At 44.8% G+C, this 144,179-nt stretch overlaps 3 protein-coding genes across 4 annotated transcripts in view; 1 reads left to right on the top strand and 2 right to left on the bottom strand.

Annotated features, from left to right (window-relative positions):
* Positions 1–29,731: 29,731 nt before the first annotated feature.
* Positions 29,732–101,264, bottom strand: LOC115083171 (protein ZNF783-like). Its single transcript, XM_029586978.1, has 4 exons — positions 101,046–101,264; positions 100,559–100,685; positions 36,909–37,005; positions 29,732–29,735 (listed from the first exon to the last, which is right to left on the bottom strand). Exons 1-4 carry the CDS (start codon positions 101,067–101,069, stop codon positions 29,732–29,734), a joined length of 252 nt encoding a protein of 83 aa, XP_029442838.1. The 5' UTR covers positions 101,070–101,264.
* Positions 101,265–110,020: 8,756 nt separating this feature from the next.
* Positions 110,021–112,899, top strand: LHPP (phospholysine phosphohistidine inorganic pyrophosphate phosphatase). Its single transcript, XM_029587787.1, has one exon. It carries the CDS (start codon positions 110,156–110,158, stop codon positions 110,993–110,995), a length of 840 nt encoding a protein of 279 aa, XP_029443647.1. The 5' UTR covers positions 110,021–110,155; the 3' UTR covers positions 110,996–112,899.
* Positions 112,900–119,219: 6,320 nt separating this feature from the next.
* LOC115083762 (zinc finger protein OZF-like) overlaps positions 119,220–144,179 on the bottom strand; it is a 30,817-nt gene continuing 5,857 nt past the window's right edge. Inside the window, exons 3-4 of one of the 2 annotated variants that reach the window (XM_029587770.1) lie at positions 133,969–134,070; positions 119,220–122,293 (exon numbers count right to left, since the gene is read on the bottom strand). In XM_029587770.1, coding sequence (XP_029443630.1) covers positions 121,020–122,293; positions 133,969–134,070 — 1,376 coding nt within the window. In that variant the 3' untranslated portion in view covers positions 119,220–121,019. Of the gene's footprint in view, positions 122,297–133,968; positions 134,071–144,179 lie in introns of both variants that reach the window. The other variant, XM_029587769.1, reaches the window with a different exon arrangement.

Below are 144,179 nucleotides of genomic sequence, written 5' to 3' on the forward strand. Positions count from 1 at the left end.
CTTATTGCGGCGGTTACTACCCCTACTACCCCTAACTAATCAAGCTAGATATTTCACTTGGATGCAGCTCCATCACTGCTCTCTACATTAATGGTGGGGGTGGAAGGGAAATAGAACCAAGAGCTAAGAGAAACAGATAAGTATGAGAGAAAAAATGTGTGAAGCTTGCTGGGCAGACTGGATGGGCCGTTTGGTCTTCTTCTGCCGTCATTTCTATGTTTCTATGGATCTCCGAGGGGCCTGTAATCTGATTAGCATCAAGGAAGGAGACGAATGGAAAACAGCCTTCAACACCCGAGATGGCCACTATGAGTACTTAGTGATGCCGTTCGGGCTCTGCAATGCTCGAGCAGTGTTCCAGAACACCATGAACGAAATACTCCGCGATCTCTTGTATCAGTGTGTGGTCGTGTACCTCGACGACATTTTGATTTTCTCTGATTCCCTTGCCACTCACTGTCAGCACGTCGTCCAGGTACTTCAACGTTTAAGAGAAAACAGGCTTTATGCCAAACTAGAAAAGTGCCTCTTTGAGCAGGAGTCTCTTCCCTTCTTGGGGTATATTGTCTCCAGTGAGGGATTCCGCATGGACCCCCAGAAACTAAAAGCCATTCGGGAATGGCCGCAACTATCTGGACTGAAGGCGCTTCAATGGTTTTTGGGGTTTGCCAACTACTATCGCTCCTTTATTCCCCATTACGCGTGCATTGTTGCTCAGATGATGGCTTTGACTCGAAAAGGCGCGGACCCCAAGAACTGGCCTCCGTGAGCGAAGGCCGCCTTCCTTCAACAGCCGTGCCTTCACCATCCAGATCCGCAACGGCCGTTCGTCATAGAAGTGGACGCATCCTCAGAAGGCGTGGGGACCGTCCTGACCCAGACTTTGTACCACCACAAGCTACACCCTTGTGCCTTCCTCTCTCGCCAGTTCTCCCCAGCAGAGCGGAACTACGCCATTGGCAATAAAGAGCTCCTAGCCATTGAAGTGGCCTTAGAAGAATTGCGTCCTTGGTTGGAGGGGGCACAACATCAGTTTACGGTCTACACGGACCATAAAAATCTTGAGTATCTGCATCGGCACAGCGACTCAATCCTCGACAGGCACGTTGGACGTTATTCTTCACCCGCTTCAATTTCGTCCTACGCTATAGACCGGCCGGGAAGAATCTTAAGGCCAATGCCTTGTCCCGTGTCTTCGAGACTACAGAAACTTCAGACGATCCCCAGTTTATCATCGAGCCATCACTCATCCTGCTGTTGGCCACCACGGCCATCCCTCCCGGGAAAACTCTAGTTCTGCCACACCTACGGAAATAAGTCCTGGCGTGGGCTCATGACTCCCGTTGCTCCGGTCATCTGGGACAAAATCGGACTTTACAGACCCTTCGCCGTTACTATTGGTGGCCCAAGGTCAACAAGGATGTCCGATCCTATGTAGAATCCTGCCAGTCATGTGCCCGTCATAAGAGGATTCCAGGTTCGACCCCAGGCTTGCTTCAGCCATTGCCAGCGCCCACAGAACCCTGGACCCATCTTGCAACGGACTTCGTGGTCGATCTGCCTTCATCCAGTGGGAACACTGTCATATGGGTGGTCATTGATCGATTTAGTAAAATGGCACACCTTTTGCCCCTCCCAGGGTTGCCGTCCGCACCACAGTTGGCCCAGCTGTTCGTACAGCACATTTTTAGACTGCATGGTCTACCCAGAAGCATCTCTTGGACCGAGGCCCCCAATTTACTGCCAGATTCTGGAGGGCCTTCTGCCAGAAGTTCGACGTCACTCTGGCTATACTTCTGCTTACCACCCTCAGACCAACGGTCTAGCAGAGAGAACGACCAAACTCTAAAGCAGTTCCTCCGCATCTATGTAAATGAGAAACAGGACGACTGGGCAAGTCTACTTCCATGGGCGGAATTTGCACTCAATTCACATCTTTCTACGGCTACTGGATCCTCTCCATTCCAGATAGTTTATGGGAAGCAGCCACGCCCGTCGCCTCCGGTTCCCATTTCCGTCACGTCTCTGGTAGCCCAACTCTCAGCAGACGAACTGCATCGCCTGTGGGTCTCCACACGGCAGGCCCTGCTCAAAGCTAGTCAGGTGGCAAAAAAGTATGCAGATCAGCGACGGAGGCCGTACCCGCCTCTGAGACCTAGTCAAAAAGTATGGCTGAGCACCCAGTTTATTCACCTGAAATTACCATCAGCGCGACTGGCTCCTCGATTTATTGGACCTTTTCCCATTCTCCGGATTGGTGCAGTGTCATACCAGCTTAGACTACCGCCTTCACTCAAGATCCACAACACGTTCCATGCCTCTCTTTTGAAGCCTCTGGTGCTATCTTGGCCTTCCAGTATGCCTCCAACTCCCCAAACATGCCGAGGGTCAGCCGGTCAATCTTCTGTTCCGCCTCGCCCCCGACGGGAGAACCTAAGGATCCATCTCCTAAGGCAGCGGTTCTCAACTGGTGTGTCGCGACACACTAGTGTGTCGCCAAGCACCGGCTGCTGTGTCGCGTGCTCCCGGTCTCTCCCGCTGCTCTTTCTTCCCTGCTGCCGGGCTATCAGCACGTTCAAGCCCAGTGGGAACGGCACTTGTGGCTGGCCTTTTCTTCTTCCCGCGCCTGGCCCCCCCCCGTGACCCGGAACAGGAAGTGATACGCGGTGCGCGGGAAGGAGAAAGAGCAGTGCCGCGTGATAAAGTAGCAGCGGGGGATGCATCGGCCCCCGAGCAATTGAAGCAGACGGTAATCGGGAAAGGAGAGAGCAGCATGAGTCTCCCGCGGCCGATGGGATTTTACTTTCTTGGCTTGCGGGGGGGGGGGGGGGCTGGAGGAGGAGGCTGCCTCAGCTACCATTTGTGCTCAGGGAGGGGAGGGGAGGGGCGGGGAAGAGGAAGTGAGTGAGAGAAAGAAGCAGCCAGCCTGCGTGTGATTGAGAGCATGTGTGTGAGTGAGAGAAACTGGTCAGAGAGCTGATGTATGTGTATATGTGAGAGACAATGAAAGTGACTGCTCAAGGAGATGACTGATGTGTATGTGAGAGTGTGAGACATTAGTCAGGGAGGTGACTGATGTGTGTGTGTGTGAGAGAGAGAGAGGAAAAGCACTGAAGTGAGAAATCTGGGTATGTGAGAAAGCATGGGCGTAAGAAGCCTGCTGTTGGGGGGGGGGGGGGGTTTGGATGTGTGTGAAAGAAAGCATGGGAGTGAGAAGCCTGATTATGTGAGAGAGAGCATGGGAGTGGGAAGCCTGTGTGTGTGCATGCATGAGAGCGAGAGACTGGTTGGTAAGGTGACGGTGTGTATGAGAGAAAGACTGGTGTGTGTGAATATGAGAGAAAGAATGTGATTCAGGGAATGAGAAGCCTGTGCAGTGGAGAGCGAGCATGGAAATGAGAGCGAGACTGGTGTGTGTGTGTATGTATGTGTGTGTAAGAGAGAACGTGATTATGGGAATGAGAAGCCTGTGCATGTGAAGAGAGTGAGCATGGGAGTGAGAAACCTGGGTGTGTGTGAGACAGCATGGGAGTGAGAAGCCTGTATATCTGAAAGAACATGGGAGTGGGAAGCCTGTGTGTGTGTATGCATGAGAGAGATCAGGTGACTGGTGTGTGTGTGTGAGAGAAAGTGATTATGGGAATGAGAAGCCTGTGCATGTGGAGAGAACAAGCATGGGAGTGAGAGACTGGTGAGTGTGTGTGAGACAGAGAAAGTGATGAGAGTGAGAAGGCCATATATGTAAGTGGAACACGGGAGTGGGAAGCCTGTGTGTGTGTGTATGGCATGAGAGAAACTGTTCAGGAAGGTGACTGGTGTGTGTGTCAAAGACTGTTTGGGAGATGATTGGTGTGTGAGAGACAGAAACTGGTCATGGGGGCAAGACTGGTATGGTGTGTGTGTGAGAGACATGGGCATTAAGGAAGAGGACCATGAGTATAGAGCTTAGCTTCTACTGCTGCTTCTGGTGTGTACTACGGCCTGCATGGAAGAGGAATAAGAGAGCTGCTGGAGGGGGTAAGTAAAGGTGGCTTTTTAAGTTTATTTTTCTTGATTGACTGCCATTTTAATTATTTAATATTATGTGATGTCTGCTTTTTTTGAAATATTTTATTGGTGTTTGGAGAATTTTTAATAGTTTTTAATTGTTGGATGTTATTCTGTTCATCGCTGTTTAGAAACATTTATTCTGCTTATTAGTATAGTTTTACAATTATTTCTGTGTGGGGATCTATAGCTGCTTGCTAGTTCTGTTTTCCTAATAAGAGGTGTATTGGTTTTTAGGGCCTGATTTAATATTTATAGTGTTGCCTTTTCATAGATAGGGTTGCTCCTGTTTGAGTGTATTCCATAATACAGGTGTAACTGTGTGCGGATTAGTTTATGTGCATTACTACAGATCCTGGGAGTATGTTAGGTCGGTTCTGTGTCTGTTACTGAGATGAGATATTTTACTAGCATGTAAGAGTTTTATCAGTCTTATTTGTTGTGTTTCAAGAGGACATGCATTGGTGGTAAACTGCTGTCTTTTCATAAGTAGGGCTATTGAGCCTGGAAGTAGAATGAGTTTGAGTTGCTGTTACTGAGATGACACCAGAACCAGCATATCTTTTTTGTAGGGTGAGTTGTATGGGGAATGTCATAATTCTGCTTTACATCCATTATTGTGGGTCAGGGGGGTTCCCGTGGATGCAAACTGTACTTTTACATCTAGCACCGTGACGATCATGGGTCAGTGTGTCACGCATGTGAGAACCATCTGTCAGGTGTGTCCTGACAGAAAAAAGGTTGAGAAAAATACAGACCTGCAACGTTTCTCCTTTCTCAAAGAGGGAAGCCGCGCCGCCGAAGCTTTATCAGACCGCGAGACAGAAGCGCAAAATGGCGCTGATTCGCGCCCCGGCAGCCCAGATCAGGAAGACATGTCTGCTGTGTCCCCGGACCCTACGGCATTGGAACATCCAACTTGCGCAGAATTTCGCGAGTGGTTTGCAAGCCTGCGCGCCGATATAAAAGCATATAGACGAACTCCTGGCCCATGTCGAGGAAATGCGTGAGGATCTCACCTCACTGGGACACCGGGTCGATGAGATGGATGTGTGCATGGAGAGCCATTACGAATTATCCTCCACCAACAAACAGGTTTGCGATACTCTCTGTGCAGATAATATTCTCTTGACCACCAAACTTGCAGATTTGGAAAACAGAACGAGGCGTAGCAACCTTTGCTTCTGCAGCTTCCCAGAGGCACAAGGCCCCAAAAACTGTACTGATCTTATAAAAAAATTTTGCCTCCACTTATTCTCGGAAGCCAAAGCGCCGGAGGGCTCTACATCCCCCGACATCCGAATTGACCGAGCTCATAGAGCTCTCAGGACACTGCAACCAAACCGTCCCAGAAAAATTATAATGTGCTTTTCGGATTACACAGTCAAAGATCAGATTGCTATGGCGGCAAGAGCAAGAAGCATATGGCCCTGGGAAGATCACAATATCCTAATTTTTTCTGATCTTTCATCAGCCACCCTACAAAATCGTCAGTCATTCAGGGAAATCACTACTTTTTTGCGCAGTAAAAATGTAAAGTACCGTTGGCTGCACCCCTTCAGTCTCACCTATACTATGGATGGCACCTCTCATAAGTGTATTCAACCATCTGAAGCAGTACCACATCTTTCTACATGTGGGTTCTCCAGTATGCACGCAGCATCCATATTGGAGAGAAAGCTCCACGTACGCCATTCCCAGCATGGCAAAGAGTGGGCAAACACAACAGCCGTCTACGTTGCCATTCTGGGAGCTCTCAGCTGTCCAGACCCACCATGATATCTAGAGTCTCTATTTATCAGAGGTCTTTTTGCTGCTACATGGATAGGACAGACAACGGGTTGCAAATCCTGGCACTTTGATGTCTTCACAATGTTGTAGTTCTCTGTTGGCCAGTATTAGCCTGCTTGTTTATCTCACTACTTCACATGTTGTGGTTGAAACTTAACTTTATCATGCTAGTTACAGATGTTGTGAGAGACGGTAGCGCCATATTACATCCAAACGTGTCGTGTTCCACTCCCCCCAAATGTAGGGGTGTTACAAGCCTGCTTGGAGGTTATTGCAGGCTTCTTTATATCTTTGAGGGCTTTTTCCAGCCCTCAGGGGTTTCATGCTATCTTTCATATTTATTTTATTTCTTTGTATGCCATGTATGCCGCTGCATGCTTTAAATATCTATTTGATTCACCCATTATGTATACTATTCATTTTTCTATCTCATGTTTCTGCTCACTGGTGCCAGCCACACAGCTTGGTGTTACCATTGATGGTATCATTATTCAACGATTCATGACCCATCAGCTTCGTTCTTTTTTGATCTCCCACATATCATTATCACAATGCTGAATCTAACATTTCTCTCCTTAAATGTTAAGGGCCTAAATTCCCCACAAAAATGTGCTTTCCTGTATAGAGAACTAGCGTCCTCCAACCCTGAGGTGGTCTTTATCCAGCAAACCCATCTTACTGCTCACTATGACTCCTTAATGAAGTCCTCCAAATTTACCTCTCAATATTATGCACCGGCTAACAAAAATGCTAAATATGCCGGAGTGGGCATATTATTTGCCTCGACCCTTGTCTTTGAATGCACAAAATGTATTAAGGACCCCATGGGACGATATTTGCTGATGTGTATTGTCATTCATGATTGTACTTATACTCTCCTCAATTTATATGCTCCAAATAGGGAACAGGCTGCATTTTTCCAAACCATCCACCAAATTCTGCTACAACATACTGAAGGGAAATTGATCCTCGGAGGGGATTTTAATGTAACCCTTTCGCCACCTCTCGATAACGCCAAGGGTCATTCACATACCGCAGCGCATCATACCCGAGCTCTTAAAGAGCTTCTTGAGGACCATAACTTAGTGGATCCTTGGAGAGTTAAATTTCCACATTCATATTCCTACTATTCTTCAGCTCACAATTCCTATTCCCGAATTGATTATATATTCATAGATAAAACCCTATATCATAGTGTACGCCATTCTGAAATAGGAATCATATCCTGGTCCGATCATGCCCCAATACTTCTGTCTTTTCAATTGCAAGGAGATGATCATGGATGTCGGTTTTGGAGATTGAATGATTCTATACTGCATGATTTGATGTACATATATAGCTCCACCTGCATCATACATGATTTTTTCCTAGATAATAAAGATTCGGTAGACTTCCCGATTATGCTTTGGGACTCCTTTAAGTAATTTATCTGTGGTCATTTTATATCCCGGTCCGCCCACCTCAAAAAACAGAGAGAGGCAGCCTGTTCTCTTTTACGAGACCAAATCACGACATTAACACACCAGCATGTCCATAAGGGTACTAACAAAATATTGGCTCAACTAACCAAGGCTTGTGAGGATCTCCATAGGTTGGAGGTAGACCACATAGCTCATGTAATGAATATTACCCGTCAGACCTACTTTGACGGAGGTAACTAAGCTGGAAAGATACTGGCCCACCAATTGAAAAAGTTATCATGCCAAAACCATATTCTCAAAATTAAAAATGACCAAGGCCTCCTTTAATCTACCAATAAGAGTATCACACATCAATTTCTTAAATTTTACCAAACTCTCTACACAGCTGAGTCCCACATCCAGGTCAGCGATATTGATAATTATCTCCAATCTACACCTCTCCCTCATTTATCCTCAGATATGAGAGATTTACTTAATACTGCAATAACTAGTCCAGAAATCCTGTCTGCTATTCGGGATCTCAAAGTAGAAAAGGCACCGGGTCCCAATAGCCTCACTGCTAAATTTTACAAAACTTATGGGCCTGTTATAATCAAAAACCCGGCAGGCATGTCACTTTAGACTCAAGTGGAGAAGAATTGTCTGGAGATGATGATCAACAGTCATCCCCGCCGGTATGAAAATACATCTACATCCAAACTGGCCCGTTTTTTAGGCCAGAGAGGGCGAAGCAATCCCCGTCCGTTCAACAATCGATATCAACAACAATTTCAGACCACCAATCAAGACCAATCCGCAACATCAACGCGAATCACACGGTCGCAACACAACAAGAATCAATAGTATTAAACCTTTCATCAATATCTCTCACATTGGTTCAACAATCAATATTGGAACGGGGTCTATCCTTTATACCTACTCCCCGTACTGACACATTTTCTTTACAAGTGGCATTATATCGGTTCGTCTGTAATTTAAAATTACATTTGTTTTTCGATTCAACACCTTCAATGCCAGATTTATCTATTATTGCCAATCCTTCCACATGGATTCCTCCAGGACCAGAAGATCCTGGTATAAAGATATTTTATCAATTGATATCCAAAGAAGTGATAGCACTCAACACAATCACTGATAATAAATCTGGGTCTTTTTTCAATCTGACTCGCATTGAAAGTAATGCCATTGAGGAGTTACGTGCCAACAATAGCTTGATAATAAAATCAGCTGATAAAGGCGGGAAAATTGTCCTACAAGATCGTGATGTCTATGAAAATGAGATATTACGCCAATTAGGAGACACCCGGTTCTATAAGGCTTTGGAAGAAGATCCTACCCCGAGATTGCAAGACACCATTATTAAATTAGTAGAAAACGGCTCCAAGTCTGGTTTTCTCACAATCAAAGAAGCAAAATTTTTGATTAAATCACATCCGCAGGTACCAGTTTTTTATACAGTACCAAAAATTCATAAAAATTTGGGACATCCACCGGGTCGTCCCATAGTATCAGGATGCGGTTCTTTATTAGAACCATTGTCAAGATTCATTGACAAGTTTTTGGCACCATTCATCCCTCAAATGTCAACTTTTATTAGAGACTCGTCGGATATGGTACAATTTTTAGAACATCTTACCATGAATACTTCCGATTTAAAATTAGCCACGTTGGATGTCGAGGCCCTCTACACTTCAATCCCCCAGGATGCCACGATACACATAGCTGAAACTTACTTTGAACGACCACTGCGTCCTCACTGTGTTCCCAGCTATTTTCTGTCTCAACTATTGGAAATTGCATTAAAAGAAAATTTCTTTGCATTTAATCAACAGTTTTATCAGCAGATTCACGGGACTGCCATGGGTGCAACAATGGCCCCAGACTTGGCAAACTTATATATGGACACGTTTGAAGAGCAATGGCTGAAACAAAATCCATATTCTAATCAATTAGTAATATGGAAACGTTACATTGATGATGTTCTTGTAATATGGAGAGGTTCTCATGAAGACTTCACATTGTTTTTGAATTGGTTATATACTCGGGACATTTATTTAAAATTTACATCTGAGATTAATGATTTTACAATTTCATTTCTGGATATCCTAATTACACTCACGGGACAAGGCTTCATGACATCTATATTTCAGAAATCGGTGTGCTTAAACACTTATCTTCATTTTCAAAGTGCTCATCGGAGAAATTTCAAAGTCAATTTACCAATCAGTCAATTTATTCGCTTGAGGAGATTATGCACCACCACAGCAGACTATGAAGTTCACGCAAAAAATCTTTTTGAACGTTTTTTACAACAGGTTTATCCGCGCACATGCATTCGAAAAGCTTATCTGCGTGCAAAATTTGCACATCGTGAGTGGTTATTTTTGCCTAACAATTCCACTGATAATTCCACTCAAATTACTTGTGTTTTACCTTTTTCAACACAGGCATATAAAATCCGCAGAGCCATTTTCAATAACTGGCATGTGTTGCAGTTGCATGAAGTTTTTCAATCTCCCCCTCGGATTACATTTTCAAGAGCACCCAATTTGAAAAATATGTTGGTTCGTTCAGATTTCACTGTTAAGAATAATGATAATATTGTTATGGGTTCTCATCAACCATGCAATTCCTGTTCAGTTTGTCCCATGTCTATGTCAATAACAGAGAGTGTCATTTCGCAATCAGGTTACAAAATTTTCTTGAAATATGTAACATCTTGCATTTCTACAATGGTAATCTATATGATTGTTTGTCCATGCGGTTTACAATATATAGGTAAAACCAAACGTCTTCTGAAAACACGAATGATAGAACACAGATCCAATATAAAAAATTCCCGGATTGAAGAGCCACTGGTTGCACATTGTTTAACACAAACATTCTTTTAATGATCTTAAATTCTGTGCTATCGATCACGTTCCAATGCATTGGCGCGGCGGTAATCGTGAAGGACAGCTATTGAAACTAGAACAACATTGGATATATCGTCTGGGGACCGTGAGTCCGGCAGGTTTAAATGCTGAATTGGAATTACATCCTTTTTTAGGATAGAACAATTGTTCTTACACATCCACAATGTCTTAATTTTCCCAGGATTTAGTGCTTGATTATTAATCAATTAACAAAAAAATTTTTGACACATGACACGTCATCTTCATGACGTCACACCTGTTGTATATTTAATAGGATGTAGACGTTAGCCTCGTTTCCTCCCTGCGACGCAGAAGAATGATTGAGACGTCAGGTCCATTTTGAATCTGTAACCTATGGCGGTCAGATAAGTACTGTTCTTTATTTTACCCCATTGAAAGTTGCTAAGACTGTTTCTTTAAATCCTTAGGCAAAATACTCCTATGTTGATATCCATCTAGATGCCCCTGAGGAAGCTTTAATAAGCGAAACATCGGCCGTGTTGGGCGTTTTTGTATACAACACATTGAGAGAATGCCAGCTACTTCTTGCCTTCACGTCATTTATGGAGTGAAATATATAAGTCTTTTTGACTAATTTTTAAAGAAAAAGAAAAAAACATATAAAAAAATAGTTTCATACAAAAATAATAAAAGTTGTTTAAGTGATGGTGAATGATTAGAGGTACGGTTGGATTCAGGATTGAATCACAATGTCTGGCTTGCTGACACCGTCACTATAGGTAATATTTTGAATTGAAGTTCAGTTCCCCTTTTTTGTTTATAGTTTACCTGTTATAATCTCCCATCTACAAAACCATTTTAATTATTTACGTGAAGGGGGGGGCATTGTTATCTGAATCCAATAAATTTATTTTATTTAACAACTTTTTTATACCGACATTAGAGGGCAGATCATATCGGTTTACATCTGAACAAAAAGGTGGAAAATACAAAAAACAGAGAGGGGGGAAAGGGGAGCAACAAGAGTAACAAGTTGCAACAAAGGTGCTGCAGCTAGGAGGCAGCTCTATATGTGAGCCTGAAAAATTGAAACTAAAGGGTTAAAGATATTTACATATTAACATAGTGCTTAGGGCGGTGAGGGTTAATTGCAAGGTGAGGAGGTGAAGGTGGCAGTGGGTAAAGGGAACTAGTCAAGAAATGCCTGGTGGAAAAGCCAAGTTTTCAGCATTTTCCTGAATTTGTATGGGCAGGGCTCGAGGCAGAGGTTTGTTGGTAGAGCATTCCAGTGAGTGGGGCCAGCAATTGATAGGGCACGGTCCCTTGTTGATGTGAGGTGGGCTTTTTTGAGGGGAATTAAAGCGTGAATTACCATCATTGCTATACCGGGTAGAGATCCCACCCTGTGTGCTTCCTATAGGCCAATCTCTCTAATAAATCTTGATCTTAAAATATTAGAAAAATTTTAGCTGATAAGCTAAACTGCTTCATTGCTAAAATTATCCATCCTGATCAGGCGGGCTTTATGCCTGGCCGAATGGCCAGTGATAATGTGCGCAAGATTATCAATATTCTATGGGGATCTTCCCAACATCAACTGGATCATATTATTTTAGCTATCGATGACGAAAAGGCTTTCGATATGGTCCATTGGCCTTTCCTTTTTCAAACACTCACATACATGAAATTTGGACCCTTTTTCCATAATTGGATCCAGGCTCTTTACAGCACTCCTTCAGCTTGCTTAAAAATAAATGGTAAATACTCAGAACCTCTCTCTGTTCAGAGAGGCACTAGACAAGGATGTCCCCTATCTCCCATACTCTTTGCTATATTTCTTGAACCACTGGTTACACGCATACGAACCAACCCAAATATTCTCGGATTCCTCTTACATTCACAGCAATATAAATGGTCTCTATTTGCTGATGACATGTTTACAGTTAGCAACCCTTCGTCTTCCATCAAGGAGATAGAATCCGAACTTGCTCACTTTAGTGCTGTCTCTGGCTTCAAAATAAATTGGGACAAGTCTGAAATCCTGAATATTTCTTGTCCCCCAGATATGGTACTTTCCCTTCAGCGCTTTCACCCCTTTAAATGGGCATCCACTAAGCTTAAATATTTGGGTGCTTATATTGGCAAAAATATAACTGATCTATTTCAGCTTAATTATGTTCCTCTCCTCCAAAAAGTAGATCAGGATCTCATTAGATGGAACTCCTTGCCATTGACATGGTTGGGCCGATTGGCTACACTTAAAATGAATGTACTGCCTCGATTTTTATACCTTTTCCAAACTCTACCCATACCTGTACACCCTGACATCTTGAAGATCTGGCAAAGGAAACTATTACGCTTTCTCTGGAAATGTAGACCACCCTGGATAGCACAAACAGTCCTCTACCAGCCCAAAGCCCAAGGAGGTCTGGGGCTCCCCAACCTTTTATGGTACTACGCGGCTGCTCAATTAAGGCCGATAATTGACTGGCACCGACCTGGCGATAATAAACCCTGGGTCAAGATAGAGCAGGCATGGCTATCTAGCATGTCCTTGTCCGCCTTGGTATGGCAGCCCAATCGTACTTGGAGACCGGACTCTCTCTTCACTCCCTGCACCAGGCATACACTTAACGTTTGGAAAGACTGGAAACTTAAACTGGTGGGTCCCTGCATCCTATTTTCTACAGACATCTCTATTCAATAATACTTCCTTCTCTCCAGGACTACCCAGGTCTGCCTATAAATCTTGGAAGGCTCAAGGAATTCTCTCTCTCTCAAATCTATATGCCCAGGATTCTTTCATCCCTTTCTCAAGCATTCAGAAGACCTACCAACTTTCAGATACTGAATTTTTACCGTATATGCAATTACATCACTTCTTACTACAAAAACAGGCACCAAGAATAGATTTCACAATATGACAAAAAAAGAAAAAGAGGCTCTTAACGCTTTAAAAGAAGATTCTAATATTGTTATTAAAGCTGCTGATAAAGGCGGATGCATTGTGATCATGGATGTTAATAAATATGTGAATGAAGTAGAAAGACAACTGTCAGATACATCTTTTTATCATAAATTGGATGCTGATCCGACTATTCTGATCAAAAAAAAAGATTGATGAGTTATTAAAAGCAGCTGAGAAGAAAGGTTTTTTAACTAATAAAGAACTGAATTTTTTAAAAGTGGAACACCCTATTATGCCGACATTATATATGTTACCCAAGATCCATAAATCTCTCATTGACCCACCAGGTAGACCTATCGTAGCAGCTATAGGTTCTTTGTTAGAACCCCTGTCCACATTCATTGATTCCTTTCTCAAACCTCATGTTGCCAATATGCCATCTTATGTTAAAGATTCCTCACATTTTATCACAATTTTAGAACATATAGAAATTCCCAGAGAAGAATTGATTTTAGTAACATTAGATATAGAATCGTTGTACACGAACATCCCACAATTGGCTGCATTAGATATTATTTCAGAAGTGGTCATTAAAAGAACTATACACAAACGCATTCCTAATGATTTTCTGATCAATATAGCCGAAATTGCATTAACAAAGAATTTTTTTTAACTTTAACAAAAAGATATACCAACAGATAAAAGGAGTAGCTATGGGGTCAACAATGGCCCCATCTATAGCTAACTTGTATGTGGCCAACTTTGAAAGTGTTTTTTTAAATAATTATGATTTTAAAGGAAATGTTTTAATATGGAAGAGATATTGACGATGTTTTTCTTCTTTGGAAAGGCAACAGCAAATTATTATTAGAGTTTTATTCATGGTTAAACACTTTAGATCATAATCTCAAATTTACTATGACTTAAAACAAAGAAAAGATTTCATTTTTAGATATTCAAATAACATACAATGATGGCAGATTTTGTACAGACATCTACAGAAAGCCAACTGATACAAATAAACTACTACACTTTAAGAGTTGCCACAACAGATCATTATTAAAGAATCTTCCTTACTCGCAATTCTTAAGGTTGCTTAGATTATGTGCTGATGATTCTACTTTCAACATAAGAGCATCAGAAATGACACAGATTTATTAATAGAGATTATCCAGATATGTTGTCCAATTCATTTATATGTTCATGATATATTATACATATTATATTGTTGGTGGATATGTAATAAGTTAATAATGTTCATGTGGTATATACAGTTTGTGTTTTTGGACTTATGTATTAAAATGTATTAAATGTAGTTCAAAAATGTGAAAATTTTGATGAAAATTCAATGTGGTATTAGGTAATGATTCCCAAGGTGATGTTTGATGTCTAAATTGTTGAGTGGACAGATCAATGGACATTTTTAGTCTCATAATTCATTTGTTCGTTTATTTTTCGCAGCGACATGGCAAAACTCTTTACACTTACTATATACATTTACTTACTTATTATCCTTGTTCTTATTACTTACCTTTTATAGCATGATGGGGGGGGGGGGGGGGGTTGGGGAGCAATGAATAATGTTTCTTTTGATATTTAGCTATGTCTGGTTAACTTCATTGCGAGTTGTATCATATTCTGCTGATAGACTTCAGACTTATGTATATTGCTATTTCATGTTTTGCTTACTCAGCAATAAAAATCATAAATGAAAAAAAAATGAAAAAAAAAACCCTTGAACTAGTCAAGTAATCTTTTCACTATTCAGAAGCCTCTCCTTTTTCACCTTGAGTAACATGGTCTTTTTTGTTTTATTTATCCTCACATGTGCATTTTACATTACATTTTACAATATCACGTATATAGCCATTTTAAATGTTTGTTGTGCTCAATATCAGCAACCTTCTTTTATGTCCGTTTTACTCAGTTTTTTAGTTGTGTACCTTGCTCACTGATATGGTTGGTGTATTTATAATTTTTATCTATGTGATGTTCTTGGATTTATGATTTTTATCTGCTTTATGTTCTGGTGTTTAAACTAATGTTATGTCACCATTTTATTCATAACTATTATTTAAGTCTTTTTTAGTTAGCTTTTTAATTATATAATGGTGTGATCCTTATTTATGTTTTTATTATTTTTGTATGTGCATAAATATGTGTATTAATATTTATGTATTTTATCATAGCCCCTGAGGCAGCCACTTGGGTAGGTGCGAAACTCGGCCTGAGTCGGGCATTTTTACGTCTCCACTAAAATAAATGCATACAAAGGACATCTGGCATCTATCTTGTTTGTTGATACCATTACGGCTTTCATAGATCGCCTTCCTTCTTGTTTTGTTGGTCAATTTGGGATTGACTGGCTGATATGGCCACTGTAAAAATAACATCACTTAATACTAATGGTATCTCATCCCCAATCAAACGGAAACAATTGCTCACGCTTTTTCAGCGCTTGCACTCTCAAGTGGTATTCCTTCAAGAAACCCACTTGTCTGCCACGGAGCATGCAAAATTGAAAAGGGAGTGGGTGGGCCAATGCTATTTCTCTTCATATAGAAGCGAGGGGTGGCGATATTTCATAAGCAGTTGCCATTTCAGTTGGAAAAGCTTTGGCAGGATGCGGATGGCCGCTATGTGATTGCCCAGGGGCAACTACACCAGCAAAAGTTCGCCTTCTGGGTGGAGTCAAGATGGTGTCATAGTCGGCAGCATAGTGAATTTGCTCCGGCGTTTTTTCCCAAAATTTGACTTGTTTCCTGATTGTGATGGCTCCTAAACGAAAGGGGAAGCAGAGAACTTACCCCTCGACGTCCTCGCTACCCCCGGGGCAGAAAACCATTCCGCAATGCGCTGACAAACCAATGGAAGAGGGTCTGAGTAGTCCAGCTGCAGGTTCTGTGGAGGGAGACCATGAACAGGTTTCGGAGTTACACTCTCTCAGCCCGGACCAGAGGCTACCTCCTTCCGAGTGCGAAACCTCGACACCTCGCCCAACCGGCAATCCCGATGTGGATGTGCATCTTGATCGAGCAGAGGGGGCTGTGTCGTGGGAGCAAGGCGCCCGGATACCTGAAGGAATTGGAGAAAATGCCGCTGGAGGCCTAGGTCTGGAATTGGAGGGGAATTCAGACAACAGAAGAACCTGTCTTCTATTACCCCCATTATACCCAGCGAAGTTGTGAACTTTAAGAAACCGGAGGTACTTACCTTAGAGGCCCTATGGTCTCTAACATCAAGCCTTGCAAAGTCTTTAACTGAATGTTCTACAAATATCGGTGTCCTATCTTCTCAGATGTGTTTGCTACATGAAAATTTTGGGAAATCTAAATTGGATGTAAAAAATATTTTCAGAAAGTGGAAGAAGAAATTAAGCATGTAAAAACGGTTCAGGCAACCATGGTACAGAACATTGGGGCTATTAACAGAAAAATTGAAAATCTAGAGAACGCTGCGAGGCATTTAAATTTAAGGTTATTGAATTTTCCCAGAGTGGTAAGAGAGTTACCTCGAATGACTGTAAAGAGATACTTCTTAGAAGCTTTGGAAAGTACCACTGAAAGAACTCCTCCTCTGGATAAAGTATTTTTTCTCTCTCTACGCAAGTCTCAGCAAAGACAAAAACCATAACCCCAAATGTTCTGGAAAATCTAACTGAATTCTTAGAGTCATCAGCTTATGAAATCACAGAGATCTGCGCTCCTAATTTCATTTTTTAATGAAAAAGATATGGGAGATATTATGCGGGCCTATTTTAAAAAGGCCAGTAAAAGCTTTATGGGAGCTCTTGTAAGAATTTATCCAGACGTTACCAAAACAACACAACAGAGAAGAAAAGCATTTCTTGATTTAAAATCTGAGGTGCTCGCTGTGGGAGCGACATTTTTTTACGCTTCCCATGCAAATGCATTGTGAAATATAAAGAGGACACACATCTTTTACCAGCAAGAACATTTAAAAAGCTTTGTGGAAGAGAAGAAAGCTTTACATCAACTAAGCATTAATGTTACTGGTCCAGAGTAAAATACATGGTTATACAATGCAATTCTAGAAATATATATTTCCTGATTTCTCCTTAATTTTGCTGTACCCACCCCCCCTTATTATTAGAGGTCTAACGGGTGTTACATTTGGAGAAATTATTATATGATTAATTTCCTGTATTTGAAACTTATTTTACTTTATCTTCATGTAATGCCATATTACTGTTTCAAAGTGGATACTTTGAATGTTTTGTTAAAAAAAAATCAATAAAGAGATAATATATAAAAAAAAAAAAAAAAAAAAGAAGTTTGGGAGGAAGTGACATCACCGGGGTTGATGGAAGCCTGAATTGGTGCTCCTCTCTCTCTGCCAAGTGAACATCCACCTTCATCGCACTACAGAACCGAAAATTTACCCAACAATGCACAAATTCTGCTGTAATATCAGTCTCCCATGACGGCGAAACACAAATCGCACGATTTTCATCAATTTTCCTATCAAAAATCTGCTTCGCTGCGAGGGGAGCCAGAGGCTAAAATGGCAGACATGGCAGAGGAAGATGATAGAGACCTCGGGTGTGGCATGGCGTTGGAGGAAGCTGACTCTGGCGAGCGTACACCAACTAGAGCAGAATTTCGTGAATGGTTTTGCGAACTGAGGCTTGACACTAAAAACCACAAAAAGGACATTATGTCAGCCATTCAGGAAGTGAAGGACGAGATGGCGGATATTGGGCGCCGTCTAGATGAAACGGAGATGCGAATTGATACGCAGGCAGAGGACATTAAAATATTAGATAACGATATGAAAGGCATGCGGCAAACTTGCAAAACCTTGGAACTGAAATTAGAAGACCTTGAGAACCGGACCAGACGGAACAATCTCATGTTCCGAGGAGTACCGGACTCATAAGATAACCAAAACTGCACTGAAATAGTGCAACAGATCTGTTCCAGCATACCACAAGGTGAAGTCACCGCGGAGGCGGGAGAAGCTCGTATGGTGAAAATTGACCGGGATCACAGGGTGCTGGGGAGACGGCAATTCAACCAGCCAAGAGATATTATAGTGTGCTTTCACAATTACACTGACAAGGAAAAGATATATATCACCACACGCCAAAAGACTTCACTACAATGGCAGGACCATACCATCACGGGTTTTGCAGATCTGGCAGTGATTACCCTTCGTAAGAGACAAGAATTTCGAGAGGTCACTGCTCTGCTTAGACGTGCAGAGATGAGATATCGCTGGTTATATCCCTTTGGGCTCCAGTTTTCGAAACAAGGGGTGTCCTATAAAATAAATTCTCTGGAAGAAGCGGCGAAAATCTTGAGACGCGCGGGCTTTTCGGATCAGGATGTCAAAGCGTCCACACCGGCTCCTGTTGTCCGCAGACCTGAATGTCCAAGATGGCAAAGAGCAGGAAAAAGGGGAAACCAGCTCCAGAGGAATTCTCCGAGCCCACCTTCTTCAGCGGTTGTTACATGAATGAGGGGGATGTTATTTTGCTTTCAATAATTCCAGGTTTGATTCACCATGTCAGCCATGTGTGATTCCAGCAGCCAAGTGGTTTATTGGCAGTAGGGGCGCATGTTGCTTCATTTGATGGTTCTGTTCAGAATGTTTGTTACAGTTATTGAGATGTTTGTTCGGTGGAGGAGGGTATGATTCCCTCTTGACATTCCTCCTATGATTTCTGACAGCCCTCCCTTCGGGGATGGCTGTGTTATAGGGCAAAGGGGGAGGGGATGGGGAAGGGGAGGGGAAGGGGAGATCTCGCTTTTATAAGGGTACTCGGCAGATAGGTACTATACTGTATCAGTTGTATGCAAGTTCTCTATGTTATACTGTGTGCCAGCGCTTTATGTCTTTATTATGGGCATATAACACACTCCTGACACGATGGAGCAAATGTCTTACCAGGCGACTACAAGTCCACGCAGCTATTGTCTCTAAGGTTATCATGTTCAATTCCAATGGCTTCTTATAAAATATTGTCCTTTAATGTTAAAGGTTTGAATACACCCCGGAAAAGAAGATTGTTTTATAACGAATTAAAGCATCAGAACGTAATGATAGCTATGGTGCAAGAATCCCACCTTACCAATAGCTGTGTCCGATATATGAAGTCCAATCAATATCCATATCAGTACTGGGCTGGTGCTTCAAAACATCCAAGTACACTGGGGTTGGTATCCTATTCCGAAAAGATGTTATTTTTTATGAAGTGGCTTGTACAAGAGACCCTAATGGGAGATTTCTGATTCTGGTGATTTCTATTGGGGCCATAAATATAGCTTGGCTACGGTATATGCTCCCAATTCTGACCAGGGGACATTTTTTCAAGGGCTGACAGACAAATTGCTTATTAGTAGCGAGGGCCCACTTATTCTAGGTGGTGACTTTAATATGACCATCAATCCTTCTTTAGATAATTCCCGTGGCTCCTCTGCGGTATCACGTAAAGATAGGGCAATACTAAAGGGGCTCCTAACTAGGCTGAATGTCCTAGATGTTTGGAGGACGAGATATCCAAAATCTAAGAATTATAGTTTTTATTCTAGCTCCCACTCTACCTATTCTAGGATTGATTTCTTCCTTGTGGATAAGGGGCTGCTTAATAGCATCTCTCGGTCTGACATTGAGCATATAACATGGTCTGATCATGCTCCGGTATGGGTGGACATTTCCTTTCAATCAGTGGACAGAGGGCAACTATATTGGAAGCTCAATGACTCTCTGCTTGATGCACCTGACTTTGTGGCCTCTTTAGATGAGACTATTCAATCCTATTTATTGACCAATGACAATGGGGAGGTATCTCCGGCCACAATATGGTAGTGTCTCAAAGTTGTAATAAGAGGTCCATTGATAGCGCATGCTTTGTTTGTAAAAAAGCAGAGGGAGGAAGAACGAAATATGGTGGTGAAGCAACTTGACGAAGCGGAGCTGCTTCACAAACGGTCCCCTTTGCAGCGCAATTGGCGTGCCCTTCAGGTTCTCCGAGATAAGCTCGCTGATATGGATACAGCCTTAATAGCTTTCCAATTGGAAAAAGCAAATCAACGATTTTTTGAAGGGGGAAATAAAGCGGGCAAACTGCTAGCACAACAATTGAAAGAGCTCCAGACCCGAAACAACGTAGTTAAAATTAAAAATGCACAGGGAACCAATTTGACTGACAACTGCTATCAGACAGCATTTTTTGGACTTTTATGCTTTTCTTTACAAGGCTGATGTAAACATAAAGCACTTCAGCTATAGATGAATATCTGTCTGACATAACATTGCCGGTTCTGTCGGAAATGGGTAGGACCTGTCTGGACAAAGAAATTACCCAGCTAGAGGTACAGAATGTTATCCGACAGTTGAAGTTGGGTAAATCCCCCGGATTAGACGGTTATACTGCTAAATTCTATAAAACCTTTACTAAGGTCTTGGTTGCCCCTTTAACTAATATGTTTAATTCATTGAGAGATTCAGGCTCCATATCCCAAAATGCCAACACAGCCGGTATCACCATCCTAGCTAAGCCAGGTCGTGATCCCACAGTGTGCGGTTCCTACCGCCCTATTTCCTTAATAAATATCGATCTGAATATTTTAGCTAAAATCATGGCAGATTGGTTGAAAGGAGTGATTGGGGATATAGTCTTCCCTGATCAATCTGGCTTTATACCTGGTCGAATGGCCTCGGATAATGTTCGTAAAGCACTGAATTTTATCTGGTGGGCACAACACCAAAAGATACCTGCAGTACTCTTAACTGTCGATGCAGAGAAGGCATTCAACCTAGTCCATTGGCCTTATTTATTTCAATTACTTCGACACATGAAATTTGGGTCTTTTTTATTAAATGGATTTCTAAACTATATGACAAACCCTTAGCTTGTTTAAAAATAAATGGGGGTTACTCAGCGACGTTTGAAGTGCAGAGGGGGACGCGTCAAGTTTGTCTACTGTCCCCTTTGCTCTTTGCACTGTTTCTGGAACCTCTCACTATTAGGATACATAATAATCCTCTTATAAAAGGTATGGATATTGGTGAGTTTTCAACTAAGTTGGCACTTTTCGCTGACGATATTTTGTTTTCGGTCACTGAGCCCAACTCTTCCTTGCCAGAGATAGTGCTGGAAATGTCCAGTTTTAGCTCGGTCTCCGGCTTCAAAATTAACTGGGATAAATCTGAGATCTTAAACCTTACTGTCCCCATAGCTCAGGCGAATGCTCTAAAGACGGCCTTTCAGTTCAAATGGCCTTCCCAGAAAATAAAATACCTAGGGGTGTATTTATATGGGACAGATGATCTATTTCACTTGAACTATATACCTTTATTAAGCAAAATTTATAAGGAATTGGAGGAATGGGACCGCTACCACATTTCGTGGTTAGGCAAAATAGCTGTGTTTAAGATGAATATATAAACTAACTACCACAATGAAGAGAGCGTTTTCACTGGCCGGCCCCACACTATGGAACTCCATGCCCCCAGATTTACGCACCGAGTCTTCCACTCCTAAATTCAAAAAAAAGCTAAAAACCTGGCTGTTCCTACAGGCCTACCCTTCATGTGATTTCCACCCACCTGACCACCCACAGAGCGGCAACTAGTACCACCGATTTGAATTACCTATTACAATATTCTACCACCTCCCCTTGTTTCAACAATTAATTAAGCTTCTCTTGCTGTCTCTCCCTCCCCCCTCCTGCTAAAACTGTTTCTGTTACACTATTCTGTTAAGATTTTTTCACTCACAAATCCTGTAACACTTTTTTGCCTTCCCAGATACTCAATCATTCTATGGACTCCGTTTCTAACCAAATCATGGTGTATATACCATTGAATCCTGTAAATAGTTTCTCAGTTATCCAGGTTATCTCCTTACGGTTAGTTATTGTACACTTTGTTCCTGTTCTATGTAATGGCATTGCCAATTAGTTATAAGTTATATGTAAACCGATACGATGTGCAAACGGCTGTCGGTATATAAAATTCTCTAAATAAATAAATAAATAAATATTGCCACGGTTATTGTACCTTTTCCAAACATTGCCTATTGCTCTTCCTAAGGCCGAACTTGATAAATGGCAACACCGTTTAATGAGATTTGTTTGGAGGGGCAAACCCCCCAGAGTTGCACGGAAAATTTTGTTCCTTGGTAGAGGGCAAGGGGGCCTAGGGGTTCCCAATTTACATTGGTATCATGCTGTGGCTCATTTACGGGCTATTTTAGATTGGTGGTTAAAATATGGATACAAATGGAGCAAGCAATGGTGGGATCTATGCCGTTGCCAGCGTTGCTTTGGCAACCCAAACAGTTTTGGCCTCCGTTGTAGACTGTTCCTTTTTCTCTCCAGGCCACTTTGAGGGTTTGGGAACAATGGCGCTTATGATTGCTGGGTACTAAATTATACTCACCATTAACGTACCTCTTTCATAATACAGCCTTCACTGTTGGACAGCCTGTTAATGCTTTTCCCGAGTGGAAGCAAAGGGGTATCATTAGGGTAGAGCATCTATGGGGTGTTCAGGGGATCCTAGCTTATGATGAGCTATGTGCCAAGTTCCAATCTTCTACTCTCCCGTTCTATCAATATCTGCAACTTAGACACTATCTTAGCTCACGCCCAATAGCAGTCGATCTTCAACGAGGGGTAACATTTTTTGAGGGGCTCTGTAGGGGGGGCGAATAAAGTGTAAGGGTTATTTCTAAACTATATGGGTTTTTAAATGCTGATAATCCTGACAAACTTCATTTTGTGGTGGCATGGGAGGGTGATTTGAATTTGGAACTGGAAGTGGCGGATTGGAAAGCAGTCTATCAAACTATAGGTAGAGGACTTGTGGCGTCCTCACTTATTGAAAATAGTTATAAACTATTATATAGATGGCATCTCTGCCCTAAACATTTAAATAAAATTTACCCTTTGGTTTCTGATAAGTGTTGGAAGGGGTGTCAACAGATTGGTACATATTGGTACTATTATTATATTATATTTATTATTACTATGTTAAATTGACATCCGGTTTTATTGTTCCTTATGTTCTACAGTTCTATGTAAAGCCCCCATCCGCTGTTGGGCAGTTCATCGTTTTATGTAAACCGGAGTGATTTGTAATTCCCACAAGAACTTCGGTATATAAAAATTAAAAATAAATAAATAAATAATAAAATAAATAAATAAATTTCCATGCTTGGTGGTCTTGCCCCAATATTCAAAAATACTGGCAACAGGTCCTTGCTTGGGTGGCACATATATGTAATACAGGACATGACTACACGGCAGTGCAGGTATTGCTTAATGTTACCAGTTCCTTAGAGACTTTACAAGTATCCAAGTTAGCCTATTATGTCTTAGTGGCTGCTAGATGTGTTTTGGCCAAATATTGGAGGTCTTCTACTATTCCACAGTTAACTGAAGTACAGAGTAAAGTTTCTACTATCTACCGTCTGGGGAAGATCACTGCATGTAAAAACAAGACTTTTCCTAAGTTCCAGAAAATATGGGCTTTATACGAAGCATGGCTCCTATCCAAGTGAGCACTTTGACTTCTACCTATAATATAGTCAGTGCTCGGCAGCAACTGGATGCATTGAGACATTTACTATCATTGGACTTGCTATAAATATGATCTGAACTTCAGTACTTACAGCGAGAGGGAAAGGGGAGGAGGGGGGAGATTAAAACTGTGGAAGTTATGGATCTATGTAAGTCGAATTCCAAATAGGGATTTTTGAACGTACAGTGTTCAGCTAATGCATATGTCTGACCTTGATGTGTTTCTTTGTTTTGGGTGCGAAATCCAAACCAGCCATGTATTCGACCATGTTATTGATTTTTATTGTTTACTTAACTTCTAATAAAAGTTAAATGGAAAAAAAAAAAAAAGAAGAAGTTTGCCTTCTGCAATGTATATGCTCCTAACGAATATAAACATGACTTTTTCACCACATTGGTGGGTAAATTGTGTGATTTGGCTGGGTACACGCTTGTGGTGGGAGGTGACTTCAACACGGTTATGAATAAGCAGGAAGATTGTCAGCCATCTAAGTTGAGAGAGCCCAGGGATCTGCAGAAGGGATTATATTTTGTATGTCAGGAGCTGCAGCTGCTGGATGTGTGGCGAGCGCTCCACCCTGGAGACAAAGATTATACTTTTTTTTTCCAACCCCCATGGCTCATAGTCACGGTTAGATTATATTTTAATCCCTGACTATGTTCCTCCGGGTTCAGACTGCTACACAATTGGCACCATTTCACTCTCTGATCATGCTCCAGTCTCTATTGCATTGGTCATAGGGCAGCGTACCCCAGATAAGGCCTCGTGGCGCAGGCCACCTGATCTCTTCTTTGATAAGATCTTTCAAACTTATTTAAAAAGCCACTGGGATGACTATGTTGAGTTCAATGCTACGCCAGAGGTCACCCCCCCCCCGGGTGTTATGGGAGGCAGGAAAGGTGGTGTTGCGGGGCGACATTATTGTGGTGTTATGGGGCGACCCTCTCCCCTCACCCCTCCCCCCAACTTTGTAAATATGTTTTCATATGTAATTTTAAATCCATATCGTCCCAATTAAGTTATCCATGCTTGCTTACTCTATCTCTTGTACTTCGCTATTTACCTTGTTCTTTATTATCCAATTATTTTCCAATTTCTCCCAGTTAAACCCCCTTGTTCAATGTAATTTCCTTTCTCAGTTAATTGTGAACCGACATGATGTGTCCTACGAATGCCGGTATATAAAAATGTTAAATAAATAAAATAAATAAATTGCATATGTGGCCAAGCGCAATAAGATGCGCAATGCTGAGATACTGCGCCTCACCGCGGAGCTCAGGAGCGCTCAGACGCGCCATATACAGACTATGTCGGATGCCACTAAATGTGAGGTTACCAGTACCCGGCAGTCGCTAAACACGCTTCTTCACCAGAGGGCGTCCAAGTCCTTATGATACTATAAATATAAATTATATAAATATGGCCACCGCCCCAGTAAACTCTTGGCTAATTTGGTACGCGCCTGGGATCCTCAGTCATTACTGGCCTTCGTAGTCGGGGTGGGGGGTCAGACTTCCTGGGAGGACATGGCGGCTACCTTTCTTGACTACTATCAATCATATCAATCATTAAATAGTACTAAGCTGAGTGACCCTGAGACCGCCTTGTGCTTTTTTCAGGCTCTCCCGTGGCCAAAAATTTCAGTTGACCACTTGGAGGCCCTGAATTTCCCTATTAAAGATGGTGAAGTTTATGCCATCATTCAGGGCCTCAAGCTTGGGAAGGCCGTGGGCCAGATGGTATGAGTTCTGAATTCTATAAAATATTGAGGTTCCCTATCTTGTCACCACTAGCGCAGTACTTTAATGGTATTCTAGAGGAGAAAACTCTTAACCCTGTAGAAAATAGGTCTACCATAGTTCTCCTCCCCAAAAAAGGTAAAGATCCTCATGAAGCGGGCTCTTATCGCCCAATTTCTCTCATTAATATTAAGATATTGTCGGCTGTTCTAGCGGCTAGACTCAGCAAAGTGCTCCCTTCTCTGGTACACCCTGATCAGACCGAGTTTGTCAAAGGCAGACAGGGGGTGACAAACGTGCATAGACTAATAGTGGCCCTAAGTTATCGTCCCCAGACCGAGGCACTCATTCTTAGCCTAGACGCAGAAAAAGCCTTTGACTCCATATCATGGGATTATCTTTTGTGGACCCATTATGGGGTGTCTGGGCACTTTGTGGCATGGCTTCACTTCATTGTACATCTGCTCAGTCACTTAAGGTAAAATTTCATTTCCATGTATAACTGCATTTAACCATTACATGTATATTATGTATATAGTTTCTGCTGTTCTCAGCTTTTTATGATTTTACCACTTCATTTGGTTTCTCACCTGCCTTTCCAATCTGTTCTCCTAATTGCTCTTTAGCACTTCTCTCGCCTTCCCCCCTCCCCTGTTCAACGTAATTTCATTTCTTTTCCTATTTTCAGTTCATTGTAAACCGGCACGATGTGCTCCTCGCATGTCGGTAAATAAAACTTCATAAATAAGTAAATAAATGGCTGCAGGCTTTACATACTAATCCGTGCACCAGGCTTTTGATTAATGGGTCACTGACAGATCCTTTTTCTCTGCATTTCGGGGTACGTCAGGGGTGCCCGTTATCCCCCCTTTTGTTTGTTCTAGCCATAGAACCTCTTGCCTTAAAGCTTCACCTAGATGCAGATTTTTGGGGGCTTAGTAATGGGGGGGTCACCAGCTGAAGCTTGCCTTGTTTGCTGATGACATTCTGCTGTTTGTGGGGCGGCCGCGTCACAGTATCCCAGCAATTATTACTCAGTTTTATGATATTGCAGGCCTTCGTATCAACTTCAATAAAATCTGAGGCTTTGGCCTTTGACGCGCAGCTGCCGCCTACTTGGCAGGGAGACTTCCCCTTTTCTTGGGCCCCTGGAAAGATCAAGTATTTGGGGATATGGATGCCTTGGGAGCTGAAAGATCTTTGTACCCTCAATATAAGGCAAACTGTGGCAGACATTATGGCACTGATGGCGACCTGGCAATCGCTTCCTTTGTCCCTTTTTGGGCAGGGTGCACTGTTAAAGATGGTTATTGCTCCAAAGCTGTTATACAAGTTACATATGCTTCCATGTTGCCTGTCTAATCGAGAATTGCTGGAATACGCTCCAGGTTTCAAAAGTGTTTCTGGGCGGGGCGCGCAGGGCTCGCATTAAATACGCCGTCCTTCAAAACACCAGAGAAACTGGAGGATTGGGACTCCCAGATTTTCGTGTATACAACGTGGCTTGCCAATTACGTTTCGTGGGAGAGTGGATGACTGGCAAATGTGTTTACTGCGAAGACGGCTTGGTGTCAAGCACGTTGGCACCCTGGTCATCCTTGTTTGTGTTGCAGGCACGCCCACAGATGGTACAGACTCTGGATATACCCAAACAGCTCATTAGCCCGTGTCGTAAAGCCTGGCGTGGTTACGGGCGCAAGAACAGGTGACTGGATTGTGTTCCCTACTGTTACCTCTTTTGGGCAACAAAGACTTCTCACCTGGCCAGGAGTGCAGGGGGATCTTTGCTTTGTGGAGCAAACACGGTGTGCCATTCATCTATCACTTGTATGAGCCGGAGCATCCTTGTATACAACCTTATGAAACTTTGGTGCGGCTGTATCAACTTCCAAATACGCAGTTCTTCACCTGTCTACAGGCCCGGCATTATCTTCAGACTTTCCCATGGACGCTAGATCTTTATGGATTGGAAGCTAAGTTTGCCCAACGGGTGTTTGATGTGGCCTTAACCCAGAATTCCATAAAAGGTTGGGGTGTTGTCTGTAAATGTCTTAGGACATTTCCCTATATTGACTGCCTAGCATCCTACTGGACTTCAGTTTGGAATGAGGTTGTTACACCAGGATATATCCTCATGTGTTTAAATCACTGCACATCCTGGTTCCGGATTATACCCTTCGGGAATTACAATTCAAGATTTCGCATCACGCCTTTTGTGACTATGTCCGGCGTCATAAAATGGGGCGCCTGCCGTCTTCGATGTGTATTAAATGTACAAAAACAGCCGGGACCCTCTCACACCGCCTGTTCACGTGTCCCAGTTTACATGTCTTTTGGGATGCTGTTCTGGCTTTTATCTCTAGCTGCACGGCGGTTGCACTCCCGAGGCAAGGAACGCTCCCTCATGGCATGCTTGAAAGGCATCTTGCCAAGGTATTCTACTGCACAAGACCGGTTTGGACATATAGCTATCCTGCTGGCATGTCGCACAATTTTAGATATTTGGACAGAGCCCTTAACGTCGCCGACACTAACACCTTGGTATCACTGGATGGCTGTAGCGATGCAGATGGAGTGGATGGATTTCAAAATAGGCAGTAGGAAGATGAGTAAGGAATACTGTCATCTCTGGGCTGTTTGTTTCACCTTGTTGCCACAGGACATTCAATGCACCCTTACTGACATTGGATATCTGCCTATATGGACAACCTAGGTTAATTCGCTAATGTGGGTTCTCATAGTCTGGTTAATTATGTCATAATAGGGGGGAGGGAGGGAATAGGGATGGATGCGTGGGGTGTGAATGGTGTGCATGGTGGGTGTGTTTGCTAAAGTCTCCTGTTTTGCTAAAACTTGGGGATGGTGGATGGAGGAAGTGACATCACCAGGGATGATGGAAGCTTAAATGAGAGCTCCTCCCGATGCCCGGCGATAATCCAACTACATCGCAGTAACTTGGCGATTTACTAACTTATATTCCGGACGGCACGACAGAGGAAACTAAGCGGATGACGACCAAGAAGAAATCGGTTGACTTTAAACAATATTCCTATCGCAAAATGGGAAAAACTCCGGAGTCTATAAAATCCAAAATGGCAGACGCCAATACGGACGACGACAGTGGGCCTGAGCCTGATGAGAACAGAGAAGCGCTTCAGCCAGAAGAGACAATACCCACCAGAGCCGAATTTCGATTCTGGTTTTGTGAACTCAGGCTTGATATCAAGAACTACAAACGGGATATTATGTCGGCAATCAATGACATGAAGGAAGATAAGGCTGACATAGGCAGAAGCTTCGATGAGACTGAAATACAGATGGAGGCCCAAGTGGAAGAAATGAAGCATATGGAACATGGCATGAAAGATCTGCAAACTGAGGAGACCGGGAAGTTGTGCCTACCTAGAGACTGTTTCTAGCGTGGAGTCCGGTGGCCTGGTTGAGGCCAGAGCGTCCCTGTGGTCCGGCGAGGTTAACCGAACACGCCCCCGAATGACATCATAGGAGGGCGACGGCGGAGGTGTTAAATTGAACACCGAGCGGCGCATCGCCGCCGCTGGCGCGCGGCTTCGGTGCGGATTTGGAGTGGATTTGTCATCAAAAGGCCACGCGAAGAACCTCTCTCTTTTTAAAGCGCAACTTTTCTTCTCCGCCGGAGGGATACTAATTGATGCAATCTAAATAAGCTAAGTACCTTCTTGTATACTATTACCTGTAAATTGAACTTTACCTTGAGAATGCCACACTCGGCTCGGAAACGTAGAGCTAGAGAGAGGTTGATTGAAGGTACTTTAGCTAGCCCAGTGTTGGGCCCTATGGATGCCCACATTAGGAGAGGAATCATATTGCAGGGAGATAAGTCGCTAGAGGGGATCCAGGAAGGCATGGTTTCCCCTCTCGACTTGGAGATCTCTTTGTCCCCGGATAATAGAGCCCCTCCTGAGAATCCTGCGACAATTAGATCAGAATCATCTAAAGGCGCCACTCCTCCATTGGAGAAAATTGGAGGAGTAGAGGATAGCCCAGGAAAATCTATGAATTCAGCCGCAGGAAATACCAATTTGATTGGCAACTCGGAAGGGGAAGTTGCTGAGGGACAAGAGCTGTTTCGGGATACGGACTCAAGTACTGATAAGATATTTGCTGATATGGTTGATCCTTTACCTTTAATAAGGCCAACAATAATTTCTTTAGAGGTTATTTGGGAAACCCTAGTGGTTTTAGATAAAAATGTAACTGCAATTGAAGCCAGTTATGAAAAGAATAGAAAATTTAGATCAGAAGTTGAAAAATGTAATTCTAGAAAATAGTAAGAGAGATCAGGCCATAGCAAATGTCTCTAAGGAATCTAAAAGATTAAGTGATCAAAATCTTATGATAATTAAGGAGAACCAGTACTTATCTAGAAAGTTAGAGAATTTAGAAAATCAAGCACGAAGTAAAAATTTAAGGTGGATTAATTTTCCAAAGCTTCCAAATATTTCAGCTAAAGAAATGTGGAATAAGTTTGTTCTTGAATATTTAAAAATTCCCCAACAGGCTGTCCCACCCCTTACTCAGATTTATTATATTCCTCCTTGGAAAAATGTAACTGAAAAAGGGCAAGACTTTCAAATAACTATGCCCTTAAATGTGACTGAAATGTTGGAATCCACAAATGTGGAGGAGGTAGAGTCCTCCACATTAATTGTATCCTTTTTACTAAACTCAGATAAAGAGTGGATTCAAAAGTTATTCTTTAGAAATATTAAGGAAAATTTCTATCAATTAAATGTAAGAGTTTTTCCTGATGTGACAAGAGAGACACAAAAGAGAAGGAAGGAATTTCTTATATTAAGACCTAAACTTTTGCAAATGGGGGCGCAATATAAGTTAAAATATCCATGCAAATGCTGTATAATTTATAAATCAGTTAAGTACTGTTTTTTCCAACCATCTCATTTGATTAAGTTTATTTCAGATAATAATGTTGAGAGTCTCCCGACAGAAGTAGCCCCTCAATGAGGCAACAATAAGCTCTATATTATAATTAAATGATCCCAGTATTAGATTGTTATATTACCTTAAACTTTTCCTTGAAAAGCCTTATCTTTTTCTAAATGGTATCCCTTTGTTGAGGACTAGGAAAACTTATGAGGTTTGATGGTGTGACTAATTGGGTATTGTTACTCATTGTCATAATCACAGACATGTAATTTCTTGTATTCTTGATTGTATTGTTTAAAATTCGAATAAATAAAAAATAAAAATAAAAAAAAGAAAGATCTGCAAACTACTTGCAATGATTTGGTGTAAAAATCGAAGATATGGAGAACAGGACAAGGCGAAATAACCTGCGATTTCGGGGAATTCCTGAATCCAGTGAAAATGCCAATTGCGAGGAAATCATCCAACAAGTATGTGCGACCTTATTTTCGGATATTGATGGTGATACTGATAAAGCTGATAAAGCAGACCCTCCGGTCAAAATTGATAGAGCACACAGAGCGCTAGGACAATGACAACAGAACCAAGCGCGAGATATCATAGTGTGCTTCCATAACTACCAAGACAAAGAACGGATCTATAAAGCAGCAAGACAACAAGCTACCTTATAGTGGAAGGGAAATACTATAGCCATCTACGCTGATTAAGCAGCCACCACATTGCGCAAAAGGCAAGAGATGCGGTGCTATCATTGCGCTCTTACAGCGGGAAGAACTTGGATATCTTTGGCTATATCCCTTCGGGCTGCAATTTGTTAAGGAAGGTATCACCTACAGAATCAAGGCAATGGACAAGGCAGCAAAAGTCCTGACAGATGCTGGCTACTTGGTGCAGGATGTTAAAAATTCGACTGCTACCCCTGCTATGAGAAGACTGGAGCTACCGAGATGGCAATGGGTGGACCGGGGAGGTCGCAGGCTGAAACAGAGCTCCCCCAGTCCGTCAGCCTCCAAAGATGACACTTGAGGAAGCTGGTTCATGCTTACTGTGTATTTTCCTTTCTCACTATGAAAATTTAATATTCAGTCCGGACTTGGAAACTAATTTTGCTATTTAGCTAAAGTCTGAGTCAGTTAGTGGTTAGCGTTAACCCTATATCCTGTTTTTTGTGGTGGGATTGAGAGGGATACGAGTCCCTGTTGATTTTCCTCCTATGTTATACAACAATCCTCCCTATGGGGATACTTGTTTTGGGGGTAAAAGGAGAGGGAGGGAGGTTCAGGGGTGCTCTAGACTTTGTATTTACCTATATTTTATGGATCAGTTCTACTCAGCTAATGATTCCATTTCTACTAACTACCGACAGGATGGGGGGGGGGGGGGGGGCCTTGCTGAGAGATATACGACAGAAACTGGGGATAAATGGTTAGTTAGATGTAATGGTTGTCTACAGAATTTTCTAATATATTACTATACTAAATGATGGATGTTAAATTATTATCCGTGAATGTGAAAGGGATGAATTCTTTTCGCAAACGCAAATTACTATTTAAGGAATTGCAGCAGCAAAATGTGGCTACAGCTATGATTCAAGAATCACATCTTACTGCCAGATATTTGAGTTTGATGTGCTCATCCCAATATTCTATACAGTATTGGGCAGCAGCAAAGAAGGATTCTAAATACGCTGGGGTTGGTATCCTTATGAGGAAAGTTTTGTTTTTGATGAGATTAAATGTGTGAAGGATGTGGGTGGGAGATGTATAATCGTGGTAATTTCCATAGGTGGACATAAATTCAGCTTAGCCACTGTATATGCCCTGAATCAGGGACAAGAGGAATTTTTTCAAACCTTGGCTGAGACCCTTAAAAACACGGTGGAAGCTCAACTTCTAATAGGGGGGTTTTTCAACCTAACTCTCAACCCATCCCTAGATAATTCAAGGGGATCGGCAGTGACAACACATAAAGATAGGCAGGCCCTAAAACACTTGATGGCAGATCTAGATGTGAAGGATGTGTGGCGGACAAGATATCCTAAATCCAGAAATTATAGCTTTTACTCTCGACCCCACAACACTTATTCACGAATCGATATGATTTTAATTGATAAAGGTCTGATAAATAATCTCTCTAGAATGGAGATTGATCATATCACATGGTCAGATCATAGCCCGGTATGGGCCGAGATATCTTTCCAGTTTCTGAATAGAAGTCAACTTTATTGGAAACTTAATGATTCTTTGCTTGATGACACTGAATTCGTCCACTCCCTGGAGAACATTATTGCCGAATACTTCGCCATTAATGATATTGGAGAAGTATCTATGGGTACGATTTGGGAGGGCCTGAAAGCAGTTTTAAGGGATCATCTTATTGCGAGGGCATCATATGTTAAAAAATTGAGAAATAGAGAATGGGGACTATTAATGAATCTACTGGGAGTGGCGGAACTCGCTCATAAAAGGCATCCAACACAGAATCATTAGCGTGTTCTTCAAGGCCTAAGGGATAAATTAGCGAATCTAGATGCAGCTTCCATGGCCTTCCAATTAGATCTTGTCAAACAGAAATTCTTTGAAGGGGGCAACAAGGCAGGAAAACTCTTGGCCCAAAAGTTGAAGAAGCACCAAACTCAAAATAATATAGTCAAAATTAAAGACGAACAGGGAAATATCCTAACCAGCAACCAAGAAATTAGACAGATTTTTAAATGTTTATGATAACCTGTAAAGTGCGGATGGAAATATCCATGAATCTGGTATCGACTCTTATTTACACAATATAGCTATTCCGAGCTTATCGGAAATGGGGCGAATTAGCCTAGATAAGGAAATCACCATCCTGGAAGTACAAAATGCGTTTACACATCTTAAGTCCGGGAAATCACCGGGATTGGATGGATATACGGCCAAATTTTATCAGACCTTTGGAAAATTGCTTGTAGAACATCTTACCCATATGTATAATTCTTTAAGAGATGAAGGGGTAATTTCACATTCCACTAATAAGGCTGGAATTACGGTTTTAGCAAAGCCAGGCTGTGATCCATCTCTCTGCAGCTCCTACCGCCCAATATCCCTCATTAATCTCGATTTGAAGATTTTGGCTAAGATATTGGTGGATAGGCTAAAGGGGATGGTGGAAGATCTTGTTTTTCCTCACCAATCTAGATTTATCCCTGGAAGAATGGCTTCCGATAATGTTAGGAAGGCGGTAGACTTCATTTAGTAGGCTAAACAACAACGTGTTCCTGCCATACTATTAACTATAGACGCCGAAAAGGCGTTCGACCTTGTCCACTGGCCATATTTATTTAAATTATTGGATCGGATGCAATTTGGCCCTCTATTCATTAATTGGATCACTAAACTATATGATTCACCACTTGCATGCTTGAAGATAAATGGGGGGTATTCATAATCCTTCCAGGTACAGAGAAGAACTCTTCAGGGGTGTCCCCTATCACCGCTACTATTTGCACTTTTTTTTAGAACCCTTCGCCATCAGAATCTTCAAAAACTCTGAAATTCAAGGTATGGCTATAAATGGTTTTACATCCAAAATGGCCCTATTTTCTGATGATATCTTGTTTTCCCTTACTGTTCCTAATAAGTCACTATCGGGGATAGTAGATGAGATATCACAATTTAGCTCCATATCAGGGTTTAAGATAAATTGGGACAAATCGGAGATTTTAAATCTCAGTCCCCTCAAACCAAGCAATAAATCTCCAGAAGGCCTATGCCTTCAAATGGTCACCCCGGAAGATAAAATACTTGGGGATATATCTTGGAGGCTTAGAAGAACTCTTTCATTTGAATTATACTCCTTTACTGCTTAAGATTTACAAAGAATTAGAGGAATGGAGTAGATACCATATATCGTGGCTGGGCAAGATGGTGCTAAAAACGAATATTTTACCGCATCTAATATATCTGTTTCAGACTTTGCCGATCACAGTACCACAAACAGAGCTAAAACACTGGCAGGGAAGACTGCAGAAATTTATATGGGGGGGGGGGGGGGGGGGAGGGGGGAGGGGGACGACAGTCTCCCAGAGTATCCAGGAAAATATTGTATCTCTCAAAAGGACAGGGGGGTTTAGGGGTCCCTAATTTACTATGGTACCATACGGCGGCCCATTTACAGGCTATATTAGACTGGCACAAGACTCCAGTAGTCAAGATTTGGATAAAATTAGAGCAGGCAATGGTGGGCGATATGCCTTTACAAGCCCCTCATATGACAACCGCGGTCTACTTGGTTGCCACTAGGTATGCTATGCCAATGGTAAATACCCTTGCTATATGGGATAAGTGGAAAAAGAAATGTATGGGTTCTAAGGTTTACTCTCCACAATCCTATCTTTTTTATAATCTGGCTTTTAAACCGGGGCTCCACTCAAAAGCTTTTGCCTCTTGGAAGGCTAAACAGATTCACACTATAGCACAAGTCTGGGGAATAGAGGGGATATGTTCGTTCAACGACATTTGTAGTAGATATGGAATAGGTATGTGTGAATATTTTCAGTATTTTCAGCTTTGGCATTTTCTACCTACTCCACAGGTACGGGGTAGCTTGCACCAAGGGGTAACCTTTTTTGAGGGACTATGTAGGGGAGCCAACAAAATGACTAAGGCTATTTCAAAACTTTATGGCTTCCTTAACACGGATCTGTTGGCTAAACCCCAATTCTCTACGGCATGGGTAAAAGACTTGGGAGTGGAGTTGGAACCCGAGGGATGGTGAGCTATTTACCAAGGCGTGGGGAAGGGATCGATAGCATCCTCACTAAAAGAAAAATGTTATAAGATGTTATACCGATGGCACTATAGCCCTATGCATATACACAAAATATATCTGACTAAATCAGGGATATGCTGGAAGGGATGTCGCCAGGACGGATCTTACATCCATATGTGGTGGTCGTGCCCCTTTATTCAACAGTTTTGGCAGAGAGTGTTTAAGTGGTTATCAGAGATGAGTCATTTAGATACGATCTATACTGCTTGTCAGGTATTGTTGAATGTATCTGAAACCATGACAATACCTCTCTCTAAACACTTGGATTACTATATTTTTGTTACAGCATGATATGTTTTAGCTAAATATTGGGGTACTTCTGACGTTCCACCTTTATCTGAGGTACAGCAGAAAGTCCCCCTTCTATACAAATTAGACAAAATCACAGCATGTAAACAGAAAACCATTCTTGCTTTTAACAAAGTTTGGGATCCTTATGTTATTTGGCGGTCACTTGAACAAAATAAAGGTCTAGGGGCTGGCCAGGTCACTTCATGATATACACGCCCCACATGGGACGAACTGAGGCATGGGAAGGGATGAGGTAAACTCAACTAAGGACGTATGAGGGAAGTACTCCCTTTTGGTTCGGTCTTGTTTATGGGAGAGAGCTGAGTTATTGTATGAATCATAATTCTTTACAAAAATTATGCTTTATGGTCTATTTGAGCACGGGGATTTGGGAGGGAAGAGGGAAAAAATTTAGAGTGTATTACTTAGATATTACGTCTGTTCTATTTAGCAGATGTTGATCACAAAGTGGTTTCTACTCAGAGGATTGACATACACAACAGTCACTGCAAAAGCAATTCTTATCATCAACTACGAGGAGAACCAGCTCAGCACTGTTCCAGATATTCCTATATCATTTAGAAAGAAAGACTTGATGGTTTAAGGTTTGAAATGCACCAATAATGTCCAAGTGCACCATTACATACTTTGTTCTCCTCTCAAATCCCCGCCTAATAGTATCAAAACTGGAGAGTAAGAGTTTAAGAACTAAAAAAACGTTCTAATCCCAAATTAATATTGGTCAACGATGGCATTATCATCCAGGAAATCATCTTGCACAAGTTAATGTAAGGACTTGAACAAGTTAATATAAATCGGTTATTTACTCTCTCGGATAACAGAAGGACCAGGGGGTACTCCATGAAGTTAGCAAGTAGCTCATTTAAAACAAATGGAAGAAAATTCTTTTTCATTCAGCACATAATGAAGCTCTGGAAGTCACTGCCAGAGGATGTGGTTACAGCAGTTAGTGTAGCTGGGTTTAAAAAAAAGGTTTGGATAAGTTCCTAGAGGAAAAATCCATAAACTGCTATTATTAAGCAATAGTAGTTTGAGATTTATCTAACGTCGCAGGCGCTGCGGGAGAGGGCTTCCCCCCCCCGGACGCTGTCGTCCAATGTGGTGAAGTGAAGGGAGGAGTGGGGAGCTCCACTCCTGCTGGCAGCGGACTTTGGCCTGCTGGCATAAGCCACACCTTACACTAACTTTCTTTTCACTTGTCAATTTTTATCATACATATACTGAAGTATTTATTTTATCTATTAAAACCATTGGACTATCAGTTGACTTCCTTTTGCCTTCCCAGTTAGTCTAATTACGTTCTAGCTAAGTCACCTTTGACCTCTTTACTACTTTAATCTCAATTTAAATCTGTCTCCTCCTTCTTCCAAGTTATTTTCCCTTGTTCATTGTAACTCTGCCTCTTTTTCCCTGTTATGTTGTCCGAGTTCCATGTAAACCGATGTGATATTTTATATGAATGTCGGTAAATAAATAAAATAATGTTTGGGTACTTGCCAGGTACTTGTGACGTGGATGGGCCTCTGTTGGAAACAGGATGCTGGGCTCGATGGACCCTCGGTCTGACCCAGCATGGCAATTCCTTATGTTCTTATCTAGCTGGCTTAAAACTACCCTTTCAATGACCTCTGAAAGAAATGGCAAAAATGAGACTGGACAATAGTTCCCGAGATTTGAGAGGTCTGCTGATACCATTTTAACAAAGGGCAGACAGATGCTTCTACATAACGGACAGAATGCCTTTTGATGAAGAGAGAGGGGTAAATCATGGCTTTACTGCAAAACAAGCTTGCACTGAACATAGACAAGACTGAAGAGACTATTCTAAGCAGGTTTTCCCTGTCCATTGCCCCTTTGAGTTTTTAACTTTGAGGGACAGAGAAATAGGACAGCAGAAAAAGACAACATGTCCCATCTAGTGTGCCCATCCATCCCATTTATCTGGCCTTTCCAATTCCCATTACTTCCTTAGGGTGCCGCTGCATTTATCCCATACTTTCTTGAATTCAGATACTGTTTTGCCTCCACCACCTCCACTGGGAGGCCGTTCCATGCATCCACCACCCTCTCTATAAAGAAATATTTACTAAAGATTACTGCTGGAGGTCACGTGACGTGGTGAGCCCGGAGAGACACGTTCAATCGGGACTCCGGGTGCTGAATCGCCGAAACTGGACAAAACGCAGTGTAAACAGCCTCATTTGGATTGCAGGCGGAGCCTTTACCTACCTTTTGGGTACACAGACTTGTGCCGTCCAGGGGGGAGCCGGAGATGACTGTGAAGCCACCGCACAGAGAAAAAATAAAAACGCTGACTGCAGAGCCCAAAATGGCCGGCGGACGCCGAGTATCTGAAGGGGCAGGGCTGGATGATGCGGCGGTGGAGAAGCTGACTGGGGCAGTGGTTGCAACATTAGAGCACAAGTTTGCAGGCATAAATGAAAACTTTACGGCGGTCAAGGAATCTTTGAGCGATATTGGTCGCCGGATTGACATTGCGGAGGGCAGGCTCTCTGCGGTGGAGGAAGACCAGCAGGCCCTCTCTGCACGTGTCACAACGCTGGAATCATCTGTAAAAATGGCGGAATCTAAGCTAGAGGTCCTGGAAAACCAGGCCCGAAGAAACAATCTTAAATTCCTGGGCATCCCGGAGGACGTGCTGGAGGGGGATCTTCAAGCTTTATTGATGGACATGGAGGGAGTATGAACAGCACAACACCGTGCATAAGGAGGACCCTGGGCTTTATTGGGAAGCCAGTAAAGCAGTGATGAGGGGGGCCATTACGTCTTATTTGATAGCGCGATCTAAGGCAATGTGCAAGAATATACTAGACCTGGAAAGGCAATTGGGGGTGGCAAAGCGTAACCTGGCCCAGCAAAATACCCCACTAGCTCAAGAGGAATATAATGATATATTGAGAGCATTGAATACACTGCTTCATGAGCGAGCCCAACAGCTGTTGCGGGGAGGGAATCAGAAGTTTTTCCGCTATGGAAACAAATCGGGGAAACTTATGGCGAACATGGTGCGACTGGCACGGGGAACTACTATTATAGACAAGTTGAAAGGGACTGATGGTACCCCATTGGTGTTAGGATCGGATATATGTGAGGAATTTCGCAAATTCTATATCAGTCTGTATACGGAAGATAGGTTAGGGGGGAAGCCTCAAGAAGAGGAATTCTTTCACGGGTTACAGATTCCCCAAATTTCAGCTCAACAGTTAGAAATGCTGAATAGGGGGGGAAGTGACGTCATCTGAATAAGATGGCTGCCTAAATCTTTCCTCCGACAATCTCTCACTCAGCAAAGTTAAAATCTCCCGATCGCAGCGCACAAACCGTGTCAACTTTATCCCTTTGTGTAGCTTAACTATCCAGGAATATGGCGAACCGCAAAAAAACCGTGGACCTGCAACAATTCTCATTTGATGCTGGTGGATCCAGATTTGCGGCCCTGAGTGGGGCCACGGGGGACGCTGACGCACTGGATTTAGAAGGTACCCGCGGCTCAGCAGTGCCGATGGCTGATAGTGGCGACGGGACAATTAATAAAGCTGAGCTTCAAAACTGGTTCACTGACCTGAAAAATGATATTAAACAATTTTCGGATGAGTTTCGAAAGGCGATGGCTTCTATCCGAACGGATGTCAGCGCTTTGGGTCATCGAGTGGCGGAAAGTGAAACGCAGCTGGACACACATAGCTCTCGGATAACCGCTCTCAAGACGGAGGTCGCGGGTATGCATACTGCTCAAGAGGATTTAGAGTTAAAACTTGAAGATTTAGAAAATCGCACGCGCCGAAATAATATTCGAATTAGGGGGCTCCCGGAAGAGCCGGAGTATTCAGACTGTAAAGCAACGGTCCGGCGGATTTGTAGCGCGCTACTCACTACAGCTGAGGTAGAAGTGGCTGATATCTCTTCCTCCGACGATATCAGGATTGATCGGGCTCATAGAGCTTTGGGAATGGCACCTAGAAACGTGCCTAGAGACATTATTTTGTGTATGCATGATTTCTCAACTAAGGAAGCGGTAATGTCAGCTGCGAGAAAGATGGATGCTTTTTCTTGGGAGGGACATGTGCTTACAATCTATAATGATCTATCTCCAGCCACGTTAAAACGTCGACGAGATTTCCAACCGGTTACTGCAGCCCTCTGAAGGGATCAACATCGTTACAGATGGCTCTACCCAAGTGGCATAGCCTTCACTATTAAAGGAGTGTCCTCGCGCGCCAAGTCGGTAGCGGAAGCGGTGGATCTCTTAAAAGCACAAGGAGTGGATGTTGACTATACAGCACCCACTCTAACGCCAGCTGTACCGATCGTGGAGCCGGCAAGATGGCAGAGGGCAGGGAAAGGCGATCGACGTCTGAAGCGAACATCGGGACACGGCGGAGAGGGCCCATCGAAATCCCTGAACGAGAAAACGGACAGTATAGCAACTTGAGTAGTTGGTTCCATATTTTTGTTTTATTTCTTCTGTGTCTGCCTTATCTTGCTCGGCTCGGGTTAGCTGATATGCCGATGCAGGTAATGGAGGCAGAGCTCTTCCGGACATGAGAGGCGCTTTTACTTGTTATTCTCAAAAGCCTGTGCACGGGGAGTATTAATATTGTTTTCATTTTGCAATTGCTGTGGGGGAGAGAGGAGGCAAAGAGGTTCTTCCACCGTTAGGAGTCGACCTCATGGGAGGCGACCAGTTTGGTATGCGGGGTAGTGGGGGAGGGCGAAAGGGGGAGGGGGGGGAAGGGAAAGTCCATCTGTAGCGCTGTTTTTCATGTTGTGCTGTTACCTAACCAGTTTAAGTTGTTTGGGAGAGGGGGAACTCAAAATGTAGGATGTCTACTATTAAATTTATGTCCCTTAATGTAAAGGGCCTAAATACCCCTCTGAAGAGGAAACAGTTATGTAATGAGATATCCCGCTTGCAAGCTACAGTGGTTTTCATTCAGGAAACACACCTTAAGAGAAAGCATGAACATTTATTAAGACCACAATTATTCAGCCAAAAATATTTTCTGCCTGTAGCCCTAAACATAAGTACAGCGGAGTGGGTATTTTACTTGCTAATTCTTTGGGAGCGAAGGTTGTTGACAGTGTTACAGGATCTCATGGCAGATATATAATTTTAGTGGTTGAGATGGGAGTAGGTGGACACTTTCTGGGGTGGGTGAAGGAATTATACCGAGATCCACAGGCATGTATCAAGATTAATGGGGGGTACACTGATACCTTTCCTATACACCGGGGCACAAGACAAGGATGTCCCCTCTCCCCCTTGCTTTTTGCACTCAGTGTTGAACCATTAGCTGAAATGGTGCGGAGAGCCAGAGATATGCATGGGGTGCAGGTAAATAAAGATCAGTATAAGATCTCTTTATATGCGGACGATATTATCTTTACTCTTACCAGACCTGATATTTCGCTGAAGGCTGAAGGCTATGTCGGGGGTGCTAGAGCGCTATGGGGGGGTGTCAGGCTTTCGGGTTAATATGGATAAATCTGAGATTCTGCCCCTTAACCTTCCTATGGAGCACCAATCTACATTGCAACAATTATATCCCTATAGATGGACTAAGGGTCCGATTCGATATTTGGGGGTCAATTTAACTATCAAACAAAAAGAAATGCTGAATAGCCCGATTGGGATGCAGGAACTGCGAGCGGCAATTCATGGGAGTAAAAGCAATACAGCCCCAGGTCCAGATGGGTTAAGTGCAGAATACTACAAATGTTTGGTACCTCAAATAGGAGAGGATCTGCTGCGCTTCTACCAAGAGGCACAGAGTAATGGGCATTTTCCAGTGGACACAACTAAGGCACTTATCACAGTGTTGGAAAAGCCCGGGAAAGTCCTGTCATCACCGGCAGCCTATAGGCCTATTTCTTTGCTTAATTTCGAGGCTAAACTGTTTGCTAAAATTCTGGCAGATAGGATGGGTAGGGTCTTCCCTGATATTATTGCACATACCCAGGTGGGGTTTGTCCAAGGGAGGGCTATTAGTACCAATATGACAAAACTCTTACTGGCCATGGAAGGATGTAAGGATAGAGGCAATGCTGGTTGGCTCTGACTCAGAGAAAGCCTTCAATCGGGTGTCGTGGGACTATCTTTTCTCAGTGCTGCAGAGGTATGGGTTTCAGGGAGACATCATACGCAACATTCGGATGCTGTATTATGATCCCAGGTCCGCGATTTTGGCTAACGGCCAAGTCTCAGCAGACTTTCGCTTAAATAGGGGCACGAGGCAGGGGTGTCCACTGTCGCCGCTATTATACATACTATCAATAGATCCCCTTCTCCGTAAAATTGAAATGGATTCACAGATACAGGGGTTCCGATGGAGGGGCCGGGAATTCAAAATTTCGGCCTTTGCGGACGATGTCCTAGTATTTCTAACCTCACCGCAACGGTCATTAGCATGTGCATTGCAACATCAGAGACTGTTCGGGACATTTGCAGGTCTAAAGATTAATGTTGAAAAATCAGAGGCTATGGAATTGCATGCGGCAGTAAGGACGGCCTGGCAGGGGGAGTTTCCTCTCAAGTGGGTAAACACGACTATGAAATATCTGGGGATTCTCCTCACTAGAGACCCGGCTAAACTATATGAAGTAAATATTCGCCCACTGCTGACTAATATGGCTAGCAAGCTTAAAATGTGGGAGACCTTGCCGTTGTCATTGACAGGGAGAATTGCACTTTTAAAGATGCTAGAACTCCCGAGGTGGCTATACATTATGCAACAACTTCCAGTGTGGTTCACCTCGGGAGATCTGAACGGTATCAATAGGATAATACGAAAGTTCCTCTGGCAGGGACGTAAAGCTAGGCTTTCCCTTGATACACTTGACAAAAATCAAGGGGGGTTGGTGTGCCCAAACTGGAGGGACTATAATCTTGCCTGCCTGTTACGACATATTCGTGACTGGATGGATGGCATGGGCATGTACACACCAATTGATTTCCTAAAAGACTGGTGTAGCCCTTTCAGTCCAGCAGTTCTTATACAGATTCCGGGATCATTGGTACCAGCCCATTGCAAAAGGAGTATGATCCTATGCTCGGGAAGGAAGGCCTGGCGTTTCTTATGCCTAAATAAACTAAAATTAGGAACTTGTCAGACTCCTCATATTCCGTTGAAGGGGAACCCACAGTTTACGCCTGGGTTATCAAGTCCGGTGTTCACGGAATGGGGGATGAAGGGTCTGAAAGAAGTTTACCAGTTATATGCTCCTCAGACTGGGATATTAAGGAGTTTCTTGGAACTCCAGGAAGGGTATGGGATACATAAACAAGATTTCTTTGCTTATTTGCAGATAAGGCATTATGTGGCCCGGGTGTTTGGGCTTCAGATACATAGGGATAAATGGGAAAACTTAGAGGATGTCATTGACCCAGGTTTTAAAACACAACATTCATGCTCTGTGTTTTCTAGAGCCTTGAAAGGGTTGAAGAATACCTTAGCGGTGGAATCCATACAAAATAAATGGGTAATTCACGCTGACGTATATTTATCATTACCGGCCATTATGTGCCTATTGAAAAACAGTTATCTGCTGTCAGAGAATGTGCTTCTTCGCGAAATGAGGTTTAAACTGCTGCACTGTATATATATCTCTCAATCTCAAATGTATAATGCAAAATTAGTAGACTCCGATTTATGCCTCAAGTGTTGCATTCACAGAGGTACATTTTTGCACAGTCTATGGGAGTGTGATATGTTGGTTACATTTTGGGAGCAGGTGTTAGAAAGATTGGGAGGGATTTTGGGTACGCAGATCCCTAAGGACCTTACGCTGTGTCTACTACATTTGCCAAATGACGCACTTACACTGCTGTCGGACTATGATCAACAATTCCTACATAAAGCATTGCTTGTAGCAGTACAAGTTATTTTGTCGCGAAGGATTTCAACGGAAAGACCTACGAGGGAACTATGGCAAGTGCGGCTTGAAACTTTATGCCAACACGAACTGAGAATGGCATTTACGCAGAAAGTGGGGAAAAGGACTGAGTGTTTATCTATATGGAACAAATTCTGGTGGTCATTGCCGGTTTCCAAGAGAGACATATTGCAAAAACTCACTAAACACGAATATAAGGAGTCTACACGCCTAGTACCAAATTAGACAGTAATTGAATGGAAGGAGGTACAAATTCTGTCGGAAATGTACTATATGTTCGGCTGCAGGGGTAGGGGGGCAGGGGGGAAGGGGGTTTGTGGGGTTCAAATGTTTCTGATGTCTTCACATTGTTATTGTTACACTGTACAAATTTGAGTGATATTAAAATCTAATAAATTGCCCACTCTTGACTTTACCTCCACCATAGAAATCCAAACCATCTTCAAAAAGCTCAAACCCTCTTCCCATCCTGAAGACCTTATACCCTCCAAAGCACTACTAGCTATACCTAACGCAATAGTCAAAGCCATAGCAGATATCATCAACTGCTCGATTGCGCACGGATCTGTCCCAGATGCACTCAAGCACGCAGTAGTCAGACCCCTCCTCAAGAAACCCACACTTGACCCTAAAGATCCCTCTAATTTCCGCCCAATCTCCAACCTCCCCTTCATTGCCAAGCTATTGGAAAGAGTTGTCAACTCACAACTCATGGACTATCTTGAAGACCATCTGATACTCCACCCGTCACAATTTGGTTTCCGGAAACACTTCAACACTGAATCCTTACTCCTCTCCCTTTCAGACCATCTCCTCCGGGGCATGGGTCAAGGCCACAGCTACCTCCTTGCCCTCCTCGACATTTCATCAGCCTTCGACACTATTAGCCACCATCATCTACTAACACGCCTGGAGAACACTGGCATCTCAGACCTGGCTCTTGCCTGGTTTAAATCATTCCTCTCAAACAAAGTTCTCCGTTAAAATCGGGAACTCCACATCCACCCCACAGCCCCTCCAGCAGGGAGTCCCCCAAGGTTCATCACTCTCCTCCACCCTCTTCAACATTTACATCACCCCCCCTCTGCCAACTCCTCTCTGATCTCAAACTTAAGTTCTACCTTTACACCGATGATGTTCAGATCATCATCCCTATCCAGAACTCTATCTCTGACACCCTAGAACATTGGGAGAAATGCCTCACAGCCATTAACTCCCTGCTCACTAACCTCCATCTTGCCCTCAATACGAACAAAACTGAACTTCTACTCATCTCCCCTCACTCATCCTCTTCCCCTCCTCCGTCTGATATTACCAAACTCAACCTCCTCTCAACACAACCATTTGTGAGGGACCTTGGAGTTCTCCTTGACCATCAATTAAGTATGAAGAACTACGTAAATTCCATACTCAAAGCCTGCTTTTTCAAACTTAATGTGCTTAAAAAACTCAGACCTCTCCTACACACCCAAGATTTTTGTACAGTTATACAGGCCACCATCTCATCCAAATTAGACTACTGTAATGCTCTACTCCTAGGGCTCCCTTACTCTACCATTAAACCACTACAAATGTTACAACATGCTACAGCGAGACTCATCACAAACTCCCGTAAATATGACCACATCAATCCCATCCTTAGAGACCTACACTGGCTCCCCATAGCCTCACGTATTATCTACAAAACCCTCACCATAATTCATAAAGCAATTCACACCCACAACTCCAACTGGTTAGATTTCCCTTTCACAACCCCTCAGTCCAGTCGACCTACTAGAACGGCCAAAAAAGGCACCCTAGTTGTGCCCTCCCTGAAAACAGCCCATCTCTCCTCTACACATGACCGTGCACTCTCGGTCGCAGGTCCAACCCATTGGAACACACTACTGCCTGACCTGCGCCTCGAACCATGTATGAACAACTTCAAAAAGAAATTGAAAACATGGTTGTTCAAGCAAGCTTACCCAGAATAAAAGGCTATCACACCGTTTCCAAAGTAGACCACCCTGCGTCTACTCTTTCTCCTCACATTGAGGAACCATGTTTTGTTATCCTCTCTCTTCTCACATTGAGGAACCATGTTTTGTTATCCTTTCTCTTCTCATCTACTTCTTGTTACCCCCTCTCCCAGTTTCGATTTCCATGTTAAAATTTAATTTCCAAGCTTAACCTGTTTACTGTAAACCGGCATGATGTCCACAACTAATGCCGGTATATAAAAATGTTTAAATAAATAAATAATAAAGAAAGATTACCAAAAAAAAAAAAAAAAAAAAGATTACTGCTGAGTCTATCCCCTTTCAACCTCATCTCATGAGCCCATGAAAGAGGCTCAACTCCTGTGCATGGAAATCTTTGAGGTAAGAACATGCCATGCTGGGTCAGACCAAGGGTCCATCAAGCCCAGCATCCTGTTTCCAACAGTGGCCAATCCAAGTCACAAGTACTTGTCTCTATCATATCTCCTCTAGAGTATATATGTTTAAATCTTTTAAGTCTATCTGCATATTCTTTAGAATAAGACCACTAATCATTTTAGGAGCCTCTGGATTGACTCCAACCAGTTTATATCCTTTTGAAGGTGTGGATAATTGTACACAGGGGTAAGAAAGACTAGGGGGCACTCTATGAAGTTAGCATGGGGCACATTTAAAACTAATCGGAGAAAGTTCTTTTTTACTCAACAATTAAACTCTGGAATTTGTTGCCAGAGGATGTGGTTAGTGCAGTTAGTATAGCTGTGTTTAAAAAAGGATTGGATAAGATCTTGGAGGAGAAGTCCATTACCTGCTATTAAGTTCTCTTAGAGAATAGCCACTGCCATTAGCAATGGTTACATGGAATAGACTTAGTTTTTGGGTCCTTGCCAGGTTCTTATGGCCTGGATTGGCCACTGTTGGAAACAGGATGCTGGGCTTGATGGACCCTTGGTCTGACCCAGTATGGCAATTTCTTATATTACTTCCTTTTTCCTGCTGACCATTCCTTTCCCTTTGCAGCCAAGCATCTTTCTGGCTTTTGCTGTCACTTTATCCACGTTTGGCCCTCTTAAGATCATCAGATACAATTACCCCCAGATTCCTCTCTTCTTTGGTGCGTAGAAGAATTTTGCCTCCAATACCGTACCTTTCCTTTGGTTTTTGCATCCTAAAATGCATTACTCTGAATTTTTTGCCATTAAATCTTAGCTGCCAGTCTCAGTGCAGACCATTCCTCAAGCTTTGCTAGGCCCCTCCTCATGCTTTCCATACCTTCCTGGCTGTCTACTCTGTTGCAGATTTTGGTTATCATTCGCAAAAGGAAAAACCTTTCCTGAAAATTCTTCCACTATATTGCTCCGAAAATGTTGAAAAGAACTGGTCTCTGGCACATCCCTAGTAATGCCCCTCCACACAGTAAACTCCATTTGCCACTACCCTTTGTCGCCTCCCACTCAGCCAGTTACTAGCTCAGGCAGTCATTCTAGGTTCCATACCAAGGGTGCTTCATTTAGTTAAAAGTCTTCATCGCGGAAATGTGTCAAATATGAACTACAAATACTGTCTCAGGTATGGAATCTTGCTGTCATCATTGGCAATCTGTCCATGCATAGCTAAATGAAATCTGTAGTCAAGACAACCTTTTTTTAAATTGTGTATGCTCACAAGATTGATCCCTTTATTGAAGCCTTAGAATTTCAGCACTATCCTTCAGAACCTTGTTTTTTCAGGCATTGACTACTTCAATGTGCTTTTAAATAATGTTTCTGCACCATGGATTAATTCAATATTACATATTTACAATCCGGTAACTCCTTGGGATCAGCCCAGCAAGGCTTACTAGAACTACTATCCCCTGACTGATCCACCTCAAAGAATCTCATGATTGAGCCTTTTCCGCTGGAATACTCCACCTGAGGCTAAGATACCACAGACTTCAGCACTACCCAAGGCACTGAATGCATCAGCATCATCCAAGGCGCTAAAGGACAAAGCGCTGTTTCAGATGCCTTCAGACTCTGTATTATCCAAAGAGCTGAAGAGCTCTGTACCATACAAGGTCCAACTGGACCTGCACCTTCCAAGGTATCGAAGGAATCTGCACCATTTCTGGTGCCGAAACACAAAGTGCCGACCACGGTACAGAAGAAGTCAGCGCCATTGGGGTCTCATCTGGACACGGCGCCGAAGAGGGTGCCAAGAGAGGTGGAGATGTCACATCTCACTGGGCCCTCCTGGGTTTCCATCTCTTCTCAGTCTATTGCTGTCAGGATGAAGCCGGTGCAGAATGCACCTAGGACATCTCACTCCGATTTGTCTCATGAACCTCCTCTGGGATTCCAGCCTCTGTTTCCAGTGGAACCTATTCTCAAATCAGCACAAGATTGGTTTGCCCTATCAGAGATCTCACTGACTTGCCCCATTCTCTTCAAGATCCTGATGCAGAATGGCGGCTGCCTGACTATTGGATCCTATCACTAGAGATCGTTGGCAGATCTTCTTCTGGCACTTCTTCCTGAACGCTCCGGTTCCTCCTCCTCCTGAGCTTCACCTTTACCTCGCACACCGCCTCCATGCTTCACTCCTGTACCTACTCTATCTCCCTCACCGCCTCTGCTACATTCTTCAAGGCTTCCAGGCAGGGATAGGCCCCAGCCATCTTTCCCTTTGCCTCCACCAAAGCCTAGACCAAGATCCAGATCTCTGGACTCTCTCTATTCTCCAGTTTGTTCTCCGGCTCCATCCTAATCGGGTATCTCCTCTCTGACTTCTCCAGATGCTACTGGTGGTTTCACGCTCCCCCCCTCGGATGATTCCACCTGCTCTCTGTTTCTCGCCAAGCTGACTGCAGCAAATGGCTTTAACCTGCTGGGGAAGGAGTTGCTGACTAAAACATATGAAGAAGTGTTTCAGTTCTTGTAACCACCCAAAAAACCCAAGAAGTTCTGATAAATGATACTCTCTTGGATGCTCAAATGAAGATTTGGACCATGCCCTTTACAGTTCTGCATGTCTCTAAGAACATGGACCTTAAGTACAAGGTTCAGGCTGGCCCAGATCATTCACATTCGCAGATCTCTCTGGATTCCATCATTGTGGAGACAGTGTTGCTTAAAACAAAAAGATCCTGGGTTGCGGGCCTCTGCCCTGCCAGGGAAGAATCCTCATTTGCTTGACAGTGGGTAAAAGGGTTTTCCAGTCGGTGGCCCTGATTGCCCGCATTGCTTCCCACCAAGTGCAGATGGCCTCTTATGCCAAATCCAGGAGGTTGCCTCACAGCTCCCTGAACCAGTATCCGCGGAGACACTGCAGTTGCTGGTGGATGTTAGGGACTGCATGAAACATCTCATGCGGTCATCTTATGATGTATTCAATTCAGCATCCCGCGCCTCTGCAAAAGCGATTGCCACACGGTACTTGGCATGGCTTAAAGCATTTGGCTTGAGGGAGGACCTTCATGAAAAGTTGGTGGACACCCCTTATTCCACTCACCCTCTTTGGGGATAAGGATCAGGCTACAGCTATGCACTTCCTATCTCAACCTTATCAACTGCATCAATGCAGGAGGCAGCCTTACTTCTCTTTCTACAGGCGTCCTTACTTCCAGCATCAGCATTGCCATTTTCAGCCTTCCTTCTCGCACTACCAGCCTTGCCAGTCTCAGCCATATTTTTCTCAACCTCCTCCTGCTCATTCCCATGAAGCTGTATGTCCTCGCCCGAGGAATCAGGGCTCTCCTCAAGGGCCAGAGCTTGCCCTGCCTAACCATTCTTTTTGACAGTACTGCCTTGCCTCTGAATGCCTTCCGGCCATACCAGCGGGAGGGCAATAGCTTCAATTCCCATTTCTTCCTGGTTCCCAAACAGACAGGGGATCTCTGCCCCAGTCTGGATCTGGGAGTATTCGATCACTTCATCCGCTATGAGAAGTTCTGAATGATGTCTCTGGCATTCATTTTTCCTTTATTGAGGCCCAGGGATTGGCTCACTTCCCTTGACCTCAAGTATGCATACATCACATTGCGATTCATCTATGACATCATCACTATCTATGCTTAATCATCCAGAATCTCCACAACCAGTTCAAGGGCCTCCTCTTTGGTCTCTCCATTGCTCCCAGGGTGTTCACCAAGTGCCTTGCTGTTGTGGCAGCCCATCTTCACAATAGGGACCTCCTGGTGTTTCCCTTCCTGGACAATTGGCTGGTGGCGAGTCCCTCGCAGGCTCTGGCATCATCTCATGAGGTGCAGGTGGTCTTCACCATGCACCGTCTGGGATTCATCATCAACTTCCAAAAGTCTCATCTGCTTCCAACCAGGTGCCTGGAGTTTATCAGCACCCTCCTGGATATGATATCTTTCCAAGCTTTTCTGCCTCTCCATGGCGATATGGTCCTCCACAACCTCTTCTGCTGCCTGCGGTATCATCAAACTACCTGTTCAACTGTTCTTCAAGCTCCTGGGTCATATGGCATCTATGATTGCCATCGATCCCCTTACTCACCTCTACATATGCCCTCGTCAGTGGCACCTCAGGCTGCATTAGAACCATTTCTTTCAGCTTCTCACACAGACTGCCTGTTCCTCTGGGACTTCACTATTGGCTTGCAGTTGATTGTCTCTTCCCTGGGAGGAGCATTCATATGCTTCCAGTGGATGTCCTTCTGACAACGAATGCCTCCCTGTTGAGTTGGGGAGCACATTGTCGTCATGCAAGGTACCTGGATGCTGTTGGAGCGGCACCTTCACATCAATCTTCTGGAACTCAGGGTGGTTCACAAAGCGCTCCTTACCTTCGAACTGTGGTTCCTTCACCAGTCTATCCAGGTCTATCTAGACAATGTGGTAGCTATGTACTATCTGAACAAGAAGGATGGGACTGGCTCCTTGCCATTATGTGTGGAGGCACTCCTCATCTGATGATGGGCCCTTCCTTGAGAGATTTGCCTCTCGGCAGTCTAACTGCCGGGAAAGTCAAATGTCTTTGCAGACACCCTTAGTCGTCGCCTGCTACCCCACAGCTGGAAGCTGCACCCAGAGGTTGCAAAATCATCTCTTTCTAGGCTGGCACCTTCCTCAAGTGGATCTGTTTGCCTCTTCAGTGAATTATCAACTGCTCCTGTTCTGTTCAAAGCTCCAGAGGCTCTGTCACAGGATGCGTTTTCCATCTCCTGGTCCGGTCAGCTCTTCTATGCTTTTCCCCCTCTGTCTCTCATCACCAAGGCCCTCCTCAAGGTGTATATGGTCAGGACCCAGGTAATATTCATCACTCCGATCTGGCTTTGTCAAACCTGGTTTCCTTGGCTGCACTCCCTGTTGGTGGTACCACCAGTCTTCCTTCCACTCCATCTAGATCTTCTCACCCAGATTGAGGGTGTCCTTCTACAGCCTTATCTGAGCCATTTCAGACTCATGGCGTGGCTCCTCAGGGGTCTTGACTACTTTTCTGGATCTGCTTCCACAAGTTCAGGACATTCTACTGGCAGCCCGGAATCCTTCAACTTGACATTCATACTCCTGCAAAAGGAGTCATTTCTCCTTATGGTTTTCTTCTCATCGAATGGTTGCTGCCACCTGTCCTACTTCTCTGCTGCTCCATCTCTATGATTCTGGATTGCAGATCTCTTCAGTTACAGGGCATTTGGCAGCCATTGCAGCTTATGTTCAGGATCATCTGGTTTCCCAGCTACTAGCTGTATCCCAATTCATGAAAGTCCTTTTCAATATTAAACCTCCTCGTCCTTGTGTCATCTCTTTTGTCCTGAACTGCCTTGCTTGTCCTTTTGAACCTCTGGACATTGCTTCATCTAACTTCCTGGCTTGGAAAGTAATCTTCTGCACTGTGGTTACCGCAGCCTGCTGCATCAGCGAGCTGCAAGCGCTGGTCATCTATCTTCCCATATCTGCAGTTTTTTCTGGACAAGTTTGTCTAGGCATCCAGGTAGAGTTCTCAGCTGTTTGTGGCCTATGACCCTAACAGGCCTGGCTCTCCTGTTCTCAAACAGATACCAACTCGATGGCTTACTTCTTGCATTCATCTTGCTATTCTGCTTTCACTCACTCTTCTCCTGGCCCATGCTTGGGCCACTACTGCTGCTTTTCTAAGCTCTGTTCTTATCCTTGACATCTGTAAGGTGATAAGGTGGTATTCCCTCCACTCATTCACCGAACACTATTGCCTTCATAAGGCTGATTTCTGACTCCTCTTTTGCCTTTGCTGTCCTCTGCACCTTTAAGAGGCCCTGGACTTTGTTCTATGTCCTTCCCTGAAAGGACTCTACACTATCTCCTGTGTTTCTCAGCTTGGGAGTCCCATATGTGATTGCTTTTTCCAAGGACGAGTGGGCCATCAAAGTTGCTCACCTGTAACAGATGTTTTCCACGGACAGCAGGACAGTCACATTTTCATGCCTTCCTCCCCAGTACTTGTTTCTGCTCTGGCTCCTTACCGGGTATCTTTCTGTTTTCTTCTCAGCTATCATATTGACTGAGGAAGGAGTATGTAGCATCTAACAGCATTGAATGTTGACCTACTGTGCAGGTGTGGGGTGTTTCCAGAAGTTTCAGCTATTGATCAGGCCCGACTCAAACGCCATCGGATGACATATCCCATCTCTAACCGATTGTCTCTCTGTTCATGTAAAATACCTGTTACAGGTGAGCAATTTCGCTTTACACTGAGCACAGAGTGGAAGGACAGAGAGTGACTTGAGGAGGCAGCGCTCAGAGCAGCTTCTTCAATGTCCAGGACTCAGATTCAGAGCTGCGCCCCAGTGCTGAATCCAGGACGACATTGGCTCCTCTGGCAGAGCTAATTTCTGGGGCTGATGCAAGACGATGCACTAGGCAGAGCTGCGCACAAATTTTAGTGTGAAAGCAGCAAGGCATTTTGTGAACAAATGGCCTCTTTCTCTTCCCCTTTATTAGCTGCTAAACTCCCTCGCACAAGACGGACGGCATTCAGCTGCCTGCCCCAAAACTATGGAACAAACTGCCACTACTCCGTCACCTAGAAACAAGTCAAGGCATGGAGAGTCACTCACAACTTCACTCAGAGATGCCTTCCTGACACTGTTAAGGGTGATGTCTTTTTCGCCCTGGAAAGACGTCCTCAGCTTCACAGAAGGCCAGTTGAATGAACTTCTCCCCCCGGAACCCTTTTTCAATAACGATGATGTATTTGATGATTTCCTCAAAAAATGGGAACAAACGATTAATTTGAGCAAGAGTCTGATTCGAAGTTCGCTACATGCCTCATCCCTGTTGGAGTATTGTCGGTTCAAAAGAATACCAAGAGGGTTACGTATCAACAAACCACCGAGTATGTTCCGTGAAGATTCCGAGTTCATGGTTGGCTGGGAGGCCATCTTGAACAAATGTTCACTAGATCTGATGATACTGATAATTAAAACATCACAGAAAAGAGAGGAGAAATTGAAACATGAACTTGACACACAATTGGAATTTCTAAAGAAGAATGACATTTGTTTTGATATTATACATGGAGACTATAAAAAGAGTGTAGAATCTTTCACGAAAGAACTTAAATCATACAAGTTTGATAAATTTCAAAGAGATGAGCATGATTATAAGAATAATAATATTTATCCATGGCATTATTCCAAAAATCCAGGTTACAGGAAGAAAGAGAATTTTAGATCGAACCAGACTGATATTCCAAATAATCACGACAGGAATGACAAAAGAATTCAGGAAAGCCCTAAGATTAATAGGAATGCTAAACGTATACGCAGTAATACTGATAATGAGATAGATCCCTCGACGTCTCTCTTTACAGACGCTCCTGTTGAGCAACCGAAATTCGATAGACCTATGTCAAGATTAAATGAATTAGGGAAATTATGGAAAAAAGATTCGGTGAGAGAAGAGGCAACGGATCCTAAACCTTCTACTTCTTTTTTCAGAGGGAGGGGGGATTGGAGAGGGAGAGGGAGAGGCAGAGGAGGAAGGAGGGGCAGTTACAATTACAACAACCACAACAACCACAATTACCACAACAACTACAACCGTTATTAGACACAACTATATCTAATCCAGTATGTATCAATAGAGTCGTGAATATTTCTTCTAAAATATTAGATGTTCATCAGATTAATGCATTAAACAAAGGCCTTTCCTTTGTTCCCACACCATATTACGATGCATTCCGCACCAGAACTGAATTGTTTAAATTCATTAGAAAATTAAAAACAGAATTTTTTTCAAAATTGGAGAACAATCCTAGTGTTGACCAATCGATCGTGAAGAAACATAGTAAATGGATACCGCCTGGAGTGGTGAACCCAATTATTCATACTTATGAAACACTGGTGTTAAAAGATATACAACTATTAGAAGAAAAAGGTACAAAAAATAAATATTTTAATATGACTAAAGAAGAGAATGCAGCCATTAAGAGTTTAAAAGCAGATTCAGATATAGTTATTAAGGGAGCAGACAAAGGAGGGAGCATCGTGATCATGGATTTAGATAAATATACAGCCGAAGTTAATCGACAGTTATCTGATACTTCCTTTTATCAGAAATTAGAAAAAGATCCTACAGATAAAATAAAAAAAGAAATTGAAAATTTACTTTTAATAGCAGGGAACAGAGGTTTTTTAACTAAAAAAGAATTAGAATTTCTGAAGGTCGATCACCCCAGGATGCCTACTATATATATACTGCCAAAAATTCATAAATCAATAACTGATCCACCTGGAAGACCGATCGTGTCGGCCATAGGTTCACTATTAGAACCCCTTTCTACATTTATTGATGCCTTCCTCAAACCTCTAATTATACACATGCCTTCCTACATAAGAGATTCATCACATTTTATTACTATTTTAGAAAACACAACAATTACTGGAGAAGATTTGTTTTTAGTGACAATGGATATAGAATCCCTTTATACTAATATCCCACAATCAGATGCTTTAGAAATTATTAAAAAGGTATTAATAGATAGAAAGATACACAAGCGTATTCCGAATGAGTTTTTAATTAATATGGCAGAAATAGCTCTCAAAATAAATTTTTTTAAATTTAATAAAAATATTTATCAGCAGATTAAAGGAGTTGCAATGGGGTCTACAATGGCCCTTTCCGATGCTAATCTATATGTGGCCATGTTCGAACAGATGTTTTTAAGAGATCATGATTTTATGGATAATGTATTTTTACGGAAAAGATACATTGATGATATTTTTATGTTGTGGAAAGGAGATAGTGAATCACTTTTACGGTTTTATACATGGTTGAACACTTTGGATCCCAACCTGAAGTTTACTATCAGTCATGACAAACATAGGATTTCATTTTTAGACATTCAAGTAACTATATGTGACGGGATATTAAGTACAGACATTTACAGAAAAGCAACAGATACGAATAAATTGTTGCATTTTAATAGTTGCCATAATAGGTCTCTGTTACAGAACCTTCCCTTATTCTCAATTTTTGAGATTACGCAGACTGTGTGCTGAAGACACCACGTTTGAAAAAAGAGCATCAGAAATGGCAACCAGATTCAGTGATAGGAAATATCCAAAGGAACATATTGAGAAAGGTTACCTGAAGGCTTGCAAACAAAACCGTTCCGAACTTTTAAAGAAAAAAGAGAAGAAAACCTTATCTCGCATCATCTGTCCAATAACTTATACCACAATGTCACACAAAATTATCAATATTTTAAAGAAACATTGGCCAATTATACAGGTTTTAAGTATTTTTAAGGATAAAGATCTAATGATCGCAAATAAAAGAGATAAGAATCTCAAAGATATACTAGCCCCATCTGCTTTACCGGTCAAACGTAATAAAGATATAAGACCACCTGGCCATCGCCCCTGTGGGACATGTTCAGTGTGCAAAGTCAACTTGAAGACATCTGTTTTAAATATACCAGGGAAAGAAAAAGTTTTTAAATTGACTGCCTTCACGAATTGTAAAAGCAAGGGAGTTATATACGCTGTGTTCTGCCCATGTAATCTAATGTATATAGGAAAAACTGTTAGAGAATTGAATAAAAGAATAATTGAACACAGAAGCAACATCAATCGATCAGTACCGGCTAAACCTCTAGTTGAGCATTCAATTCTTAAAAATCACAAGTTTGACGATTACAGGTTTTGTGTGATACAACAACTATTACCAAATCAGAGAGGAGGTGATTTTGATTTATTACTCTTACAGCTGGAACAGAGATACATTTTTAATTTTAATACTTTAACACCTGATGGTCTGAACAACAAAACAGATTTATCCGTTTTTCTCTAAATATTTTTAAGTGTGTACGGTCAGCTATATTTTATAATTTTTCAAAAATTTTGATCTCATGTTTGTTCAATGCACTTATACCTGAGCAATTCCCTTGCGTTTTTGAGATAGTCCCTTTTTATATTTTATAATTTTATTTTGCTCTTCTTATTTATCCTTTTACTTTTCATTATTCAATTTTTAGTTTTTACTTTTAATCTTTTAATTTCTTTAGTAAGATAGATAATGCCCCCCCGCACATTTAATGAATATTATCTTGTTTATTTTCTTGATATCCTTGTAGTTCTATGAATATTCAATGAAACTGCACAACAGGTCACTCGATTAAAAAATCCTTTGAATAGATATCCTTTGACACATAAGTATCATTCTATTGTGGCGTTTTACATTTTTTGTTTTTTCGCCTCAGCTCCACACATGTTTAATTAGTACTTGTCTGTTGTCCGTTTAATTTGAACATATTTTGTTTCTTTGCACTTATTCATCCGTAGTATTTTGCTGTTTAAAATATACACGATCAAGCTAACAGTTTTCCCCTCCCCTTTTATTCTGTCATGTTTTCGTCAGTAGCTTACCCCTCCCTGCACTGACGTCAGTGTCTAACTTGATTGTGATTAAGTTGATTTTGGCGCCAAAATTTACCTTTAAAATGGCGTCTGTCAGCGTTTGATTTCTGCAGATTTCACTGTAAGGAGACGCGCGTTGCCGGTGTATAGATTACATGTAAGTTCCCCTTGGTTTTCACTTCACAGCACGTAACACTGTTTTTTACCATTAAGAAATCGAGTAGTACTCTAAGTATTTTTTGCACTTGATATTATAATTATCGTAGACTCAGTTAAGAATATATATTTAGAGCACTTCAGATATGTACACAACCTTTTGATATACTTATTCATATTTACTGATATTGTTATTTTCTCTGCACACATGATCACAATTCTTTATCGTATTGATTAGAATAGTACCTTGGTAGCGCACGTCCTGCACTTGATTCAACTACTTATGCTTCGCATTTGAGTTATCATTTTCGTTACACTACACATCACCCCTTTATTTACATTACTCTGTTTTCAATAGGTAAAATTCGTCGCATCTATGTCACTTATTCTGAACAGCGCCCTTATTTGTGATAGTACAGTTGATATTCTATTTACAAGAGGCGAATGCTGCTGGCCATCTCTACGTCACATTTTTTGATAGCACGGCTAAGTTCACTTTTGTATTAATCATTTGCACCACGTCTATTCGGTTATTGTTTATGCCTCATAATATGAATTTCTATTAGTTTGATTTTTTCATTTGATTAGGGCAATTCTTTTTCTTTTTATATTCGTTTTCCTCCCCTTTTTTTCCCCCTTTTTTCCTCTTTTTTTTCCTTTTTCCTTTTTCTCTTTTTTCTCTTTTTTCTTTTTCTTCTTTTTTCTCTTTTTTCATTTTTTCATTTTCTATCTTTTTCCTGCTTTCTCTTGTTCCCCCTTTTTTATTTTATTTTTTATTTTATTTTTTATTTCTTTTCTGTTTATATGTTTAAGTACATATCTTGATAATTTTTTTCAGGGATAATCAGATACTAATGCCATTTACAGTTATTTTCCTCTTGAAGATAGTTTACATCTCTCCCTTTGAGAAAGGCTGAGTCTCTATTATACACTTATCCATATTAATATAATATATAGCTGACCTCCATCTACATAATTAATTATACATTGATCGTTTTAAATATTAAGCTGACCTTCTTTTATATTTCAATAGAAAATGAACGTATACTATTGACATTATCCGGACCATCACGTGATTACGTTTCTAGAAACATTCAGGTAGAATCCTTAAAAGCCATTTTTTTTAGTAATTTGTTGCTTTTAGTGTTCTTTTATTCATTCTATATGGTTGTATTCATCTTCTCCATTGTCATTACTTTTTTATCTATTTATGAATTTATTTCATATTTATATTAATATTTATGTTGTGTTTCTATATGTCTGTGTGATTTTTAATTATTTATGCTTTTAATTATTTATGTTTTTAATTTAATTTTTATGTCATTAAACATTTTATATGTTTGTTTGTAGCCCCTGAGGCAGCCACCGTAGGTGGCGAAACTCGGCCAGAGTCGGGCATTCGCAATTTATTTTACGTCTCCTTCATTAAAGTTTGAAAAAGACGCTCTTGTGGCATCCTTCGTTTTGTTGCTTTCCTGACAAAGACCACCAACTCTTATCATGAGATATTCATCAACCCCAAGGGCTTTCTAACATCTTTACTTAACATCTCTTATCCCTCTTCCGCTGATGCCTGTGTGCTCCCTCTATTTCCATTCCTCTTCCCCTTTAACACTTCTAGCAGACAAATCCATCGGACATGCTCTGCCACGAGCCTGAGGACCATAAACGTTCCACCTCTTTCCACTCCTTCCCACTCTGCCCTTATGCTTATGAATTCCCCGATTATTGCTGTAACAGACACTACGGTCATGTTACTACTAAGCCCTGGGTAATCCATAGGTTACACGAACACAATGCCCAAAGAAACTATTCTTAATCCAGTGTCTCCAAAAATGTAATCCACACATCAAACTAGAATAAGCCACTGGTATATATTTATCAAGAGATTTATAAATAGTTGAACCACACACATACCAATAAAGCACCGCTTAAACAATCCTATATTTGTAGGACCTCTGATCTACATGAGAGTGTTAAATATACAAACTCATTTGTAGTGTACAGGTCCAAATTTGATTTATTTATAGAAAAAATTGTTTTGTATGTTTTTGAATTTGTTTAAAAACATAACAAGACCCTAGTTCTTCAGCTTAATAGGGTGCATCACCATCACGTATATGAAAGCTGAACAAATCTTTCCAACCAAGCAATTGTTTTGTTGATCTTTAAATCATATTTAACAAATTTGCTACGGTAGCAAGTCCCAAAGGTATACTCATCTTTTGAACATCCTCAGTGTCCCGACACGGCCGTGTTTCGGACCCTTCTGGTCCTGCATCAGGGGCAGTGATAAGGCCAAATATCATCAAATACATTTTTGGAAACTACATTTTTGGAGACACTGGATTAAGAATAGTTTCTTTGGGCATTGTGTTCGTGTGATTGATATCGTAATTATTTTGCCCACATGGCATCACTCGGGGGTGACTGGAAACAGGTCCTGACAATCTCGGAAGAACAGGTAGCAGTAGCAATTAAACAAACTTCGTTATTTGATACGGAGGACAGCAGTTCTATATCTAATACCTGGGCTGATTTAACAGCTGCCACAAAAAAATTGGTGAGAGGAGAGTTGCATCAAGCTACTATCGTAGAATACATAAAACAACAAATGATTCCGCGAGGGCTCAGAATACAAAAGGGCCCTTTAGTATTCCAAGAGGACGAGGAATTCGTATCACGATGGATAGTGGTGCTCAACAAGTGCTCCTTAGATTTGATGGTGTTAATAGTAGAACGGACCACCATCTCTATACAAGAAAGCAAAAAGGAGGTCGAAGAAATACGTAATTATTTACAATCTACTAATAGTGCAGAGATTGTAGAGATTTCCCAGAAACAATTGGAAAACACCTTTGCACAATTTAAGAACCAATTGAGACAATTTAAAATCGAAAAATACCGACGGGATGAGAACGATTATCACACTGAAAATATTTATTTTTGGAAAAACAAAAAAGTGTCCCAAAAACCACCGAGGGTAACCTTTCAAGATTCTACAGATGAGTCAAGTTCCAATAGTGATGAGGAGAAGTCCACTAATCAATATTCAGCGGCTCAGTCTTCATCGTCTTTTTTAGAATCCAACCGAGGAGGATACAGGTCCCGTCACGATCCCGACCACCAGATTGGTCAAAACCATCATCACAGAGAGGCGGGTGGACAGGACCACAAACAAGATCACAACAACGCAACCAACACCACCAATTTTGAATTTGTCTACAACAACTCTTTCTAATGAATTGTGTTCTGCTCTAGGTAAAGGTCTCTCATATGTACCTTGCAGTAAATATGATGGGTTCCAAACATATAGACCTGTATCGTTTTTTTTGACGTCTTCAATTAAAACTATTTTTTAGTGATACCAGCAAAGAGAAGGGTGATTGTTCTATCATTACACCTAAATCGACATGGTTGCCCCCTGGACTGATCGATCCTACTATACTTACTTTCATGCAATTGGTCCTCAGAGACATCGCCAAATTAAATAAAGATACGAAAAATAGAAATAAATATTATGCCTCAGAGTGGTCACATGAGCAATATCAGGCTGTGAAGCAATTGGCAAACATTCGCGATGAGGTAGTAAAACCAGCCGATAAAGGTGGGGCGATCGTTATACAGAATACCATCGATTATGTTGCTGAGATACGTAGACAACTCAATGACACCCAATATTATCAGGTATTAGATTTAGATCCCACGGATGAGTTACTGGCCTCTATTGAAGATCTAATTTTTTGAGGGAAAAGAAAAAGGCTTTTTGACATCGAGGTATCTAATCCAAGACATCCGGTTTTGTATACGTTACCTAAAATTCATAAAAATTCCAAAGCTCCTCCCGGACGTCCAATAGTGTCGGGTAAAGGTTCTCTCTTAGAACCACTTTCGAACTTTTTTCTGAAACCCTTTGTAAAGGAGGCACCCTCCTTTATACAAGATACTTCACATATATTAAGATTGTTAACTGAGTTGCCGTCATTACCAAAAGACTGTTGGCTTGTCACTTTAGACATCACCTCTTTGTACACTAATGTACCTCAAGATGAGGCCTTTTCTTTAATTGAAGGCATTCTTCATTCTCGACCGCGTCCACATAGAGTTCCTACCAGTTTTCTTCTTGAGCTTTTAAAACTTGTACTCTTTAAAAAAAATTTCAAATTTGATGAAACGTTTTTTCTGCAAATACAAGGGGTAGCGATGGGGGCAACTGTGGCCCCTGACATCGCGAACCTTTATGTTGCCCAATTTGAGATGGAACATCTTTATTCCTCGACAGCATTTTCAAAAATGCTATTATGGAAGCGTTATATAGATGACGTATTGTGCATCTGGCAAGCATCTGAAGCAGAGTTGATAGATTTTCTTCAAGAACTTAATCATTATAATACTCATCTTCAGTTTGTGGCACATTACCATCAAAATACGGTATCTTTTCTGGGTGTATTAATACAACGAGATGATCAAAAATTACATACAATGTTGTTTCGTAAGGAAACTGATTGTAATCATCTTTTACAATACTCAAGCTATCATCCTAGAACATTGAAGGTGGTCTTCCAATCTCGCAATTTCTTAGACTACGGAGAATTTGTTCAGATAAATTTGAATTTATTAAACAGTCGGGTGAATTGACAGAAAGATTTGTGGAGAAAAGATATCCCAAGAAAATTATTAAAAAAGCATTCAAGAGGGCTTTGTTCTCAAATCGAGACCTGTTGCTTCAATATCATCAAAAACCCTACAATCAACAATTGACATGTGTTTTGCGGCATTCGTCTCTAAGCCAGGAGGTGGTGAGGATTGTACGTTCACATTGGCAAGTTCTTGCCCTCCATCACATTTTCAATTTCACGCCCAGATTTGCCTTCTCTAGAGCATCGAATATTAGAGATATAGTGGTGCACTCAGCATTTCAATCTTCTCAAATTTGTCCAAAATATGGAGGACATCAGAAATGTGGACATTGTGACATGTGTACCATAACAATCACTGGCACACAATGGAAATTACCGAATTCTACTATAGTTGTAAGACAACCCATGTTGACAAACTGTGAATCTGAATGTGTCATATACGTTATACAATGTCCTTGTGATAAGGTATACGTTGGGCGTACTAAGAGAAAAATTAGAACTAGACTCATTGAGCACAGGAGCTGCACAAAAACTGGTAAGCTCACGGCACCTCTAGTGCAGCATTGCTCCCAATTTGGTCATCAATTTGTGGATCTAAGATGGACAATTTTAGAACACACTCCAGTCAACACTCGGGGAGGGAATATTCAAATTTTTCTCAATCGCCGCGAACATTTTTGGATACACCGGTTAAACACAGCAGAACCGTCGGGACTCAATGATAAGATAAATTGGTATTCTTTAATTTAAGTATTCAATCGACTGATTGTGAGAGGAACGCCTTCCTTCCTACTTTCTTCTTTTGCCTGTGGGCTAACATCTAGATGGTCCTCTATTATATGATTTGTTTTCTTCTTTATATCATGAATGCAGCCACTTTGGTAAATTAGAGCTGTTGAGATAAGTACAACCTTTTTTATAAGTTGTTTGTTTGTTCAAAAAAACTTTTTTGCAGCTGCGATTCTGTATGGGTCATGAAATTGGATCCATTCTATTATAATATGTATTCTTGTCAATGTAGTCGGTTTAAGATGAAAACCGTCACCAGTATGGTGTTGTCTCTAAATTTAAACGACGACTTGATAGAAGACCTTTACTTTCAAATTTTGTATGCCGGATGTGCGTATATAACCCCGGAAGAGTGGCCATGTTTTTCAAATTGAAGGGCGGTCGGAGATGCCGATCGCGGAATAAAATGCAAATATTAAATTGAACCTTGGAAATTCGCTGGGAGACCCTGGAAGATATTTGGACTTATCACTGCCCCTGATGCAGGACCAGAAGGGTCCGAAACATGGCCGTGTCGGGACACTGAGGATGTTCAAAAGATGAGTATACCTTTGGGACTTGCTACCGTAGCAAATTTGTTAAATATGATTTAAAGATCAACAAAACAATTGCTTGGTTGGAAAGATTTGTTCAGCTTTCATATACGTGATGGTGATGCACCCTATTAAGCTGAAGAACTAGGGTCTTGTTATGTTTTTAAACAAATTCAAAAACATACAAAAAAGTTTTTTCTATAAATAAATCAAATTTGGACCTGTACACTACAAATGAGTTTGTATATTTAACACTCATGTAGATCAGAGGTCCTACAAATATAGGATTGTTTAAGCGGTGCTTTATTAGTATGTGTGTGGTTCAACTATTTATAAATCTCTTGATAAATATATACCAGTGGCTTAATCCATAGGTTAGACAGAATAGTGTAGGTTAATAAATAAGGGGAAGTGCCATTCCGTACGGCCCTCCCTTTCAGGATACTGGAATGACCATTCCCTTTCAAAGGTTTTATAGACTCTCTCTGCTGAGGGGTCTGAGGGGCAGTGTTGAGCTGTTTTATGAAGTTAGTGGAGCTGTTTTGGAGCCTTTGCTTAAGTTTGGATTTGTGGGCCCTGCTCTAAGACTCCAGCAAACCCTGCCGGAAATCTAAAGTTGGGTCAGGGATCTGGTGGGTCAGGACAGTATCCTGGGGATATTTTGGCCTTTTGTAAAGACCTTAAGTGGTAGGAAGCCTGTGCACTGCCTGGACTCAGGGATCGGAGAACTCTGTTTTTGGGGCTGCCCAAGTTAGGGAAGACCTGCCCCCTCTATACCCCCTCATCAAGGACAGAAGAGGTGGTGATCAGAAGCCAGGACCTTCCAGGTGTAACTTCAGTTTTTGGGAAGAAGACTTTTGCTTAAAAGATCTGGGAGGAAGTGTTTAGCTGCCCCTCCTCATACTTATTTTAACGATGTTTGGAGCTGCTGTTCCAGTTGGATCCTTCCCCCTTCAGGGATCCAAAAGAGACTGAGAAAAAAATATCTACTACCTGTGAGTAAAGATACAATGAAGATCATAGAGGACACCCCCCTCCCCCATCAGGAGTTTTCACCATGGAAGAGAGAAAAGTTTGGACTTCCTGTGCAGAGACTGTAACTTTATCTATTATTACCAGTTTGGAAGGGTTTTCCTGCCCACCTGGGAACTCTACTTTTCCCTTGCCCTGGTAAGGAGCTTCCTGCTCAGATAGAGGAACAAAAAAAAAAGACTAAACAAAGAAAGAAATTTGTGATCCTGTGGATTAAAGTTTTTTGTGCAATACTCCATCAGCGCTTTCAATAGTAAAGACGATCATTTTGTTACGACTATGGCTGCTGTGCAGCCTCCTCACCTCCAGAGGCCCCTCACGAGCACGCTCTCTTGGCTGGGCCAGTCCGTCCTACCTATCTGCTCCATGTCCTGGTCTTCCTACTTAACCCCGCCTAGCCCATGTCTCAGTGCTTCGGCATAGAGTTCCCTTGGGCTCCCTGCTCTAGCCTCCTGTTACCTTCTATGTACCTCCGGGCTTCTCACTACCTGTCTTGTTCCGTGGCCTGGGGCCCTGCCTTTCGTGTCCTGCCTCCTTGCCTTGCTGCCTTTTGGCTTCGTGTCCTACCTCCTTGCCTTGCTGCCTTCGGGCGCTGGTGTTTCCTGTTCAGTGTAAGTCTTGTCTTGGTTTTGTCTAGTCCAGTCACTGTCTGTCCTGCTCTCCTTGGTTCTCTCATTCCAGTTCACACTTACCTACAGTCAGTCTCACACTTACCTGCACACTATCCCGATTCCACCCTTAACTGCACTCAGTTCCAGTGTTCAGACCACGTTAACCTGCACTCACATCCACGCGTAACCCCATGCTGTTCCAGTGTTCCCCGAAGCTCACCCTTACCCTCATGCACCCTGTTCCAGAGACGCCTTTCCAGCCAGTACCCAGCTCCACAGCCAACATCAGAGACTTACTCCTTCCAGCTAGCTCCCAGCACCACAAACTCCTTCCAGCCAGCACCTGGTATCAGAGACTCCTCACAGCCAGCACTAGAGACTCCTCTCCAGCCACTATCAGAGATTCTGCTGTGACTCCTGTTCTCTCTATCCTGAGTCCTATCTCTATCCTGTAGGCGATGTTCAGCACACCTTGCTATCGCCCAACCGTAACATTTTTGTCACTAACTCAGTGACTCCAGTGTTTTCTCGGGCATGCGGCACACCCAGTGCAATAAAGATACCCTCTCCCAGGGACAATAACAAAGGTAAAAAGGATGGCTCCTCTCCTTCCCTCAAAACATCAACTGCAGCCTCCCCCATCCAAAAAAAGGACAAGTCCTTTTCTCTTCTTCTTTCATCGATGCCTGCATTGCTCCCTCTATGCCCATTCCTGTTCCACCAGTTTAAACACTTCTAGCAGATAAATCCATTGCACATGCTCAGCCACAAGCCTAAAAAACACAAAATCTCTACCTCTGTCTACTATTAGGCCGGGATGTTTCTCCTCTATCTCCACTGTCTGGCAATCCCTCCCTATCCACTGCCAGCTTTCCTTTTTCATGTGCACAGGTGGTGGGTTTGAACTTTTTAGGTCAGGTCTGGACGGGGCCAGTTTTTAAAAAACGTTTGAAGATCTGGTGGGAGAATATATTGTACCTCCACCGTACTCATTTTCTCTGCTTGCAATTACGGAGAGAGATTTTTAAGTTAAGGGGCTGTAATGACGCATTGAATACTTGCTTCCATTCCACATACAAGGAAATTTCTCTCTCTAATTTATTGGTACATAAGAGACATGATGGTAACTGATGAAACAGCTGAAACTTTGATTAAAAGATGGAACATAGCTCTCTCGCTACCGTTAGACCCCGGATGACTAGCATGCAATATGATGATCCATTTCTAGACTTGCCATCTGTAACCAAACAAGAGAGTTGATATAAAAGTTACTACACCACATGTACAGATACCTGTTTTTTTGCAAAATTCAGAGCAGCTAGTCCACTTTGCTGGAGACGGTGTGGCAGGAATGCTTATCTTCGTACTGGGGGATTGTGATATAGTGGCAATGTTCTGATCCGAGGTGCACTGACACAATACGTCCTTTGCAGTTAGTCCAGAATGCAGCAGCCCGTTTATTAACAAATACTAAACGAAGGGATCATATTACTCCAATACTTAAAACACCTCCATTGGTTGCCAATATGTCAATGCATTCATTATAAAGTCATAACCATTATTCACACGCTACATCAACTGTATGGTTATGCTCTTCTCTGCGTCTTTATCAACCTCAGCGCCATCTACGCTCCCTTGACAAAAACGACTTAGAGATACCGAATATCAAAATAGCAACACTAGCCCTTACCCCTAAACACGCATTCTCTGTAGCAGGCCCCACACTTTGGGATTCATTACCAAACGCTATATGTTTACTCACTAACATTAAAGAATTAAAAAAGGCCGTAAAAACCTACCTCTGTTCCTCATTTGCCGAACCTCAACCATGATACCTTCTGCTTTCTTTCATTTCCAAGTCTATAAGTTTGTATTTGTTATTTCAATCTGTTCACATTCATTTTGTACTTTTATTATGATTGTTTTAAATGTTAGTATTATTTTGTATGTTTAACCTTGTAAACGGCTTAGACCTACATATTGTAAAGGTGATAAAGAAAAGCTTTTAAATAAATAAATAAATAAATAGGTTATGATTGGTCAGATTCTGGCCTTTCCTGCTGAGTTATGTGGCACATTTTGAGGAGAAATTCATGTGGCACATTTTGAGGAGAAATTCATTTATAGCTCTCCTTTGTTTCAGTATATTGTTTACTGGCGACGTTTTATAGATGATTTGTTTTTCATTTGGAGAGGGAATGAGGATGATTTGTCTAGTTTTTTGAGGTTATTAAATTCGAGTGACCCGAATTTGATATTTACTGTAGTGTGCAACAAAAAATCCACGGTGTTTTTGGATATGGAGGTGTCTATCCATGAAAACCAAGTGGTCACGAGTGTGCATCGAAAGAAAACTGATCGAAACACCTTGCTGCACTATTGTAGTTTTCACCCTAAGTCCTTAAAGGACAATATTCCAATAGGACAATTTTTGCGATATAGACGTTTATGCAGTTCTATTATGGAATTCAAGGTACAGGCTCAACGGCTATCAGAAAGATTTATTGAGAGGGGATATAGCAGGGGCATAGTGAAGCGAGCGTACAAACGAGCACTCTATTCTAATAGAGATAATCTTTTACTTACTCAGGTTAAAGAAAGACCTAGCCGCCCGATTTGTTCTATCCCTTATTCTACAAAGGTGAATAATATTAAGAAAAGTTATTTTAAAACACTGGCACATTTTAACTCCAAATCCTATTTTCAAGGAAAATCCGATTTTTGCCATCAAAAAGCGTCAATCCTTACGTGAACAGTTGAGTAATAAGGGTGAGTTTAAGGACAGTGACTTAGATTTTGGTCAGGTTGCATGTGGATCATGCTCAGTGTGCTCGTTAGTAATTGAGTGCCAATATTTTCAACATCCTCACTTGAAACAACAGTATAGGATCCCTGGAAACTTTACTTGTAACTTAAGTGGAGTTGTGTATGCTATAGTGTGCCCGCGCAATTTAATTTACATTGGCCAAACAGCACGGTCTATTAGACTGAGGATTATTGAGCACCGGAGTAGAATTAAATCTCTTCGTGAGCACGCTCCCCTTGTAGATCATTGGGTGAGTCTTAATCACTCTCTGAATGATATTTGTTTTTTTGTTATAAAACAGCTTAAATTAAGATTTGGAGGTGATTTATCGGGTGCCCTTCGAAAGGTAGAACAGCGGTTTATTTATAATTGGCGGACTATCTCTCCATCTGGTTTGAATGGCCCTATAGAATGGCATGCATTTTTTTGACGATTTTTTTTTGACGCTTTTGATGCGTGGGGCTTTAAATGTAGATGGGTGTTGCTCGTTCTGGAGGAGTATATATAAAGTTATGTGTGTTTCAAGATGTCATCAGCCTGCCTGACGCATTACGTTGCGTTGGATTACGTGTGAGTATGATGGTCATTGGGCGTCTGTGATGGTAGTGAGTGTGGAAAAAGAAAGGTAAGATTTATGGTTTAAATATTCTTTTCTATAAATTGGTGTTAAAAATTTCTTTTAGGAATTGGTGAGCACAACATGTGAAGATCCGGTTGACTGAGGAGAACAGTTAAAAAGTTCTTTACCCCCGTTTAAAATATTTTTGAGAGTCTGGAGGTTTATTGATTAACGCTGGATTAATGTAAGTTGCATGTTGTGAGAAGGGTTATATAAGGTGGAGGTAATATAGAAAGTGGGAGAAAATTCATAAGGTGATGGATTTTGTGGTTTATTATAGATGAGGGTCACCGGTTAGCTTGTTGGAATTGTGTGCATTGTTGACATGGACCTCCTTGTGGTTCCCAATATATCGTTATGAGCAATTGAATATTGGTATAAGGTAAGGAAATCATTTGAGCACGAAAAAAGTTGTTTAGAGAGATATAAATGTGTGTGATGTGTTCATTTTACCTTATATTCACAGCCTCGGATGATGCGAAAGATCATGATATATGGGATCTTATAGATAAAGAATTTTTGAAATTATCATTAATCATGACTAGTAGTCCCTGAGGAAGCCTAGGTTACAGGCGAAACGAAGATATCTTTTGTTGGACAAGGAAGGATAAAGAGGACATGTACAATGAAGATAAAAAATATTTGTTAATTTAATGAAAAGTTTACATATTTGAAATTGATTTTGTAGACATTTAATTAAACTTATTTGTGCAATATATATGTATTTTTATATGGATGTGAGTATGGAGTGAATGTGTTAGTTTAGGTTTTATTCTGTCTAGTTAGGAAGTTTGTTGTGAATTCAATAAACGGTTACACATTGATTTAAATGTGATCTCTCTATTTGTGACTTATTGTTAATGTAAATTAGAGAGTGTTAGGAATTTAAGTACCCTCTGTGATATTTACCCTAGGAGTTATGTTTACTGAACAGGTGGGAGTGTGGTACTGTTTCAAGAGTACAGTGGACACTTGTCTCTCATTGTCTGCACGCTGCCAGGCTATCGCCTTTTTCTGGAAATCTTCCCCATCTAGACCACTGGAAATTTACAATAGCAGAGATATGCTGATGGAGAAAGTCATCTGCTTGCTTTGGGACAATTTGGACAGATTATGACTATTATGATTATGACTGCCTTAACACCCTAATCCAAAAACACTACAATCAACGCAACACCAGATCAACAAACAAAGCACGACTAGAGATCCCATCAGTCACAACAGCCAAACTTACCACTGTAAGAAAAAGAGCATTCTCAATAGCTGGACCACATCTCTGGAACACCCTGCCAGACAGTCTAAGACTACAAAATGTTCACGAAGCTACTCAAAACCTGGCTTTTCAAACAAGCCTACAAGGATGGATTAGGATAAACCTATCAAGATGACAATACCCTTATAAAGACAATAATCTCCGCTAGACAACCAGTCACCTAATAACTCTCCCTACAATTCAACCCTATCATTATAACATTCCAACCTCACTGTAACCAATAACCTACCACCTGTATATCACCTTCAACGTATTCCTAAACTGTCTGGGAAAACCCCCCTTCTTATCTAATGTATATAGTTAAACTGCCCATAAAATACTACCAAAGTTATCAATCCACCTTTAATGTTACTCAATGGTTTTCTGTTAACAATGTTATCAAGCAATTACCAATGTTATTAATGTTAATTGTTTCTCTGATGTTTTAATGTAAATCGTTGTTATAAATGTAAACCGGAGTGAAGGCTGACACCAAACTTCAGTATAAAAAAACATTCAAATAAATAAAATAAAAAGATATGAGCAGATCTGGCGAAAGGTTATTGTGGGCTGTTGAGTCTTTTGTCTGCTTGGGGGGACTAGCTTTTGTTTTATATACTTTTCCTCTTAATTTACTCTTTGTTGAGACTACTCATCTCGCATGCTTTGAAAGGCCAGAAATGTGGAATAGAAATATTAAAAAATTGCAATATGAGACCACGTGATGCGGTGAGCGAAGAGGACGCACACACTCGCGCTCTGGGTGCCCCTCCTCTAATCGGACTTGCTGCGCAGTGAAAACGCGTCAAACATTTTATCGAGTGGCTGGAATTTGCTGCTCAGACCACGGTGAAAGTGCAGATAGCATTAACACTTTCACTTAAAAATGGAATGTCTGCAAGGCCGCAACGCAAAGAAAAAGACAAGCAGGCAAAAACAGAAATCAAGATGGCCGCCGCAGCACCTACAAGCCTTGAGAACGCAAATACAAATTCCTCCACCGCTTCTATAACCGCAGCGGTAGTGGCAGCACGTAACCCAAATTTGAGGAGATTTCCTCACAAATCACTGAGATTCACAATTCCCTGGGGGACTATACTCCACGGATGGATGTGATGGAGGGGCGCATTCACGTGGTGGAAGATGATAATCTCAAACTCCAATCTAAAATAAATAAGCTGGAAAAATTGATATCTACACAAGAATCTAAGATCGATGACTTAGAAAACAGATCGCGCAGAACCAATCTGAGATTTGTGGGTTTAGATAAACATGTGGCAGATGATGCCCTCATTAATCTCTTTGAGTCATGGCTACCATTTGAGCTGGGACTGCCTGATCTAATAGGGCAGTTAAAAGTGGAGAGAGCGCACAGGATTGGAGCCAAGCAGCAGACAGGAGAGCCCCTCGTGTAGTAGTGGCTAAGATCCTTAATTACGCACATAAAGTGCAGCTGCTGCAAGCATATTATAAAAAGAAAGATCTGACGCATTAGGGTAAGCGCCTGTTAATATTTCAAAGATTTTTCTAACCACGTGGCACAGCTGCGCTGGGCTTTCGCGCCGATATGTACCAATTTGGTGAACCGCAAAATCAAATTTGCCATTATATATCCTGCAAGGCTAAAAATTTGGACTGCTTCTGGGTGCCAATTCTTTGAGGGGCCAAAAGACGCAGAAAAATTTCTTCTCACTCTACTGGAATCAGTGCCCTGAAGACTCAGGCCATGGAAGCGGGCCTCTACAAGTGGGAAGTTAGCTTTTGTAAAGGATGGCGGTTACCCTGAGGAGAACTCCAGTAGTTGAGCTAGAACATGAACACTCAACTTTAGATGTTACAAAAATCCAGATAAGTTGCATAGGATGAGTGCACTGTTCACAATTACTTAACTAGTTTATGGTTATGGAAATGGTTATTGTATATGAGATTTCCTGAATAGGATATCATGTAATTGATGTCAGGTTAACAAACTGAGCATAATACACGTTATTAATTGCTATATGGGATATTTTTTACCTAAAGAGAGGCATAGGTGTTCAGAGGAGGAGGGGCACCCACGCATTATTAAGTGATCTCCTGAGAAGGGAATGGATCCCTTTGACGTAAGAAAGAACACCGGGGGGGAAGGGGCGAGGGGATGGAAAGAACTCAACATGGGAGGTTTGACAAGCAAAGTATTCAGCGGACTGTAAGAGTGGAAGTATAATTCGGAAGCAAGCAGAAGTTCAGACTATTCCTTCAATGGGAGTGGCAGCTATTGAGCCAGCCACAGTTTATGTGGCAATCTTTACCTTTAGTACCAGTTAATCCATATGTAAAGAGACAAGTTATTCTGATGTTTACCTACACGGACAAGTTTAAATGACTGACAATGTGAATTATATATCATGGAAAGTAGCAGGGCTGGGCATCCCAATTAAGCGGGAAAAAGTACTTTCCTATATTAACAGATTGAAGGGCACAGCCATTTTCCTCCAAGAAATGCATATGAAGGCAATGCCCACTTGAAACTTAAAAAGAAAGGATTTAGTGAGATATCTGTGGCACATGGAACATCCCATAGTAGAGGAGTGGCCATATTCATCCACAAATCTATATCCTTTCAACAGCAAAACATTTTGATTGATCCAAGGGGGAAGATATGTTATTGTGGAGGGGTTGCTTTTAGGTCAAAGGACTATCTTGGCCTCTATTTATGGCCCAAATCAATACGACCATACATTCTTTTCTGACATTGTGACTAAAATTCTTTCCTTAAATCAGGCACCTATAGTGATGGGAGAGGAACTTTAATTGTGTAGTAGACCATGAATTAGATCGGGTCTCCAGTGCCCAGTCAAAACCTTTAGGCACACATAGGGGCGCATTCCTTTCCTATATGACTCATTACATATGATAGATGCCTGGAGAATATTAAACCCGGGTAACAGAGAATATACGCATATAGCAAGGGCGTCAGACGCTCAATCGAGATTGGACTATATATTAAGTTGTGAGAACATAGAGTCAGAAATGAATAAAACGGAAAATGTCATAATGCCTCTGTATCGCTCCATGGTGAGACCGCACCTTGAATACTGTGTACAATTCTGGTCGCCGCATCTCAAAAAAGATATAATTGCGATGGAGAAGGTACAGAGAAGGGCAACCAAAATGATAAGGGGAATGGAACAGCTCCCCTATGAGGAAAGACTAAAGAGGTTAGGACTTTTCAGCTTGGAGAAGAGACGACTGAGGGGGGATATGATAGAGGTGTTTAAAATCATGAGAGGTCTAGAACGGGTAGATGTGAATCTGTTATTTACTCTTTCGGATAGTAGAAAGACTAGGGGACACTCCATGAAGTTAGCATGGGGCACATTTAAAACTAATCGGAGAAAGTTCTTTTTTACTCAACGCACAATTAAACTCTGGAATTTGTTGCCAGAGAATTTGGTTCGTGCAGTTAATATAGCTGTGTTTAAAAAAGGATTGGATAAGTTCTTGGAGGAGAAGTCCATTACCTGCTATTAAGTTCACTTAGAGAATAGCCACTGCCATTAGCAATGGTTACATGGAATAGACTTAGTTTTTGGGTACTTGCCAGGTTCTTATGGCCTGGATTGGCCACTGTTGGAAACAGGATGCTGGGCTTGATGGACCCTTGGTCTGACCCAGTATGGCATTTTCTTATGTTCTTATGTAAGGTGAGCATAGATCAGATGGTTATCTCTGATCATTGCCCAGTATCCTGCAAGATAGGAAAAAAGGGAACATACGGAGATCCAGCTCCCTGGAAAATGCCAGCATGGTTGGTTCAAGATAAAAATTTTAAAGACTTCTTGCTATCTAAATGGTCTGAGTATAAGGACTTTAACAGTGCCCAACAGTCAGCTCCCATTTTGTTCTGGGAGACTGCTAAAGCAGTCTTGAATATTCTATAAGACGCAAGAGGGAACTGGACAAAGATATTATACGATTGACTTCCCAGCTCAGCGAATGTAAAAAAGAATTGGATCATGGGGCAACTCCATCCTCAAATATCTTCCACACAATCCATGCAGAACTCAATGAGCTTCTCCATAAGCGGGCGACTTCCTCGCTGTTCTTCTTAAAACATTGCCTATTTCTGTATGGAAATAAGGTGGGGAAATTATTAGCACATCTAGTTAAAGGGGAAAGGAAATCAAGTCATGTCACTCAGCTGAAAAATTCCAGGCGAGACTTTTGCTACTATGGTAGAACAGATAGCAACTCAGTTCCATGATTATTATCGGGAATTATATAGCGCAGACCCGGAGGATTTGGCAGAGAGAGCGAGCACTTCATGCATTCCATTACCCTGCCTAGACTCATGGAAAAACAGGTGGCCCAATTAAATAATCGATCCACGAGGGGGAGATTTTAAAAGTAATTCAAGAGCTACAAACTCTGAAATCCCCGGGGCCTGATGGCCTATCATCACTGTTCTACAAAATACTACAACCAGAGATAGGGGAAAGTATGGCAGCATTGTGTAACAATATGGAAGATAGGGGGCTTATGCCAGATTCGCTTTGAATGGCTACCATTATAGTATTACCCAAACCGGGGTGCACCCCAGACACTCCATCAGCTTACCATCCAATTTCCCTACTGAACGTAGATATTAAAATATATTCTAAAGTGTTAGCAAACAGACTGGGAGAAATACTGCCTGCCTTGGTATCAGCGGGGCAGGCTGGCTTTGTAAAAGGACGAAGATCTGGCATAAATATAAGGAGATTGGCCCAAAATCTTCACCTATGTCACCAGAAAAAGTTTCTCAACCCAGTCCTTGTGGGATTTGATGCCAAAAAGGCATTTGATAGGGTCACATGGTCTTTCCTTAGATACACTTTAGACAAAATGGGCTTTGAAGGCTTTTATCATCAAGCCATACAGGTTCTTATTCCAACCCAGGAGCAAGGATAATGGTCAATGGGAATTTATCAAAACCTCTCTCACTCGGGGCACCCGACAAGGGTGTCCAATGTCCCCCCTATTGTTTATCTCATCACTAGAACCCCTAGTGCATGCCTTACAATTTATTTTGGATAAACTAACAGTACATAAAAGGATAGTACTTCCTAATACCTTTTTGTTTGCAGATGACATTCTACTTTTTGTTCCCTGGGCGCCTACTTTCCTTCCAAAAATATTACAGGCCTTTACACAATTTGGATCATTCTCGGGTCTAAAATTGAACTTAGACAAATCGGAGGAATTCGATATAATGGGTCATTTGAGATCAACCTGGACTGACCTTCCTCTCCGATGGGTTGACAAATCCCTTAAATATTTGGGAACTTGTATCTCGAGTGACCCTACTAAATGGTACAACTTAAATATACCCCCGCTTATAGACAAAATAGGGAAACTAACTACAAGATGGATGGAGCTTCCACTCTCCCTGATGGGAAGAATAGCATTATTTAAGATGTCACTTCTGCCCAAATTACTTTATGTATTACAATTAATGCCGCTGGTTTTGACCAGAGGTGACATCTGTAAATTACTCAGAATATGTTCAGCATTCCTGTGGAGAAACCGAAATCCCAGGATTGCCCTTAAAAAATTGATGATTCCGGGAGTGCTTGGGGGGTGGGGATTCCCAAACATACCCTTAATACAACATAGCCCGTGCACTAAGAACTGTTGGAGATTGGCTGTTTAACAGTGCTTGGTTTTCAGATACTCAATTAGACAGACACATTGCTCAGCCTAGAGATTTGAGATTTATACTACATGCTACCCCTCGCGACCTTCCGGCACAGTTGCAAAATAATATTTTAGTGACTTATGGACAATTTGGGTGGCATAATGTGCGTAAAAAGATGACCTAAAGACCAGCATTTCGTTATTACTGCCTATAAGAGGTAACCCCGCGTTTATCCCGGGAAACAGTGGAGTCTTCTATTATAAACTGGTACAACAAGGATTGGACACCTTGGCGGAATTTATAGACCCAACAACTCACCAATGTTATTCATGTTCTCATTGTCAAGATCAACTTGGATGGAGACCCCAAGACTTTCTTTATTACCTACAGATAACGAGCTATATAGCTAAAACCTTTGGGTCCAATTTGACCAATGTGATTTCTGGGCCATTTCAGAGGTTAGAGAGCCTTTTCAAGACCTGTAAACAAACTTTAACCTTATTATATAAACTGTTACAAGAGAGAACCCACAATGGATTTCAAATCCTGGCAGATCTCTGGAGTAGAGACTTAAAGACTGACATTACAGAGAAGGGGCTACTGGAGGCAATTCAATCCTTCTTCAAAGCTATGCCAGCTGTTCAAGGTCGTGAACAATTTCTGCGGATTTTGCACAAAGTCACAATATCACCTGTCCAAGCATTTCAAATGGGAATTACATCTACCCCTGCATGTCTTAAGTGCTCAGAGAAGGCTGCAACGCTAACTCATGGACTATGGGAGTGTCCGTTGATCCAGTCATTCTGGACCCAGGTCTGGGACTACATGGCAAATGTAGTTGATAGCCTTCCTCCTTTAATGGCAAAAACGGCGATCTTTGGAGTGGATTCAGAAAGTACAGGAGGAGTCCTAGGCCTCGAACTACTAATCAATAAAGCCTTGGGACAAGCAAGAAAATGGATACAACAGGATTCTCCAACAATTGAATTCTGGATAGCGGAAATGTACGCTCTACTACAATTGGATCATCGTTCCTGGACTTTATCAGAACCTCGCAAGAAAGGGGCATTTGGCAACACATGGGGCCATTTCTCAGACAAGTGGCACCGGACTGGCAGATCAAATATGCAGAAAATCCAAGCCAAGAGGCTGGCGGGACACAGAATATCAATCTCATGGAGAGGTTGGTCTGAAAGCAGAGTCGATTTCACTCTCAACATTATTGAGCCAAACTATGGTTTATGTTGACAATAGTATCCTCTTTATGAATAAGAGTTCTCACATTACTTGTATCCAACCATCCTATGAGGGGGAGGGGAGGGTGGGGAAAACAGAGATTGGTAATTAAGTTGTAAACTACTGGTTCACATCTTGAGATGTAATGTGTTTTGAACTTAAACAAACATTTTGAATCTAAAAAAAAAAATAAAATTACAACTCTTTGTATGTATTGTCTCGATGTACTCTGCCTTCCTGAATCTCAGCATTATATGCACTGTTTTTGTGCCTTTCTGAAATAAAACTTAAAAAAAAAATGCCCATTTGAAAAATTACACCTTAAGCTGTTTCTTAAATACTTTAGGTGGGTAACAGTGCTGGAAGCTAAGTCCAAAGAATCAGACCCGCAATCGAAAAAGCTCTCTCACGAATCTCAGTCAGGTGCACGACAGTAGCATATGAGAAGGCCAATAGATCGTCAAGGCAGAACTGACACACAATAGTGCCTTGTTAAAAAGAGCTTTACATGCTATCATCATGACTTTCTGCCATGCTACAAGAAGCCACTGAAGTGACTGCAAAAAAGGTGTTATGTGATCTCTGCATTAGGCATCCATCAAAATTCTGACAGCTACATTCTGCTCCATCTTAAGAGCTTGCATTGTGTTTGCTGGCAGACCTATATGGATTGCATTACAATAGTCTATTCTCAACAACACAAAAGACTATAATATAGTTCAGAAGTCATTAGAGGGTAAGAGCGATTTTAGCCTGCGTAAAATGAGCCTTGCTCACATGTGGTCAGAAGGGTAAATTAGAGCCATATAGAAGACTGAGATTCTTGGGCTTACAGGCAATTGGGAGTAGTACACACACACACAATGACAAGACTGAACCGCACTCTTAAGCCAGGGCATGTTAAATATGATCACAAGCACTCGAATTACTCCTAGTGCTCTTTTCAGTCTGGCTTTTCTTATGTATTGTTAAGTGTTTGAGTGCAAAACGTTTTCCATTTTCAAAACATGGAAAAAAGGTTTCTCTCCTACATGAATTTTTTTGTGCGTTATAAGACTTGCTCTGTGACTAAAGCTTTCATCACATTCAGTGCAAAAGAAGGGTTTCTCTCCAGTATGCATTCTCATGTGATCTACAAGACCTCCCTTCTGACAGAATCTTTTCTCACATTGATTACATGGAAAGAGTCTCTCTCCAGTATGCCTTTTCATGTGTTGTATAAGATACCCTCTATGTCTAAAGCTTTTGTCACATTCACTGCAGGGAAAGGGCCTCTCTCCTGTGTGGAGCCTCTGGTGTATCAGGAGATCTCTCTTTTGAATAAAGCTTTTCCCACAGTCAGTACAAGGAAATGGTCTTTCTCCTGTATGGGTTCTCTGATGTACGGTTAGGTCTCTTTTCAGAATGAAGCTTTTCTCACATTCTGTACATGGAAACGGTCTCTCTCTTGTATGAGTATTGAGGTGTATTTTCAGATTTGCTTTATAGCTAAAGCTTTTCCCACACTGAGTGCACACAAAAGGTTTCTTTCCAGTATGCATTCTCAAATGGTCCAGAAAGCTTCCCTTATGACTGAAAGTTTTACCACATTCGCTGCACAGAAAGGGTTTCTCTCCAGTGTGCACTCTCTGACGTTGTAAAAGATCTCCTTTCCTGGAAAAGCTTTTTCCACATTCATTGCAAGGAAAGGGCCTTTCCCCTCTGTGTATCCTCTGGTGCATCAAAAGATTTCCATTATTGGTAAAACTTTTTGCACACTCAGGACATGAAAATGGTCTCTCTCCGGTATGCGCCCTCAGATGTATTATCAGATCTCTCTTCTGAAGAAAACTCTTCTCACATTCAGTACATGAGTAGGGTCTCTCTCCAGTATGCATTTTCTGGTGTATTTTAAGACTCGCTTTGTAACCAAAACTTTTACCGCATTCAGTGCATAAGAAGGGTTTCTCCCCAGTGTGCATCCTCCTGTGATCTATAAGGCCTCCCTTATGACTGAAGCTTTTCCCACATTCAGTGCATGGAAATGGCCTCTCCCCTGTATGGGTTCTTTGATGTATCACCAAGTCTCCTCTTTTAAGGAACCTTTTCCCACATATTTTACATGAGAATGGTCTCTCTCCTGTATGGGTTTTCTTATGTGTTAGAAGACTCGCTTTATGACAGTAGCTCTTCCCACATTCACTGCAGGAAAAAGGTCTCTCCCCTCTGTGCATTCGCAGGTGGTCTAGGAGGCGCACTCGCTGAATGAAACTTCCCACATTCAGTACATGGAAATGGTCTCTCTCCAGTGTGGATTCTCCTATGTAATATTAGATCTCCTTTCTTCAGGAACTTTTTCCCACATTCACTGCACAGAAAGGGCCTCTCCCATGAGTGGAATTTCTGATGCATTCCTAGGTCTCTCTTTTGAAGGAACCTTTTCCCACATTCAGCACAGTGAAAAGGTCTGATATCGGTATGGCCTCTTTGATGTTTTGAAAGATACAATTTATCGCTAAAGATTTCCCCACATTCAGGACAAGGAAATGGTCTGTCCTGGTTAGCGTGGTGTTCCGTGAGATAGTTTTTCAGACGGAAGTTCTTCCTCCATTCTGCAGGTGGGAAAGGCCTCTCTCCTCCAGGCAGCTTCAGGGTCCTCCGATCCATGTAGCAATTTTCATGTTCACGGAATAGAAATTGTTGAGCTAATCTCTGGTTTTCCTGCTGTTCTGCAGCCTGAAAGGTATTACTGGAACTTTTCTCGTGCGTTTGTAAATTTGGGGTTTTCAACCTCGTCTCTGGTTTCCATCGATTCCAGCAGTTTTCCACCCAGTCACAACATGGGCATGTGTCTGGCACAGCTTTAGTCACTTCCAACCGCTGAGTGGGTTCCTCAGGATGCATCTCCTCATGTCTTCTCTTGAACTCACTGATTTCTGGATAAGAAAAAAATATAGAATAGGCATTACTAGATGTGAGGGAGACTTAGAGCAACAACGATCAGGATTTTCCCAACAGGGACAAGCAGCTGTGTTGCCGCCTCTCTTCCACATTTCAGTATGAAAGAGCTGGCAGCTCTGGAATCCCAGCAAAGAGTGAGGGGAGCAGCAGCTGACATTATCCCTGAGCTAATTCTTCTTTATTTTCTCTCCCTCTATAATCAGCTGTTTGAAATCTTTGTTTCCCAATACATTAAAAGTGCAAAGTTTGCAATCAGCAGAAAGTAGACCTGCACTAGTGATTCATCTCTTTGAGGGCACTGAGCCTCCTTGCATCTGTCACATTCTACTTTTAGGTGAGGTAATTATTATGAAATGCACCTAAATGCTGATAATACAGACCATCTAACAAACTGGTCTCAGGGGGAGAGGCAATGCACTGAAAAGCCGTGCGATACTGTGATCTTCACCCACCCAATAATCAAAGGTCTATTTGATCTAATAATAAGGTGACATTTAAACCTACCTGTTAATTTCCTGTCCTTCAGTCCAGACAAGTGGGTTATTTCCTCCTGCCAGCAGATGGAGACAGAAAAGAAAAGCTGAAAACTGACTTCACTCCCCCTATAAAAGTTCTGGTGCTGCCTTCAGCTCTTCAGTATCAGATGTCAAAGCTAAGATAACCGAAAGAAAATTGTTGATTTGGTTTCTAAATCATCATTACAACCAAAACACAAAAAACTTCACTACATAGTTATTAACCCAGAAATAAGAATCCTTACGTCAAGCTCACAGGTAGGCCCTGCTACCTTCAGCATGGGCAACAATGTACTTGCTGTTAGATTTCTGACTTTATCAAACCAGGAGTCCTTGATGTTGCAGCTTCCTTGGTTAGATTCTGGACTGGTCTGTCAGGAAATTAACAGGAAAGTTTAGATTTCATCTTCCTTATTGTTCACACCAAACCCGTCCAGACAACTGGGATGTACCAAAGCCCCACCTAGTCCGGGGCAGGCGGAAGCCACAACAGCTCTTAGAAGTCCTGCACCCGTGGCACAGGCTCTGCCTGCCTGCACACCCAATTCTGAGGTACTCAGAGTAGGAATGCATTGGGGGCACAGAATGACAGGTTCCGATTCTGCCTAGGAGGACTCTTTTTTTCCTTCAATTAAGTGGGATCTCTGAGACCTGTAAGCTCTTGTTGGAATGGCCCAACATGCTCCTCTTCTCAATCACTCCTGACAATGATGCCTTAGAACTCATGGTGCATTAACAGGACACATTCACACACCAGTGTCATGGATTTACTTAGCATGAGTCTGACTACCCTTTGGTAAACTGAGTTCTCACATGACACACCTCACAGGACTGAAGCAACTGTGAGGCTATACAGAGGCACAGACCTCGGCTTAAAGGTTTACTTTATCTCTGGCACAGCTACGGCCAGGCATGTCTCCCAGGTTAAAGATTAATCCACACACAATTGCCTTCTGCTAGCAGAGAAACATGTAGACACTAAGTTTGACACAGGGCAGTTAAGCATGTCCCTGAGGTTAAAGGTTAACATACCCCTAACACAATCTGCTTTCGATTTGACCTTTGCTATGTGGAAGGCATTGATCAGTATACTGGAGGCCTCCCTGCACCCAGCAACACAACACAACACAAGATAAAGGATAGATTGCCAGAGGAGAAGAGAGGAAAAAAGACAGAAGACCGACTGACTGAGAAACATATGGCATGAACCTGTGCTCTTCTATACATAATGAATGTGCTTATTTATTGGATTTATATTTTGCCTTACAGGCTCTTCAATGTGTTACACTGTATAATCATTATTATTCCTACTATATAGATAGATATTTCTTCTTGCAATATTTTCATAACTGGGCACATATAAATATCCATTGTCCTGGGATCTGCTGTTGTTCCAGCTTATTGTGCGAGCTTAGTGTGCAGTGTACCGAAGCTTCAAATTCTATAGTATGAACATGGTCTGCATTCGCAACAAAGGCAGTAACCCCTGACATTAACTACCCTACGTAGCCTAGTTCTCGTAACAGCCAAGACTGTAAGAGAGAATGGAAGATGTCTTCTAGGGCAGAATCCTTGACTAAATGTGAAGGAGCACCATTGTTTGCACCCGTAGGACTCAGCTTCCAGCAGATACCCACACCAAAGCCTGGATTTCAGACCTGGTTCTATCACGATATCTGAACCTCCTGATTCTTGCTTTCCATTTGCGACCAAAGGGCTTGCTCATCTAGGCACTTCACGGGGCTGATCTGAAGTCCACTCATAGAAGTGCAGCACCTGACACACCCCCCCCCCCCCCCCCAGTAGGGCACAGGCCTCTTCTCCGGTCTTTTCTCTTAAAGGGTCTCAAAGTTGTAAGCTGAAAACAATTATCTGAATGACGGTGGTGTAGGACACGTGAGCTGCTGCTTGGTCCTGCAGAGGAACTCCATCCCAGACAATTATCAGGATACCTGAGAGCTACTAGTTCCCTCCCATTTGTTCACCTCAGCTAGAGGAATTACCTTGACTGCTACCACCTGAGCTGCCTCCCAGGCTGGGGCACCGTTGAGGCTAATACTTCCCTTACCTGTGCTTGTAGTTCGTTGATCCGTTCGTCTGTCATGAACACTTTTCCTTTTTGTGTATTGGAAAGCCTCCAAAAGGAGGGAACCTTTCAACCCTCCTTTGGATTTGAAGATGGTAAACAAGAATATTCCATTTTCCAAGGTACTCTAGTGCTTTGGTGGGCTGCAAGTAACTCTTGCTCTGGTTCTCTACCCGTCCCTAATCTCTCCCTCCATTATTGGGCCACTTTCCTGGTGGGAACTGGGTCTGCCTAGAGCCAACTGTCCAAACACGAGTGGACCCCAATACCTGCCCTGCGGAGGAAGGCTGCCACTGCACCATGACTTTCGTGAAGGTCCTGGGTGCTGTTGCTATTCCAAAGGACAAGGCTTTGAATTGGTAATGTTTCTCCATTACGGTAAATTGCAAGAATCGCTGGCACACTTCCCTGAGGGGAATCTACAGATATGCCTCGGCCAAGTCCAGAGACATGAGAAATTTTCCTTTTCTTACAGCCGCCATTACCGTTCTCAGTGACTCAATGAGAAAATGCAATATTCTTAAGGATCTGTTTACCATTCAGCAACGGTCAAAAGGTTCCCTCCTTTTTGAGCACCAAAAAAATAAACCGAGTATTGGCCTTTTCCTAGTTCCCCTTCTGGGACTGGTACAATTGCCTCTAACTTAAGTATCCTGTCCACCATCTCCTGGATGGCTTCTCTCTTGGATGCACTGTACAGGGACTTCACAAAGGCATCCCGTATTGGTCTTTCTAGCTCTAGTGTATACTCTTGTTGTATTACTTCCTGAACCCACTGGTCTCCAGTAAGGAGGATCCATTCCTCGTAGTATCTCTGAAGACGCCCTGCTACTGGAGGGAGCAAGGAGTGGCCAGTGACACCATCTATCGGGCCAATACAGTAAAAATCGCGGGAGAGCAGGCGAGCGCCCACTCTCCTGTGCGGGCGATTCAGTAAATTAATTTATTTAAATTAGGGCCCACGGTAAAAAGAGGCGCTAGGGACACTAGCGTGTCCCTAGCGCCTCTTTTTGGACAGGAGCGGCGGCTGTCAGCGAATTTGACAGCCGACGCTCAATTTTGCCGGCGTTGGTTCTCAAACCCGCTGATAGCCATGGGTTCGGAAACCGGACGCCGGTAAAATTGAACGTCAGGTTTTCAACCCGTAGGCCGCCCATTTTAAATTTATTTTTTTTTTTTTTAAACTTTTGGGACCTCCGATTTAATATCGCCATGATATTAAGTCAGAGGGTGCACAGAAAAGCCGTTTTTACTGCTTTTCTGTGCACTTCCCCGGCGCCAGCAGAAATTAACGCCTACCTTTGGGTACGTTCTAATTTCTGAAAGTAAAATGTGCGGCTTAGCTGCACATTTTGTTTTCTGAATCGCGCGGGAATGACTAATAGGGCCATCAACATGCAACTGCATGTTGCGGGCGCTATTAGTCTCAGGGGGGTTGGACTCGCGTTTTCAACGCACTATTACCCCTTACTGAATAAGGGGTAAAGCTAGCGTGTCAAAAACGCGCATCCAAATGAGAGTTAACAGTGCGCTCCACCGGAGCCCACTGTACTGTATCAGCCTGTATGTGAGCCTGTATGTGAGCCTCTGGCTGCTGCTGGCCCTCGAATGCCACCTTTCCCAGCAGGTGGAGCCAAATCGAATAGTCCTGAGACTGCGGGTTCCACCAAGAAAGCAGGGAGCGCCGTAAAGGACCCATATGCGCCCTTGCCCATGGTACCACTTCCTGGGTCACGTCCATTAAACCAAGTCCCTGCAGGTAAGATCATAAGGTCGGGCAGAAAGCTTTCAAGAACAGACTAAGTTGAGCCGGCAACTTTTGAATTCGAGCTTCTGGCTCCCTCGCCCTGCTTTGTGTTGAACCGAACCCAGAGGTATTCCAGCAACTGGTTAGGGGCTGAAGACTGTTCTTGGCCAGGTTCACCACCCAGCCGAGCTCCTGCAAAAGAGCAGTCACCTTGCAGCTTCTCTTCTGGTGACTTGGCTCGAATCAGCCAGTCATCCATATACAGGTATACTAGGATTTCATCCTCTCTTAACCCTGCCGCTACTACCATTAACTTGGAAAAGGTTCTGCGAGCGGTGGCCAGATCACCGGGCAGCACCCAAAACTGAAAGAGAGGCACCACAGAACTGTGAAACACAGAAAGCATTAAATGTTCTAGTCAGATGGAAATGTGAAGGATCACTTTGGACAGCTCCAGGGAGGTCAGAAATTCCCCCAACTGCACGGACATCAATCACCAAGCACAAGTTTTCCATGTGAAAATGTTTCACCCGCAGATGACGGTTTACACCTTGGAGGTCCAGCTTGGGACGAAAAGAGCCCTCCTTCTTTGGCATGACAAAATTAACGGACTATCGCCCCATATTTTCTTGAGACGTGGGCACTGGGACCACAGCCCTCAGACTGAGGAGCCTTGCCAATGTACTTTCCACTGCCTGCTTAATCTGCGGAGGGTGGCAGGAAGACTCCATGAACATGTCCCGGGTAACACTGTGAAACTCCAGCACATATCCTTCCTGGACCCACTGATCTGATAGAGAGAGGCGCCCCGCCATCTCCTGCTCCTGGGTGCTGTGTTGGCAAACCTTCATTAGGAGGTTCAGGAGGTTCCATTACCTGAGCTTGTGCCCCTTAAGAACATAAGAAAATGCCATACTGGGTCAGACCAAGGGTCCATCAAGCCCAGCATCCTGTTTCCAACAGTGGCCAAAACCAGGCCATAAGAACCTGGCAAGTACCCAAAAACTAAGTCTATTCCATGCAACCATTGCTAATGGCAGTGGCTATTCTCCAAGTGAACTTAATAGCAGGTAATGGACTTCTCCTCCAAGAATTTATCCAATCCTTTTTAAACACAGCTATACTAACTGCTCTAACCACATCCTCTGGCAACAAATTCCAGAGTTTAATTGTGCGTTGAGTAAAAAAGAACTTTCTCCGATTAGTTTTAAATGTGCCCCATGCTAACTTCATGGCGTGCCCCCTAGTCTTTCTACTATCCGAAAGAGTAAATAACCGATTCACATCTACCCGTTCTAGACCTCTCATGATTTTAAACACCTCTATCATATCCCCCCTAAGCCGTCTCTTCTCTAAGCTGAACAGCCCTAACCTCTTTAATCTTTCCTCATAGGGGAGTTGTTCCATTACCCTTATCATTTTGGTAGCCCTTCTCTGTACCTTCTCCATCACAATTATATCTTTTTTGAGATGCGGCGACCAGAACTGTACACCGTATTCAAGGTGCGGTCTCACCATGGAGTGATACAGAGGCATTATGACATTTTCCGTTTTATTCACCGTTCCCTTTCTAATAACTCCCAACATTCTGTTTGCTTTTTTGACTGCCGCAGGACACTGAACCGATGATTTCAATGTGTTATCCACTATGACACCTAAATCTCTTTCTTGGGTTGTAGCACCTAATATGGAACCCAACATTGTGTAATTATAGCATGGGTTATTTTTCCCTATATGCATCACCTTGCACTTATCCACATTAAATTTCATCTACCATTTGGATGCCCAATTTTCCAGTCTCACAAGGTCTTCCTGCAATTTATCACAATCTGCTTGTGATTTAACTACTCTGAACAATTTTGTGTCATCTGCAAATTTGATTATCTCACTCGTCTTATTTCTTTCCAGATCATTTATAAATATATTGAAAAGTAAGGGTCCCAATACAGATCCCTGAGGCACTCCACTGTCCACTCCTTTCCACTGTCCCAGACAACCCTTCTGGGTTGTCTGGGACAAAAGAACTGAGGCCTACTGAAAGGTCACTCCTCCTTAGGGAAGAAAACATCTAGATCCTCTTGCATGACCTCTCATGCTAAAGGAGTATGGCGTCTGCTTCTTATCCTCCAGCAAATGAGGAACCGGGGATTCGCCCCACTTACCGGCCAGTTTCGCCAACTCGCTCCCAAAATAAAAGCGAGCCATTAAAGGGCAATGTTGTGAGGGTAGCCTCGGAGGTCGCATTGGCTGACCAATTTCTCAACCACAAATGACGCCTGACCGCTACTATAGAAGCCACCCCTCTGGCTAAAGTGCAGAGCAAATCACAGCCCGCACCTGCCAAGAAGGCAGCGGCTGGTTCCATAACCGCCCTGGAATTTACCCCCGAGTCATCAACCTCCTGGGAGAGAAGCAAACAAGAGCGAGCCACCAAGGAACAAGAAGCAATCTGAAAAGGTCAGTGCTACAACTTTAAATGCTTCCTTTAGGATAGACTCAATCTTTTTATCATGAGCATCCTTCAAGGCCGCTTCACCTTCCACGGGGATAGTCATCCGCTTGGAGACTGCACACACAAATGCATCTAACCTTTGGAAAACGCTAAGCGCTCTCTTACCACTGGATCCAGAGAGTACAGGCCTTCCAAAACCCAACCCCCTTTGAAATTAGCCTCTGGGGCGCCCCACTCAAGATCAATCAATTCTTGAATGGCCTCCATCACGGGGAAAAAACAAGAGGCTTTACACGCAAGGAAACCAAAATAGGATTTCTCTTCGGCTCAGACCCAGAATCTGCCCCAGGAACCTCGAGCATTTCCAGGGTCTGGGAGATCAGAGCTGGGAGTTCATCTTTATGAAAGAACCGTAGCATAGTTCTTTAGGAGTCTAATCCTGGAGGAATTTCACCATCCTCAAGAGAGTCAGGATCAGAGTCATCATCCGTGCCATTCGGATGCTATCAGGAGGTCCCGCTACCTCTCTAGGAGTACTCCGGCGCTTACCAGTAGGTCCAGGCAAGGTCTGCACCTGCGCCTCTGCTATGGGAGCATTGGACAGGGTTGAAGACTGCGCCTGAAGAAAAGATTGCAACCCCTGGACAAATTCTATCCATGAAAAAAGCTGAAGAATCCAAACCAGGAGGCACCCGAGTCGTACTCACTAAACTACCATCCCCCACTGTGGAACCAGTTAGGAGAGTTCCAAATTCAGGCTCCCCACCTGAGTCATCTTTACCCGGACCTACACCCGGCTGGGAAGAATCAGGCTTAGTGAAATGAGAGAAAGATAAGTTCCCTTGGCACAAGTCAGAGGGAAGTCAGACACGCCCTAATATGACAGGCAGTGCAAAGAGAAAGGCGTTTAGGCTTCTTAGGTATAAGCGCCATTATGGCCAACAGTGCACTGAGCAGCAGCCGTCCAACTTAGGTGCCCAAAAATGAGGCGTCCAATACTTAGATGACCCACACCTAGGCGCCTAACTAAGCGCCCAAGACTTAGGTGTCCCAAAGATAAGCGCCCCAAAAAACGTAAGCGCACAGTACAACTGGTGCACAAAAGGTAAGCACACATTCACTATGGCGCTGCTTAACTTGGACGCACAGACTATAAGGCCCAACTGTGCATCCAAAAACTGGGTGCACAACTAGAAGCACACGCTGAACCAACAATCTTGTAAGAGGGCAGCCTGAGAAAGTGCGCGAAACGCCGTTGTGGCCTTCCACGCAGCATACAGTGAAAAAGCCTTGGAGCAGGGCCTAGCCTAAGGAGGCTGCTCAACCCGCTAGGCTGCCCACGTTCCTCGACCTCCCACAGAGTGGGACGAATGTCGGAACAGCGTGCTGAGCACTGAGACCGGGGGAAGGAAGAAGCCCCTACATAACAAAAGCCTCCTTCTAAGTCTCTGTATATTACTTTTTTTTTTTTTAAAACTTACCGGAGCTCAGCCTTACCTGGCTGAGTACAGAGATAGTCTCCTGTTGCAAAGGGAGAGGGCATATGCCGTCACCTCCACGGTCAGCTTCCTGCGCCCGCTGCCTTTCAGCTGCTTAGGCAGCTAAATCCATGCCGGCTACCAGGCCAAGGCACTCATCTGAGGGACCATGGAAATCACCTCAGGAAATCTCAACTGTGGGAGGGACCATTTGGTATCACCACAGGAGAGCGGGGAAAATTCATTTCCTTAATTCTCCTTTCTCAAAATGAAGCAATCCCCAGTAGGGAGATGCACATCCACCATCTGCTGGAGACGGAGAATACTGGCAGGCTATTACTGCAGGCGTATATATACCTCTGCAGTGACATCAGTTTGCTCCGTCTCCATTTACTGGCAGAGATGTGTAACCCGCTTGTTCTGGATTCATCTGACTGGATGCTAAGAAAAAGTACAATTCCACTTTTATCATCTCTTGAATGGCAGATTGTATGGGGAATGCTTTTCTAGGTTTCCTGATGGCCACCAAAATTGGCTCTCCCTAAGATATCTCCTTCCTTACGTAGGTCCTCACCTATCCTAAGCAAGTGTGTTAACTTAGATAGGAGGGCACTTGGGCTTTTCAGGAAAGAGGAGCCTAACTGAAGTCCTCTGGCTGTGAAAAGAGTTTGCCTTCCTCTTCCTCCTCTCATGACTCCCAGAGGGAGGGCTTCCTCCTCCCTCTCTGCCAGGGATGGCTTAGGAACCTATCTAGGCCCCCTTGGAGCTTTGTGGCCTAGGGCCTACCATGCGGCATCTCCTTTCCCCATGGGGTGCCCCAGGCCCTTTACCAGTGGCTTTCCCTTTAGTGTTAAATTTGCAGTATGCCGTGTGCATAATTTTACACATAATCCACTGAAACATTTACCTCCGCCGTTGCCCCGGGCCTTCGATCCGAGGGGGATCTTTGGGACTTAGCTGCACTTGCTTTGACGCTGCTCAGGAGGGCCCAGGCCTGCCTGCGGCCGAAGTGCCCGGCTCCAGCAGCGCTGGAAACAACCCAGCAGAGAAGCCCCGCTGTTCCAATGCTATTGCACGGTCCGATTCCTCTCTTGTCCTTGGTGCCGGGCTTGCCTTCCCCATCGCCTTTTTTTTTTTACACAAAACGAGCCCGATGCTGTCGTGACGCGTTTGGTCCCGCATTGTGCTCGCTTGCATCCCTGCTCCATCCTGCTTACCCTTATAGCAGTACCGCAACAAGTTTCTGCCGGGGAGGCCGGCCGCCAGAGGAAGTCAGACCTAGCCTACTTGCTTCTCGGGGGTAATGATGAGCCAAGTCCATGCTGCAGGCCCCAGGGTGTTCTTTTATTTATTTATTTTTAATGCGCCTCAGTAGCCCTTTAGCCAGCATTGGAAATGCGGGAGCGCTCAGCCCCCCTGATTGCCCTGGGGGGGAGAAAGACCAGCTCATCCTGGCTGTCGTCTCAGTGGAACCCCCTGATTCGGTCCTGGACTCCTGAGGGAGAACTCAACCTAAAATCAGGCTGTTGCTCCCAGGGTTTTTGATTCCTCCTTCCTGATGGACGAGACGACCTACCTTCTGCTGGAGGCAAAAGAACTATTGACACCTTCCCTGCAGTACCAGGCTATATAGAGAGGGATGTCAAAACAAGAGCCTGCCCTTTGTCGCCATCTGCTGGTAGGAGGGGGACAAACCCACTTGTCTGGACTGGACTGGCAGGGCCAATGAGGAAGAAGAGCTTGGGGGTGAGGGTGGATCAGATGGGGGGGGGGGGGGGGGATGTAAAAAGGGTTGGACAGGATGAGAAACAAGGTATGGGCTGGGGAGACGAGAGGAACCAGGGGGTGTAAGAGGGGCTCAACTGGAGGGGAGGAGACCTCTGGATGGGGTGGAGACTGAAAAAAAGAATCAACAGGAGAGGGTGAAGGTTAAAAGAGAGAGCAGGTGGAGGGTGGGGAAGAGAGAATGGATTGATAAAAGGAGGCCCGTACCCCTGCTAATTTGTTTCAGTCATTTTCTTGGTTCATGTGAATTTTAAAGTGCTAAAATGGGTAAATGTTTGGGAAGCCCTGACTTAAAGGGATCCCCAGAGGAGCTTGGGAAGGGGTCTCTGCACTTCCACTCTCCAGCTCAGCAGTTTCACCCCGTTCCCTCTTATTCCTGCACTCACCTGAGCAGCTGCTTTTCCCAGTGCCTCCTTCCTCTGATCCCGGCTCATCCCTGATGTACGGCTCTTCCCCTCGCTCAATGTGGGATATAATCTCAGGGGTGATGGTGGGGGAGCCTGTTCCTGGGGTAAGAGCATGGCATTAGGTTTCCCAGTCGTACAGTGCACATTACTGGTTATTTTGGGGAGCAGACATATATTGTTAGAAGAGAAGAAATATTACAGGAGGTAACAGGGAGAAAAAAAAAACAGGATGCACTGTCTATAGAAAATGCAGCACACACAGTGATAAAAATGAAAGTTTTGCTGAACTAAATTTTCCAATTCAAATTTTTCCAGAAGACCCACATCTCTGGAGTCATGCTGCCACTGAGCATCAAGGAAAGGTATGAATCAAGTAGCAACATTTCTCCTTAAATCAATGAGAGCTGGAGCAACTTAATACAGTGGCTAGGTCTGCACACTAACAGTTTGCAAATTACAGTCTCGATATATAGAGAATGCGCTTAGCTAAATCAAGAGTCTGGCAGTCAGTCCTCTCTTACCCATGGCCACCAAGGGGCACCGTCCAGCTTCTCTCATACGTGCATTCAGCGCACCCAGCCACGCACTCAATTGCAAACTCTGCACCACATGGAAAGGCACAGGGACAAACCTGGGGACCAGCGAGGTTGGCTTGAAGAAGGAGCCTGCAGTCTCAGGCGCGATTAGAGCACCGGGGACGACTTCCTGCCACTGCCGTCACCCATGCTCCCCACAGCCAGACGCGGCCGTGCTGCCCTCTGTAACAGCAAGAGCCACAGCCACGTGATTGCAAGGAGCTAGAGGCCGTGGGACGGGAGCCAGAGTGGCGCGTGATTAGCAAGAGAGACTTGGGGGGAGCAGTCGGAGAGGAAGAATGGGGGGAAAGATGTATCATGCTGGGGGGGTCCGTCTTAGGGAATGAAGGGGGGAAGGAAAAATAAAAGGAGGTTTTGGGGCCACTTGGCAATAGCGATCATAACATGATCAATTTGACTTTAATAACTGAAGGGAGGACACTAAGGAAATCTACTTTGATAAGTCACCTTTTTGAAAGTTAAATGCCATGACAAAATGACAACACTGGTTAGGAAAATACTGAAAGGAGCAGCTGCCAAGGTTAAGAGTTTACAGCAGACATGGACCTTGTTTAAAAATACCATCTTGGAAGCCCAGACCAGACGTATTCCATGCATTACAAAAGGTGGAAAAGAAGGCTAAACACAACTACCAGCATGGTTAAAAGGTGAGGTGAGAGAGGCTATTATAGCTAAAAGAACATCTTTCAAAAAACAGGAAAAAAGGGATCCAAATGAAGGAAACAGGAAAGAGCATAAGCACCGACAAGTTAGATACAAAGCACTGATAAGGCAGGCAAAGAGAGAATTTGAAAAGAAGCTTGCCAAGAAAGCAAAAAAACTCATAATAAGACTTTTGCAGGTACATTTGAAGCAGAAAGCCTGTGAGGGAATCAGTTGGATCATAAGATGATCAAGGGGTAAAAAGGGACATTTATGGAAGACAAGGTTATAGCAGAGAGGCTAAATTAATTATTTGCATGGGAGATACCCATGCCAGATATTAAATGTAAAAGTGATGATTGTGGAATGGAAACAAATCTCAGTGAACCTGGAAGATGTACTAGGGGAAACAGACAAGCTAAAGAATAGCAAATCACCTGGACCAGATGATATACATCCCACAGTGCTGAAAGAACCGAAAAATGAAGTTGCAGCATACTATTAGTAATTTGTAAACTATCTTTACAATACTCTATGGTACCTGAAAATTGAAGGGTTACCAATGTAACACCAATTTTTAAAAACGGTTCCAGGAAACTAAAGACCAACAAGCCTGACGTCAGAGCAGAAATGATAGAAACTATCATAAAGAACAAATTTACTCAACATAGATAATCATGGTTTAATGGGATTTAGCCAAGGGAAGTCTTGCCTTATCAATCTGCTACATTTTTTTTTTTAAAGATATAAACAAACATTTATTTATTTTATTTAGAAGTTTTTATATACTGATGAACGCTGGGAACATCTCATCGGTTCACATTAAACAAAAAAGTCAGCAAACAAGCGCTTTACAGTGAAACAATGGACATGTGACAATACAGGTATAAAATTGAATGTTTTACAATTATAAGGCATAAAAATATAGGAGATGTAAGGTAAAATATATATATAACTATTTACAAGGTAGATAAAGATAAACATGAGCAAGCTGATATAGTCTATCTGGATTTCCAGAAAGCGTTTGACAAAGTCCCTCATGAGAGACTTCTGAAGAAGTTAAAAGTCATAGAATAAGGGGGCAGTGTCCTGTTGTGGATTGGAAATTGGTTAAAAGACAGAAAACAGAGAGTAGGACTCACTGATACATTTTCTCACTGGAGAAAGGTGAATAGTGGAGTGCCCCAGGGACCCGTTCTGGAACCACTGCTTTGTAACATATTTATAAACGAACTATGGAAATGGGAACGAGTGAGGTGATCAAATTTGCCAATGACACAAAATTATTCAAAGTTGTTAAATCAAAAGAAGATTGTGAGAAACTGCAAGAGGACCTTGGGAGACTGGACACGCAAACGGCAGATGACATTTAATGTGGATGAGTACAAAGTGATGCACTTGGGGAATAGTAGCCCAAATTATAGCTACACAATGCAAGGTTCCACTTAGGAGTCACCAATCAGAAACAGGATCTAGGTGCCATCGTTGATAATATTTATTATTTATTTATTTAGGATTTTTATATACCAACATTCTCGATACAAATATCAAATCAAGTCGGTTTCCATAGAACAAAACTATTGCGGTTAATACACTGAGATAGTCTGTTTAGTGTGCGGCAGCAGCCAAAAAAAGCAAAGAGAATGCTGGGGATTATTAGGAAAGGAAAGGAGAATAGAACAGAGAATATCATGAAGCCTCTGTATCACTTCATGGTGCAACCTCATCTTGAGTATTTTGCACAGTTCTGGTCACCACATCTCAAAAAATGTAGCGGAATTAGAAAAGATACAGAGAAGAGCGACCAAAATGATAAAAGGGATGGAACGATTCCCCAAAGAGGAAAGGCTAAGGAGGTTAGGGCTCTTCAGCTTGGAGAACAGATGGCTGAGGAGAGATATGACAGAGGTCTATAAAATAACGAGTGGAACGAGTAAACATTGGCTGTTTATTCTTTCAAAAAGTACAAAGACTAAAGCACACACAATGAAGTTACTAGGTGACACATTTAATTCAAATAGGTGAAAATACTTTTTTTTAAATCAACGCATAATTAAGCTCTAGAATTCATTGCCAGAGGATGTGGTGAAAGCTGTTAGTGTAGCTGCGTTTAAAAAAGGTTTGGACAAGTTCCTGGAGAAAAAAAAATCCATCAACCCTTATTAAGGTGGAGTTGCAGAAATCCACTTGTTATCCCTGGGAAAAGCAGCATGGAATCTATTTATCCCTTGGGATCCGGCCAGGAACTTGTCACCTGGCTTGGCCGCTGTTGGAGAGATGGTGAGATGGGGGGAGACGTAAGGAGTGCAAAAGAAAATAAGGGCAGAGTTGCGGGTATTGGCATTTGCCACAAATGTTTACAGGTTGCACCTGTTTAGCAATATTTCCTAAGCTGATTTGAACAGCCTCCCCTTCATATTCTTGAGATAAAAAAAATAAAATCTCCATTTCAATATGCTTTACTGAACCAGGAAGCAGGCGATCAAACAGATCAACACAGCTGCTTCGTACGTCGAAACATTGTGTTAAAATGGCCGGTGACAGAAATACTAATGATATATAAGAAAGGCACAGATATTAAAAGCCATTCCATAAATTATCACTTTCACCAACAAACTCATCCCGACACGGAACTCAGCAAAGGAACTGTGCCGAGATGTTACCGAGCTTTCATGTAAATCAGCAGCTTCCGTCTCTGGGCCTTTCGGCGCAGTTGCGTCCTGTCCTATCTAGGGCCCGAATGCCTCCCATGGGACTGTCAGTGAGTAACTGCAGCCGAGTGAGCAGCATCGGAGGAGTGTGATTTCTTTCTATTTCAGCTTCCCTACTTGCAAATATAACCCCGTTTGAAAACGCCAGTCTTGTTTCACCCCCTCCCGTGACTTTTGTGCCTCCAGCTGGAAAACAGCGCCTTAGTATCCAGGGTTTCCTGAATATTGGCCGTCGCGAAAGGGTTTATTCGGGAGCTGAGGCCAGTTTTGCGTAGCTTAGAAGTAAATACCTTGGGCTGTGCTACCACAAACCCTTCATTAATGGAGTAGCTTACTGGTTAGAGCAGCGGGCTTAGAACCCAGGGTTCAAATCCCACCGCCGCTCTTTGTGACCTTGGGCAAGTGACGTGACCCTCCATTGCCTCAGGAACAAAGTTAGGTTGTGAACCCTTTGTAGACAAGAGAAATACCTACAGCACCCTGAATGAAATCTGCTTTGAAACCGCCTGAAAAGCGACACACAAATAAATAAAATATAAACCTAAAATATCAACGCTCTCCAGCTCCGCCCACCTGCATACCACCGGCCCTCTCATGCACCTTTTATTCGCAGCCAGGAGCTTTCCATCCCCACTGTACAAGTACACACGCCGGCTCAGAGCTGGAGTAACTGTTTGGGCCTCCCTTTTTTTTGCTGTGCAGCTCCCGTTATCTTCTACACGAGGGCAAAACGTACAGTTTCTTTTCTTTTCCTCCCATGGAAAATCATCGGGAGCTGTGCCGCTGTCCTTCCTTTTTCCCCCTTTCGTATGGAATATGAAAAAAGTGTGAGGGCACGGAGCAGCAGAGACAGGCTTCAACGCTTTGCCGGGCGGCCTGGATGGGCCTTCTTTGGTCTTTATGTGCCCTCATTACTATATTCTGCCTTTCCATGATAAGTTCACAGAGGATCACAACATAGATCAATTATAATAAAATAGAGAAAAAAAACCCACTTTACCACTGCTTCTCTTTCCTCTCTCTCAGAGATCTCTCTTCCTTCCCCTCGCCCAGTTATGTTTCTAAGACCTTCCTTCAGCACTTAACATCCGTCTTCATGCCTTGCAGTGTCCTAGTCATCACTGTCTTCCCAATTCTTGTTTTTCTCTCTCCAGCTCTACTAAAATGTATTTTCCTCTCTTCTCCATCCCTTCCACCCTCCTCTGTCACACCCACCTCCTCCCTCCTGCATTTTTCCCTTCTCCCACCTATTCAAGTCTCCTCTACCATATTTTATCCCTATCAGCATTCAGTCCCTTCTCCAGCCTGTCACACGCCCTTCCTACACCTCTCCAGCTCAATTTCTTCTCTCCTCTCACTATACCTTTCAGGCCTTTCAACCAGTTTCCCAAATGCTATCATTCCCAGTTTTATGACCTTCTTTTCTGTCTTCCTGGCACGATACGAGCAAGTTTGCTTACCGTAAATGGTATTTTCCGTAGACAGCAGATGAATTAGCCATGCTGTCTGGGAGTCCCAAGCTGACGTATTGAGCATGTGAGAGTTAATTAGAAGTGTAGCTCAATACCAAAGTTTGTGGCGGACAGGTCCTATGAAGTCTGTGTGTGTGAGGAACGTGTGCTCTTCTGTAGGATAGTCCAGCCCATTATTGCGTCATCCTTTGCCTGTTTATCTAAGCAGTAATGTGATGTGAACATGTGCAGCGACGACCATGTTGCCGCTTTACAAATGTCTATGATCGGAACATCATGTAGATGAGCCATTGAGGCTGCTAGTGCAAGTACTTGGTGCGCTTTCGGAGTTGTAGGTAGAGTTTGCAAGTGTTGCTGGTAGCAAAAACAAATGCAATTTGATACCCAGATGGATAGAGTTCTTTTTGTTACTGGACGTCCTTGGGAGTTCGGATTGAAGGATAGAAAAAGTTGAGAAGGTCTGGTAGGAGAATGGGTGTGCTGCTTATAGTAGGCTAGCGCACGTTTGCAGTCCAAAGTGTGGAGTTTTTTCTCATTATCAGTTGCATGAGGTTTTGGATAAAAAAAAAGTGTAAGGTTATGGTTTGGTTGATGTGAAAACCGGAAATCATCTTTGGCAAGAATTTGGGGTGAGTTCGTAAAGTCACCTTGTCATGGTAAAATTGAAGATAAGAGGGGTAGTGGACTAAGGCTTGTAACTCACTAACCCGTCGTGCAGAAGTTAAAGCTACTAGAAAAAAGTACTTTCCATGATAGGTATAGGAAATGACAAGAGTCTAATAGTTCAAAGGGTGGAAGCATTAGTTGTTTAATGACGATATTAACGTCCCATGGTATCGGTGGTTTCTGTAAAGGTGGACGTAGGCGCAAGGCACCCTTCATGAATCTGGATACTAGCTCATGACAAGAGATGGGACCTCCATTAAGAGGTTTGTGGTAAGCTGCTATAGCGCTTAAATGGACACGAAGTGAGGATTTATTTATTTATTTAACAGCTTTTAATATACCGGTGTTCGTGCAGGCACATCACGCCGGTTTACAATAAAACTTGAAAGGAGGAGAATTACAAAAAACAGGGAGCAGGTGAGAAAGGGGGCGGGGGTGAGGGGGATAGATAAAGGAGGAAGGGATAGCAGCTGAGAAAGTAGAGGAGAGTAACCATAATTGTGGAGGAGGTATTTACAGGAGGAGATATTTACAGCAGAAGTACTGCAGAGGTGTGATAAGTTATAATGTATAACCTTGCTTTAAATTATTTGTCGCAAGGCCTCTCGTGTAGAGTAAATGGATGTAGGACAGGAGTTGTTCAGGTGAACAGGTTAATGGGTCAATACCCATGGTTGAACAACAGGAAGCGCAGTGTGCCCATTTCCTATTGTAATTCATTCTTGTTGACTATTTCCTAGAGGACAGTAAGATATCTTGAAGATCAGGCGAAATGTCTAGGTGTTGGTATGCGATCCATTCAATCTCCACACCGTGAGATGCAGGGACGAGTGAAGCAGGTGTGGAAGAGATCCCTTGTCCTTGGTGAGTAGTTGGGGGCTGCTTCCCAGAGGTATGGGGGTCGCAAATTGATAGGTGCAATAGGTAGCTGTACCAGGGTTGTCTGGGCCACGCTGGTGCTATTAGAATTAAATCCGCTCGGTCTTCGATGCATCTCTGGATCGTACGGGATATGAGTGGAATCGGAGGGAACGCATAAAGGAGGTCGTGAGATCAACTCACTAGAAAAGCGTCCAGAGCGAGTTGATGAGGGCTTGGGTAGACTGAACAAAAGGCTTCCAGTTTCCTGCTGATCTCTGTTGCAAAGAGGTCTATAGTGGGGAGACCCCATACGGAGAAGATGTGTTGAACTACGGTCTGGTCTAGTTCCCACTCGTGGGGATGAAAAACTTCTGCTGAGTTTGTCTGCTCTGGAGTTCTGGATGCCGGGCAGATAAATTGCTTGAAGAGAAATGTACCGCTGGTGAGCCCATTCCAGGAATCAGGACAGTTTCCTTGCAAAGGTTCCAAGAACCGGAGCCACCTTCCTTGTTTATGTAGAACATTGTCACCTGGCTGTTCGTGTGAATCATTACTAACTTTCCTCATAAAGATTCTTCGAAGGCTCGAAGGGCGTTTCTCACTGGTTTGAGCTCTAGGAGGTTTGTGTGTTGTGTTCTTTTGTACGCAGTCCATAGACCTTGAGTCATTAAGTGATCCAGATGAGCTCCCCAACCCTTGGGGGACACATCTGTGGTGAGTATTATCTGATGTCGAAGGGATCGTGGGGGCGAACCTGTCTGTAGGATTGACGGAAAAAGCCACCACTGGAGGTCTTTTTTCATACTGTCGGTCAAGGTAACTGGAGCAGACGGTGTATGAAGGAATTGAATCCATTGTGACTTTAGGCCCCATTGTAGGTGACGCATGAGTAGATGTGTGTGTGGGACAACATATATGGATGCTGTGATGTGCCCCAGAATAGTTAGTATCTGGTGAGCTGGTGCTGATGTGCTGTGCAGTAGATCCGTAGCTAGAGGGGAGAGGGCTAAAGTTCTCAGATGGAGGAAAGCCTTGTCCTGCATCGTGTCGATGAAGGTGCCTATGAATTGTAATGTCTGAGTGGGTTCTAGGTTTTACTTTTTGTAATTTATTTATTTATAACTTTTCTATACCGAACTATAGATTGATGATTATATATTATATAATTGATGAGTAGACCTAGGCTGTCGAGGCAGGAAATTGCAAGTAGAAGATTGGATCTCAGTAGGTTTCGATTGGGTGCTACCAGAATATCTGCACCCCCTGACAAAGGTGCGCCACCGCCACTGCGAGGCATTTGGTAAAAACTCTAGGGGCAGAAGAAAGGCCAAATGGAAGGACTGTGTATTGGAAGTGTTGGTTGTCCACTTGGAAGCAGAGGTACCGCCAGGAACCGGGGTGCACTGGGATATGTGCATTCGCATCCTTCAGATCGAGCGAGCACATCCAATCCCCTGATTGAAGGTAGGGAAGGATGGATTTGAGTGAAGTTATTTTGAATTTCTCTCTGTAGAGGTGTTTGTTGAGGGAGCGCATATCTAAGATTGGACGCAGACCTCCCAATTTCTTGGGAATTAGGAAATATTGGGAGTAGAATCCCTGACGGAATTCTTTGGAAGGTAATTTCTGAATGCAATTGTTGTGCAGAAGCATTTGAAGTTCTTTCAACAGAGGTTCTTTGTGAGATGTTAATCGTTTCTGTGGTACCCAATGCGGAAGGGTCGGGAGGGATGAAAAATGAAGGGTGTAACCCTGGCGTATGATTAATAGGACCCATTGGAATGTGGTTATTTGATTCCAGGCTGGTAGATAGTTGGTTAATCTGCCTCCCGCTGGAGAGGGTTGTGACGGTGGCGAAGGTATGTTCAAAAACTGGATTGAGAATTTGTGGGTGGAGGATCCGCCTGCTGGCATGGTGGACGAGCAGCCTTTGCACGTTGATGTGGCGCCTGAGACTGATAGGATGGTTGCCGAGCCTGCTAGTAGGTTGGAGGCTTAAAGTAAGAAAAGGGCTTAAAAGATTTAATGGGGGCCCTCCTGTAGGCCATTGAGGATGTGTAATGACGCCTTGAGGTTGATGGGATGTGAGGAGCGGTCAAGAAAAGGACAGCGTCTTTTGCTCCTTGAGCTTAGCTACCGTTTCAGTAAATTTGTCTCCAAACAAATTTTCAGGATGACAGGGTAGATTTGCCAGTTTATCGTGGACATCATCCCGTATGGCGCTGCATCGCAACCATGCTAAGCGTCTTGCTGCAACTGCGTTTGCTGAAGATTTTGAGGAAATATCAAATCCCTCATAAATGGATCTTAATAAATGACGAAGACCTTCTTCGATATTATGATATTGAGGAGGAAGGGAGACGTCCGGCGAAGCTTGTTGAATGGACAACTTCAATGCCTGAAGATTCTCAAACAGGTATTGGGCTATGTAGAATTGATGGTTCTGGATGCGTGCATTTAACATAGCAGACTGGAAGGTTTTCTTTGCAAAATCATCCAGTGACTTTTGGTCCCGGTGTGGTGGTGTATTAGCATGAATTCTGGATTTTCTGGCTTTTTGCATTGCGGACTCAACTACCACAGAATTATGAGGTAGTTGAACTGACGTATGAAAGGAGGAATCTTTCATCCTGTACTTTAAGTCAATTTTCCGTGATGTGGGAGGACTGGTTAGTGGTGTGTCCCAGGACTTTTCCATCAGAGTTGTTAAAACTGGGTGCTGTGGGAGGGCCACGGGTTCTGTAGGCACGTCAAAAATCTTCAGTATACCAAGCATTTCTTGGCGGGGATCAGGAAGTCGACGTGTTTCTACATTCAACAGTTGTCCGACTTTTTCAATAAACTGCGAATACGTCAGGTCTTCTGGAAGCGAAGACGGTTCCGGGGGTACCACTGCCGGGTCAGAGGGGTAGCCCGTAGATGAGGAATCAGTATCTGATATATCGTTCGTCGGAGATGGTGGTTGAGTCAGAGGGAGCTTTGGTGCTGGTCCTGGAATGACTGGCTCTACTGCAGGTTCTGGCGGGGCCGCAGGTGACGAAGGTGGAATTTGAGACTGTTCAACTGACTGTAAAAACTGTGTCAGTATGGTGGTAATTTGAGCCATGGCCTGTGTAGCTAAGCCTGAAGTTGAAGGCGTCGGCACAGGTTGCAGTGGAGTGGGACAAAGCCCTTCCTGTAGTGACCGCTGTTTCTGTGGAGGCGGTCTCAGTGGCAGAAGTTGTGGAATAGCCAGAGTTTGGTCGGGAGCCAGAGGCACTTCCGAGGGAAGGGACGTGGAAGACATTTCTTCCGATGATGAAGGAGAAGTGAACGATGAAATATCCCTGTCCAGATCCACTATCGATGATGGCGATGCTTCCCTAGGCCTCTTATGGCCCGAATGGTGTTTTTTGGGTTGGCTGTGGGATGGTTGCGTCGATTGCGCACCGACGCACGTCGTTTGCGTCTGTGGTGCATCAGTGAGTTGAGGGTGCATCGTGGTGGTGCCCCTGCTTTGATGCGCTGGATGCTTCGACGATGCGCCAGCATGGTATAGCTTCGGCGCAGAATCCTCTTTGCGCCGGTGCGCCAGTGTGTCGGTGCGTCGACCGCTTGGCCTTGCTTCGAAGTGGCGACGCTTCGAAGCAGCTTCGGCGCGTCTGTCTTCAGGGAGTAGATGCGTCGGTGAGGCATGCGGCCACGATACCACCGACACATCTCCCGCTCCGTGCTCTGATTCCAGCAGGGAGAGCAACTGCGGGTGTCGTAATGTAGGAGGGTCCACAGAGGAAGCCCTCCTCGATGAACGGGTGGTTCTCTTCCTTTTTGAGCCTGGGGATGATCGCACCAAGGCCTCAGAAGGGGCATAAGAGCCCGAAGCTTTTAGCTGTAAATCTTGTAGTTTAGCAGCCCGCTGATGCTGGGCGCGTGGGGACATGCGTCCGCAGTCCGCACAATTTATCTGGTCATGGGATGGTCCCAGACAGAGATAACACAGAATGTGGCCATCTGTGGCCGACATAATTTTGCCACACGAGCAAAATTTAAAGCCAGGTCGTGGCATGTCTCTGTCTGCTGGTAGTTTTTTGTTTTTTTTTTAGCAAACCTTTATGTTTAAACGCTGATTTTCTTTCTTTTCTTTTTCTTCACAAAGTTCTCTCACAGGAGAGCAGAGCTCCACATGCCAACTGCCGTGCAGAAAAAAAACTGACTGAGGAGCCTGAGGTATATCAGAGAAGATACAAGAGGGAGCACTTAGCTGAAAGACTTTGCTAGACTTAGAGAGCTCCGCCACCTAGTGGCACGGAAGACGTACCCGGGCAGCATGGCTAATTCAGCTGTTTATCTACATGAAAACACACATTCCCTTTTCTTTCTCTTTAACTTTTTATGGGAAAGGCATTTTTTTTTTTTTTTTTACAGATGGAAAGTAATCACTATCTGGTGAATTTTTAAATGCGGGCGCACACCAATACTGGGAGATAATGGGCATGGCCTGGCGTTTTCAAAGGCCCTCGGCTACGCACATATCTCCCGGTACGCGCAAAAGAGCCGGTTTAAAAAGAGAGGGGCAGGCCGGAAGCGGAGAACGGGCTGGGGGCGGCCAGGACAGCGCCATTAGATACTGTCCTGGTGAAGTACATGGACGCCCACACGCAGGTCTAAAAATTCACCTTTAACCTTTTAACTAAAATTTAAAATAAAATACAATTCTGATTTTCTTTAAATAAACACATATTTTCTAAGTAAAATAAGAAAATCCCTCCTTACCCAGTAAGCAGAGGGCCTGGTAATTCTCTTTCATCACGTTCTTATAAAGCTCCTTCTGCCCTTCTTCTAAATACCCCCACTCCTCCTGAGAGAAATAGACAGCGATGTCCTCAAAGGTTACTGGGACCTGAAACACAAACCAGAAGCACTCTCAGCACCTTCTGCATCAGGCGAGCTCGCTGTTCTGGGTTACAGCATAGCAGGGGTACAATTTTCTGGGTGTAAATAATTTACAGTAACACACAGTCCTACAGAAGGATTACAGCCACTGGAAACCAGTTACACATAGAACTTGAGAAACACTATCTCTCGTCCTGAGACTCCTGATCCCTCACTTTAAACTCAGGAGGGTCCCAAGGTGCCTTTTCTGCACCTCAGGTCTGCTCGGGGTTTTATTAAAATCAGGGCTGACTCTGCAGCGTCCCAGGGTAGAAAGTTGTAGCGGCGTTTGCATAGAAACGGCAGGAAGTCGGGGGCAATCTCCTACCTGAGCAGAAGCTCCTGCAGGCATTTTCCTCTCCGCTTTTGCTTCTTTCAGGTTTAGAAATGAATTGGGAGCTCTTTCGCGGACTAGGGAAAGAGCTGAGTGATTGCCTCTTGCAACTTGCTGTTATAGGGCAGGAGGAGGGGGAGAAGCTGAGATTTGGGGCGGCAGGTTTCTAATTTCCAGCTGTTGATTTGCAAATGAAAAAAAAAAAAGAAAGGATTCCTTGTGTCTCTGCCCGTTTCCAACATAGAACAGCTCCCCCTTTAGGACTTGCAACAAATGACATCACATGCGGGAAGGGGAAAGGCACAGCTGAGCGTTCCATTGAGGCACAGACTGATGACGTCATTCCGGAGCCGGCACACTTTTACACCGAGTGCACAGACTGATGACATCACGTAAGGGGCCCGGATGCCTGTTTTGCAGCTGGAGTTTGTATGATGATCTTAAAAATAAAGGTCAATCTATAAACCAGCTGTAGACGAATCATTTAAAATGGGATCACTTCTTACGTTTCTGACTGCCCTTTGAGAGCACTAAACCTTTAAGAACCTAAGAAGTGCCATGCTGGGTCCGACTAAAGTCCATCGAGCTCAGCATCCTGTCTCCCACAGTGGCCAGTCCAGGTCGCAAGTACCCGGCAGATCCCATAAAGCAGATGAGGCCTTCATCGCCACAATGAGAAAGCACAATTTCCCGACTTTTTCCTATCCGTGTAGCCTCAGGGAGCAACCATGTGACTTTGTTTTTAGTATTTTTCTGTGCTTTGTGTTTCCAAAAGCTGTCACTTTTCGTCTGCCATAAAAAAAAAAAGTATCCCGTAATCTGCAGAAGTGGCTTACACACAAACAAAGCTGAGGGGGTGGGGAGCAGGCAGAAGCAGGAGTAAAAGTGCTGCAAATTTGGGCAAGGCAGGACTCTGGTCTGAGGGACAGAGAAGACGGTGTAAAGACGAGCCAGACCAGCTACCCCCTTATCAAAGTGCCTATGGAGGATTGGGAATGATGGCACTAGCTTTAACCCTCTTTAAAGAAAATAAAACTTTCTGTCATTGGGGGGGGGGGGGGGGTTATCCCATTGTTTAAAAGAGATCTGGACAAGTTTCTGGAGGACTGGTCTGTTAATTAGTTTATTTAAAAAAAAATGTTTATATTCTGCTTATATCAGAATTTATCACACAAGGGTCAAAAAGACAAACAACCTCTTCCTCACAGTAATGCAAAACACAAGAAGATGACCTATTTGCTGAATAGGTCCTCTTTTTGTGTTTTGTATATCAGAATTTAGCCAGATGGACTTCATTGTCTCCCTCCCATTCTGGGAATTAACATTATGGAACAGATTTTCTTACTGGAACCCTGCCAGGCACTTCCGTGTTTACCCAGACTTCACTGTTACAGACAGAAGGCTGGGGTCACTGGTCTGACCCAGCAAGGCACGTATGTACATTGCCATTGTAGTTATCATGCATAATATGTATCCCAGCCAAATACACAATCAGAAATCAGTAACAGTAAAATTAAGAACTTTATTGAATATTAACATTACTTTTAAAGCATCTTTATGAGGAGGGATGGGTTGTGGGTAACAGAGTGGAGGACAATGTGTGGAGGACGGTGGCGGTGGGAGCTGTGCACGCTTTTCCCCTCCTCCATGCTCTCCACGTCTGCCACAGCAGCTCCAGTTCTTCAGCTGGCAGGGCTGGGCTCCATGAGCCCAGTCTCTTTGTTCACATTAGCCAGCAACCCATCTTCTTTGGCTGGCAAAGTCTGCAGCAACCCCTGTTTTTTGTTTTTTCTCCACCAGCAGCTCCTGTACTTATGTTTTCCTTTCATCTGCCTGTCCACTAGTCCCACCTATGACAGCAGAGTAACAGATGGACAGACAAAATGCAATTTCATTTCATAAAAAGTGGTAATCCCTCCCCCCACCCCCCAATAGTCTCTTGTCAGAATCCTTAAACTGGCTAAGCCATGAGGCACCGTGGCTAGAACATCCTTGTTCCCCCCAATATGCTGTGCTCTTTATTTCCAAGGAAGCCTGAATTCTCAAATTTCTAACAGAAAAAAATAAGCACATGGACTTTAGTGTGTGAGGTGCAAATATAGCATCACTTAAAGGCTAACTGTCAGAATTAAAAAAAAAATTATTTGAGCACTTGGCTCACAAGATCAAAGGGACATAAAGAATGTAAAAACATGCCATACTGGGTCAGACCAAGCATCCATCAAGCCCAGCCAATCCAGGTCAAAAAGTACCTGGAAGGATCACATGTAAATACTGGAGGAGTGTCATCAGAGACTCTATCCCTCCTTCTGGGACATAGAGTGATTACCTGTACTCCAGGTGACATTAGGTTAGTAGATCTCCCCAATTTTCATGTTCCTTGCGGGGTTCGTGGCAGGGAGATTCTACGAACTTGTCCGGAGGGATTCGAAGGAAGTCCAGGTAGTAACCTTCTCAGATGATGGCTAGGACCCACTTGTCCGAAGTTATCTCGACCCATCTGCGGTAGAATAGGGTTAGCCTGCCCCCTATGGCTTCTTCCCTTGGATGGGTCGGCTGAATCTCATTGTGGGGTGCGGCTGGGGCCTGGACCCGAGCTGGTTCCCCTCTTGTGTTTGTTCCGAAAGGACTGGTTCCTGCTCGTAGGGCGGGGCACTTGATAGTTATTCTTGTAAGGGTTGAAGCGCTGTGAGTTTCTGCCTCTGGTGGCCCTGGGAAAGGGACGCTGGTTTCTCTTCGTCTTGTCTTCCGGCAGACGAGGTAATGGGGAGTCGCCCCATTTGTTAGCAAGTTTCTCTAGTTCGCTGCCGAACAGGAGGGATCCTTTGAAGGGCATTCTCCTGAGGCGTGTCTTGGAGGAGGTGTCGGCCGACCAATTTCGAAGCCAAAGTTGTCTCCTGGCTGCCACTGTGGATGACACTCCTCTGGCTGCTGTGCGCACTAGATCGGAAGCCGCGTCATAGAAACATAGAAACATAGAAATGACGGCAGAAGAAGACCAAATGGCCCATCCAGTCTGCCCAGCAAGCTTCACACATTTTTTCTCATACTTATCTGTTTCTCTTAGCTCTTGGTTCTATTTCCCTTCCACCCCCACCTTTAATGTAATGGAGCTGCATCCAAGTGAAATATCTAGCTTGATTAGTTAGGGGTAGTAGCCGCCGCAATAAGCAAGCTACACCCATGCTTATTTGTTTTACCCTGACTATGTTATACAGCCCTTATCGGTTGTTTTTCTTCTCCCCTGCCGTTGAAGCAGGGAGCTATGCTGGATATGCGAGAAGTATCAGTCTTCTCCCATACTGTTGAAGCAGAGAGCCATGCTGGATGTGCATCGAAAGTGAAGTATCAGGCACATTTGGTTTGGGGTAGTAACCGCCGTAACAAGCCAGCTACTCCCCGCTTTGTGAGTGCGAACCCTCTTTTCTTCTCCCCTGCCATTGAAGCAGAGAGCTCTGCTGGATGTGTGAAGTATCAGTTTTTCTTCTCCTCTGCCGTTGAATCAGAGAACTATGCTGTATATGCATTGAAAGTGAAGTATCAGGCTTATTTGATTTGGGGTAGTAACCGCCGTAACAAGCCAGCTACTCCCTCTTTGTGAGTGTGAATCCTTTTTTCCACATTTCCTCTTGCTGTTGAAGCTTAGAGCGATGTTGGAGTCACAGTAAGCATGTGTTTGTTTATTTAATAAGGGTATTGACTCCAGGCAGTAGCCATCATTCTGGCGAGTCACCCACTCTTCATTGGCAGCCTCTTGACTTTATGGATCCACAGTGTTTATCCATAAAGTGAGGAATGATAGTGCTGATTCCATGTCTTCTCCCGGGGTGTTGTTCCTGGCTTGGGATAAACAGGAACATGTCACCACGGTGCAGCAGGTCACAATTTGCAGGGACATGGCTGCCACCTCAAATGATTGTTTTAGTATGGCTTCCAGGCGCCGGTCGTGTGCATCCTTGAGCGCCGCTCCTCCTTCCACTGGGATGGTAGTGCGCTTAGCGACCGCGCAAACTATGGCATCCACTCTAGGGCACGCCAGCAGCTCCTTGGTTGCTGGGTCCAGGGGGTACATGGCTGATAAGGCTCAACCCCCTTTGAATGAGGACTCCAGCGCGTTCCACTCCAGGTCAATTAGCTGTTGTGCCGCCTGTAAGAGAGGAAAATGGCGAGACGTCTGTCGAAGGCCCTCCAGCAGGGGGTTCATTCTAGGTTCCCCCGGGGTGCCTTGGCCTGGGATAGCAAGTTCCGATAGGCACTGGGATACCAGGTTCGGAAGCTTGTCCTTTGAGAAGAAGCGTCTCATGGTTCGGTGTGGCTCTGTCCCCGAGGGAAGTTCTTCCTCCTCAAGGGGCTCAACTTCTTCCTCGGAGAAATCCGTGTCCCCATAGGTGGGGCTTCTGGGTGGTGGGAGCCTGTGCCTAGGCCTCGAGGGTCCTGGGGCACGAGGGTCTTCTGGTGTCGCATATGGTTCAGTCTGCATCTTGACAAAGGTGTGAATCCCCTTAAATAACTCTACCCAGGAGATCGATGCTGGGTCTAAGTTGAGGGGCGCCGGATTCCTGGGGGTCCCCGTCTGTGGGATGGACTCACTGGGGCCTGCTAGGTCCGGGGTGCCCCCTGAGGAGCTAGCACTGGGCCCTGGGTGGGACTGGCCCTGGCCTGGATCTCCCAGGGCCTCCTCACAGTGTGCGCATAGGGCGTCTGCTTCCTCGCTCTGTGCGGCTCTGATGTGGCATGCTTGGCAGAGGCCTTGAGCTTTTATTCCTGTTTCTGGAGGTGCCATTTCTATATACATTTAAGCTCTTATGCGCTCCATTGCGTCTGATATGTGCGTGCAGGTGTGCGCTTAGCCGTAGATGTGCGCCTTGTACTGTGCGCGTAACTTATGCGCGTAAGGTTTTATGTGCGCCTAAGGTTATGCGCACAAATAATTTTGTGTGCTTAGCTTAATTTATGCGCTCGGATCGGACGGCGCAGCGAACAAGGCCAAGATGGCGACGGCGAGCGTGCGGGTATTATGGCGACCTCCTTGGAGGGTCTCCACTTGGGCAGACCCTGGAACAGCCGGGGCCTGGCCCTGCTAGGGCGGATCAACCCGGTGGCACAGATTCCGATCGCCGATCTGTGCTCCTCCTCGATCTTCGGAGACCGGATTAAGTAAAAGATTTACACCTTATCTTCGGCGCTTCCTGGTTTTGCTCCGGGCGGTCTCCGGCTGTGGGGGGAGAGGGCAAATACCTTCACCGCCGCGCTCGAAGGGGTGCACCTGCTGCCTCTCAGCCGCGCCCGAGGTCGGGGGTTAAGTCCTTGCCGCGATTTGGCCGACGGACCGAGGCTCACTTCCGAGGGACCACGGAAATCACCTCGGGAAACTCAACTGGGGGAGGGACCCGAGGGTATCACCGCAGGAGTGCGGGGCTCGTCTTCAGTAGGTTTCTTCTTTAAATTTTGGTTTTGTTCTTTAAATTTTTGGTCTAACGCTCTGAGAGCGTGCAGATAGTCCCTAACTGCTATGGAGATGGAAAATATACCCCTGCACTTCCTGCAGGGGTATATGTACTAGGGGCTGACGTCAGATTGAAATCTGATCCGTCTCCAATTGCTAACAGGAGTACACTATACCCATTGGTCCTGAGTCCATCTGCTACACGCTAGGAAAAATATATTATGCTGTGTAGTTAGTATTTCTCAGCAAGAAGGGGAGGGGGGAGAGAGGAGGGTGGCTGGGTTTTGCAGCTTGGCTTTGTACAGCTAGAGATTTCTTTACCAGAAATTAGAATATAAAAGAATAAAGAAATACAATTATATTTCTATATTGTACTAGCAACTGTACCCGTTCTACGCCCGGGCGGCAAGCCTTTTTTATTGGCACATCTGCTCTTGTTTTGAACAGAATTTCCCTAGAAATTCACTGTAAGAGTGTCCCTTCCACATACACACACCCTCATACAGGCTTCCTCACTCTCTGGCACACGCACACATCCCCTCATATAGGCCCCCTCTCTGAAACCCACAATCAAGCATCCCGCGCACTCCCCCTCTTACCAACCAAGCTGTCTCTCACACTCCTCCACACCCCCTCTCCTCTCTCACACACACATTCTCTCTCACCGCATCCCCCTCCCCTCATATAGGCTCCCTCTCTCTGAAACCCACACTCAAGCATACCCCACCCACCCTCTTTACCTCCCATGCTCTCTCACACCCTCCCCACCCTCCTCTCACCAACTATGCTCTCTGTCACCCCCCTCTCTCACACACACATTCTCTCTCACAGGCATTCCCCCCCCCCATGCTTTCTCTCACACCCTCCCCACCCCCTCTCACCAATCATGCTCTCTGTCACCCCCCTCTCTCGCACACACATTCTCTCTCACTGGCATCCCCTTCCCCATGCTCTCTGTCACACCCTCCCGCTCTCTCTCACCCTCCCCTCCCCGACAAACATTCTCTCTCACCGGCATGCCACGGGACCTGCGCCATTCACGGCGAAGATGAAGGCCTGGTGCGCCGTTCGTGGCGAAGATGAAGGCCTGGCATGCAGTTCACGGCACACGGGGCCTTCCATTTTCGCTTTGAGCAGAAAATAGCAGCGGAGACCCCAGCATGCTGCGAATGTCCCGCGGCACATGCTCCGTTTGCGGCGAAGATGAAGACCCGGGTGCGCCGATCGCGGCACACGGGGGCCTTCCCTTTTCACCGTGAACGGCGCGCCGGGCCTTCCTCCTCGCTGCAAATGGAGCGTGTGCCGCGGGACACGCTCCATTCGCAGCATACCAGGTTCTCCTCTGCTATATTCTGCCTGTCACGCGATGACCGCTGTCCTTCGTACCTGTGGCGTGTTTGAGCCTCCAAGGCGGCCAGGGAGCCACCTGCGCCATCTATCGGCGGGCTGGGGAACATGCGCGAGCACTGACGGACACACTACGAAGCCAGATACATTATAGCGCCATCTATCGGCAGGCTGGGGAACATGCGCGAGCACTGACGGACACACTACGAAGCCAGATACATTATAGCGCCATCTATCGGCGGGCTGGGGAACATGCGCGAGTACTGACGGACACACTACGAAGCCAGATACATTATAGCGCCATCTATCGGCAGGCTGGGGAACATGCGCGAGCACTGACGGACACACTACGAAGCCAGATATATTATAGCGCCATCTATCGGCGGGCTGGGGAACATGCGCGAGCACTGACGGACACACTACGAAGCCAGATACATTATAGCGCCATCTATCGGCAGGCTGGGGAACATGCGCGAGCACTGACGGACACACTACGAAGCCAGATATATTATAGCGCCATCTATCGGCGGGCTGGGGAACATGCGCGAGCACTGACGGACACACTACGAAGCCAGATACATTATAGCGCCATCTATCGGCAGGCTGCGGAACATGCACGAGCACTGACGGACCACTACCAAGCCCGATATATTATGGATTATCATCTGTAATAGCAACATTAGTGAGCCCTTGCTCACTGTCTACATGAAGAATCTGGCTGTGCAGGATTTTCTATTGCATTCCTGCTCAGCACCCTTCCCCATTCATATCTAACAAAGCTTTTTAATACTCTAAAAAGCTTCCAATGCTAGTCACTGGCGAACGACCAAATGTCCGCCCTCCTAGGTTCCCTGCATAGCCTGCCTGACGCACCTGCTGCTCGTTAATTCTAATATCGCACCACCACGACATATTCTGGTGGAGATTTGTGATCAGCCCTCTGATAAAATAGTCTACTTACTGAGGAAAACCCCAGGCGATGAGTGTAAAAGGGTGGAGATTTGTGATCTCTACACCCAACGTGATGAATCCCCCTCTAAGAATTGCACAGAGTGCAATCTCTCTTCCCCCTTTCTAGGGTTTTCATAGCTCTGGTTTCAAGAGTTATAAATAGCTGGATCTGCTTGCTTCAGCCCTTTTTCTAAACAAAAGGAAAAAACGTGGAATCTCCCTGCATGCAAATTGTTCTTTGGTCTTTCCTAAAACTCCCCTCACTTCTGCACCTACACTAAAGGTATTACTGGGGAGTGGACCGCTGGAGCTTCCTCTGGTACAGATATTGAGATAAGACGCTGTTCTATCCTGTGGAAACTGAAGAGACCACCTCTTTGCAGTGCTCCCTTTTCAGTATAGAAGGAAACAGATGTAGAGACTGTGAGGCCTCCACCAAGCGGCCCTAGTCCCCAGCCTGTAATGTTAGTCCATGTGCATGGCAGGCTCTGCCCGTCAGCACTGCTCCTTCCCCAGGGGCCTGCAGGAATGGGCAGTCTGCTGGGCGCAAGGGGAAGTCAGACCATGTGACGAGGAGGAAGGACGTGTTTCAGCCTGCTCTCCATGGTTAGGCCCTCAGCTCAGTGTGGCTGGACTGCCTGATTTGGGTCCCTTCCCCCCCAGACCTTACCTGGCGCAGGGAGGTATGGTGTAACCCAGGGACAGAAAAAAATAAAAGGACAAAAGATAATAATTGGACTGGTGACAACTGTATTCCAGATTTGCAGCAAGGGGACAACTGGGCACTGTTATTTTTCCCTGTGGAGCAGAGCGATGTCATAATAAAACTGTTTCAGTTTAAATCCAGCAGGAGACTTGTGCTGTTGCAAAAAGCAGCCAATATTGGATTACAAGAGGCAGAGGGGGGTTCAGTTACTAAAATGAGCCAATGGGGAGCCAGCTTACTACCCGGAGAGAGGAGAGAACGTCAGACCAATCAGTGAGAAGCAAGCTAGAAAATGAGCCAATGGAGAGCCAGCTTACTACCCGGAGAGAGGAGAGAACGTCAGACCAATCAGTCAGAAGCAAGCTAGAACATGAGCCAATGGGGAGCCAGCTTACTACCTGGAGCTAGGAGAGAATGTCAGACCAATCAGATTACAAGAGGGAGTTCAGTTACTAAAATGAGCCAATGGGGAGCCAGCTGTACTACTCGAGAACTTCTGACCAATCGGGGAGGAGCAAGCAATAAAAGGCTGTGTGTGAGAGCAGCAGGGGATGGAAGGCAGAGAGCTGTGCTTGGGCTAGGATCCCTCCTTGCCCCCCCCTAGTTCAGCTAAGTAAATCCTACTTTGCTCAGAGGCTGAACAGTGATTCCTGGATGAAGGGGCAGCCTGGTGTCATGGCTGCTTGGGCTCGTGGGGCGGCAGCTGTGCGCGCGCTCCTCCTTGATGTCAGCGGTGTCTTATACGACAGCAGCGGAGAGGAGGGGCCCGGGAGCGCTATTCCGGGGTCTGTGGCGGCCGTGCGTAGGATTAAGCAGTCAGGCCTGAAGCTGCGGTTCTGCACTAATGAGACACAGGCGACCCGAGCTAAGTTTGTGCAGAAGCTGCAGCACCTGGGCTTTGATGTGAACGAGCAGGAAGTCATTGCGCCAGCCCCCGCAGCATGCCAGATTCTGCGAGAACGGGGCCTGCGGCCATACCTCCTCGTGCACGATGCACTTCTTCCTGAATTTGATTCTGTCGATAAGTCGAACCCAAACTGTGTAGTTATTGGTGATGCTGCTGACAACTTCTCCTATAAAAATCTGAATAGGGCATTCCAATTTCTGATGGGATTAGAAACTCCAATTCTGCTCTCCCTAGGAAAAGGACGTTATTATAAAGAAACAGACGGTCTGAAGCTGGATGTTGGAGTCTACATGAGAGCATTAGAGTATGCCTGTGAGATTGATGCGGAAGTGGTAGGAAAGCCATCCAAGGCCTTTTTCCTCTCAGCTTTGGCAGACATGGGTGTGGAGCCACACGAGGCACTGATGATTGGAGACGATATCGTGAACGATGTGGGAGGTGCCCAGCAGTGTGGCATTGGCGCGCTGCTGGTACGGACGGGAAAGTTCCGGCCCTGTGATGAAGAGCACCCTGACGTGAAAGCTGATGGTTGTGTTGCGAACCTGGCAGAGGCTGTGGACATTCTCCTCAAGCAGCGGCAACAGTGAGAAGCTAGTAGTGACACTAGTAAAGCAAAGACAGGAGTATGCGAGCGTAGCTTTGGCTAACTTTCAGCAGTGAGAGCTCACTTGTATTAAAAACATTGGCTCGGCTATAATTCAAGAAGTGACCATCTTTACAACCATTTTCATCGTTAACCTTGTCCCTTTTTTTCTGACATGGTACCAAGTGGCTATTAGGCAGGTACTCTAATATGCAAATTTCTATGTTGTATTCCTAGGAATCTTACTCAAAGTATTTTTAGGGTATTACACAGTATGTTAAAGTAGTTGATGAAATATTTTTTTATGTATGTAAACCCCTCTAGGGTTTACTAGAAATAGAGCTATTGTTAAAATGGTGAACTTTCCAGTAACGGGAGGTGTAGGTAGGTGGGTGCCTTCCCCCAAAGGGGATGGGTTTCGGTGAGGATATATGTGAGCTAGGGCTCACTAATGTTGCTATTACAGATGGTAAATACAATATAGAAATAGAATTGTATTTCTTTATTCTTTTATATTCTAATTTCTGGTAAAGAAATCTCTAGCTGTAGTAGGCCGAGTTGCAAAACCCAAGCAGCCCCCCTTTTCTTCCCTCCCCCCCCCCCCCCCTTCTGGCTGAGAAACACTAACTACACAGCATAATATATTGTGCTGAAGCTGGCACATATACCGTATTTGCCGGCGTATAGGACGCAGTGGCGTATAAGACGCAAACCCCTTTTTTATACATATTTTTAAGGCAAAAAATAATCGGGGAGCAATTCTGCAGGTCCTATGTGCCGGTAATCAAAATTACTAACAGCATCCGGTGGGAGGGGGGCTGGGAGTGTTGCGCCGCTCGATTCGGGGAGCGATTCTGCAGGTCTTATGCACTGGTAATGCTCCCAGATGCCACCATGACACTCCCCCTCTCCCCACCAGTCACTGTTAGTAATTTTGAGCTGGTACTCAAAATAGTTTCTTACTATTAAAATGTTTTGGGGTTTTTTTTACAGCCTTTAATATACCTACCTCCATCCCCCTGAGGAAACGGCCTTTGGTAGAGTTGATTGTGGTTGCTCAGATCTGATCGTAAAACACTCTTGAGATGTTGATAAGTCTTTCTTGCAAAACACTCCCCCACCGGACACTGTTAGTAATTTTGAGCCGATAATCAAAATTACTAACAGCGTCCGGTGGGGGGGGGGGGAGTGACATGGGGGCATCAGGGAGCGAGGGCACGCCGCCCGATTGGCCGGTGCTGGGTTAAAGGGGCTTGCGTAAGCACGGCTTCCCCAATCAAAATCAACAGCCGCAAGCCCCTTTAACCCAGCACCGGCCAATCGGGCGGCACGCCCACACTCCCCGACGCCACCGCAACACCCCCCCCCCACCGGACGCTCTTAATTTTGATTACCGGCGCATAGGACGCACTCCTTATTTTTCCCCTATTTTGAGAGGGAAAAAAGTGCATCCTATACGCCGGCAAACACGGTAGTTACAGACAAGGACAGGAACGTGTAAGGCTGTATCTCCTCCCACATCCCTCCCTGCAACTGATTCTAACAGAGGCTTTCTCATAGCATTACAAACTAACAAGAAAAATTGCCATTTAGGAACAGCATGTAGGCAGACAGGATGAAGGACGCAGCAATAGAAGGGTAAAATTGAAAATTGAATCTTGGAATTAGAATATGTTGGTTAAGCAGAATGGAAAATATGGGAAGTTTTGAGTTGCATGTGAAAATGCCTGAAGCAGAGAGAACACTGAAATGAAGGCATCGGATAGGCTGAGGATCCTGAGATGGGGAGGAGTAAAATGATAAGCCAATGTACAATAGAAAGTTGTTTTTGCTTTGTGGGCGAGCCTGCTTCTGTGACACCTGTACTTGCAAGTTCATACAATAAAGAAAAAGAAATTGTTTCACCAACTCTTTGTGTTCGCTATATTTTCTGAGAAGGTGCAATACCACTTCTCACATATAAAAGTGCGCTGGAGTAATGGGAACTGTCTGAAGAGGGCGAGGAGTCCCAGCTGGAACTCTTGGGGAGAGAGTGGTAGGAGGAGGAGTAGTGAAGGAATGGACTTAGAGAAGTTGCTCCAGTACCTCCTGTAACGAGGATAAGGACTCCTCAGATCTGGGGACACCAATCCAGCCTGGGAAGCTGAAAGGAAGAGGTCTGCTCTCTGAGGGAAGAGGAGGCCCCAGTGAGAGGTTGTGGGGGGGATGGGAGACTTGGATTAAGAGAAATAATGGATGAAAAAGAACAGTGGGGTTGACTCGAATTCGATAATGTGAATAGTGCTGTTTGGCTAGTCAGTAGGGAATGCGTATTAGATAGATAATACACGATAACCTGGTTTCCTTTTCAGAAGCGTGGGGGGGGGGGGGGGGAATGTGGCCGGACTGCCTGATTTGAGTCCCTGCCCCCCCCCCCCCAGACCTTACCTGGCGCAGGGAAGTATGGTGTAACCTAGGGACAGAAAAAATAAAAGGACAAAAGATAATAACTGGACTGGTGACAACTGTATTCCAGATTTGCAGCAAGGGGACAACTGGGCACTGTTGTTTTTTCCTGTGGAGCAGAGCGATGTCATAATAAAACTGTTTCAGTGTAAATCCAGCAGGAGACTTGTGCTGTTGCAAAAAAACAAAAGGCAGCTGTTATCGGATTACAAGAGGCACAGGGGGTTCAGTTACTAAAATGAGCCAATGGGGAGCCAGCTCATTACCCGGAGAGAGGAGAGAACGTCAGACCAAGAAATTGGGGCTTCTGGGCAGGGCTATTGAGAGGGGGGAGAGGTTGTGCATGTTGGCTGAGGTGGTTGTATGAGTGGGACATGTGAGGTGTGACTGGTATGTATGCTTGGTTGGGAGTGGTGATCAGTTGGGGACTTCAGTTTGGTTAACAGGGGTGGTTGATGTTCTTTAAAAGAGGATTTGCATACCCACTGCATCGATTGTTCCCTGTTGGATTGTTCTTTTTTTTTCTGTATACCTCTTCATGCCTGTGGAAATGCAGGTCTTCGCAATAAAAATGATTTTGCAAAAAAAAAAAAAAAAAAAGGCATGAGGCTGCTAGAGAGAGTAACAGGGGAAGGAAAGCAGAGAGCTGTGCTTGGGCTAGGATCCCTCCTTGCCCTTCGCCCATGGCTACCAGGAGCCAGAGCACAGCAGAAGGAGAGTCCAGGAGCTGAGAGTTTACGTCCCCCCTCCTGCAGGATAAAGTTCAGCTAAGTAATCCTACTTTGCTCAGCAGCCATACAGCGATTCCAGCTGTCTTTCTGGGGGCCCAGACTGTTGCATCGGTGAGCTGCAAGATAAACCCCTGCTGTTTGCTACCAACCAAGTAGAGGCCTACCCTGAACTGCTAAATCCCTGCATCAGGGCAGGGAACCAGCTTGTTTCCCCTGGTTTGGAGCCTCGATAAGCTTGGAGCTTCCCCAGAGAGAGCCATAACTTTTCATCTTATACAGCCTGCATTGATTATGTATTTATTTATTTATTTTAAGCAATTTATATACCGAGATACGTTGGGAACATCATCTCGGTTTACAGGTAACTCAACGTAGCAACAAGCTTCACAGAGGAACAGTCAAAGATAAAATGGGTATAAACAAGAAACCGTTTAAATAACATAGGGTAAAAAACAAGAAACCATTCAAGAAGGACGACAACAATAACTAGGATAGATTTAACAACCATTTTTCTTGCTTATACTCGTGCCCATCGTTCTTGTGATTTTTCCTTTTTTGGGGTGTATACACTCCTTGGACTGGGGACTAATGAGAGTAACAGTAAAACATTCTGTTGTGCACTGGTATGACCTTTACCCTTAAGGTTGCTCATAGCCCTGGTTGATTGGGCAGGTTGCTTAATTTACTGGACAAATATTTGGCAAATGTGTGATTGTCAGGCTTATGGATGCGTGCTATTAATAATTATTTTCCCTTCTTTTGCGTTATCGTTTCTGTAGTGTTCTGCATACCTGTTCATAGTAAAAGAAGTTAATGTTTACAGTAGAGTGGTGATTTTTGTGCTGTACCCTGTTCCCAGGGGTGGGGTGAGAACCACAGAGACCCCTAGAAGAGATGGGTCGGGGCATTTGGATCATTTATCCCAGAGGCGCTGCTCTGACCCTCATACCCATGGGTGCAGGTGGGGGTTATTCTTCTTGTGCAGCCCCTCTCCCTTGCCAGCATGGTACTTGAGGGAGGGCGCTACATTAGCAAAAGAAGGGAGAGACGCTGCCAGTTCTTGGCGATAGGCTGGAGGGGAAAGAGAGGGAGTTTTGTAATTTTTCCTAGACTGAAAGTGAGGACTTTGGCAGGTTGGACCTGCAGCTTGCGGGAGGCTGTAACCCTCCCTCCAGAAGGGCAGGAAGGCCCTGTACACCCCTTCGCCCCATCAAGAGGAGCTGGCAGTACCCAGCAAGCGAAACCCCTTTTCGTTTGGGGTTTTTTCTGTTTTGGGGGACGGAAGGCGTTATTGCCACAGTGAGAGAGCTATTTCTCAAAGAGGAGTTTGGAGAAGACCGGCAGGAGACCCCTGCCCGGAGTTTCCACCCTGGGACAGAGGGGGACACAGGCAGGTGGAGATCGGGAGGGCCCCTCTGGAGTCAGGTACTGGTTTGGGGGAAAAGGGCCATCCGCCCTGGCTAGGAGAGACCCCCCCAGCCCCCTTGGGACGGACGTTCATCCCCCACCGTGGCTGGATTGCAAGTTCCAGCAGCCCCAAGGGACCCTCCCACAGAGGGGTAACATCATTTAAACTTGCACTACAGCAAAGACAAGGAATCGGGATGTATTTGCACATTTTATTGATACACTTGATTGATTTTCCTCCAATCGATATTAGTAAACAACATTTTGAACAACCATCCAGCGAGTCCCTGCCTGTTCTGCCCAGGGACCTGTCCCGAAGAGCAGGAGCAGCACATACACACGGTTTCCCTTGCCTGGGCTACGAAAGTCATCCTTCAACCCCACAGAAAGAAACCTCCCCCTGGGAGAAAGAAGATTTAGGGAAAGAACGGAAGAGCCAGCCCACGTAAAGAAATTACTTTATGGCCCTTTGGAAGCATCACTATTCCCCCCAAAAAAGGGGTTACATAGATTTAAAGATTTTGGAGCGTGGGCAGATCACAAACGTAACCATTTCCTTGCGCATGACTTACGCCCTTCGTGGCTGAAGATGGCGGGAGGGAAGGGGGGTGGGATTTGGCAAGGCAGGGTTCTTTACTGCCTTCTTTGATAGGCCGGACTAACGTCTTGAAAACAAAGATCTCACCCTATGGTATATTTTTTTCAGAAAACTTTCATGGCAGTACCGGAGAATTTGAAACATTCTAGATGTAGTTTCTCGCAGATCTGTCCGAGGATAAGCCTGGCTTATGTTGCAAGGATGCTGGAGGCAGATTTTAAGAGGTATTTGCTGGGCTTCTCAAGCGATGCCAGCATTTTGGGGCCGGGGGTGGAAGACAGCTGAAAGAAGCTTTGGCTTACACGGATGGCTTGAGTGATCTGTTTTACTTTCACAAAATTACAGATGCCCTCTTTGCATCCAAAGACCTCAGTTTTCTTCAGCAGCACAAGGAAAGATTCTGAAGTTATCGCGCCTCCTTGTACAGATTTGCATGTTAAACAATATAAATTTGTATTTTGTTTCTCAAAATAAAGTCATTTTCCTACCTTGCTTGTGGGTCTGGATCATTTTTTATGGGGAAAGAGGCCTTGATGATCTGTATTGGGAAGGGGGGCAGAGGATATGGAAAGAGAATCTCAGAGAAGGGAGAAGAAGGGTCAGAGGGAAAGGTGATGGAGGGAGGGAGGGGGGATCAGGAGGAGAAAGGGAATCGAGGCACAGAAGAACTGAATGGAAGGGAAGAGAAAAAAAACCCCAAGGCTGACTAGAAGGAAGGAGAAAGAAAGGGGTGATCCTGAACCAGGGAAGGGAAGATCTGAGACCAGGAGAGCAAGGGGGCAAGAGGGTGGATCCAGGCCTTCGCACACAGGCACACCAATTCTCTCACTCACTGGCCCATGCTCCCAGCCCTCCATGTTTTCTCTTCCCCTCAATCACTCCACCTACAACCCACGCCCTCTCCTTCACTCATACATCCACTCTCATATGCCCCACACACCTCCTTTTAATCCCCTCACTCATTTACCCCTTACCTTCTCTGATCCACCCACCCTTCCCCCCCCCTCCGATCCCCCTCACTCATCCTCTGACACTTGACACCACCACCTCCAATCCCCTCAACTCACTCACCCTATACCTTAAACCCCTATTCCTAGCCAATCTTCTCTCCCACCACATGACGATTCGCTCCCCACACCAACCTGGGCCTAGCGGTTGGAGAAGCACAGCGGCCCAGCCCCGAGTCCCCTCCTCTGCTGGCGCCAGGCTCTGAAGCGTGGGACTATGAACCGCGCTGGCCCCGGACAGCAGAGAACGAGGCAGAGGGCCCGGGGGTGCTGCCCCTCCGACGGCCTCTTCCTGCGGCCAAGCCCAGAGCGGCACGGGATGGGGAAAGGTTCCCCCCCGTTCTCTCCCCTGGCGATTCTGCAGGGGGGGGAAAAAAAAAGGAAATCCCGAGGGAAGGGCAGGATTTTACAGCACACCTGGCAGGCTGGCAGGAAATCACAGGGGCACCGGATACACCCACCATGAATCTAACCGTCGGTATCGGGAGTAAGGATATGGGGCTTGCTTAGGGGTGGCAGAGGCTCTTACTTTGCTCACCCCATCAAAAAAAAACCCCTCCCAGATCTGTCTGCGGATACAGCCGGATTCAGTCTGTGGAAACAGAGCGGAAATGTATCTGCCTGCAGAGATACACTTCTGAGAGGATAAGCCATTCCCCCCAGCACCGCCTTTTATCAGTTTCTTACAAAAAAAAAAAAAAAAGCAGTTATGCAAGCAGCGATGGAGCCTCTGCGAAATAGATCTAACTTATGCCCTGAACAGATTTCAGCACTGGATGGGGCCATAAGCGGGATGGAGGAAAAATCCTTGCAGAGCCTGAAAGAGAAACGGGTGTCAAGTGTGTGTGTGTGTGGGGAGGGAGCTACTCCCACATGAGGAGGAGGTTTTGTCCACACCAAATTCTGCCTCTCTTTAACACCAGCCTGAGGCTGGCCCACTTTAACTTCGTGTCCGGATCTTGCCTGTCTGCAGCCAGGCTGTGTAAAATGGGATGCTGGAGCTCATCTACCTGTGTGAGTTGCAGAAGGTGGGTAGGTTCCTTCTGCCACGTGAGGCAGCTCTTTTTGGGAGGAAGTGACAGAAACAATTAGATGCCTTGGAGCCCCGCTCTGTGTTTAAATGGCTTCGGAATAGGGGGTCCATGGTATTTGACAGATTAGTGAGCTCCGTGCGACACGGGGCAAGCACGAGGAATCTCTCAGGGAGGGGCAGGGACTGTAGAGCTCCGGAGGGGCAGGCTAGATAGGCCTTACGGTCTTTGTCTTCTGCCACCTCCCTAAGTTTCTGCGTTTAAGCGCAGCTGTTCCCTAAATTCAGGGGAATGCCGGCTGCGGGTTTGGTTAGGCTGCTTCCTACAGCCGTATTTTACTTTTGCAGCCCCCAAGACTAGAATCACCTTCCTGAAGATATTGGATTAGCAGGGATTTGAATAGCTTCAGAAGTGCAATAAAAGGCCTGGGGTTTTAAGCTCAGAGAGATATGGATGAGGAGAGGCAGCGGGTGCTATCAGATCAGAAGCTGGCATTAGGTAAGGGATGTGTTGTTAGATTAAGAACATAAGAACATATGAAATTGCCATACTGGGTCAGACCAAGGGTCCATCAAGCCCAGCATCCTGTTTCCAACAGTGGCCAATCCAGGCCATAAGAACCTGGCAAGTACCCAAAAACTAAGTCTATTCCATGTTACCATTGCTAATGGCAGTGCCTATTCTCTAAGTGAACTTAATAGCAGGTAATGGACTTCTCCTCCAAGAACTTATCCAATCCTTTTTTAAACACAGCTACATTAACTGCACTAACCACATTCTCTGGCAACAAATTCCAGAGTTTAATTGTGCATTGAGTAAAAAAGAACTTTCTCCGATTAGTTTTAAATGTGCCCCATGCTAACTTCATGGAGTGCCCCCTAGTCTTTCTACTATCCGAAAGAGTAAATAACCGATTCACATCTACCCGTTCTAGACCTCTCATGATTTTAAACACCTCTATCATATCCCCCCTCAGTCGTCTCTTCTCCAAGCTGAAAAGTCCTAACCTCTTTAGTCTTTCCTCATAGGGGAGTTGTTCCATTCCCCTTATCATTTTGGTAGCCCTTCTCTGTACCTTCTCCATCGCAATTATATCTTTTTTGAGATTATTAGATTGAATGGTGTTCATTTGTGAATTATGCGCTGAATGGTGAGATACTAGCTAGGAGTGTCTTCTTGTTTGTTACGTTTGGGTTTTATGGATATGGCACCAGTTGTTTAGGGTGACATCTGCTATGTGGAGTGTGTTAGATACTAATTGAATGTGCTGTTTTATTTGATGTTATATTTTTAGATTTTTAAACTCCTTAAAGCTTGGGTTAGCAAAGTGGTAAAGAAATCTTAATACACAAAACTAAACCGTGGTCCTCAGCATGAAATGTCACAGACATCTACAACATCACAACAAGCAAGTTGACGCTCCACCTCTCCCATCCAATTTCCTATTGAGGTCATCTAAAAGCGCCAGAAAGAGGAGACACCCAAGACAATGGGGACTAGTTCTGCATCTTTCTGCCACATTTTCTTGGTCTCTGATTGCATCTTTTGGCATCTGAGGATCTTATCTCAAGCCACACGATCCACAGAATAATCCCTTGCTATTGACACGTCTATCAGCAGTGCTGTCCTTGTGTTTTCTCCTTTACTACATCATGCGGTTTGCTTGCACGGAGCATTTTATCAGTTGGAATGGGAACGTCCCAGCTGCTCACAGCTTCTTTATTCTCTATAGTCCGAGTTCCCAGTGCTTTTCTGGTACAGCGATGTTATAATGTTTATGCAGTTTCCATTCTATGAACCGCGCCACCTTACTGCATCTCTCTGCATACGGGCCTTCTGACATCAGAATATCACACCCACCGACAAGATGCATGCATTCTCTGATGTTTTTTAAAATGTGATTTCTGATTAAAACTTTTACCATACTGCATATATTAATGTGCCTTCTCATGGGGTAGTGCCTCCTTAAGGGTGACTTTTGTGCATTGGAGAGGAAAAAAATGGGAGAGTATCACAACATCAAATCTAACAAAACACGTGTCATACCAAGTGCTTAAGATATGCTGTTAAATAACAACATGTTATTGTTGCTATTATGCACTATGGGTATAATCATCCACCTTAACATATAGTCCTCTTTTTTATTTTTATAAATTAACTTAAAGAATAAAACTCTTTAAATCGGATGATATCTATAGTCCATCAAAATCAGTTACAATAAATACATTGCCAAAATGCAACAACGTAGATATGTTGACCCAGTGGCTGGAACTGAACGGACATCAAGCCATTGCTGATCACAAACTGCCACGTTGCACCAATAGATACGAAAATAGAGTCAAAAGGACAAAAAATCAAGTGGCAAAAAAAAAAAAACCAACTTAAAAATGCAAATCCTGGGAACAGTCCAGTCAAAGGTTGCATGTCCAATAACAGGCTCTATAAAAAATGTTGTTCCGTGTACAGCTTTTACTGGTGTAGCTCACTCTTAACGTATGTTTAGTACAATCTGTCTCTCAAATTTACTGCTAATGCTCAATTGCATTGTGCCACAGAGAACCACCTCCTGGTGCTCACAGGATGGATTATGTATAGGCAACATATCAAGGTGCTTTGAAGTCCTTTTCAATCAAGCCAGTGGCACCCAATAAAACTGGAACTATTTCTGTAATTTACTGTCACATTTTCTTTGTCTCTGATTGCATCTTTTGATAATTAAAGATCTCTTTTTGCATACCATATACAGAATAATTCCTCATCCACATTCACCCTCTGGTGTACTTTTTCTCATTAAAGCTTTTAAACACAATCAGGAGTGATAAATCGGTTCTCTCTCATGGTGAATTTTCTGATGAGTAGTTAATATTGATTTTCGATTAAAGCTTTTACTGCAGTCTAGACAAGTAAATGGTTTCTCTCCTGTATGGATCCTCAGGTGTTTTTTTAAATCTGATCTCTGAGTAAAGCTTTTACCACACTCAGTACATAAATGCGGTTTTTCTCCTGTGTGTGTCCTCTGATGCACTGTTAAAGTTGATTTCTGAGTATAGCTCTTACCACACTCTGAACATTGAAATGGTCTCTCTCCTGTATGGATCCCCTGGTGCTTTTTTAAAAATGATCTCTGAATGAAGCTTTTACCACATTCCATGCAGAAATGTAGATTTTTTCCTGTATGAATCCTCTGGTGTGCTTTCAAATTTGATTTCTTACTAAATCTTTTACCACATTCTGTACATGCAAATTGTTTCCCTCCTGTGTGGATCCACTGATGAGCTTTTAAATTTGATTTTGCAGTAAAGCTTTTATCACAGTCAGGACATGTAAATGGCTTTTCTACTGAATGGATCCTCTGGTGTACTTTTAGACATATTTTTAGACTGAAACATTTACTACACACTATACATGAATATGGTTTTTCTCCTGAATGGGTGACTTGGTGTATTCTTAGATTTGATTCCCATGTGAAGCTTTTACCACAATCTGTACAGGTGAATGGTCTCTCTCCTGTATGGATCCTCTGGTGCTTTTGTAAAACTGATCTCTGAGTAAACCTTTTGCCACATTCTGTACATAAATGGGGATTCTCTTGGGTATGGATCCTTTGGTGTCTTGTTAAATCAGATTTCTGATTAAAGCTTTTATCACAGTCTGGACATGTAAAGGGTTTTTCACCATCGTGTCTCATCAGATGCATTCTTAGATATGACTTTGAACTGAAGTCTTTACCACATTTAGTACAGGCAGCAGATTTCCTCCTAGTGCGTCTCAGTTGGTGAGCGAGAAGCTGCTCTTTCCTTGTGATATCTTCTCCCCATTTTTTGCAAGTAGAAAACTTCTTTACTGTATTTATATGTGGTGTAGTACTAATTGTTAAGTTTCCAGAAATAGTCTGGGTTTCTCCTATTGGTTCTGCATGGATTCTCCTTTCCTTTCTTGATGCAGACTCTTTCCTCCAGTCTCTTCTCCCCTCTGAGCTTTGGATAAACCTTTCTTTGTCTTTCTCTGGGAGCATCTTGTGGGTTTCCTGGTTCTCAGCACATCCCGTCTGCTGCTTTTTATCTTCATGATTGATCCCATAACCTGCTGGGTAAGAGAGAAAATGCAGACATTATTTCATATTTTGGGGGCAGAGGAAATATTCTCAGGCTCCACATTCAGACCCTCAGAGTTGAATGTGCAATGGAGAGCTAAGGGCATGCGTTTTACTCCAACAAAAAGTTTTCAGGAGAAAAATGGAGTTTTAGACAGACAAACCATTAAATCCAATTTAGTCATTGTCCTATAATTAATAGGGATGAGATAAAAGTTGTTTCAGTCATTATAGGGGATAAGTCTGAAGTAAGATATATGATGATGCATTATATATTATTCTGCTAGGTTTAGGGTCTACAATGTGCTTTGCTGCAAGTCATTATGAGACCACATAATGAGAGAAATACATACTCCCACCACAAATGTAGCAAACTTAGCACACCAAAACACCACTAAACAGAAAAATAAACTCACTAAACAGAAAAACTCACTAAACAGAAAAATAAACACCACTAAACAGAAAAATAAACTCAAATACTGCAACATGCCCTTGAGCACCAATACACCTCCTATTGGGAAAACAGGAAAAAAAAAACTCAAACCAGACTCCTATGCAGAAATTGCACTCTAGCAGAATACATCAGCTCAGTCACAAAGGCAGAACACAGACAGACCCTACTAAATACACAAACCAGAGTCAGGAAGATGCATACAAAACCTGAACTGGGAAACCCCAAGAAGCCAGACTCTCCATGCAATGCATCATCAGAGAACTGGAAACAGAAATGCATTTCCTCCCATGCTGTACAAAATACGAAGTTACTGACTTTTCCTGTCAAGCGGCAGAATAACCTTCCTCTTCTGCAAGTCCAATATGGCTCCAGAGTTAGGGGTTGACAATTTAAGCTCTTATAGCCAGGGCCGGTGCAAGGGGATTTGGCGCCCTAGGCGAGCCTTCTTCCTTGCGCCCCCCAGACAGCGCCCCAGCCCGCTAGACTGGCATCGGTGGTGACCACCACCCAATCCGGTAGGTCGAGGGACACGCCGCGGGCTAGATTCGCCGGATCCAACCACCAGGCCAGACTGTCCCTGGCCTTCTGAGGAAGTGGCAGAATCATCTGGTAGTCCTGCGAAACCGGTTTCCAACGGGAGAGGAGCGCCCACTGCAAGGGCCGGAAATGGGCAAACGCCCAGGGGACCATATCTATGGTGGATCCCATCACCCCCAGGAGTTGCAGGTAATCCCATGAGTTGGGTTCCGGTAACACAGAGAAACGTCGTATGTGCTCCCGCAAAGAGAGCGCCTTGTCCTGTCGCAAGAAGACTTTGCCCAGCCGGGTGTCGAAGGTTGCCCCCAAGAAATCCAAGCGCTGTGAGGGTACGAGGGAGCTCTTGGAGAAGTTCACCACCCATCCCAGGGAATGCAGGAACTGTAGCACCCTGGACACGGCCGCCTGGCCAAGGGTGAACGATTTCGCGCGAATGAGCCAATCGTCCAGATAGGGATGAACCAGGATCCCCTCCCTCCGGAGAGCCGCAGCCACGACTACCATAATCTTGGTGAAGGTGCGTGGGGCCGTCGCCAGTCCGAACGGGAGAGCTATGAACTGGAAGTGCTGGTCCAGTATCTTGAATCGCAGAAGACGGTGCTGATCCGGCCGAATGGGGATGTGTAAGTAAGCCTCCGTGAGGTCCAAGGAGGCAAGGAACTCCCCCCGATGTACCGCTGCGATCACCGACCGCAGCGTTTCCATGCGAAAACGGAGCACTCGGAGGGACTTGTTGACCTCCTTGAGGTCCAGAATGGGCCGAAACGATCCGTCCTTCTTTGGCACCACGAAGTAGATTGAATAGTGGCCCAAGCCCACCTCTCCGAAGGGCACGGGCGCAATAGCGCCTATCTCCAGAAGCCTGTTCAGCGTGGACTGCACCGCCTGCCGCTTGAGGGCCGAGCCACAAGGGGAAAATACGAAACGACTCTTCGGTGGCCTGACAAATTCCAAAGCGTAACCCAACTTTACGGTGTCTAAGACCCACTGGTCTGAGGTAATCCGCGCCCACTCCCTGTAGAAAAACTTCAGACGTCCCCCGATCCTGGGGACGGTGGAGTGGGCGACTCTGGCATCATTGTGAAGACTTGGAGGAGGGGTTACCTGTCCCGAGAGCGGGGCGCGCAGGTCTGCGGCCGCGAAAGGAGCGCGACCAGGGCTGTGACCGGGAAGCAGACGGCCTGGAGCCCCCCGGCCTGAAGTTCCTGTAACGTCGCTGCGCTCTGGCTCTAGTCCGGGATGAAGCAAACGCCCGGGAAGGGCGATATCTATCTTCCGGGAGGCGGTGCACCGCATTTTCCCCCAGCGACTTGATGAGCTGGTCCAGATCCTCTCCAAAGAGGAACTTACCCTTGAATGGTAGGGAGCCCAGACTCGACTTGGAAGACGTATCTGCCGCCCAATTGCGAAGCCACAGCAGCCGCCTGGCCGCCACCACCGAGACCATAGTCCTCGCCTGGACGCGGAACAGGTCATACGAGGCATCCGCCCCGTACGCCACTGCAGCTTCTAACCTGTCCGCTTGGGCGGCCTCCGCCGCTGGCAGATCCTGGGAGGTGAGAAGTTGTTGAACCCACAGGAGGCTTGCCCGCTGGGCGAGTGAACTGCACATCGCTGCTCTCATACCCAGCGCGGAGACCTCGAAGACTCTTTTCAGGAAGATCTCCAATTTGCGATCTTGCGTATCCCGCAAGGCCGTGCCCCCTGTCACCGGGATTGTCGTCCTCTTCGTGACCGCCGAGACTGCAGAGTCAACTCTCGGAACCTTGATGAGATCCAGGAAATCTTGAGGTAGCGGGTACAGCCGTTCCATGGCACGACTCACTTTCAGAGTCGCTTCGGGGGTATCCCATTCCCTCGTGAGGAGCTGCAGGAACGAGTCGTGAATGGGGAAAGCCCTCGCCCTCGGGCGCAGGGCCGCCAGGACCGGATCTCCTTTCTTTGAGGATGTGACCACCGCCGGCGCTACTGGAGCAGGCGGGTCAGGTGGCGGATCCAGGTCCAGCTCCTGAATGATGCGCGGGATGAGCTCGTCCAGCTCTTCCCTCTGGAAAAGGCGCAGCGTACGCGGATCGTCCCCCTCCGTCGTGGCGTCCCCTTGCCCCAGATCGATGAAGTCCGGGTCAGGGTCCACTGGGTCCGGCGTCGATCCCCCTGTCGTTGGCGAAACCCGAGCCCGTGCGGGTAGGCGAGGGGCCCCCGCTCCCGCCGCAACGGGGGGGGCCGGAGCCGCAGGCGAGGTTCGGCATATCTTGGCAGGGGGGGGGGTCCACCGGCGTATCCAGACCCTGCAGGTATGCCGTGTGCATAAGTAGTACGAACTCCGGGGAAAACCCGGGTCGCGCCGCGGAGGCTCTGGAGGGGGGCACGTCCGCGCTCTCCTGCCCCTGCGGGCCCTGCTCCGGCAGCAAGGGCGGGGGCGAGTCTGGCTCCGACTCCCTGTCATTCGCTCTCTCCTGAGGTGCCTCGGGGCGCCGAGCGCTCAAGATGGCCCCCGTTCCCGCCAGGCCTGTGGGAGGGGTCCGCCCCCGGCGTCCGGGCAGAGGCGCGAGAAAGGAGAAATCTGCCACAGGCTGTGAGGTGCCTTCCCCCCCGGGAAGACACCGGGCACAGATGCCCTCCCTGGAGATGCGGGACCCCGGTTCGCCGCAGGCCGCGCAGCGCGTCGGCCGCGGCATCGCAGTGCCGAAAAAGTACCGCGAAAAACGAAAAACGATAAACGAAAGACGAAAGAAAAACGAAAGTGCTCAAAATGAATAAAATAATGAGCCTCGGGGTCCCGCGAGCCGAAACGCCGCCGCCGCGGGGGGGCCCGATGGCCTGCACTGCCCGCCGAAGTGAGGAATCCGAAGGCGCGGGGGGGCCCTCCTGGCCGCACTACCCGCCAAAAAGAAAAACCTGCCTGCCTGCCTTGCCGAGCCGCCCACGAGGCGCTCAAGATGGCCGCTGACAGTGTGGCAAGCGCGCAGAGGCCGGTGCTATCGGTCTCCGCGAGGTACCAGGGGTGTTTGGGGAGCTGAAAGGAAAAGAAACAGAGACTTACCCCAACAGTAGTGCATAGAACACAAGGGAGACGCAAACAGAGGGTAAGCCACGCCTCCCCAAAGTTGAACCCCTCAATAAATTAATTTGCTCAATCGGAGCTTTCCTTTTTTTTTTTTTTTTTTTTTTTTTTATAACAAACTTGCTTCAAACTTGATTCCACAGAAAAAAGGCAATAGCCCAAGAAAAGGCAGCCAAAGACAAAGTGAAAAGCTTATGCTGAATTGGGAGCACTCCAAATTCCCTACTCGCATCTGCTGGAGTCAGAAGATACTGAACTCCTGCAGAGGGGGTAGTTCTACTTATGGTGACGCCCCCTCAAAGTTTTGGCTGACTCCATCTGCTGGATTGGGGACATAACCCACGGTCTGGACTGATCCAGGTACGTACAGGGAACATGCCCTTGAGCACCAATACACCTCCTATTGGGAAAACAGGAAAAAAAAAACTCAAACCAGACTCCTATGCAGAAATTGCACTCTAGCAGAATACATCAGCTCAGTCACAAAGGCAGAACACAGACAGACCCTACTAAATACACAAACCAGAGTCAGGAAGATGCATACAAAACCTGAACTGGGAAACCCCAAGAAGCCAGACTCTCCATGCAATGCATCATCAGAGAACTGGAAACAGAAATGCATTTCCTCCCATGCTGTACAAAATACGAAGTTACTGACTTTTCCTGTCAAGCGGCAGAATAACCTTCCTCTTCTGCAAGTCCAATATGGCTCCAGAGTTAGGGGTTGACAATTTAAGCTCTTATAGCCAGGGCCGGTGCAAGGGGATTTGGCGCCCTAGGCGAGCCTTCTTCCTTGCGCCCCCCCCCCCCCCCCCCGGTCTCGGCCCCGACTCCTACCTCATTCTCAATCACGCCCGCTGACTGGGGTTTTCTGGGTCGCGAGCAGATTGGGCACTGCTTGCGGCCCGCCAAATCTCCACTCCTCTTTGCCACCACTTGCGGCCCCATATGGCTCGCACCCAGTGGCGCACCAAGGGTCTCCGGCGCCCAGGGGCCAATGCATTTGTGTGCCACAGAAAATCAGTGGCATCTCTAGACAGAAGAATTTGTTTTGGGTGGGGGGGGGGAGCCAAAATGACATTTCTTCATCTCACCCACCTCTATAGCATGGATCCTGCTTTAAAATTGGTTATAAAAAAAAGTGTTGTAAGTCCAAAGGGTCCTCTGCATTATTTTAAAAAGCTGGCCAGTTTCACACTTCTAGTAAAACTACTATAAAATTATTTGATAGCCTCATTCAACTAATTCTATATGGATTATGAGAGTGAAGTCTGGAATATATAGGAAGGGACAGAATGTCAATACAAATCCTGCACCTCCAGTTCTGTATCTCTGTGCATCCACTGAAATTCCCCCAAACAATGGAGCTTGGATGTTTCCCTTACAGCTCATCATATTAAAATATATTTTCAAATTCTGGTGTCACCTCACAGTAACAGCAGCACAAACACCTTCCACTGCCAGACACATTGTGAACTAACACAAAGCACCGCAAAAAAGACACCCAAAATCTATACTGCAATCCCATCATAACATAACAGTAATAACACCAAGGACTCAAACAACAATACCCTACCTGTGAATAAGCAAGGGTAAATATTACACTGGGTCCTAGAATACCAATACACCACCTACTGAGGAAACAAAACAAACCCGATTGCTATAGATCTCTATACAGACACTATATGATAGCAGAATCTCTCATCATGGTCACACACACAGAGCAGAGACAGACCCTCACCAAATACAGAATACAAAATAAAGGAGCACAAATTAGAAAAAACTGAAATGGAAACCCCAAGAAGCCAGACTCTGTGTATTAGCAATGGAAAAACAGAACAACCATTCCTCATAAAACAAATAAAATCAAGAAACAAAGCATCAGTTATAATAGTAAAACCATACTAATAAAATATTTTAAAACTACTGATAAATAGAATTTCTATTAATTAAAATCATATATATTTTTTACAATTTCCCAAACACCAATAAAATATTTCAAAACAGTACATATATCAAATAACACACAATAATTAAAACTAATAAGGATTTTAAAAAGCCCCTGCTGTCCATACATGGGAGCTCTTGATTTCCAGTCACCCTGATATTGTCGAGGATTAGGAGGTTATCCTCTCTCTCTCACACATACTCACATGTCCATTCTCTCTCACACATACACTGTCACATACATACACATTCATGCTCTTATACCCAACCATAACCTCTCGCTCTCACAGACACTGACACACTCAGGCACTCTCTCCCCCTCCACACACACCCCCACACAAACTCTTACTCCCCTGGATTTTCTCATACACACTCATGCTCTCACTCTCACTGGCTCCCTCACATACACACAAACACACACTCCCAGGCAAGCTCCCACTCGTTCTCACACAGACACACACACACACAGGCAAGCTCCTAGTCATTCTCACACTGAACCCCAGGCAGGCTCCCATTCATTTTCACACCACTCCCTCCCCATCCCCCAGGCATGCACACATTCAGTCTCACACACACAGACCCCCAGGCAGGCACCAATTTATTCTCACACACACACATACACCACAAACAGGCAGGCACCTATTCTCACACATACAAACCCCAGGAAGACACCCATACATTCAAAGACACACCCTCAGGCAGGCACCCATGCATTCACACACATACACCGCCAGACAGACTCCCATTCATACACATGCACACAATAAAGGCAGAGACCCCCTCTCTTTCTTTTGCCAGCAACCTCAGAGCCTCTCTCATTCTTCTGCTGCCACTGTCACTGCTGCTCTATGGCTATTGCGGAGGTGCTGATTGCTGCTATTGGCACTGAAGCCCATTCTGCTGCCTCCTCTGTGCAGGCCCCATGGGCTTCCAGTTCCTCTATGCTGATCTCGTACATTGTGAGATCCGCATAGAGAAAGTGCTACTCTTGCACATTCCCAAAGATTACATGTTCCAATCAGTAAAAAGTAATTTATTTCTTTTTACATTTGCTGTCTGATCTTAGTTTTCTAATCGGTTGGTCACAGGCTTTTTTTTTTTCCACCTTCCCTTTCTTATTTTTTTGCCAATTCGTTTTATAACATATTTCTTTTCTCTCCATCTGTCTGCTTCCCTCAAACACACAGTCAGGTTCTCATTCTCACATGCTTTCTCTCTCTCACATACACAGGCACTCATTCTCACATGCTGTCCCTCATACAATCATTTATACACAGTCTCTCTCTTGCACATGCTGTCTAACTCTCACTCCCACATGCTGTCTTGCTCAAGCACAGGTTCTCACTGTCACATGCTCTCTCATGCTGTCTTGCTCAAGCACAGGTTCTCACTGTCACATGCTCTCTCTCATACAATCATTCCTACACACAGGCTCTCACTGTCACATGCTGACTCACACACACAGGCTCTCTCTCACTCCCACATGCTGTCCTGCTCAAGCACAGGCTCTCACTGTCACATGCTCTCTCTCATACAATCATTCCTACACACAGGCTCTCACTGTCACATGCTGACTCACACACACAGGTGCTCTCTCTCACTCCTACATGCTGTCTTGCTCAAGCACAGGCTCTCACTGTCACATGCTGTCTCACACACACAGAGGCTCTCCCATGCTGTCTCTGCAAACATTCAGGTCTTCACTCCCACACACAGTCTCTCAACTCATCTCATACATACACACTGTACAAACCCTCAGTCTCTCTCTCACCTCTGGGCCTCCTCTTCACGGGCCACTGCAGGATGGGCTCTGCAGCGGCCCCGGTCTTCTCGAGCCGCGCTGATCCTCTTCTGCACGCGGCTGATGCTCCTCCTCTTTCCTGCCCGCGCGGCTCCGGCAACATTTTTCTTCCGGGGCCGCGCGGGCAGAAAGGAGGAGGAGCACCAGCCAATGCAGGAGCTTCTCCTCCTTCCTGCCCGCGCGGCCCCGGAAGAAAAATGTTGCCGGAGCCGCGCGGGCAGGAAGGAGGAGGAGCACCAGCCAATGCAGGAGCTTCTCCTCCTTCCTGCCCGCGCGGCCCCGGAAGAAAAATGTTGCCGGAGCCGCGCGGGCAGGAAGGAGGAGGAGCACCAGCCAATGCAGGAGCTTCTCCTCCTTCCTGCCCGCGCGGCCCCGGAAGAAAAATGTTGCCGGAGCCGCGCGGGCAGGAAAGAGGAGGAGCACCAGCATGCTTAGACGCGACTGTACCACGGTCCTGCCGATCTTCTTGCTGTGTGTATCCGGCACACAGCATAGCAGTAGTTCACCGCTCAGCCGCCATTGGGATGACGTCTACCGGCGGCCATTGGCCATCAGCGGCTCGGCGCCCCCTAATGCTCAGCGCCCTAGGCGATCGCCTAGTTCGCCTAGTGGTTCCGCCGGCCCTGCTTATAGCTTATGATAAAGACCAGATGCTCTAGCAACTGAATTACAGCGTTTGCGAGAGCCTATGGCACCTGCGACTCGCTCAGGATGAGGCGGTCATCCCAGTAAAGAAAGATATGAATTCCCCCCGAAACCCGAGATGAGATGCAACCGCTGCTAAACATTTGGTAAAGATCTGAGGGGTGGATGCTAGGCTGGAGGGAAGCACTCTCTGTACTGGAAGTGCCACCGACCTACCAACGAACCTATGGTAACACCTGCAGCCGTCATGCGTCGTAACGTAAGGACAGGTGTCCCCGAGACAGCAAAAAAACCCATCCCAGAGGGAGGGCGATAGGCGGTCATGCTCAATGGCTGGCAAGTGGGAAAAAATTCCTTAGCATGGTTAGCCCAGAGTAACTGGGATAGACTGCCATCCTCTAGGCTACTATGAAATGACATTGACGCCAACCATTGCACAGCCAGAAGGTCATTCTGAATGGGAAAAAAAAAGAAATATTACTGCTGGCAATACATACAGAAGATGTCCTCTGATCAAATATTAAAGCCTGAACAACTATATCGCCAGCTCTGTATTCAGGAAATGGTGCACAGGCAAAACTGTTCATAAAAACTTTGTCTTACCAGACTAAAGTGTTAATTTTAAAAGTCCAGGTAAATTATAAAGGGTTATCTGCAGCACCTTAGCACAGTGATTTCTCTAAACTTAGTTGTTATTTGCACTGGGCGAATGTCAGGAGGTGCCAGATTGTGCAGGACTTGGGTGGGGGAGGGAGGGAAGGGAAGGAGAAAAAAAAGAATGTGTGACCTCCATATCCCTTAAGAAATATCCCTCCCTGAGTGGTTTTTAGGTGGTTCAGAGATGGTTTATAGAGTTCCTCCAGCTTTACCACAAATATATTTAATATGCTGTAAACTCATGCATGGGGGCTGAGATCTCTAAGTGTGGGGGTGTCACAGGGAGTGCTGGATGGCAGTGTGCGTGGTTGGAGGACTCATTGTGTGGGTGTCACAAGGAGTGTTATATGGCAGTGTATGGAATTGAAGGTCTCAGTGTGGGAGTGTAACAGGGACTGTTGGATAGCAGTGTTTGGGGGTGGATGGTTTCACTGTGCGGGTGTCACAGAGAGTGCTGAATGGCAGTGCATAGAGGTGGGAGATCTCAGTGTGGGGTGTCACAGGGAGTGCTGGATGGCAGTGTGTGGAGGTGGGAGATCTCAGTGTGGGGGTGTCACAGGGAGTGCTAGATGGCAGTGTTTGGGGCTGGATGGGTTTCAATGTAGGGGTATCACAGGGATTGTAGGTTGGCAATATTTTTGGGTTGGAGGCTTAAATATGTGGGTGTCACAGGGAGTGCTGGATGGTAGTGTTGGGGGTGGGAGGTGTCAGCGTGGAGGTGTTACAGGGAGTGTTTGTTGGCAGTATGTGAGGGTGTCACAGGGATTGCTGGATGGCAGTGTGTGGGAGTGGGAGGTCTCAGTGTGGAGGTGTCACAGGGAGTGCTGGACGGCAGTGCTGGGGGTGGGAGGTCTCAGCGTGGAAGTGTTACAGTGAGTGTTCGTTGGCAGTGTCACAGGCAGTGCTGGATGGCAGTGTCTGGGGTGGGAGGTCTCAGCTTGGAGGTGTTACAGGGATTGTTTGTTGGCAGTGTGTGGGGATGTCACAGGGAGTGCTGGATGGCAGTGTTGGGGGTGGGAGGTGTCAGCGTGGAGGTGTTACAGGGATTGTTTGTTGGCAGTGTGTGGGGATGTCACAGGGAGTGCTGGATGGCAGTGTTGGGGGTGGGAGGTGTCAGCGTGGAGGTGTTACAGGGAGTGTTCGTTGGCAGTGTATGGGGATGTCACAGGGAGTGCTGGATGGCAGTGTTGGGGATGGGAGGTCTCAGCGTGGAGGTGTTACAGGGAGTGTTCGTTGGCAGTGTGTGGGAATGTCACAGGGAGTGCTGGATGGCAGTGTTGGGGATGGGAGGTCTCAGCGTGGAGGTGTTACAGGGAGTGTTCGTTGGCAGTGTATGGGGATGTCACAGGGAGTGCTGGATGGCAGTGTTGGGGATGGGAGGTCTCAGCGTGGAGGTGTTACAGGGAGTGTTCGTTGGCAGTGTGTGGGGATGTCACAGGGAGTGCTGGATGGCAGTGTTGGGGGTGGGAGGTGTCAGCGTGGAGGTGTTACAGGGAGTGTTCGTTGGCAGTGTATGGGGATGTCACAGGGAGTGCTGGATGGCAGTGTTGGGGATGGGAGGTCTCATCATGGAGGTGTTACAGGGAGTGTTCGTTGGCAGTGTGTGGGAATGTCACAGGGAGTGCTGGATGGCAGTGTTGGGGGTGGGAGGTCTCAGCGTGGAGGTGTTACAGGGAGTGTTCGTTGGCAGTGTATGGGGATGCCACAGGCAGTGCTGGATGGCAGTGTCTGGGGTGGGAGGTCTCAGCTTGGAGGTGTTACAGGGATTGTTTGTTGGCAGTGTGTGGGGATGTCACAGGGAGTGCTGGATGGTAGTGTTGGGGGTGGGAGGTGTCAGCGTGGAGGTGTTACAGGGATTGTTTGTTGGCAGTGTGTGGGGATGTCACAGGGAGTGCTGGATGGCAGTGTTGGGGGTCGGAGGTGTCAGCGTGGAGGTGTTACAGAGAGTGTTCGTTGGCAGTGTCACAGGGAGTGTTGGATGGCAGTGTTGGGGGTGGGAGGTGTCAGCGTGGAGTTGTTACAGTGAGTGTTCGTTGGCAGTGTCACAGGGAGTGCTGGATGGCAGTGTTGGGGGTGGGAGGTCTCAGCGTGGAGGTGTTACAGGGAGTGTTCATTGGCAGTGTGTGGGGATGTCACAGGGAGTGCTGGATGGCAGTGTTGGGGGTGGGAGGTGTCAGCGTGGAGGTGTTACAGGGAGTGTTCGTTGGCAGTGTGTGGTAATGTTTAAGGGTGGTGGACTTCCTGTGCACCCCAACCCTTATGCACAGACTGCCAAAGGAAGTCTGGTAAACCTTCCCCAGCACGCAGGCCACGTGGTGGCATTTGAAGTCCTCTCCCAGCCAGCAGGGCCCGCTCTCTCCTGAACCCTGCTCTGCCGGCACTATCGGTGCTCATGGCCGGCTGTGCCATTCCCAATCCCATTGACCCCTCCCCAAGGCTCCGGCCGTCACTCCTGTGCCAGACAGGTTCATGCTAAGGGGAGCAGGTGTTACTTGCTTGTATTCAAAAGGATTTTTGGAGGGTTTCCTTTCAGTAAATGAGACTTTCCCCTGTCACTCACCTCTCCAGGAGCTTTTCAGTTTCCGGTCCTGCTGGTCCCTGACCCACGGGTCTTCCTCCCGCTCAAACTTTAATATCAGAGAAGGTTTCTCAGAGGAAGAGCCTGTTCCAAGCCAAAAAGAAGTTACATTGTGGTTTTCCCTAACTTAAGTGATATTTTAACTAAATATTCGTACAGAGAGAGTGAACCAGCGTTTCAACAAACCTTTGTACAGACTAAAGCTCATTCTGATGGGACACAAATATATTACCCCTGTCAATACATATAAGAGATATGGTTTGCACTTTCTGGATCCTTGCCAGTCTGGCATCAGGTATCGGCGTAACGTTAATGGCTTTTATAGATGATCGGAGCTACCAGCCTGATGAAGGCTAGAATCCAGCATTGCTCTTTTCGACCTTAGCGCTGCTTTTGATCTCATGCACAATAATATCTCGTTAGATCATCTGATTCTCTGGGGATCAGTGGTACAGTATTAATGTGGTGCAGTCCTTTTATTTTAATAGGAAGGTTAAAAACAGTGACTTTGGGCAGAAGATTCCTCCCTCTAGCTTCCCAATATTCTGTAGAGGTCCCCAGGATCAATATGATCCCCCGTCCTATTCAATATGTATTTGTCAACACTGGGGAGACCCTTCATTCGGCAGATGGGCCTTCGTTTTTCTCATCTGTGTGGCCCATATCCAGGGAGGTCTTCCACCGAGATCCAACCATGAGGAGGAGAGGGCCAGGCTTAATAACAGAGGCCTGGAAAAGATCAAAGGGCACGATGCAATAAAAGAGAGCAGAAAGCGGGCACTCAGTGTTGAGCACCTACTTTTCTAACGCGCACCCAGGCACCTCACCTGGGTGAGCGATGCAATATTGGTGCCCAGGAGAGGTGGCTGTCAGCGGGCTAGGAAAATAGATGCTCAGTTTTATGTGCTCGTTAATTCAGCGTCCCTCTTCCTAACCTGGCCGCCAGCACTTTTAAAAAAAAATGATATATTTTTTTAAACCTTTTGGTTCCTCCCACTTAATATTGCCACGATATTAAGTTGAATGATCTGCTTTTCTGTACAAATTTCTGAGCGTAAAATTGTACGGGGCAGGCGCATAATTTTTTTTTAGATTTGGGGATAATAACTAACAGCCTCATTAACGTGCATTTGCATGTGATGAGCGCTATTAGTTTCACGGGGGGAGGGGCTGGACGCACGTTTTGGACACGCTGATCCACTTACAGCACAAGGGGCTGCGGACGCGCGTCCAAACGGTGGCCAAGCCAGGTCACAGGTACCTGGCAGGATCCCAAAGAGTAGAGAGATCCCAATGGTGCTCATGCTCAGGGATAAGTAGTGGCTTTCCTCAAGTCTACCTGGTTAATAACATTGTATGGACTTTTCCTCCAGGAACATGTCCAGATCTTTATTAAATCCAGCTACGCTAATTGTCTTTACCACATCCTCCAGCAATGAACTCCAGAGCTTAACTGTGCGTTGAATGAAAAAGAATCTTCTCCAAATTGTTTTAAATGTGTTACCCAGTAACTTCATTGTACGTCCCCTGGTCTTTGTATTTTTTGAAAGAGTAAACAACCGATTAAAGTTTACTCGTTCCATTCCACTCATTTTGTAGACCTCTATCGTATCTGCCCTCAGCCGTCTCTTCTCCAAGCTGAAGAGTCCTAACATCTTTACCATTTCCTCATAGGGGAGCTGTTCCATTCCCTTTATCATCTTGGTCGTCTTTCTCTGTACCTTTTCTAGTTCTGCTATATCTTTTTTTGAGATGTGGTGACCGGAACTGCACACAGTCCTCGAGATGAGGTCGCAGCATGGAGCGATACAGAGGCATTATGGGCTTGATGGACCCTTGGTCTGACCCAGTATGGCATGTTCTTATGTTCTCTGTGTTATTCTCCTTTCCTTTCCTAATAATTCTTAACATTGTTTGCTTTTTTGACCACCGCCACACACTGAAACAAGGATTTCAAAGTATTGTCCAAGACGATGCCCAGATCCTTTTGCTAGGTAGTAGCTCCTAAAATGGAACCTGTCATCATGTAACTACAGCAAGGGTTATTTTTCCCTATATGCAACACCTTGCACTTGTCCACATTAAATTTCATCTGCCATTTGGATGCCCAATTTTCCAGTCTTGCAAGGTCCTCCTGCAATGTATCACAATCTGCTTGTGATTTAACAATTCGGAATAATTCTGTCTCATCTGCAAATTTGATTACTTCATTGGTTCCTATTTCCAGATCATTTATAAATATATTAAAAAGCATCAGTCCCAGTAGAGATCCCTGAGGCACTCTATTTACTTTCTTCCATTGAGAAAACTACTATTTAGTTCTACTCTCTATTTTCTTTCTTTTAACCAGTTAGCAATCTGCAATAGGACACTGTCTCCTATCCCGTGACTTTTTAATTTTCTCATGAGTCTCTTTGTCAAACACCTTCTGAAAATCCAAACACACTACATCCACCGCCTCACCATTATCCACGTTTATTAAACCTTTAAAAAAAAAATGTAGCAAATTGGTGAGATACGACTTCCCTTGCATAAATCCATGTTGGCTGTGCCCCATTCAACCGTGTCTTTCTATATATTCTTTAATTTTGTTCTTTAGAATAGTTTCAACGATTTTTCCCAGCACTGAAGCCAGACTAGCTGGTCTATAGTTTTCCAGATCACGCCTGGAGCCCTTTTAAAAGATCAGCATTACATTCACCACCCTCCAATGTTCAGGTACAATAGACGATTTTAATGATAGGTTACAAATTACTAGTAATAGAGCTACAATTTCATTTTTTAGTTCTTTAAAAACTCTGGAGTATATACCATCTGTTCCAGGTGATTTGCTGCTCTTTATTTTGTGTTTTTGTATATTTGCCCTATTATATCTTTCAGGTTCACCATGATTTGTTTTAGTTCCTCCAAGACATCATCATTAAATACCATTTCCAGCACAGGTATTTCCCCAACATAATCCTCCTCCGTAGATACCAAGATAAAGAATGAATTTAGTCTTTCTGCTATGGCCTTATATTCCCCCAGTGCCCCTTTTACTTCCTGATCATCTAACAGTCCAACCAACTCCCTCATTGGCTCTCTACTTTGGATGTATTTGAAAATACTTTTATTTTCTGTTTTTGTCTCTATGGCCAACTACTTTTCAAATTCTCTCTCTGAAGTTCTTCTCGTGGAACGGGGAGCATTTCACAGAATGCTACTGTGGAGGTTCTGGAAATTACTACATTTGGCTACCAGGACCTCCCTCCCACACCTTCCTATGTCATTGGTGCCCACATGTATCATAACAGCTAGCTCATCCCAGCAACGTCTAATATCTACCTTATAAATGGGCTCTGACCGACGGCCCGCAAATGCGCAGTAGAGAGCAGCTCTACCGCGCATGTGCGGGCGAGCACGTCGGTCAGAGCCGTGTGTGCCCGAAAAAAAAAAATGGCGGTGGGGCCGCAGGAGCGGCAGCGGCCGCGAAGCAGGAGTGGGAGGAGCAGTAGCGGCAGCAGCAGCAACGAAAAAATGGCGGTGGGGCCGCAGGAGCGGCGGCGGCCGCAAAGCAGGAGTGGGAGGAGCAGGAGCGGCGGCAGCCGCGATGACGAGCAGGAGCGGGAGGAGAAGCAGCTGCGCCGCGCACGCGCGGGAGTGACAGCCCCCCGAGATCTGCCGGCAGGAGCGGGAGGAGAAGTAGCGGCGCCACGCGCGCGCGGGAGGGACACCCCCGCCCCCAGATCTGCCGGTTGTGGATGATCTTAAAGGGGAGGGGATTGAGAGAGGGGGAGTGACTGAGGAGAGGGAGGGGAAGGTGAGAGGGAGGGAAGGTGAGAGAGAGGGGGAGGGAGGTGTGAGAGAGGGAGGTGAGAGAGGGGGAGGGAAGGTGTGAGAGAGAGGGGGAGGGAGGTGTGAGAGAGGGAGGTGAGAGAGGGAGGGAGGGAGGTGTGAGGGGGGAGGGAGGTGAGAAAGGGAGGGGGTGAGGGGGGGTGAGAGGGAGGGGGGAAAGGTGAGGGAGGGAGGGAAGGGGAGAGGGAGGGGGAAGGTGAGAGAGAGGGAAGTGAGAGGGAGGGGGGAGAGAGTGAAGGAGGAGGTAGAATGAGGGGGAGGGAGTGGGAAGGAAACGGACCGAGCCCGTTGTTACGGGCTTACCGGCTAGTCCTATATAGTTGACACACGAGGTCCACAAACTTTTCACCGGGCAGGTAAATTATCAAGTAATCCTCACATCCACCAGCCATCAATCCACATTCCTAATGATAGAATTACCAGTTATGACAGCCATTCTAACCGTTTCCTCTTGAGCCCTTGGAGATCTTCCTCAGTGTGAGAGAATATGGCATCGACTGGAGAGCAGGTCCTAACTACTGGATCACTTCCTGTTGCACCAAAAGTGATAGTCTCCTTCCAGCTGATCTTGTTCTTCCACGGCAGCACCGGGGCTGCCAGACTGGAGTTGGGACTTGGCTACTATGTCCCTGAAGGTCTCATCTATATACCTCTCTGTCTGCCTCAGCTCCTCCAGGTCTGCCACTCTAGCCTCCAGAGATCGGACTCGTTCTCTGAGCGCCAGGAGCTCTTTGCACCGGGTGCACACATACAACCTCTCAAGTGGTATGTAATCATACAAGTGGCACTCGGTGAAAAAGACTGGATGGCCTCCATCTCGCTGCAGAACTGCTCTCTACATCTTATTATTATTGAATTGTTAGTTAATTAAAGTTGCTAAGGAAGTAGGATTCTAAAGTCCATTAAATTTATTGGGTTTATTAATTTGACAATGACCTGCAAGGGGACAATAGTTGATCTATTGATAAGGGCTGGGTTACTCCCCTTGATTTAGCTAAATCCCTGATTGATTTTTAATATGAAAATGTCACTTGTCCTCTTAACTGGAGTAACAGTCTATAAATCAAAGAATGCTTAGGGGTGGGTGGAAGGAAAAGAAAGACAGAAAAAAATTAACCTCCCTTTCTTTTAAGTCAGGCATACACACAGGGAAGATAACTTTCAAACCTAGGGGCCAATGCAAAAAAGTTGTACTGAAAGCAGGCGCTGTGTATTCAGCACCTGTTTTCATAACGCGCCCCCAGGCACCGCTCCTGGGGCGCGATGCAATATTTAAATTAGAGTTTGCGCTGTCGAGGTGGCGCTAGGGGCGATGTACGCCCCTAGCGCCTCCTTGACAGCGCAAGCCGGAGAGAGGTCCATTGTCGGTGGCTGTCTGCCGGTTAAGAAAACGGACGCTGAATTTATCAGCGTCCCGTTTTCCTAACCAGCGCACATGCAGGGGGTTAGGAAAATGGATGCTGATAAATTCAGCGTCCATTCTCCCAACCTGACTACCGGCACCAGGAGTGTATAAAAACAAAATTAAAGTATCCAGCACTTAATATTAATTTCACTCCTTCACTTATTGCTGATTGGTCCCTTTACTGTCACATGTCAGTGAAAAGGACCAATGGGCAATAAGTGAAGTAGTGAATAAGTTAATATTACGTGCTGGACACTTTAATATTGATTAATATACTCCTTCTGGTGCCGGTAGTCAGGTTCGGAGAACGGACGCTGAATTAACCAGCATCCATTTTGCAAAACCCTGCCGCTGCTTTTTTTAAACTTTTTTTTTTTTTCATTATTTTTTTAAAGAGTTGTTCCTCCCAGTTAATATCCCAAGGATAGTAAGTGGTAGGCAGTACAGAAAAGCAGTTTTTTCTGCTTTTCTGTACTAGTTTTAATAGCGCTCAGCAATTAACACCTGCTCCAGGCTTGCTTTAAGGTGATCCTTCCCAACAGGGATCCAGAAAGAAGAGATTATAGAGGCTGTGTAAGAACCAGACAGATCCAGAAGATCTGCTAAATGTGAGTAGCAGAAATTGAGGACACCCATCTGGTGTTTTCATCCCCTGGGGGGGGGGGGAGAGACAGAAGATTTACTCTCCCTGCCATATACTAATTACCATTTTTGCCAAATTGGAAGGGGTTTTCAACCAGCTTAAAGAGACCCTGCCCACTTGGGAACTCCACTTAACCATGCCCTGTTTGTTTTAAATGTACTCCCTTATTAGCTTCAAGGCGTCCTAATATTATTAGAAAAGCTAAATAACCATTCCCTATTTACCCATTCCACCGCACTCAGGATTTGCATTCCCTTGTAGACTTCAGGTACAGTGGCAGATATTAATGACTGGTTACAGATAACCAATTGCATATTTGAGTTCCTTCCAAGCTCTGGGGTGAATACCGACAGATCCTGGTGATTTGGTACAAGCATGTCAAATTGCTCAAGTATGTCTTCCAGATTCACAGTGATCTGCCTCAGTTCCTCTGAATCATCATCTATAAAGAGTGGTTCTTGAGTGGGTATTCAATTAATTTTTCTACTATGGCCTTATCCTCTCTGGAGTATCCCTGTGAGGGAGTTTAAAGACAACTCCCTCAGTCTACCTTAAGAGACCGGGCACAACTATCTCACCCAATCCTCCCTAAGGTTGAATCCCGCAGGGAATCCTGGGTGAAGGGAGGAGCCTTTCATCAGACCTTAAAACCTGAGGGCCTGAGAGGGTTAGATGGGCCCTGGGAGCTGACGGAGTCCCAGCACGTGCAGAGACCACATACATCTCAAGTTTGGTTAGACTTTCCCTTGTATAAAAAGTTTACTGCTTGAAAGAATGTGTTTTGCCTGAGAATAGGGTGAAGTGCTCTAGGGTTCTACTTTTCGTTTTCACCGCTGTCTGAATTACCGGAAGTAAAGGAGCTGCCATTTTGTTTAACGACACTATAAATAAAGAGCACGGAATCACAGCCATAATCTGCGTGCGGTTTCCTCTGGCTGTGTCCAAGCCTCTTGGCTGCTCGAGCTACCACAATCCCTTTGACTTTCTGGTCATCTAAACATCCAGCCGATTCCCTCAGAGACGTCTTGCTTTTGATGTACTTGAAAAAGTGGAGCTTGCCTCTGACAAGTTTCTACTCAAATTCTCTCCTGGCCTACCTTCTTCATGTTTTACATCTAATCTGCCTGTGGTTTTCCTACTTTACTCATTAGGACCTGCGTTCCATTTTTAAGAGGATACACAACTCTTTCGCAGCACCATTTTAAGCTCGCTGACAATCATTTGGGCTTCTTTTGTCCTTTTTAACTTGTGGAATAAATTCTATCTGGGCTTCCAAAGTCTGTTTCTCTCTGCTCAGTCCCAGCCTCTGGATTCACCTTAGAGCAGATCAGTAGAGGGAGGTTAAGATAAACTTTCTCTCTCATTCCCCTTTTATCTCTTCCTCTCATCCCACAGTCAGCCTTCTCTTTCTCCCCTTTTGGCTATTTACCCCATTCCTCCACAGCCTGTGTCATCTTTCTAAGCTCCATCCCACATTAATGCCAAGAAAAGAGGTGCTGACTATGAGCCTCCCTGCTGCAACATTCCAGCACCCATTACCTCTCCTGCACCCCTCCAGAACCAACACTCAACTCCCCAGTCCTCCTTATCCACTTCGTAACCCTCGCTCTCCTTCCAACAGGCTCTTCTCCCGGCCTTCCAGTGAGGCTCCCTTGCAGCAGCTCTGGCCAGTGCCTATCATTACCGGCTACCTCTGGCTGCTAGGCTTAATTTCTCCCCTTCCCAAATGTGGATCAAGCAAGACGAGCTCCTCTCATAGGACACACAAACGGTAAACAAACTAAAAAAAGGCATGGGATAAACACTTTGGATCCCTAAAGGCTAGAGAATGGCAATGGAGGAAAAGGATCTGTTCTGGGACCAATGCTTTTCAACATATTTATAAACAACCTGGAAGTGGGAACCACAACGTGAGGGGATCAAATCTGCCGATGACACAAACTTATTCAAAGTTGTCAAATCACAAGAGGATTTGTGAGAAATTGCAAAACTGGGAGACTGGGCACGCAAAGGGCAAACGAAATGTAATGTGGACTGGTGCACAGTGATGCACTTAGGGAAGAGTAACCCAAATTATTGCTACATGATGCAAGGTTCCACATTAGGAATCATCATTCAGGAAAACAGGAAAAGGATCTAGGCCATGGCTTCCCAAACTTTTAGCCAACGTGACCCCATTTTGGCACTTGAAAATTCACACGACCCCAGAGGACAACCAAACCTAATTAGCGGGAGTGTAGTTCGCCTCCAACAATCCCTCCACTCACCATTCCTGCACTCCAAACTGATCCCCTCTCTCAACCTCCATCCCCCTCCAGAGGGTCTCTGAGCCTCTGCCCCTCCAGCTGATCCCCTCTTACATCCCCCAGTTCCTCTCCTCTCCCCTTCCCAGCCTAGCCTCTCGCTCACCCACTCACCCACTGATCCTCTCTCACCTCCAAGCCATTTTTGTAACCCAATTGATCATCTGTCATCTCCTTCCTCTCTCTTTACTCACGTACCCACCCCCCCAGTTGATACTCTCACCCCTAGCTCCTCTCTTGCATCCCCCCTCTCACCTTCCACAGCCAATCCCTCTCCCACTGATCCAACCCTCAAACCCTTCCTGTATCTGATCCCTCCCTGCAAACAGCCTCCATCCAAACATCCCCTTGACTAGCAACAGCAGCAACATTTTCCTTTGGGCCTCAGGTGATAAGTGGATGACAGCTAAAGGGAAGAGAGGGCAGGCTGATGACAGGGGCAACATTTTTCTCTTAGGTAAGTTCAGCGATGGGAGAGGATAGAGAAGAAGGGACGAAGGGACAACCTGCACAGACCTGTGCACACTCTGCCCACTCTTCCCCAATGACTGATCCAATGCCTGATGTTGATCTGCAACTGGGAGCAGCATTAATAATGAAAGTCAGCACAGGATCTGTGAGCCAGTAAAAGCTCCCAGGCCCTGCAGTGGCCCCAGTCCCTCCTCACACATGGATTCCTGGTAACGTGGAAACTCAAGCGAGGGCGGGACCGTTGCTAGGGATTCTTCCGCCTGATTGACCCGCTTTCCCCTGTTCCAAAAACCTCTGGATGCCAGGCTAAACCTTTATATGCCACTTTGGTACACGTTGGATAGTGCAGGTAGGGGACCAACACAGCAGGCCCATTCGCCAATCGCATCATAGCCACACTGCCTGAATAGGTTTCCATAAGCAACACAGAAAAAGAAAATGAAGGTTCGATTAGGTCTTACTTGCTAACTGGCTTTCCTGGAGGCCCAACAGTCTGATGGGATTCTCCCTCCCACCCCCTGGCAGATGAGGGCAGAGCGCCTGACTTCTTCCTGTGACATTAGCTGGCCCAGCAGGAAGACCGTCAGTAGTCTTTTGCCAAAACTTGTTCTCTTTTTTTTTTTTGCCTTCTTCGCCAAGTGACTCCATAATTCCAGACTATTCTGTCCCGTAGCCTCTCCTTACCTTGCCTCTGGCTCCCTGGTCTCCTCTGCTTTCCCATTCTATGGGGGATGCCTGTAACTTTACCCTAAACATGAAAAACGAATTGGCCAACTGAAAATGTTTCCTGTCGGTCTCTGAACACAACAAACAGGCCACAGGGGAGACAAAGCAAACAACCAAAGCAGAGACTGATGAAGTTAAGGGGGAGTTTCCTTCCATTCGCCCCTCATGGAGCTACTGCGTGCCTTTCCTTTTACTGTGAAAATTCCTTTTTTTCCCCCCCTTCTGGGTAGAATTTAGACTGGTCTGCCAGGACTCCAGGAAAGCCAATTAGCAAGGAAGACCTAATTGAACCTTCCTCTTCCTCCTGCCAGACCAGTACTGATGGGACTTAACAAAGCCCTCTTACTTCGGGTGGAAGATACCCAGAGCCATTTCGAGATCCCCTGTGGTGAAACTCGTCTCTCTCCTTTCCCGGAAATGCAGTTTATGGAGCTTTGAGAACGTACGCACCAATGCCCAGGTGGCTGCCCTGCAGATATCTACCGCTGCTACTGCTTTACACTCCGCCACTACGCGGCGTGCGCTCTTGTCGGTATGGGCTTTCCTTTTATCGTGCAAGCTGTTGCTATTTCTTCTTTAATCCATCTGGGAATGGTGGCCTTGGTTGCCGCCTCGCCTTTCCTCTGGCCTGAGCTTAGCACAAAATAGCCTATGTGATCTTCTGAACTCATTGGTCTCTTCCAGGTACCTTAGCAAGACCCTGTGAATACCCAAGAACCTCGGAGGTCTCTGTGTTTCCCTGCACATTCCAACTTCCCAAAGCCTGGCAAGGTAACGGGCTGGTTAATATGGAAATCTGACACCACTTTCC

Source organism: Rhinatrema bivittatum, chromosome 2 (genome assembly GCF_901001135.1).
Source record: "Rhinatrema bivittatum chromosome 2, aRhiBiv1.1, whole genome shotgun sequence".
Lineage (NCBI taxonomy): Eukaryota > Metazoa > Chordata > Amphibia > Gymnophiona > Rhinatrematidae > Rhinatrema > Rhinatrema bivittatum.

Bases quoted from the DNA above. Each gene is read 5' to 3' on its own strand.
- LOC115083171 (XM_029586978.1), bottom strand. From the start codon at position 101,069: ATGCCTGCAGGAGCTTCTGCTCAG. The intron at 100,686-101,045 runs GTAGGAGATTGC...TTTGTGTTTCAG, and splicing joins CTGCAGGAGCTTCTGCTCAG to GTCCCAGTAACCTTTGAGGA. The intron at 37,006-100,558 runs GTAAGGAGGGAT...CATTTCTTTCAG, and splicing joins CCAGGCCCTCTGCTTACTGG to AGGTCATTGAAAGGGTAGTT.
- LHPP (XM_029587787.1), top strand. From the start codon at position 110,156: ATGAAGGGGCAGCCTGGTGTCATGGCTGCTTGGGCTCGTGGGGCGGCA.